The 144,179-nt window shown below is 43.3% G+C and overlaps 1 protein-coding gene across 1 annotated transcript; it reads left to right on the top strand.

The window, feature by feature from the left end:
- Positions 1–27,743: 27,743 nt before the first annotated feature.
- Positions 27,744–115,727, top strand: LOC124722722 (homeobox protein HTR-A2-like; the record flags this gene model as incomplete). The annotated part of the gene is made up of 3 exons (XM_047247863.1): positions 27,744–27,804; positions 57,558–57,724; positions 115,644–115,727. Coding segments are annotated over exons 1-3 (312 nt in total), but the record flags the coding sequence as incomplete, so codon positions are not given.
- Between the last annotated feature and the right edge of the window lie 28,452 nt (positions 115,728–144,179).

Genomic DNA, 144,179 nt, shown 5'->3' on the forward strand with positions numbered 1-144,179 from the left:
CGTAGCAAGAATGTACTTCGTTTATATGTTGTTGTTGCTGTGGTCTTCAGTCCAGAGACTGGTTTGATGCAGCTCTCCACGCTACTTTATCCTGTGCAAGCTTCTTCATCTCCCACTATCTACTGCAATCTACATCCTTCTGAATCTGTTTAGTGTATTCATCTCTTGGTCTCCCTCTACGATTTTTACCCTCCACGCTGCCCTCCAATACTAACTTGGTGATCCCTTGATGCCTCAGAATGTGCCCTACCAACCGATCCCTTCTTCTAGTCAAGATTCTCTTCTCTCCAATTCTATTCAATACCTCCTCATTAGTTATGTCATCTACCCATCTAATCTTCAGCATTCTTCTGTAGCACCACATTTCGAAAGCTTCTATTCTCTTCTTGTCCAAACTATTTATCGTCTACGTTTCACTTCCATACATGCCTACACTCCATACAAATACTTTCAGAAACGAATTCCTGACACTTAAATCTATACTCGGTGTTAACAAATTTCTCTTCTTCAGAAACGCTTTCCTTGCCATTGCCAGTCTACATTTTATATCCTCTCTACTTCGACTATCATCAGTTATTTTGCTCCCCAAATAGTAAAACTCATTTACTACTTTAAGCGTCTCATTTCCTAATCTAATTCCTGCAGCATCACCCGATATAATTCGACTACATTACATTATCCTCGTTTTGTTTTTGTTGATGTTCATCTTATATCCTCCCTTCAAGTCACTGTCCATTCCGTTCAGCTGCTCTTCCAGGTCCTTTGCTGTCTCTGACAGAATTAAAATGTCATCGGCGAACCTCAAAGTTTTTATTTCTTCTCCGTGGATTTTAATTCCTACTCCGAATTTTTCTTTTGTTTCCTTTACTGCTTGCTCATTATACAGATTGAATAACATCGGGGATGGGCTGCAACCCTGTCTCACTCTCTTTCCAGCCACTGCTTCCCTTTCATGCCCCTCTACTCTTATAACTTCGTTTATATATAATGAACGTAATATAATTTTAAATAATGAGTACTTGATTAATGATTACTGAAGCTGAAAGGTTAGAACGCACTAAACACATCTATAATTGTGTTTAACAAGCAAATGGTCTTGTGTTTTGTGCTGCTTCATACTTAGCACTGTGCTGGTGATGCCTGTAGCGTGTTTTTATCGCCCAGAGAGACATGTTTGATCTGATGTCATAGCAATTCATAAAAAAACATTTATTAAGATTATACTCTCTTGGAAAAAATATTGGTAGTCATAATGGGTTGTAAGTTATAGTGATATAGATAAATACGACATAAATATAGTGGCAGCCACCCTGAGTCGTAAACTGTAGCCGTAAGGTTCCTAAATATACATAAGAAATCTGGCAACTATGCAGGCAGCGCATGTATGCTTCAGGCTCTAGAGCAGCACCATATCTTCAGTTTTTGAATTTCTCGCCATTTTTACACTGAGGAGATAGATGTCATGCGATAGCGACCTGCACAGATACAGATAGTGGTAGTATTGGATACTCAAGGTAAGGAAGGGCAATGCATTGGCGGACCTGTTATTTACACTCAGATGATTCATGTGAAAAAGTGTCCAACACTGAACCGATCACTGACTGGAAGTGGTTATTTTCAGCTACTAGGAGACCATTTCGCGGTTCTAGGCGCTGCAGTCCGGAACCGCGCGACTGCTACGGTCGCAGGTTCGAATCCTGCCTCGGGCATGGATGAGTGTGATGTCCTTAGGTTAGTTAGGTTTAAGTAGTTCTAAGTTCTAGGGGACTGATGACCTCAGATGTTAAGTCTCATAGTGCTCAGAGCCATTTGAAGCATTTCGAGGTCCATCTTTGCAACTGGGCCATAATTGTTCGCAACTGATTTGAATAATATTCTGGACAGTTTGAGCGAATGATTTGGCATCCAGATTGCATGACATGAATCCCATCAACTATTTATGGCCGGCCGGAGTGGCCGTGCGGTTCTAGGCGCTACTGTCTGGAACCGAGCGACCGCTACGGTAGCAGGTTCGAATCCTGCCTCGGGCATGGATGTGTGTGTTGTCCTTAGGTTAGTTAGGTTTAAGTAATTCTAAGTTCTAGGGGACTGATGACGTCAGATGTTAAGTCTCATAGTGCTCAGAGCCATTTGAACCATTTTTTGAGATCATTTTCAGCCATTCATCGACTTCATGTTCCCAAACATGTTACTGGGCCATAATTGTTCGCAACTGATTTGAATAATATTCTGGACACTTTGAGCGAATGATTTGGCATCCAGATTGCCTGACATGAGTCCCATCAACTATGGCCAGCCGGAGTGGCCGTGCGGTTCTAGGCGCTACAGTCTGGAACGGAGCGACCGCTACGGTAGCAGGTTCGAATCCTGCCTCGGGCATGACTGTGTGTGTTGTCCTTGGGTTAGTTAGGTTTAATTAGTTCTAAGTTCTAGGCGGCTGATGACCTCAGAAGTTAAGTCGCATAGTGCTCGTATCCATTTGAACCAACTATTTATGGGACATAATCGAAAGGTCAATTTGTGCACAAAATCATGCACCAGCGACACTTTCGCAATTATGGACGACTATAGAGGCAGCATGGCTCAGTATTTCTACAGGTCACTTCCAACGGCTTCCTGAGTCCATGCCACATCGACTTGCTACACTACGGTGGGCAAAATGATGTCCGACACGATATCAGGAGGTATCTCAAGGCTTTTGTCACCTCAGTATACTAAGGCAACTGACCTAGAAGAGTGGGGGAAGGAGGAGGGGAGATGGGCGGAGGGAGGATGGGGGGGGGGGGTGAAGACCTGGTAACAGTGCAGGCTGTGCTGATACTCTCTTTGATCCACTGCTTTGGTTGCGTTTCACAGCACATGCACATTATTAGGTTGATTTATGTACTGGTATGTTTCTAATTTTCGTTACCTAGGACACTGGAGGCGCAATGTGGGCAAGCACGATCTACATCCCTGTCCATGTTTGGCTTTTCGTAGTTTCCGTAAAAAGAGTAATGCAATTTTGGCGGATTGTTCCTTTCAAAAAGACGCGGTCGATTTCCATCTCTATTCTTGCTCAGTCTTAACTTGAGCTCCGCCTCTAATGGAATGGTCGTAATATCCAGTCTTCCTTTTCTGTATGTTTTGGCTTTATGTGAGTTAATACTGTTTTATCATCCATTACCTCTTACATATACATTATAGACATCTTTGATACATGTTGTTTTCTGATAATGTAGCATTTGATCACTAAGCACCACATATTTACTTCGGAGGTCTTCTGGGAGGTAATCTGTACCTGATTCTTTACTGTAAATCAGTGACAGATGCTCGATAGTACTCAGGTCAGCTGACTGGAAGGAACCCAGGAGATGACAATGTTGCGTACGTTCTTAAAACGGCGGCTCAAAAGCGGTATCGATGTGTATCGGGTCATTTTCATTTCGTGAAAAGCGTGCTTATCAGGAAAAGTAAACATGTACGATAGGATACATTTATCTGCTACAGTGCTGCGTTATCTACAAAGCTGATTATTTCGGGTACAATGAGCAGAACTGCATTGGCATTTTACACTACGAGAATCTAAACTTATTTTGAAAGATAGTCACGGACGTTCCTTAACATCTGGTAGATAATACAGCTAGACGCAGTGTAACTACTTACAGGCAATGATGGTGAAACTTCACTTCGAAGTTAGAAGTTTAGATTCCGAATCTTCGTGAAAGCAAGTTAAATTGGCTGATCTTGAGCATCACCTACTTTTGATTCGGATTTTATATACGCTGAAGAGAAATGTGAAACATTTTATATTTAGAAAAGAACACAATTACAGTGCAGAAACTTATCCTTAGTTACATTATCAGACATATAAATTAGATCCGATCGTGATCAGATTCCAGACCTGTGGGTCATCATTAATTAGCTGAACACTTAACACACTATTGAACAGAGGTTTTAGCATTGATTTTCTACCTATGAGGATCATAACCTTAATTATCAGAACAATTTTCTGAAATATAAAATGAAATCGGAACTCATGTTTCACGGTGGGGCTCAGGAATGTGTGCTCGATTACTTACATGCCCTACTGTTTTCAGCTGACACAACATACACGAGTTCGATTTAAGTACGAGAATATTTCAATATAAACCAAATAATTTTCTTTTTGAACATTAAGACAGTTGTCTAATTACTTTTACCTAACCAAAGTCATCTTTCAGAAATGTGCGGCTTCTGAGGTACGATTAGTTTCATCGAGCTTTTAATGTATTTAATTCCATAGATACAGAAACATATAGATGTTTATCTTTATTTTTTTGCAAGTTTCTTCAACTGGATGTCGTAAGAGTTAATATTACATTTTGGAACGTTTCTCGATATTATAAGGGCCAATCAAATGAAAACGAGACAGATCGAAAACAAGTGAGTAGTTTACTGACTTATATTATTTCAAAAGTAATCCCGGTAACTGTTAATACATTTATCTCACTGCGAGACAAGAAGGTCAATGCCTACACGGAAAAATGTTTGCGATATAATACAATGTACAGTTCGTACCTGTATAGTGATGTGACAAACAATGCTGGCAACTGGTTTTAGAAACCCACGTTGAATGTGTGAATAATATGACATTCCTTAGTCAGGCTAGTGGTGAGTCACTGAAACTAGTTTTAGAGCAGAGTATAGAAAAATATTTCTGATTAAAAACTTGACGGGCTGAGAGGGTATGGTATGTTACTTCGGTGATGACAGAATCTAGCAAAATTTATAAATAACTTGGCAGTATGACCCCATTTATCATGTCGAGTCCCGGCACAGGTGCTATCACCAGCTTGGATGAAGATGTGGCCTACGTAGCGCATTTTTATCGTGGGGTAAGATCCAGTATGTCACTTTTAAAGGCGTGATGGGGAGAAAGTCTCCTAGCCTGCTTAGCACAGGTGATTCTGGAACGGAGAGGAGGAGCTGTGATTCATAGGAAGTGATTGAGAGTGCAATCACTTAAATATTCAGTTCAGAAACAATTTATTTTCGCAGCAGCTTAACTTTACTCGGAATGGTGTCTTAAAGCGGATGAACATTTTTGCAAAAAAACACCCTACCACTACGTGTGTTAGACCTATCCGGTAAGAACTGGTTCCTGAGTTCTACCTTCTGGTATTAGAGACGTGAGCTCTGCTTGTAACTCTTTCCAACAATACACACTCAAATACATTACCCACAACTGGAGACAAGTGCTTGTTCCTCCCTATATTATTTAAGATAGAAAATATTACTGGTGACTATACATTATCGTATACTTTATTCACTACTGGAAACACGTGCAAGGCAGCACTTATTCCTCCCTATACAGGTCAAACCCTGCTGTTGCTTTAAAGATGTCGTCTCCACTTCTGTAAAACAAATTTGTCGATACATATCATGACAGCCGTCATCCACAATCTGGCGACAAATTTCTGGTAAAGAGCATGCAGACTTTAGTAAGGAAGCCACATTTATAATTATGACGTGTGTAATCTAGACGCTTCTGCGCAAAAATTGCAGCGTGTAGCTGGGGTAATGGTCGCATGTTTGTTACGGGGAACGTTTAGTTTCGCGTCAAGCGAGCTAGGTGTCGGGCCAGTATCAGTGTGACGCGCCACGTGTCCTAAGTGGCAGAATGCGAGAACACATGGCGTTTAATTTTACTGTGATGGGATTATGTTTATGTGTGGAGTTAATACGTCGATAAATACGGCCGCGTAGATTAAACGAGGGGGCGCAGGGCGTGCGGTGTAGGCCGTAGGGTCGCGCAGGGGTGTCCAGGGCGCTCGCCCGCACAGGCCGCGCCTGGCCCGCTTTGCAAACAAGGGGTCCAGCCAGCAGCTATGCCGCAGTGTCACTCTTACGCGATAACTTCGAAACTCATATATCACCTACATTCTATTCGCAGCAGTATTACTCACTGGCAGAATTTTCCCCCATTCTCTATACTTCGATGGTTAGAGCTGGTTTTTTATCAAGGAAAATAGCTGCATGTTCGTTCTTATAGAGTGAGGGCAGATATACATGTATTACAGAAACATACGTACACTCCAGGGTCTCGACATGAAACCTCAGTTCACCCGACAAACAGCCAGCCACAGTCTTCCGCAATGCTATTTTCACTTGTTTATTATGTTCAAGAAATAGCCACGAAGACGGATTTGCGTCGGATAATGAAGTCGATGAACCTGCAACAAAAGTAGTTCAAGGTGACTGCTGTTAACATGCGCGTTGTACAATGCGGCTACGACCTCAGAGTGGGGTGTAACTGTTTATGATCCTCTGCATGTACTGCATAATAATAAACTATCTTGGTTTTCGTCATAACACGTCGTTTCAGCACATTTATTTATACTTTTACAAGACACTGAAGTAGTTTGACTTTCGCGTCACACGTATCATCATTCAGAATTTTTCTGTCCCATCAAATATGGCTCTGAGCACTATGGGACTTAACATCTATGGTCATCAGTCCCCTAGAACTTAGAACTACTTAAACCTAACTAACCTAAGGACATCACACAACACCCAATCATCAAATATGGCGAAATCGTTTGTGTTGTACACTGTGTTAGTTGCATTTTAATCTGGCTGAAGTTGCTGGTAACAGGAAGGTACAATAATCGTTAAGAGAGACACATTGCACCAGTCTGCTGCACATTACACTAGGCTCCTTGTTTTGTGCACAAGCAAGAGGTCGACTAGCATTTAGGCTTTCAGCAAGCTGGTATTCATCAAAAATATCCATATTAAAGCGTTAATGCTGATTATGCTAAATTGATCATGGGTGGATTACTTTTTAGCGAAATGTGGAAAATATATTTAAATATTTTAAGTCTTTTTGGTAACGGTAAATGTGTTAGCCGAAATGACATGGTATATCAGTTTACCAAGGTCCATTCATGTAATTCTTCCCGAAAAATCAGTAGTTATAACGCAATAGTAAACTTCATTATTTCGAATGACCGTAAACTCACAGTTGCTTGTGTATGGCACAAATGAGTGTATTGTATCGATTAGACTTTTCAAAAACTAAGTAGCAAAAATAAAATTTCAAGGAATACATTGTAACATTGGAAGGTAAGTTTAATTCATGTATATATATTACGAAACCTCGGAGTTAAGCATGTAACACTAACGTGCCTTCTTGAAAACAGCATTTACGAATCCACGTTTTGCATATAATAGCAGTGACGTTACAACGAATACTGTCACTGTGTATTCGAAACAACGCACGTGTCGCACGTGTCACTTTAGGCATTTAAATTTAATTTCTCCTATCTAAATGTATCTGTTTCCACTTCACAAAACACTTTGGTGGACATTAGGAAATCATCTGTTGAAGTATTTCCATTGTTATTTCGCGTTGAACGTTACAAAAATACAAAATATAAGAAAAGAAAGCTAAAATAAAATATGTATCCTAAATATAGCACACAGAGAATCTTTCCCGAAAGTGGCTACAGAAGATCCGTCTTCAATGTTTCAGGACAAATCATTTATTGTGTTTTCGACAAGGAAGTGTTGAAACTAATACAAATATTGGTTACTTGTCCATTCGTCCAGAGATCATATTGTAGTGACATTAGACGGGTCACCTTAATGAAATGAGAAACATAATTAAAATATTACTAATACATACACGCGGCTTCCAATCTCCTACAGGTCTAGATTAACACGGGCGACGTGCAGAGGGTGGACAGAAATATGGAAACATTAAAAACACATGCCTAATACCGTGTAAGAATACCGTTGCCATTCAAAACAGCTACAAGTGGTCTCGGAATGCATAAATACAGGTCCTGCATGGTTTACAAGGAAACCTTACACCATTCTTCCTGCAAAATAGTGTTAAGTTCATGTAACGAAGATAGAGGTGGATAGCGGTCACGCATCCTTCCCTCCAAAGTAGACCACAAAGACCTAACAATATTCAGAACTGGTGACAGTGGTGGCCGGGGGAGAGGGAACAATTCATCCTCGTGCTCAGAAAACCAGTTATGGATGATGCAAACTGTGTAAAGAGGATCCCTGTCGACTTGCAGCGCAGCATCACCATTGGGTAACAAACATTGTACCACGGGATGGACCTAATTATTCGAAATGGTCATACAATCCGTGGCAGTAAGTTGAGCTTGCAGAGTAACCATGGGGCCCATGGAATACCACGTTACTGCTGCCCAGATCATCACCGAATCACCGCCATGTTTCACTCTTGAGACGTAAATTCGGCCAGAAGTTGGAAACAGTGTGAAACAAGACTCATCCGACGAAATTACTTTCCTCCATTGCCACATAGTCCAGGTTTCGTGACTCTGGCACCACGATCCTCCACTACGGGCGTTTGCATCACTGGTGAATGATTTTTTGAACTGCAGGTTGTCCTGCTATTCCCTGCATCTGGAGCTCCCTTGGCGTATCCTGTGTTGTTTTAGTGCTGACGGCGTTGCGAGTGCGACATTCCCGTCCGCCGCTCGTGGTCTCGCGGTAGCGTTCTCGCTTCCCGAGCAAGGGGTCCCGGGTTCGATTCCCGGCGGGGTCAGGGATTTTCACCTGCCTCGAGATGACTGGGTGTTTGTGTTGTCCTCATCATTTCATCATCATCCAGGAAAGTGGCGAAATTGGACTGAGCAAAGATTGGGTAATTGTACGGGCGCTGATAACCACGCAGTTGAGCGCCCCACAAACCAAACATCATCATCATCATCGCGACATTCCGTTCTGCAGTGACTTTTGCATCTGTCGTCCTCTTTATTTTTTGTCACAGTCCTCTTCAGTGAACGTCTCTCACGATCACGCAACACATACTTCCGTTAGCGTTGTGACTTAGCAGATGTTTTTCTGCTTTCTGTGTCTTCTTCTTCTTCTTTTGCTTGTGCCTTTCTCCCGCGGTTTCGCAGGGTCGGCATTGTTAGGGGCGGATTTGGCAAGGTTAATGTTAAGGGGTGGCCAGATGCCCTTCCTGTCGCCACCCCGTACCTCCCCCCCCCCCCCCCCCCCCCCAGACGGGATTAGTGTACCTAGCTGTCTTCTGCATCTAGTGTAATCCATGGAATAGTGCGAACGTGTTTAGATGTCTGCGAGTCGTGGAACTGAAGCGGGATGTGGGGACCAGCCCTGTATTCACCTAGTGGTATGTGGAAAACCGCCTAGAAACCACATCCAGGCCAGCCAGCACACCGGCCTTCGTCGGCGCATCGACCAGAATCCAGGAAGCACAGTGCATTAGTGCTCTCCGCTAACCTGGCGGGTTTTTTCGGCTTTCTGTGTATACGGTATAAATCTCTGACACTGAGCCTATTAAAAAAACACCAAACATCTCAGCCATGTGTTGAGGACATTGCACAGCTGCCGATCGTGATAAAATACAACGCAACCTGCAGACTTGGCTAGCTTATGTATGTATATTCAAGCATGCCTTTCTCGTGGTGTGTCCATATTTTTGTCCAAACCCAATAGGAAGGTATTGCTGTGTGGGTAATCCTTTAGTATGTCTCATTTTTTAGTTTGTAACACCGAATTAACACACCTCCATAATGAATGTTAATTATTTTCGATGTGTGTGGTACTTTGTAGTTCATCGCAGTCACGGCAGTACAATTGCTTCCCCAGCTAGCTCCAGTTCTTTGGATTGTCCTTTGTTCTGACTTCAATTAACAGTCTCGGGATGGATATTTATGGCAACACTTCAACGATCAAGAAGAGTTGAAGTATTCCACAAGATCGTCACTCTCAAAAAACTGAAAGAACTTTAATTTCTGTAATAGTGTAGGAGATGACTACGAGAAACATTCTGTTCATGCTAGTTTTCATTACGATAAGACTCATGGAAGACTGAGAAAGTAACCTAAGTTCTGCCATCTCCTAAACATAATAATAATAATAATCGCCATCATCATAATAGTCATAATAGTCATAATAATAATAGTGGAAGTCACGCCCGTAGTATGCAACCAACTTTAATTTCTGCACCTTTTGAAATACTCGCCAGGCGAGAAGCTAAATGTACTGCAGCTGTTTCAAGAGTTACACCATGCGAAGCGCTGTGTAGTTATCGAGAATGATGCTGCTGCCACCATTGTATTTATTTTCTAAAGTCTGCCAGTAACTCTCCTTTCAGAACTCCGCTGAAACACTCACTAAACATTTATTTCGCCAGTTGCTCATTCATGCGATGGAATCAAACGAAGGAACGTTGAAACTAACCTTGATTTATTATCTGGCATTAGTCGGTAGCTCATTAGCATAAACTGCCAGAAGTTGTCAAAAGGCAACGCGAGATCAAATACCGTAAATGTTCAGTCATAGTGAACGGTCAATCACGGAATAAGCAATCTGACATACTGCTCAGACGCTTCAGACATTTTGCGTAATATGTCGCTGGCATTAGTCCAATCGGAATACAGGGGCAGGAATGTGTTGGAGGAGTAGAATGCATTAGGCTCCTGCAGCTGTTGGGAAAACCTGGAAACGCATGTTCGGCTGTGGCGCTCACCACTCTTCATTGCGAATATACACAATGACAATCGAATTAGTAAGTAGTTACCTTTCTAAAGGAGTCCTGTTTTAACCTGTATTGTAATGATGGTTACGTACTTTACGTATTAGTGTAATGATGGTTACGTACTTTACGTATTAGTCCACAAACAGTGAACGACTTTCCGTTTCGTTTCATTTCGAATCTGTTACATTCAAAACAGAAGTATGTATGACTCGTCACATTTTACATTTTTTAAATTTTATTTCAGTCATTTCAGCTAAGTTAATCACTTCTTATAGTGTACAAGCGCCAGGACATGTTTCCCACATTACCTTAACCCTCCTGTGTCATTTGTTGCAGATTCCGTACAGACCTGAGTGTATGTGGTGGGGCTAGAGCATGAGGACGCATACGGGTGTTCCCCATTTTATATGACACATGATGTGAAACATTTTCTTACGAGAGTTCCATGGCAAGGGCCAAACTAAAAATAGCTGACTTCACACACTGGACAGAGAATTATTCAACCCCCAGCATCACTCAAACACCGTCTAACAACGCTCCCAGCGTACATAATGGTCTCAGTTCGTCGAGGTAAGCTACACCCAGCTGAAGAAACTCACTGATGTTTAGACACTGTAGGGGCAGAAGGGTGCATATATGTCCGTCAAAGCAGGATCGTATGCGTGCTATCCTGTGCACAGAGCTATTGTCCTCTTTGAAGACGGAAGTGTCCACAGTATATTCATCATGAAGTAGAATAGGTAGGGCAAGACGTGGTCACCGAGAGTGTTGGTTCATATACGCGGTAACATGAATGATTGATCACAAGTCATGGTGCGAGAAACACTCCATAACATCACAGAATCACCGCAGTCCTGAAATACACCCTCCACTCACTGCGGGCTAAGTGCCCTGGGCGCCGGTGAAGTCGAAGCCTTTCCTAAAAGAGGCAAAATCGCGACTCGTCGCATCCATACTACATAACTCCAGTACGTAATGCCGCACAGCCCCATTGAGTATCATCAAGTATCTCGACTTCTACAATTTGCAGATAACTTCGACAGCTTTTTTGTAGGAGAGCTTTAGAAACCGCAGTACTACTCTTCCTTTCATGTACTATTATTCTAAGAAAACGCCACAGAAAGCATTGATGAAAAATTCCATACGCTTTTACCCAGCTTCCTCTACACAAGGTGTGTAGCTCTTCAGCACACTGTAACTGTTCGACTGAAATTCTTACCTCCCACTCCAACCCCCTTGCCCCAGTACCCTCCGACTAGATATGCGGTTAAGATCAACCTGTGAGTTACACATTTCTCTGGTTCACTTTCATGTGGGGTAGTATTAGTAGCCTCACAAAATACTGATGTTCTGGTAACTGATAACTGTTTGAGGTTATGGTGTTTTCGATATTACTCAGAGTGGATTTATTTTTTTCCCTTGCGACTCCCGTAAGTTTTCATGATTTTCGTAAGAGTGGATGTATTGTTAAATCCTACAGACGGTATAATATGCAGATAGGTTCGATTGGTTTTCCAAATAGCAACAATCTTTGGATTATCATTTGTTCTAACTTCCTCCCACCTCCCTACCTGTGGATGAAATGTTTATATAGAAATGAAGGAAGCAAGAAATGTTGAGTTTATCGTCCCATCGACGTCGGAGGAGGCGCCCTACATTGGTTCGAGAAGTATGAGAGAGGGTCTTGCCCATGGTCATTCTAGAAAGTTCGTACTGGTATGTGTCTAAAGTGATTCAAGATAACTTAAATCTGAATGGTCCAAAAGGGACTTGCACCCAACTGCTCCAGAATAGCAGTCCAATGTCTGAAGGACTGTGCTGCTTCATTCTGTATGTCAGGAAGGAAGCGAGATAATCGTAGGAGACTTCTAGTTAGTCCTGTTTTAAAGGTTTCATACTGAGGCCAGGATTCCGGTGCTCTCTTTTATTATTTTGATGCTCCCCTATCCCCTTTCTACCAGTCCCTTAGTACGCTTGCTTCATTTGTGGAATGTATGTCGCAATCCAACACAGGAGTTCTGAAACACTGATTTTACTTATGGATTGTAGTCTACTGTTAGTGTGTGTGATAGTTAACGTAACACATAATTCGTAGATGAACGCCACTTACTTCATAAACCATGTGGCGTATTTTAAGATAGCGTCAGTTATACACTCCTGGAAATTGAAATAAGAACACCGTGAATTCATTGTCCCAGGAAGGGGAAACTTTATTGGCACATTCCTGGGGTCAGATACATCACATGATCACACTGACAGAACCACAGGCACATAGACACAGGCAACAGAGCATGCACAATGTCGGCACTAGTACAGTGTATATCCACCTTTCGCAGCAATGCAGGCTGCTATTCTCCCATGGAGACGATCGTAGAGATGCTGGATGTAGTCCTGTGGAACGGCTTGCCATGCCATTTCCACCTGGCGCCTCAGTTGGACCAGCGTTCGTGCTGGACGTGAAGACAGCGTGAGACGACGCTTCATCCAGTCCCAAACATGCTCAATGGGGGACAGATCCGGAGATCTTGCTGGCCAGGGTAGTTGACTTACACCATCTAGAGCACGTTGGGTGGCACGGGATACATGCGGACGTGCATTGTCCTGTTGGAACAGCAAGTTCCCTTGCCGGTCTAGGAATGGTAGAACGATGGGTTCGATGACGGTTTGGATGTACCGTGCACTATTCAGTGTCCCCTCGACGATCACCAGTGGTGTACGGCCAGTGTAGGAGATCGCTCCCCACACCATTATGCCGGGTGTTGGCCCTGTGTGCCTCGGTCGTATGCAGTCCTGATTGTGGCGCTCACCTGCACGGCGCCAAACACGCATACGACCATCATTGGCACCAAGGCAGAAGCGACTCTCATCGCTGAAGACGACACGTCTCCATTCGTCCCTCCATTCACGCCTGTCGCAACACCACTGGAGGCGGGCTGCACGATGTTGGGGCGTGAGCGGAAGACGACCTAACGGTGTGCGGGACCGTAGCCCAGCTTCATGGAGACGGTTGCGAATGGTCCTCGCCGATACCCCAGGAGCAACAGTGTCCCTAATTTGCTGGGAAGTGGCGGTGCGGTCCCCTACGGCACTGCGTAGTATCCTATGGTCTTGGCGTGCATCCGTGCGTCGCTGCGGTCCGGTCCCAGGTCGACGGGCACGTGCACCTTCCGCCGACCACTGGCGACAACATCGATGTACTGTGGAGACCTCACGCCCCACGTGTTGAGCAATTCGGCGGTACGTCCACCCGGCCTCCCGCATGCCCACTATGCGCCCTCGCTCAAAGTCCGTCAACTGCACATACGGTTCACGTCCACGCTGTCGCGGCATGCTACCAGTGTTAAAGACTGCGATGGAGCTCCGTATGCCACGGCAAACTGGCTGACACTGACGGCGGCGGTGCACAAATGCTGCGCAGCTAGCGCCATTCGACGGCCAACACCGCGGTTCCTGGTGTGTCCGCTGTGCAGTGCGTGTGATCATTGCTTGTACAGCCCTCTCGCAGTGTCCGGAGCAAGTATGGTGGGTCTGACACACCGGTGTCAATGTGTTCTTTTTTCCATTTCCAGGAGTGTAACTATCAGTCACGTCTCGTATTGGCTGATCATACGAAAACGTCAAGAGAATGTAACGATCTGTTATCGAATTGCTTCTGCTTGGTAGAAATACAGACGGAGCCTACTCTACAGCACGACAGTACTCACGTCCACACAGTTCACAACCGTGATTTGGCTCTATGAGATGTAATGTTAAATCTATTTTTTCATCCTGCGGGTCCAGCGGAGTAATCATATATTCCTTGATATGTGAACAACTCGTTTGTACTCGCAGCTGAAGAAACTTTTGGGACATGGAGAGACCACGGTCAGTCGCCAGCAGTAGAACGGGTGTCTCTGTGCCTCTATTTATGCTGCTACAAAAGCTTTGCACGATGAATTTCAGAATAAAGCTTACGAGCTCTGTGTTAAAATGCCCGATTACATCGTTTCGTGGGCAATTGAGAATTCGTCCTTTGTAAAGTTCAGACAAAGTTTGTTTTACCTAAACAAAAATTACTCTTCTTTGTCATATGACATAACGGCTGTGTTGGGTTAATACTGTTTCTAATGCACAGCTCAGGAATTTTCAGGGACGCATGAGGAGTTCATGGTCACAGTCTTTCCTTGTCGTGTCACTGTACACTCTGAGGCAACCTCGTTCAGGCAATAGCACGAGGCATCGTCCCTAGCACGACTGCTTTATTAGCAAAGGTAGAGCAGATATGCCAATATGGCCTTTCTGATTAATATGTTAATTTGTTTAGTCTGGGTGTGTTTTCAGCTATAAATTCATTTCAGTTATCAAATTAGTTAACAGAGTACAAAAAATTCGTTTCACTTCGCGTAATAGAGTTTGAATCAGTAATTCTTTCACACTTACGAACGATGTTAGCTAAATAGGTGCAACAGCTTCTTAATAGAATTGTAATGTGACCTGAGGAAACTTTGAACTAATGCACTTAAAGCCTATTTTATATGTGGGGTGTTCCATAAAGTATTCAAAGTGTTGAAACGGAAATAAGTTCTCTGCTTGAAGGACATACTAACTTGTTTCTAGTCCATTCTTGAACCACTACAGGCAGCAGGAAGTAGATCGCTTACTGAGTAGCTTCCGTAGCATGATAAAAGGAGTCAAAGAAGAGTAATTCGTTTGTGTGTTTATCAAACGATACGAGTGGGTCACTGAAAGTAAGCCGGATGGAACTGATGTTTCCATTCGCGTAATCTCAGATGTCACACAGCACTCGCCTTTTTTCATGCAGTTCATACGGCTCTTGGTCAATACAGCATGATTGACAGTTTCGATCAGTGGTAGTCAACCTGGTCCCTACAGGCCACACTAGTGGGCGTTCCAGCTTTCATTGTGGGCAGTAGGCGGTAGGGGTTTTTAAAAACATCTTCATTAGAATTTCGCAGAACTTTGATATAAAGTGTTTGGGAGGTAATTATTATTATAAGCTTTAACTTGATGTAGCTCTGCTTTATAAATTTTGTAGAGTAAAGTTACTTTCCTACTTTATAAATGACCATTACTGTGGAACCTGTAGGGGGTTAAAAAATTTTCCACTAACAGAGATACAAAAGTGGGCTGTAAGTAATAAAAGTTGACTACCCTGGTTTAGATGATCTTCCGACGATTCAGAATTGCTGACGGTGATGATAATCTTTCCCTCATCTTCCAAAACCTAGCTTGTTTGATTGCCGAGGTACTAAGCACCCCCATTAGTGTACAAGCACATATCTCTTAACGGATGTGCCCAGTGGTCCCTAGAGTACACCGATCAACGCAATCGTTAAAGTCAAATGCAATTTCGGGATTGCCGGAGTGCTTTTGCACAGACAGGAAAGGTTCGTGCTGAGGAAAGGAAGTGCGAGATTATAGCGGGCGGTGAGTCACCAGTAGGAGCTCAGCGGAAACGGAGCACAGTTCGACAACAGCGTTAATTTGCAGTTCGCTCTTAAAAAGTACATTGATGAAGGGACAAATTACCTCATATTCTCTTCATCTCTTTTGGCAAGACTGAACTGCTTAACGTATACGCAAAATGCCGTTAAATACAATTCCTTATTAATTGAGTCGATGGCACAGGTATTGACTATGTATTATCGAGCATATTGTTTAGACCGTAACCCATCTCTGTAAATGTTTGCTGTAAAAATCTTTGTGCTTCATTTTGCTTTTTTGCTAAGATGTATAAGAAGAAAGTGCGAACAATAAAGTAACTCCTTGTACGCGACTTTCTAAGAGCCATGGATAGAGTCAGTAAGTCAAAACTTGTAGTGGTGGGTTTAATACGTTTCTCTAACATCGATTTTTAAAATGCCTACTGCAATGGTTGTGCGCGTCTTCATAGGTACCTCAACAACCAATCCCACGGATATTTCTAACACAATCACTAAAAAGTGGCCTCTTCATAAAACTTCTTTTAAAAAAGTCAGTCGAAATATTTAGGGATCAAGCTATCTATGCTACAAAGAGAGAACAGCGAAACCGCACCAAACGAAACTGATGAGGGGTAAGACGCTGTTGAGACCGCTAGGCCAACGTATTTTTCTTTTTTTTAATTTTCGAGAGCAGATTCAGTTTTTTAACGCAATTCTCCAATAATGAATCCCCTAAAATCATTGGAAGGAATGAAGTTTTCATCTTAGGGACTTAACCATAGAATCATTGCAAACAGAACAGCAGTTTAGTTGGGGAAGGAAAGCGTGACTGTGACACCTACGAGGCACAATCTCGGCATTCGCCTGTAATAATTTAACGAAACCGTGCCAGTCGTTAAATAGGTTGGATGAACGTGGTTTTGAACCATGCTGCTGCCGAATACGTGTTCAGTGTCTTAACCACTATGTTCGGTAATTGGCTTTACATACCAAATTTCTCAGTCAGTAATCCATTGCCCATGAAAAATTCTTTAATTTTACCGTAGAGATAACGTCAGTACTGTAACGGAAAAACTAGTTGAGCACTTCTGTAAACTCCAATAGCTCCACACCAGATGTCAATTTCCATCCTTTTGTGTCTGAGTGAAACAGAATAAACATTTTTTTGAAGACGATTGCCAACAGTTGTTAAGTATTTTACGAAATACGTGATACGCACTGTCTGTGTCATTTATTATTTACTATGAATTCGTTCTTTTGTTCTTGTACAGTTCAGATGGGTCAATATTAATAACACTGCCATATTGATACGACATGATACAATAATACAATAACTCATACACTGGGATAATGGTGATTAACCGAAGCCAGTAGTGATAGTAAAGTACACATATAAAACTGCCTGTCATGCATTCATAAAATGAAACGGAATAGCTTATTTACTTTCATCTATCAGTCTTGCTAAAGGTCAGGAAACACGCAACACGGCCTTAAACGCGCAAGTGGCAGTTGTGGTTCAGCGGGTAGAGGACTCACCTCCCACCTTTGAGGTCCTGGCGTCTGTTCCGGATAGGAACGGGCATTTTTCGTCATTTCAACCGCTGTAGAACGGCCCCACGTCCACCCAACCTACTATCAAATGAATATTGAGGTTCGTCCCAGGGATAAAAGGTGACTCGCCACCCTTCCCTCCTAGTGAAGCGAGGAAGAAAGGCTGCAATCTACCCGTACTCAGGCCAATAGCACGGTAATGGGCTTGCGTCGTTGATTTTTTTAAATGTAGAAGCTAAATGTACTGTAGCAAAATTCGTCGTAGTTTTCATGTGTTCACACTAAAAACTTTTAAGCAATGTTTTGCCTGTTCACGTCCACTTAATTCGTCATGCTGAAAGTACTGATTTAATCAGTTTTTTCTATAAGTAGTGCTAACGAAGGGATTTAGGAGCAAACAAAGGTGTTCAAAATTTCCAGAAAATGGATTACATGAAGATAAGTCAAGCACTTCATCAGTTTTGTCGCGACGTTTTGCTTTTACCAGTCGCAAACGTGGAAAGATCCTACACCATTCAATGAACTCGGCTAAAAATTCATGTAGGTGCTGGAGGGAATGTACTATTACACACAAATTACTAAAATTGCAGCAAAATTTGAAAATCTAAATCGGAATACGCTACTTAGTTACCAAAACCAGCAGTGGAGACAGCCCAGAAGGAGGGCCACTTGCCTGCGACGTCAAAATTGCATAGTTTCCTTGTCTACACACGCTAACTTGCCTCAACAATCTAGTCGAACCTGAGTTATTGGTTCAAATATTTAAACTCTGTGTTCCGTCTCTCCGCATTTCCTATACGAGGGCAAGGTGAAACAGTCTCGCCCACGCAAAGAGATGTTGTGGATATCAATAAAATGTTAATTTGGTTGGTATATTTTGCGCTTGTTTTTACACATATTTCAACTACTGGATACAGTACGGATTCGTCCTACTGGTTACTTTGCAAAAAAGTACATTGATAATTTGCCCATAGTATGCATGATAAGAACTGCATTGTGGGATACACAGATGCACTAGTTATTTTATTTTTCACTATCGACTTCAGTCGATTTCAGACCATCCCCGGGTCATAGAACCTACTCAACTGTGTTTTTCGCAACTGCAATGCCTACTCAATCTTAAATGTTCTACTACAGATCCTACACCATTCAATGAACTCGGATAAAAATTCATGTAGAAGCTGGAGGTAACGTACTATTACACACAAATTACTAAAATTGCAACAAAATTTGAAAATCTAAATCGGAATACGCTACTTAGTTACCAAAACCAACAGTGGAGACAGCCCAGAAAGAGAGCCACTTGTCTGCGACGTCGAGACTGCGAATTTTACTTGCCTACACACGCTAAGTTGCCTGCACAATCTAGTCGAACCTGAGTTATTGGTTCCAATATTGGAACTCTGTGTTCCGTCTCCCTGCATTTCCTATCATTTCCTATACGAGGGCAAGGTGAAACAGTGTCGCCCACGCATAGAGATGTTGTGGATATAAATAAAATGTTAATTTGGTTGGTATATGGTGCGCTTGTTTTTACACCTATTACAACTACGGAGATACATGTGGATATTAATAAAATGTTAATTTGGTTGATATATGTTGCGCTTGTTTTTACACCTATTTCAACTACTGGGATACAGTAGGGATTCGTCTTACTGGTTACTTTGCAAAAAGTAAAATGATAATTGGCCCATAGTATACATGATAAGAACTGCATTGTGGAATACACAGATATACTAGTTATTTTATTTTTGACTATCGATTTCGGTAGATTTCAGACCATCCCCGCGTCATAGAACCTACTCAACTGTGTTTCACAACTGCAATGCCTACTCATTCTTAAATGTTCTACTACAGTATATCATGTGTTATACTCAAAACGTCCTCTGTTTTATAATGTATTGTGGATCAACTGAATAAAAAAGTGAAATGTGAGGGCGTCGCTAAGCTGCTGGGCCGGTCGTCAGAGGTGTCCTGAGAGAGGGAAAATTAAGAGATTTCCAGTATAAATTGTTGAAACACCCACACTATTCACCAGTTTTGGCACTCTATGTCTGTTCTTATTTCTATAGTTAAAAAAATTGCGGCTGAAAATGATTCTCAGCCCGATAGTTATGGAATCCTTATATCGAATATTTCTTACCCAAAACGTCGCACTCACTCCGATTTACACAAATCGTCTCCAAATGCGCAGTCAGCTGTGCGGAGCGACCTTAACGTCTATTTTGACAGAACGTGTCAGAAGTGAAAGCGATATTTCTGGCGGCGGCAGTTAGAGCCATATTGTCGCTAAACGGGAGCTGTCGTCGCTAACACATTTGTAATGAGGAACGGGGGGGGGGGCGCAGCCACCCGCGGGGCGCTGTTTGCGGCTGCCGGCCGGCCCCCTTCGCGGGGGGCACCACCCCTCGCCTTGACAATATAATCAGCCGTTGATTGTGAAACCCGAGGAGATTTAACGCCTCGATTGGCGTGTACACAGCGTGCGGACAAATCTGTTATTCACACAAGCGAGTTTTTCTTTATCGCCGGTGGAGGAAAAATGCACAGAAATGGGTGGCGGGCGTCGCGAAATTGGCTTAGCGCCGGCAGGCCATCTGGCAGCCAGCGATACCCGCCTTGCACCTGACGCGACGCGCCTTCCCAGTTCCAGTATCAGACAGGAGCGGCAGCCGGGCTAGGGCGATATGGGCGCCGGTACACTTACGTACAACTTTCCCCCGAGTGTGATGGACAGACGACTCTCGCACCCTGGATGACCCAGCTAACGAAAGGTGAGATTCGCTACTGGACACGGTCCTTGTTCCATCCTCCTACACCAAACAGGGAAACAGGCTCAAGAGGAATAGGGGCGCATGACCATGTTGTGCTCATTTGTTACACCAAACTAGTGCTTCGTTCCAGCTTCGCACAAGTAACATTAGATACGAGGGGTGTTCAATAAGTAATGGAACACATTTTTTCTCTGCCAATTTCTGTTGAAACAATGCGGAATTGTTTGTGGGACATCATGGAATATTCCCGCTCCAGCCTCTATACATCTACATCTACATTTATACTCCGCAAGCCACCCAACGGTGTGTGGCGGAGGGTACTTTACGTGCCACTGTCATTACCTCCGTTTCCTGTTCCAGTCGCGTACGGTTCGCGGGAAGAACGACTGCCGGAAAACCTCCGTGCACACTCGAATCTCTCTAATTGTACATGCGTGATCTCCTCGGGAGGTATAAGTAGGGGGAAGCAATATATTAGATACCTCATCCAGAAACGCACCCTCTCGAAACCTGGACAGCAAACTACACCGCAATGCAGAGCGCCTCTCTTGCAGAGTCCGACACTTGAGTTTGCTAAACATCTCCGTAACGCTATCACACTTACCAAATAACCCTGTGACGAAAGGCGCCGCTCTTCTTTGGATCTTCTCTATCTCGTCTGTCAACCCGACCTGGTACGGATCTCACACTGATGAGCAATACTCGAGTATAGGTCGAACGAGTGTTTTGTAAGCCACCTCCTTTGTTGATGGACTACATTTTCTAAGGACTCTCCCAATGAATCTCAACCTGGCACCCGCCTTACCAAAAATTAATTTTATATGATCATTCCACTTAAAATCGTTCCGTACGCATACTCCCAGATATCTCACAGAAGTAACTGCAACCGCTATCATATAATCATCCAATAAAGGATCCTTGTTTCTATGTATTCGCAATACATTACATTTGTCTATGTTAAGCGTCAGTTGCCACTCCCTACACCAAGTGCCTATCCGCTGCAGATCTTCCTGCATTTCGCTGCAATTTTCTAATGATGCAACTTCTCTGTATACTACAGAATCATCCGCGAAAAGCCGCATGGAACTTCCGAAACTATCTACTAGGTCATTTATACATATTGTGAAAAGCAATGGTCCCATAACACTCCCCTGTGGCACGCCGGAGGTTACTTTAACGTCTGTAGATGTCTCATGAAGCTCCAATAGGTGGCGGCGCTATACCCAGCCTTCAATATGGTGTTTGTAACAGAGAGCTGCGTTTCAAGCAGAGAGCTGTCATTGACTTTCTTTTGACGGAAAACCAGGGCACCACAAATATATTCATAGGCGCTTGCAGAATATCGACGGAGAGCTGCCAGTGAACAAAAGCACGGTGAGTTGTTGGGCAAGGCGTGTCATCATCGCCACAAAGTCGAGCAAACCTGCCCGATCTCCCAAGTGCTGGCCGGCCGCACACAGCTGTGACTCCTGCAGCGTTGGAACGTGCGGATACTCTCATTTGAGATGATCGACAGATCTCAATCAAACACCTCGCTGTTCAGTTGGATGTCTCTGTTGGTATTGCTGACACACTCGTCCCCCGTTTGGTGTCTCAAAGGTGCTTGCCCGCTGGGGTACTCGCCGCCAAACGGAAGACCATAAAAAGCAACGGAGGACAGGCTGCGAGGAATTGCTTACACGTTACGAGGCTGATAGTGACAAATTTTTTGTCTAACATCGTTACAGACGATGAAACATAGGTTCGTCACTTCGAACCGGAAAAAAACGGCAATCCATCGAGTGCCGCCAAGCCACCTCCCCTCCGAAGAGAAAGTTCAAAGCCATACTCTCAGACAGTAAAGTCTCGGCGATGGTCCTCTGAAGCGGTTATTCGGTTTGATGTCCACTTTCATGGTGCAACGATTCACTCTAAAGTGTATTGTGCTACACTCTGGAAACTGAAAAAACGACTTCAGCGTGTTCGTCACCACAAAAAAATGGTTCAAATGGCTCTGAGCACTATGGGACTTAACTGCTAAGGTCATCAGTCCCCTAGAACTTAGAACTACTTAAACATAACTAACCTAAGGACATCACACACATCCATGCCCTTGGCAGGATTCGAACCTGCGACCGTAGCGGTCGCGCGGTTCCAGAGTGTAGCGCTTAGAACCGCCCGGCCACTCCGGCCGGCCTCGCCACCACAAAAATGCAAACAACCTTCTCCTTCTCCAAGACAAAGTAAGGCCTCACACAGTATGCACACGCGAGAGTAGCTCATAAAACTTCACTGGACTGCTCTTCCTCATCCATCCTACAGCCCGGATCTCCCACCTACCGAATTCCATCTGTTTGGTTCAATGAAGTATGCACTTCGCTGAAGTAATATGTGGATGATGGGGAGCTTATTGATGCAGCAAGACGTTGGCTCCGTCGTCGACCAGTACATTAGTACCATGCAAGCATTTAGGCCCTCCGTGTAAGGCAGAGAAGACCGTCACTTTTACGGAGATTATGTTGAAAAATACCGCTTTGTAGCAAAAAGAGTCGGAAATAATATGTTTATTGGAATGATAATATTCTTCTTGGTTGTGCAGCCGAATCATAACGTCATCTTGACACAATATTTCAGCGGTCCAGCTGGCCGCCATCTTCAGGTGAGAGTGCTGGTATACGATCTCGCCGGAACTGACTTCTCAGTGCAAGCGGCGGCCCCTATATAGGCCGCAGAAGGCCCACAACGCGTGCGCGAGAAGGTGCCGTAACTGCGCTGTAGCACAAGTGAACATACAGCGCCCCAGTGGTGGAAACAGGTGAAATCGAGATATCGCTATCAAAAATCAAACATTTTTCCGACGATCGAAACACAGACCGTTGTTTTTTAATGTCTGATAACACCGGGTTCCAAGTCTTACTTAGAAGGTAACCCTTGTCTCTATTAATAAGATTATCAGATAATCGAGTCTCTATGGATTCTTTTAATTGGAGGCCTGAATAAAACTAACCTCCTTTCAGAAAAAAATGTTTTGCATTAGGTACTTATTGAACACTCCTCGCATCTGCGGCCGACGACATGGCTAGCCTAACGGTAAATTTGTTTGCTAGCCATTGCGTAGAGTTATGCATAGAATCCTGAGAATAATGTTATGTAATTTAATATCGTCAGTTTCATCCAACTGAAATGATTTAAGCAGCAGACGCCAGTAAACATGAACAGGAGACATGAATGTTATCTGTAATGGGCGTTTGGAGTGACATCTCGAGGCAGTGAACGGAGCACATCATGATTTATGTAATATGTGTACAACCAATGTAAATATTCTATGAGAATTATAAGTGTGTGTGTGTGTGTGTGTGTGTGTGTGTGTGTGTGTGTGTGTGTGTGTGTGTGTGTGCGTGTTGTATGATTGGATATGCTTTAGAATGTGTAGCATGTCATGTATCTAAGGTTGGCTGAGTTGATCACGTCCGAAGATCACAAATTAAGGAAAAAGAAATAGAAAGAAACGTGCCTGATGTAGATATGTAATCCTTGACTCCAATCTTCTTGTGAACCTTAGTACTCACTGATTCATTTTTCAGACTCATTGCCGAAATTATTTATCGCAGACTCTTTGTGACAGACTTATTCGTCTTGCTGCGCAAACAATTGTGTCCTCGTGTATGTTGGATTGAAGGGAAGCAGTAAGCTGAAAGTTGAGTCATCTGTTTCGCATCTGAAACAAACTTCCTTTATGTGAACGAATGAAAGGTGGATCCCTTGCTGAAGCAGTTTTTGGGAAAAAATGTTTTACTTTTTGTATACAAAATTAAAAACCACAGATTTTGCTGTCGCATGTTTCTTTGCTATGCAATTATTCTCAAACCATTGTTTCGATCCTTCAAAGTTAAGTAGCTCACTGCTGGTTGTTTGAAGAACCTGCAGGGAATTACCGGAGCGAATCGCGACTGGAAATGTGAGGGAAGCAGAAAATAACATACCGGTACTGAAATTGTCATCTTCTTCCACATGCGTCCCCGAACCATCTGTAGGATTCTTTCGAAATTTTCTCAAGTCATCCTCTAGGAGTTTCTGATTCACAGTCCATCTTCTATTTTTAAGGTGACAGGAAGTTCATGCCCATGTCTGTTTCCTTCTTTAAGAACCTGACAAATCCACCAACGTTTATGGGGAATCCCCTTCTGCACACGAAATGCTGCTTAATTTTAAAGTTTCCAAAAAAATAATATCTGAATAAGCCAAGTTGCAAACACATTGACCGCGCCGCGCGAAACACGTTCCTTTTGTTATCGGTACATCAAAAGAAGGAAGGCGTTCGCTCGCACTCCGTATGGCCGTGTCTACATCGCGCTATACAGAACCGAGGATCAGAGGAGTTCTGCCGTTCACCGCTAAAGGGCAATGACCAATGACCTCGTTTTCATAGCGGCAGTCTATCTATTAGTACAAGCCGTATCAAAATCCCTACAGTAATTCCCGAGATTAGCCCGTATATACAGAAAGAACCGAACAGCGAACAGTGTTGTTATATATATATATATATATATATATATATATATATATATATATATATATATATATATGTAGAGAAGAAGAAAAAGAGGAGGAGGAACGGGTAGAAGAGATTGAAGGGGAGAAGGAACTTGAAAAATCCATCCTGGACAGGATTGGTCAAGATACAGAAGGATGGGAGTTACTTAACATTGCTACCAATGGAATATCAGAAGACTGCAGTAGTAGTTTTATAATAGGGAACACAGGGTTGTCGATGGTGAGGTACGGGGTAATGTACATGATAACCAATGGAACAAGATTAAAGAGGTTCGAAGTGAATGCGTACAAGGTGAATCGTAGCAGCGGAATTACTCTGAGAATGAGTACAATAATGAAACGATGAGGTGGAAAGCTCATCGGACATTCTCAGTTCGGATAAATATGATGCTGATGGGTCCGAATGTGATACTGATGACAGGTGTGTCAATTACTGCTATAATATGTTTGAGTTCACAGTTACTTAACACTATTTCATCTGTAGCGAACCAGTAATTTAGCCACTGCAGCGATTCAGAGATACTATTGTTTTGAGGAGAATATACTAAAGTGCGTTTTGAGGTAGCGCATCAACAAAATTGTAGCCATATGAACCCAAATGATAAATCAAAGGCTCGAGTACTGCTGACACATACATTGTTCATTTGGTAGTAGTTTACTCTAGTGCTACAAGTAGATGTTGAGAACTTGAAGATCAAACATCTTGGGCAATTACAAGTTTGCTGACTACAATTGCAACGGAATAGTGACAGACGGTCTTTTGGTGAAGGGTTTTTCTATAACATCTACTTCCTTCATCTCTCTTTCTGTCATTTTTACATTTTTCTGTTAATGCAACTGTAGACTATAGCCTTACTTGACCCTACATGTGTTGTCAAAACAGATTAGCGAATTGTCTCACAGTCTTCCTGCAATATCAGTTAGCTAAATTTATCCAACAGGGATTTATGCGAATTAAATCCAACTGTGTTCCGAGGGCATCTGTGTTGCACTTTCGAAAAGGCTATTCCGACTTGTTACTATCGTAGCAGCGGATCTCTACTTTCGTACGAGAGCCCCTGTCATTCCTGCTTAATAGAGATTCCAAACATTGCAGCATTGCGCTGTAATCAATCGAACTAACGTCTTGTATGGGGTTTCTGCTACGGATGCGCTGACCTTTCCCACAACTCTTTCAACACATCTGCTTAGATTTTACATGTTCTTCTCAGTTCATATCGCTTCTTAATCTTAGCCTTAAGTTGTTAAACTAAGTGATGGCTCCCAGAAGTTTAGTACTATTCTTGTAATCGGAGACTATAGATATCTTCTCCTTACTGTGAGAATTATGTTGCATATACCCACACTCAAAGTGAGTTGATGACACTTTTAGCAAGCGAGAATTCCCTCCAGTTCATTCATGATTTCTTTACCATTACTCAACGATGATACTTTCCTGCTGAGAACAGTATTCTCAATGAAAAATATGATAACGCTGCTTACCCAAGGTGATAAATCGTTTATGTATAATGAGAACATTATAAGTCCTATAAATGTTCCTTGCGGCACATCCTGATGACATTAATTTCATTTCTTTTGAACATTTACCGACCAATATAACGTACTGGAGCCTGTTAGTGTAAAATACGTAGAGCCAATCACATGTCTGTGGAGACACTCCTTGATCCTATCATGGGCATCGGTCGGAAATGTTGAACAGCCTATAGAATAAGGTTCACATATAAGAAGGGAATAACCTCTCTGTCGCCTTCTGAAAACGGCCTCTTTGGACATTAGTATGGAAGGTCATGTATTTAGTATACACCCCTTCCAAAAGTTATTTCCAACCTGAAACCGCTACTTCTCCTACAAACACTTTCTTATTTATACTCACAAAATTGAAAACACACTTTTAGGCAACTCTCACCAAGGGAAATTTCTTCCCAGTATTGTCAGCCGAACCGGCGTCTTACGCGTGGCAATCACGCACGGTGACGTGTCAGTTACCGGGCAAACCAGAATATGACATCTGTGTAGCTCACCACTGGCGATTTCCATGGTGTAAGAAAGTAGGATAAAAAGGAAAGAAATGAACCATTGGCGGTAACTATAAAGTGAAAAAGGTATTAACGTGTTATGTCGTTCCAGTAAAAAGTTTTTGTTCCCCTTGGTTGTCCTTTCCGATATTTCGCTCCACTACGCATTTACACACATTTGCTGTCCGCGGATACCTGCCGATCACAGGCGACGAGACAGTGAGAAAAACAACATTAAATTTTCGAAACGCATTGAATCACTGCAAAATTAAATAAAAGCCACAATTCATCCCACTGGACCAAAATAAACAGGTTACCTGTCAAGAATTATCGAATGAAGAATTAATTATATTGTTATGGATTATTCGGGCTCAATTCTGCAAAAGTCGACAACAATTGCGTGATGCAGTGTTTGAATTACAGTAATCCATTTTTCTGTCACGTTGCGTGTATTGATATTTGCGTAGTGGAGAGCGACACTACACGCGCTGCTGTGCCGGACATTTTAGCTCTGTTTTTGTACTGTAGCCGCGCACTTGCAGCCACAGAATAGATGATAACTGCGGTATTTCTTTGAAGTTAGAGACGTCTTTATTGCCTGACGGCTTCATCTGCAGCATTTCGTGGCTTACGTTGAAGAAACTGTGTTGCGAGAGACTTGAAGCAATGAGGAACGCTTAAAAAGTTCAATGCGCGGGAGAGGATGCGCTCGCAGCTAATTGGATCGACCCGGAGAGTGAAGTACAATCAGCAGACAGTGCAGGGTTGGCTGTGACGCGGGGGGGAAGCACAAGTGCGCCCTTCCTATTTATTTAATGCTACCATATTTCTGCTGTAATGTTTCGCCGGCTTGAAGCCATCCGACAAATTTTATCGCTCGTGATTTGGTGTTATGCCCGACTTTTCAATACTAAAAAGAATTAATGCATCGGATCGGATGTCGGGGAGGAAAATACTTGATTTATGGGAGTTTGCGTACGCGGGCGCGGCGCTGCCAGGCGCGTGTCAGACCCTAACAAGGAAACCAGCCGCGATTTATCGCCCGCCACAGACAAATCTTCGTCCCGCCTCTAATATTTCCCGGATTTTTACGTCGTCCGCGTAACGAGTGTTCCTCTCCAGGGTATCACACGTAGCCCCGACGTTAAATAAAGAGCCACTGACGTTTACAGTGATAGTAAACACTGCGAAAGCCGACGCTGCTTCTGCTCTATTCCAAGGTACGGCTGTCGTACTCTAGTTGCACGACGTATCCTGCGAGTAAAGTATTTTATTTGTACTTGTGATATGTCTTTCCCGGTCTGAAACCAGGGAAGCACCTGATAACTCACGTCCGTTGAGCTTGTTACTGATCGTATCTGGCTTTCACTTATTTCATTTGTTAGCGCTGTACCTTGTACTCTGTAACTAACTAATTCTAGAGATAGTTTATACAAATTTGAGAGATTATCACAGAACATTATTTTTAAGACGTTTCTTACACACACCCACACTGTCAAACACTCTACTGAAATTTATCTTCAAACAATGATTATTAATACAATAATAATAATAAGAGGGAGAAGAAGAACAGTAATAATAATAACAGTAATAATAATAATAATCAGAACCAACCAACACACAGAAGAAACCTACAAAACCAGCATGGCAACACAGGCTACAGATCAGAATAGAAAAACTGAGAAAAGACATCGGACAGCTAACACAATTTATAAGAAATGAAATATCAGACAAAAAACGAAAAACATTAGGTAAAATCTCACAACAAGAAGCGATAGAGCAATTAGATGAAAAGAAGCAGAAATTACAAGCATTGGCCAAACGACTTAGAAGATACAAAAAAGTGAAAATAGAAGGAAACAAAACCAAACATTCAACACAAACCAAAAGAAATTTTACCAGACAATAGATAACACACACATTAAAATAGACAATCCACCAAACATAACAGACATGGAACACTTCTGGAGCAACGTATGGTCAAACACGGTACAGCATAACAGGCATGCATGTTGGATACAAGCAGAAACAGATACATACAAGATGATACCACAAATGCCTGAAGTGATTGGCAACATGAAGTCACCCAAGCAATTAATTCTACTCACAATTGGAAAGCCCCTGGAAAAGATAAAATAGTAAATTTCTGGCTAAAGAAATTCACCTCAACACATTCACATCTAACTAAATTATTTAACGGTTACATTGCAGACCCATACACACTCCCTGATACACTTACACATGGAATAACTTATCTGAAACCTAAATATCAAGCGGACACATCAAACCCAGCTAAATATCGCCCCATAACATGCCTACCAACAATATACAAAATATTAACTTCAGTCATTACACAAAAAATTAATGACACATACAACACAGAACAAAATTATAAATGAAGAACAAAAACGCTGTTGCAAAGGAGCACGAGGATGTAAAGAGCAACTGATAATATATGCAGAGGTAACATATCAAGCTAAAACTAAACAAAGGTCACTACACTACGCATACATTAATTACCAAAAAGCTTTTGATAGTGTACCCCACTGATGGTTACTACAAATATTGGAAATATACAAAGTAGATACTAAATTGATACAGTTCCTAAACATAGTGAAAAATTGGAAAACCACACTTAATATCCAAACAAATTCAAATAATATCACATCACAACCAATACAGATTAAGCGTGGAATATACCAAGGAGACTCATTAAGTCCTTTCTGGTTCTGCCTTGCTCTGAACCCACTATCCAACATGCTAAATAATACAAATTATGGATACAATATTACTGGAACATACCAACACAAAATCACACATTTGCTATACAGGGATGATCTAAAACTACTGGCAGCAACAACTCAACCAATTAGTAAAGATAACAGAAGTATTCAGCAATGATATAAATATGGCTTTTGGAACAGACAAATGTAAGAAAAATAGCATAGTCAAGGGAAAACACACTAAACAAGAAGATTACATATTAGATAACCACAACGACTGCATAGAAGCGATGGAAAAAACAGATGCCTATAAATATCTAGGATACAGACAAAAAATAGGAATAAAAAATACAAATATTAAAGAAGAACTGAAAGAAAAATATAGACAAAGACTTACAAAAATACTGAAAACAGAATTGACAGCAAGAAACAAGACAAAAGCTATGCTATACTATGCTATACTAATATTGACCTATTCATTTGGAGTAGTGAAATGGAGTAACACAGAACTAGAAGCACTCAGTACACTTACACGATCACAATGCCACAAATATAGAATACATCACATACATTCAGCAACAGAAAGATTCACATTAAGCAGAAGGGAAGGAGGAAGGGGATTTATCGACATAAAAAACCTACATTATGGACAGGTAGACAATTTAAGAAAATTCTTTATAAAACGAGCAGAAACTAGCAAAATACACAAAGCAATCACTCATATAAATACATAGGCTACACCACTGCAATTTCATAACCACTTCTACAACCCTTTAGACCACATAACATCAACAGATACAAAGAAAGTAAATTGGAAAAAGAAAACACTACATGGAAAGCACCCATATCATCTAACACAGCCACACATTGATCAAGACGCATCCAACACATGGCTAAGAAAAGGCAATATATACAGTGAGACGGAAGGATTCATGATTGCAATACAGGATCAAACAATAAACACCAGATATTACAGCAAGCATATTATTAAAGATCCCAATATCACAACAGATAAATGCAGACTTTGCAAACAATAAATAGAAACATTAGATCACATCACAAGCTGATGTACAATACTAGCAAATACAGAATACACCAGAAGATATGACAATGTAGCAAAAATAATACATCAACAACTTGTCATACAACATAAACTAATAAAACAACACGTTCCCACATACAAGTATGCACCACAAAATGTACTGGAGAATGATCAATACAAATTATACTGGAACAGAACCATTATAACAGATAAAACAACACCACATAACAAACCTGACATCGTACTCACCAATAAAATGAAGAAATTGACACAGCTAATCAAAATATCCGTACCCAATACAACAATTATACAAAAGAAAACAGGATAAGAAGCTGAAAAATACATCCAACTGGCTGAGGAAGTCAAGGACATGTGGCATCAGGATGAAGTTGACATTATACCAATTATACTATCAACTACAGGAGTCATACTACACAATATCCACCAGTACATCAACGCAATACAGCTACATCCAAACATATATATACAACTACAGAAATCTGCAATTATTGATACATGTTCAATTACCCGAAAGTTCCTAAATGCAATGTAACATATACCGTACAGTTAAATGGGAGTCACGCTTGATCAAGGTCCGCGTCACTTTCCATTTTTAACCAGACATAACGTCTGAGAAAGGAAAGAAATAATAATAATAATAAACGCGAAGTTTATGGATTTACTTTATTTTCCAAGTCTTAATAATCGACGTTGGAAAGAGAAGGTGTCGGCCATTCCCTATTACCAGGAACTATACCAGCATTTACCAGGAATTACCTTGAAAAACATGGAAAATCCTAGTGAGAACGACTCGATAAGTTAAACAAGCCTGAACCCTCTGCAGATGAACAGATTGCGTACTTCCCAATGAATTACAGTGAGTTATGAATTACAAGAACACAATAACACAGACCTGAAGCACAACAGTGTTTTCAACTGTTCCATTCATTTCAATGCAACATATCATAAAAACAGAATAGACATATTATCTGTGGACTGCACAGATCATACATCTCGACAACATAGAGAAAAAATGCTGTAAAATGTATTATTCCGTATGTTGGCTATAAAATATTGTTAGTATCGGTATAGATGCCTGTGTATCTGAATAATCCATTGGAAAGTTTGTGATTTGTTGCCAACAGAGCTGTCATACATTTTGCAACTGATAACCAAACCTCTTGACTGGAATACTCTCTTTCAAATTCTGAAGGTGGCAGGGGTAAAATACAGGGAGCGAAAGGCTATTCACAATTTGTACAGAAACCAGATGGCAGTTAAAAGAGTCGAGGGGCATGAAAGGGAAGCAGTGGTTGGGAGAGGAGTGAGACAGGATTGTAGCCTATCCCCGATGTTATTCAATATGTATATTGAGCAAGCAGTAAAGGAAACAAAAGAAAAATTCGGAGTAGGAATTAAAATCCACGGAGAAGAAATAAAAACTTTGAGGTTCGCAGGTGACATTGTAATTCTGTCAGAGACAGCAAAGGACTTGGAAGAGCACTTGAACGGAATGGACAGTGTCTTGAAAGGAAGATATAAGATGAACATCAACAAAAGCAAAACAAGGATAATGGAATGTTGTCGAATTAAATCGGGTGATGCTGAGGGTATTAGATTAGGAAACGAGATGCTTAAAGTAGTAAATGATGTTTGCTATTTGGGGAGCAAAATAACTGATGATGGTCGAAGTAGAGAGGATATAAAAGGTAAACTGGCAATGGCAAGGAAAGCGTTTCTGAAGAAGAGAAATTTGTTAAAATCCAGTATTGATTTAAGTGTCAGGAAGTCGTTTCTGAAAGTATTTGTATGGAGTGTGGCCATTTATGGAAGTGAAACGTAGACGATAAATAGTTTTGACAAGAAGAAAATGGCTCTGAGCACTATGGGACTTAACATCTGAGGTCATCAGTCCCCTTGAACTTAGAACTACTTAAACCTAACTAACCTAAGGACATTACACACATTCATGCCCGAGGTAGGGTTCGAACCTGCGACCGTAGCAGTCTCGCGGTTCCGCACTGAAGCGCCTGGAACCGCTCGGCCACCGCAGCCGGCTGGACAAGAAGAGAATAGAAGCTTTCGAAATGTGGAGCTACAGAAGAATGCTGAAGATTAGATGGGTAGATCACATAACTAATGAGGAGGTATTGAATAAAGGAGAAGAGAAATTTGTTGCACACCTTGACTACAAGAAGGGATCGGTTGGTAGGATATGTTCTGAGGCATCAAGGGATCACCAATCTAGTATTGGAGGGCAGCGTGGAGGTTAAAAATCGTAGAGGGAGAACAAGAGATGAATACACTAACCAGATTCAGAAGGATGTAGGTTGCAATAGGTACTGGGAGATGAAGAAGCTTGTACAGGATAGAGTAGCATGGAGAGCTGCATCAAACCAGTCTCTGGACTGTAGACTACAACAACAACAACAACAACAACAACCAAACTTCAAATTTTCGTTTAAGAGGAATACGCCACTACGACACTCCCAGGACATCCAACATCCTCTTCTTCTTCTTCACAAGTCCAGAAGTCTGTATCTGTAGTGAGGAGCCTGTGTAGATGTTTGTGTTTGCTGTCAGATTTACCTGGTAAGGGAGTCACTTGCTGGAACACTACTCTAGAACTGGTCGCACTAGCGTTTTGCATGCGGCCTCCTTAACAGATGCACTTAACAGATGTTCCCAACAAGTTTTTCATTCGCATTTCCTATTGATTTCAAGTGTTCACTTCATTTAAGATAGCTTCATAGTATTGCCCCTAGGAATTAATACGATCCAATAGAACCAGCAAGGTTAGCACGAAATTTTTAATCGGGTGATGTAGGGTTCGTTCTTTTATTTTGTCAGCATTATCTTGTATTTATTCATGTTTAATGATAACTAACATGCAGTACAAGAAATGAAGGAAACCACTATAGCAAATGCACGAGAGCAAAAAACAGACGCACAAACACATACCGTTACTGTTGGGAAAACTGTATTCAACTATCGGCTCGAGGACAGGTTGGAAAAGTATTGACGTAAAGTAAGTACGATAATGATCGTTAAAATTGCAGCACCAAGGATGATAGCAAATAACCAAATCTTACTTATTATGAGTAAACAGTATACAGTAGGAAGAATACATGACTAAGTTTGTGGGGAATATGGGGTATACAAGATGTAAAATTTAATACAGAGCTCCCATTTATGGTAGCAACATTTGTGTGTCGTCCGAACAAGACACAGCCAGGGCAAAAGCACGACAGGCGCAAAGATGCGAGCTGGTGCCAGTGCCATAGAGATTCGCCACTTGCGCGAATTCCACCACCGCCACAGGCGGCGCTAAGGATGAAGATATCGACTTCGCCTCGGACATTTGCCGACCGAGTACAATCCGCCAATGACCGGCCGGCAACGGACAGAAGCCTAATCGGAAGATAGAAGAGCAGCTCTCGCCCACTTGGTTATAGATCATCGTCCAGGGCTGACTTAGACAGGAAACATCGTTTAGTGAATACTTAGAAGTGAAAGACAGTTGTTGTAAATTTACTATGTACTGTGAAGCTGACCTACGATTATTTGCACTTAGCCATTGAAGGCCTTTCTTTGTGTTATATTACAAGCAGTGTTGCAGACTTCCTTATTCAACAAGTCACAAAGATAAGTAAACCTTTTAACTCATTTGTGTGACTTCGTTACTAATTTGTTGGAGTGTTGTAGAACCTTCGTGCTCCTGTCCTGTTACCTAATCCTGGGGCACAGCTGTGCAATAGTGGAACGAAGAAATTTTCTTAACGGTATACTGCACCCGAAGCTACCTGTCTGAGACCTCAAAACTGCGTAGTTTACTTATCTACACACGCTAACCTGTTTGCACCAAACTCGCCTCCACAGCAGTAGCGACGAAACCTTTACAAAACTGGCGACGAGGCTTTAGAAAAATTTTGGCTCCATTCATGCTACGCATCGAGTCGAACCGATCTCGGATTACAAATGTAGATTCGTCATGCACTCTCCTTGACCTCTATGAAAGAGTTTTTCAGTCGTATTAACTGGTGAATGGTGGCATGCCAACCTTTCGCCAAACCATGTCGAGAAGTTTCCAAGAGGCGATAGATCAAGAGAAAGCGCTGGACAGGGCAACATTCAAATCTCCTCTGTATCGATGTACGTCAGGACAGCACGGCCAATATACGGTATTGCGTTATTTTGCTGAAAAATATCTTCGTAGATAGAGCACAGCCACCGGCATTATCACCTCAGAAATGTAACTCCTGGCGTCCAAATAACCAGTTGCTGAAACCGGAAGTGAAGCGAACAGTCTGTTTGTCCTCTCAGGCGCCAGCCGCGTGGGGCTGCTGAGGTAGTGCCTGGGGTTGATTATAGTTTCTCCTTAATTCGTCAACTTCATATTTGCATGACAGTCGTGGGAATGCAACACGAGCAGCAATATCGCAGAACGATAGGTCACGATCCTGCTACTGTCGAATTCCTTCTCGTACTGGTAAACGATCCACTTTCTTACAACAGGCGCAACACGATCTCCCCACAAATAAATAAATAAATAAAAAACAAAACAAAAAATTAATAAAAAAATTCAAATACGATTTCTGAATGAGAAATACGATGTGTAATCTTTCCTTGTATACAGAATGTAGATAGCATTGCTCCTAGTGTGCGGTAGGGCTACAAACGTTAATTGTTTGCCAATCCAAGCATGTAGTTCACTCCATGCCAATTTGACGTTTGTTGCATACCGCTTCATGGTGTTGCAGTCAAAGTTATCAGTAGTGTAATTTCTACATCTCGTAACACAGACGTGATTTGTGACTACAGCCGTCACTGTTAACTGGAAGAAACCGAGAGGCGAACCAGAAGCGCGAACTGATACGGATGAACGAACAGCACAAATGCAAACGCTTTTTCTATGGCTGCCATCGACTACTACTCCAGCCCAGGACCTGGCGGGAGCCGTTGAAGACGTCTGTAGCCTTTAACGATGCGCCCATGTTGGTCACGTCGAGGTTCACAGAGTCAGTTATATCAGGCCTTCTCTGAGCACGTGGTTGTCAGGTTCCACTCATACGTTGTCAAAACCCAGCATTCTTCAAGGCTGGAGAACGTTGAGGAAAGGCATTCAGGCTGGAAGTTCCCACTCCGGCAAAGTGACAACACCCAAACCTGCCCTCACCAAATGCCATACTTACGACAACCGAAATATTATTTATACCAAAAACGGCAAGGAAGCCTCGCTCGCAGCGATACACGAAACGAGGCGAGCACACTTCGGTTAGTTCCGAGATGCTATGGGAAATCCGTAAAGTGGGATTGGCCTCCTGTCCCCACATCAGCGCAAGGCAGAGAAAGAAATTCTAATTATAAAACCCCAATTAGCACTGGCAGTAGGGTTACGATGCCTCACGTAGTACTCACTTTTTTCAGCAGTCATTTTCCACATCTTACGTACCTCCTGTATAGTTACTTATGCTTAAAAACAGACAAAACGTACCTAGTCAAATGCAGAGCTGGCTCATTGAGATTTCCCTTTTTCTGAAGATTTCCTCAATTACCTGAGTCCAATACAGGTGTCCCTACCATAGGGCAAAAGCCAACCTTAATTTTCAGCGTTAACCTTACAGCAGAGAGGTGTGGACTGCGCACAACGCCTGAAGATGACACATAAATCTTCTGGTCACAACAACCTGTGATGTATTTCTGAAAACTTCCTGTGAGACATAAGTAGACATGGCACTCGAAGTGCTACATATCAGATGTACAGCACTTGGAGAAAATTGTGGAAACACCGCAAGACATGCATGCTTGAACATAAATGCAGATGCTGTCCAAACTATCCAAGGAAAGATATTTGTATGGTGACAAAATTGTCAATTGGCCCTAAATAATGAAAAGTGTGAGGTAATCCACATGAGTGATAAAAGGAGTATGTTAAACTTCAGTTACACGATAAATCAGTCTGAGGTAAAGGCCGTAAATTCGACTAAATACCTAGTAATTACAATTACGAGCAACTTAAATTTGAAAGAACATATAGAAAATGTTGTGGGGAACACGAAACACATACTGCGGTTTATTGGCAGAACCCTTGCCCGTTCTCTTTTGGAGTACTGCTGCAAGGATAGGATTAACGGAGTTCATCGAGAGAGTCCAAAGAAGAGCATCACGTTTTGTATTATCAGCCAATAAGGGAGAAAGTGTCACGGACATGATACAGGATTTGAGGTGGTCATCATTAAAACAAAGGCGTTTCTCGTTGCGGCGGGATCTTCTCACGAAATTTCAATCACCAACTGCCTCCTTCGAATGCGAAAATATTTTGTCGACGCCGGTCTACATAGGGAGAAACGATCTTCACAATAAAATAAGGGAAATCAGAGCTTTCACGGAAAGTTATAGGTGTTCGCTTTTTCCTCGCGCTGTTCGAGAGTGGAACAATAGAGAATTATTGTAAAGGTTGTTCGATGAACTCTCTGCAATGCACTGAAGCGTGATTTGCAGAGTATCCATGTAAACTACTGGCCATTAAAATTGCTACACCAAGAAAAAATGCAGATGATAAAGGGGTATTGATTGGACAAATATATTATACTAGAACTGACATGTGATTACATTTTGCCGGCCGGAGTGGCCGAGCGGTTCTAGGCGCTTCAGTCTAGAACTGCGCGACCGCTACGGTCGCAGGTTCGAATACTGCCTCGGGCATGGATGTGTGTGATGTCCTTAGGTTAGTTAGGTTTAACTGGTTCTAAGTTCTAGGCGACTGATGACCTCAAAGTTAAGTCCCATAGTGCTCAGAGCCATTTGAATTTGATTACATTTTCACGCAATTTGGGTGCATAGATCCTGAGAAATCAGCACACAGAACAACCACCTCTGGCCGTAATAACGGCCTTGATACGCCTGGGCATTGAGTCAAACAGAGCTTGGATGGCGTGTACAGGTACAGCTGCCCATGCAACTTCAACACGATACCTGGCGTGTTGTGACGAGCCTGAGAGATCTGGAGAATGTGTTGGCCAGGGCAGCAGTCGAACATTTTCTGTATCCAGAAAGGCCCGTACAGGACCTGCAACATGCGGTCGTGCATTATACTGCTGAAATGTGGGGTTTCGCAGAGATCGAGTGAAGGGTAGAGCCACGGGTTGTAACACATCTGAAATGTAGCGTCGACTGTTCAAAGTACCGTCAATGCGAACAAGAGGTGACCGAGACGTGTAACCAATGGCACCCCATACCACCACGCCGGGTGATGCGCCAGTAAGGCGATGACGAGTACACGTTTCCAATGTGCGTTCACCGCGATTTCGCCAAACACGGATGCGACCACCATGATGCTGTAAACAGCACCTGGATTCATCCGAAAAAAATGACGTTTTGCCATTCGCGCACCCAGGTTCGTCGTTGAGTACACCATCGCAGGCGCTCCTGTCGGTGATGCAACGTCAAGGGTAACCGCAGCCATGGTCTCAGAGCTGATAGTCCATGCTGCAGCAAACGTCGTCGAACTGTTCGTGCAGATGGTTGTTGTCTTGCCAACGTCCCCATCTGTTGACTCAGGGATCGAGACGTGGCTCCACGATCCGTTACAGCCATGCGGATAAGATGCCTGTCATCTCGACTGCTAGTGATACGAGGCCGTTGGGATCCAGCACGGCGTTCCGTATTACCCTTCTGAACCCACCGATTCCATATTCTGCTAACAGTCATTGGATCTCGACCAACGCGGGTAGCAATGTCGCGATACGATAAACCGCAATCGCGATAGACTACAATCCGACCTGAATCAAAGTCGGAAACGTGATGGTACGCATTTCTCCTCCTTACACGAGGCATCACAACAACGTTTCACCAGTCAACGCCGGTCAACTGCTGTTTGTGTATGAGTAATCGGTTGGAAATTTTCCTCATGTCAGCACGTTGTAGGTGTCGCCATCGGCGCTAACCTTGTGTGAATGCTCTGAAAAGCTAATCATTTGCATATCACAGCATCTTCTTCCTGTCGGTTTAATTTCGTGTCTGTAGCACGTCATCTTCGTGGTGTAGCAATTTTAATGGCCAGTAGCGTAGATGTAGCTGTAGATGAAGATGTAGTTGTAGCAGGCAGCCAACCCAGACACATGCGGCACTTCTTGATGTGCCGCACTTATATGACTCTGTCTTGCCATGAAGAAACAGCTATTTATTTTTTTAATGTTTCTACTCTCTTTTTTATTACGAGTCCGTTACGATGGTACGAAAACAAACGTGCGGTTTGTCGCAAAGGATGATTTCATAACTTGTACTCTGTGGATCTGAAGAGTGCAACTTAGTCCTGTTTAAACTAGTAATCCAGTGTACATATATGCGATTAAGGCAATAAAAAGCTTCATATCAGAAGCTTTCTTTACATTACTTTGTGAAAATTCTAGCAAGCGGAATAATGTGGTGATAGGCTGGTGGACAGTGGGCAGAGCCGGGATAAAGAAGTGAAAGGGGTGGAGGACGGGGCGGCGCCGGGCGCTGGGTGCTGGGGTGGTCGCTAATTATTTGCGGAGTGACGCGCCGGGGGGGAGCGGCCGCTGTTTGGCGCGCCATTAGCCGCCAAGTTGCCGACAGAAGGCGCACAGTTGCCTATTCATCGGCGCACCCTCAATACCAGATATTAAATTATCATGACAATCGTGACTGGCGGTCGAGTTTTATTTATTAGCTTGAACAGTGTAACGCAGTCGGTGTTTGCCCGCACACGGCCGTGAAATATTGCAGGGACAGTCGGTGGCTGCGGGCGCGCATCTGCCCGGCCATGCATTATTCAGGCAGATTTCGCATTACACTAACGCGGCCTTATTTCCCTGGAAGGAGCCCGCCGAGCCACTCGTGGCGCCCGCCATTTGGCTGCCGGGCGCTCCACCGAGTCCGCCTCCTCCGCGGCCCCCGGCTAGCTCGGCTCTCGTCATTCGACGCGGACGTCGTCGATGAATTATTTGACGCACTTTGCGGTAAACAGTTTCCGTGTGTCACATTCACGAAATATGCGGCAAATACACAAAGTCGTCTCTCATAAAGCCACGTTATTCTGGATATCCGAGGCATTTCGTGCCAACAATTTTTGATTAGCGCATTATGGGCAAATTGTATCACGATTTGGGACTTAGTTGCAGCAAAATTCACACCGATCCAGGGAACCGTATATGTACGAGGGGCGTTCAGTACGTAATGCAAGACATTTTTTTCTCAGGCAATTTCGATTCAAAAAGTGCGGAATTTCTTGTGCGACATCGTGGAATATTGCCGCTTAAGTCCCTGTAATTCCATGAAGTTCTGATAGCATTCAAAGTGGGGTCTGTATGACTCTGAGCACTATGTGACTTAACTGCTGAGGTCATCAGTCGCCTAGAACTTAGAGCTAATTTAACCTAACTAACCTAAGGACATCACACACATCCATGCCCGCGGCAGGATTCGAACCTGCGACCGCAGCGGTCACGCGGTTCCAGACTGAAGCGCCTTTAACCGCACGGCCACACCGGCCGGCTGGGGTCTGTATCGGAGGTGCGTTGTAAGCAGAGAACTGGCATTGACTTTCTTTTGGAGGAAAAGCAGAGCATCACGAGTAGTCATAGGCACTTGCAGAATATCTGCGCTACTGGCCATTAAAATTGCTACACCAAGAAGAAATGCAGATGATATTCGACAAATATATTATACTAGAACTGACATGTGATTACATTTTCACGCGATTTGGGTGCATAGATCCTGTGAAATCAGTACCCAGAACAACTAACACTGGCCGTAATAACGGCCTTGATACGCCTGGGCAATGAGTCAAACAAAACTTGGATGGCGTGTACAGGTACAGCTGCCCATGCAGCTTCAACACGATACCACAGTTCATCAAGAGCAGTGACTAGCGTATTGTGACGAGCCAGTTGCTCGGACACCATTGACCAGACGTTTTCAGTTGGTGAGAGATCTGGAGAATGTGCTGGCCAGGCTAGCAGTCGAACATTTTCTGTATCCAGCATGGCCCGTACAGGACCTGCAACATGCGGTCGTGTATTATCCTGCTGAAATGTAGAGTTTCGCAGGGTTCGAATGAATGGTAGAGCCACGGGTCGTAACACATCTGAAATGTAGCGCCCACTGTTCAAAGTGCCGTCAATGCGAACAAGAGGTGACCGAGACGTGTAACCAATGGCACCCCATACCATCACGCCGGGCGATACGCCAGTATGGCGATAACGTATAGATGCTTCCAATGTGCGTTCACCGCAATGTCTCCAAACACGGATGCGACCATCATGATGCTGTAAACAGAACCTGGATTCATCCGAAAAAATGACGTTTTGCCATTCCTGCACCCAGGTTCGTCGTTGAGGACACCATCGCAGGCCATGCTGCTGCAAACGTCGTCAAACTGTTCATGCAGTTGGTGGTTGTCTTGCAAACGTCCCCATCTGTTGACTCAAGGATCGGGACGTGACTGCACGATCCGTTACAGCCATGCGGATAAGGTGCCAGTCATCTCGACTGCTAGTGATACGAGACCGTTGGGATCCAGCACAGCGTTCCGTATTACCCTCCTGAACCCACGCATTCCATATTCTGCTAACAGTCATTGGATCTCGACTAACGCGAGCAGCAAACTGCTGTTTGTGTATGAGAAATCGGTTGGAAACTTTCCTCATGTCAGCACGTTGTAGGTGTCGTCACCGGCGCCAACCTTTTGTGAATGTTCTGGAAAGATAATCATTTGCATATCACAGCACCTTCTTCCTGTCGGTTAAATTTCGCGTCTGCAGCACGTCATCTTCGTGGTGTACCAATTTAAAGGCCAGTAGTGTACTTTGACCTGGCAGTGAACAAAAGCACGGTGAGTCGTTGGGTGAGGCATCTGTCATCATCGCAATGAGGTCGCGCGAACCTGACCGATTCGCGTTCCGGCCGGTCGCACGCAACTGTGACTCCTGCAGCGTTGGAACGTGCTGACACTCTCATTCGACGTGATTGACGGATCAAAATCAAACACCTCGCGGTTCAACTGGACGTTTCTCTTCGGTTGTGCTGACACACTCGTCCACCAGTTGGGTTACGCAGTCACGTGAGCCCCCTGAGTTACTCGTCGCTTAACAGAGGATCATACAGAACAACAAAGAACCATCTGTGCGGAATTGGTTGCGCGTTATGAGGCACATCATGAAAAATTTTTGTGGAACATCATCACAGGGGAAGAAACAAGGGTTGATCACTTCGAAACGGAAACAAAACGGCAATCTATCGAGTGGCGCCACACCAACTCTCCTACGAAGAAAAAGCCGGTAAAGTCATAGCAACGGTCTTCCGGGACTCTGAAGAGGTCAACTCTGAAATGTGTTGTGCTATCCTCAGGAAACTAAAGAAATAACTTCAGCGTGTTCGTGGCTACAAAATGGCAACATTTCTTTCTCCATGACAATGTAAGGCCTCACACAAGTATGCGCATTCGAGAGAATTGGACTGTTCTTCCGCATCCACCGTACATCCCGGATCTCGCATCTTCCAACTTCCATGTGTGTGGCCCAATGAAGTGTGCACTCCGCGGGAAGAAGTACGTGAATGATGGGGAGGGTATTGATGCAGCAAGACGTTGGCTTCTACTTCGACCGGTAGAGTGGTACCGTGCGGGCATACAGGGCCTCCCAGTATCGAAGATTATCTTGAAAAGGGTGGGGAATAATATAATGTATTGGAATCCCCAATAAAACCAGCCTGCTTCCACAAAAAAAGGTGTTGCATTACTTACTGAACGCCCTTCATATCTATTCCAGTTTCGGACTACAATCTTATACAATAGATAACTAATTTCGGTCTATGATCAACTCTTCAAGATTTAAAAAATAAAATAGAAGCATCCTCCGTTGAATATGGCTAAATTCAAAGCGCACTAAAGTTATAAAACAGAGTAATCAAAATGGTTCAAATGGCTCTGAGCACTATGGGACTCAACTGCTGTGGTCATCAGTCCCCTAGAACTTAGAACTACTTAAACCTAACTAACCTGAGGACAGCACACACATCCATGCCCGAGGCAGGATTCGAAGAGAGTAATCACATATCGTAATTTATATGTAAATAGCATATTCTCATACCTGAGCATAAACGGTTATTCTACTTCATCGAGCCAACATATGTAGGTATGACACAGTCAGGAAATAATAATCCCGAAATTCTTCGTCGTTTCAAGTAAAATTGTAAGAGTAGTCATTTAGATATAGATGAATCCATTCATTGAAGATTACATTCCGTAGAGCTATAGAATTGCGGGTATGGTGATTGCTACGTTTCATCTGCCATTCCTGACAGACCAGACATTTTGCACGTGATTAAGAACGGTTTCTAGTATGTGAGCGTCGATGTGCAACAGGGGATCGTCAAACCGGGAACATACGTTTTCAGACCTGTGCACATGGTTGCTGTAATCTCGGGAGAAGGGACTATTCAAAGCATACTCATCAGAATATGTAATGTGCACAGTCAAAGCGTTGATCCACAGCACCACTCATGAAATGACACCAGTTCTGTAGCTGAACACTGAGGGTAGCGCTTCGTGAGTGGTGCTGTCGAGTCCCTGGTTTGACAGTGCACTTTACTGCAGGACAGTTGACGACAGCAAGACATGGTCCTAATACAAACATACCATACGTCGATTTGATGTATAAGTAGTACGTGCATCTGAAGATTAGGCTAGAAGCCTCGAAATCCATCGTCTATACATGTATACAAAGTCCTGGGCCGCGTTTTTATGTCTGTATGTTCGGGCTAATTCCAGAAACTACTGTGGAGAATTTGATACGGGTTACACTAATAGATAGATTGCTTCGCCAGGAAGGTTTATCTATACAGTTCACAACCTCTACTCCAGACACGTCGTCCGACCGTAGATAATTAGCGCTACCGATGCGAAGCCAGGAGCGGGACCCTAGTGTTAATGTAAAATGGAAGTTAATTTAACTGCAATCTGAGGGAAATTCATTCTTACTCTCAAACAGCTTAATAAACGCTAATAATGATGCACGTACAGATATTTGAACGGCACCCTTCAGAGGCGTTGACTAGTCGTCAGCTTATTTTGACGTATACACAGACGGGATATCCAAAGTCACGAGACACAACGGTGTCGACACACGGGACGTGCTGATTAACGTGTTTCTGCTCTCTCAGCGCTCTCCAGCGGCAGTTGTCGGCTTTATGTAGCTTGCAAGCCATATAGTTTGTTCACGAAAATGGACAGGCTCAAATTTCCTACTTTAGCTCTACTAAAGCACACATTTCCTCCACTGTTTCTGGAACCTCGCGGTTCGCCGGTTCGCCTCCTGCCTCAGGCATGAATGTGTGTGATGTCCTTAGGTTAGTTAGGTTTAAGTAGTTCTAAGTTCTAGGAGACTGAAGACCTCAGAAGTTAAGTCCCATAGTGCTCACAGCCATTTTGGACCTCCATTGTCCATATGCTAGCCGTGTTGTTCTATCTGTCGTATACGTAAATAAAAACTTCATTATTCCTGAACATGTAATATGACAAAATGGAAAGATACATGTCCAGTCAGTAAGGACATCGGCGTATGAAAGTTCCCAAATTCGAAGAAACTCACTCTTGACAATGAGCGCGCTTATATTTACATAACTTCAAATATCGCAGAAGTTATTTCTGTCAGTTTTATAAGAAAGTCCCACATCGTTTTAGGAAACGCATAAGTGGAAAAAAATGGATACAGGGGGACGCGAAATCTCCTACGTTCGAACCATGCTATTTCATACCATGCCCCCCTCCCCCCCCACCCCCCACCGTTAAGTACCCTATACTCTAACTTGTATTCTATGTTACGGTCTTCTGACAGTGTTAATCACCGATTGTTATTAATTGACATTTAATTAAAACACATCCTAAAAAGAACATGTTTTTTATTAATCTGCACTGTGTTGTTGCCTTAAAACAGCTTATTTTCATAACATGCGAGTTACAACGCGAAAATAACTTAAAACGAAAATTCTTTAACCATCAATATGACGTTTCTCGTCATTTTATTACAATAAATCGTAGCAGTAACGACGCTTTCTCGAGACATTCAGTGTGCTGGTCCTTAGAAACAAAAAATCAAATGGTTCTGAGCACTATGGGACATAACCTCTGAGTTCATCAGTCCCCTAGAACTTGGAACTACTTAAATCTAACTAAGTTAAGGACATCACACACATCCATGCCCGAGGCAGGATTCAAACCTGCGACCGTAGCGGACGCGCTGTTCCAGACTGTGGCACCTAGAACCGCTCGGCCACCCCGGCCGGCCCTTAGAAACAGCATACATTCATAGTGTGTAAGGTATGACTAATCTAATATGGGCTTCTAATGAGCACTACAAATACAATATGCCGTTTACCATGTTCTGCTTGTGATGTAGGGAGCGTTCTAGCTTATAAGTTCGTACTTTAAGTGACACTTTGCCGAAATCTCACTGAACTTATTTTGTGGTTCATGTGTCTAAAAGGCTCCTCGACATGAAACAGCAGGAAGTGACGTCACAAAACTCGTGGAGCGCCGCGTTAACGTTAGCTAACTCGACGGTTCGGGGCAGTGCGTGAGCCACGCAGCTCGGTCGGACGGCAGAAGGCGAGCAAATGCGCTGAAGTGTCGTTGCGGGCTGGGGGACTAGAACTATAGAACTAGCTGCTAAGCGCCGGGCCGTCCGCGCCCTCGCCCTCTGCGCTGCCTTAATGGAGTCCTTTCAATTAGCAGCATATTGCGGGGCTAAGCGGCCGGCACGCGCCGCAGATGGCCGCAGCTTTTTATGGTCTCCTCTCACCGCACCGCACTTTCACACCGCCAGCTGAGAGCTCCCTGATGGTGGGACAACACAACTGCTGACGGTAAGCTCCGCTCGAAGTGTCTAAGCAAGGTCACAGGAGACTCACGCGCGCTTTATTCGTTTCGGGTTTCCAGATTCAAGTTGTAGTTATATAAGAACTTTAATAAAACCCCTTTAGTTCAGTGTGACTGGAAGAAGACGTAGGTCACTCCTGTTTATAAGGTGGCAAACGAACGGATCCATGGTGTAACGGCTGTCTGACACTGGATCCTAGAGCATGTGATATTGAATGTTGTGACATTCCTGGCAGAAAAGGGAATTATTGTCATCTTGACGAATGGGTAAAATGGCTCTAAGCACTGTGGGACTTAACATCTGAGGTAATCAGTCCCCTAGACGTAGAACTACTTAAACCTAAGTAACCTAAGGACATCACACATCCGGTCACGGTGGCCGAGCGGTTCTAGGCGCTTCAGTCCGAAACTACGCGGCTGCAACGGTCGCAGATTCGATCCTGCTTCGGCCATGGATGTGTGTGATGTCCTTAGGTTAGTTAGGTTCAAGTAGTTCTAAGCCTAGGGACTGATGACCTCTGATGTTAAGTCCCATAGTGCTTAGAGTCATTTTGACATCACACACATCCATGTCCGAGGCAGGATTCGAAACTGCGACCGTAGCAGCAGCGCGGTTCCGGACTGACGCGCCTAGAACTGCTCGGTCACAGCGGCTGGCTATTGTTATCTTGCTATTCAGCACAGTATAGTAGAGTTAGTTACGAATTTACTACGTATCTACAGTTTTAGAGGATATACAGAAAAATAAGTAGACTGGACATAGTATGGATTTTGTGACCATGAACTCGGCGGCCTTAATTTCTCGAGATTTGCTGAAACTAGGTCATCCAGTGAGCAGGTTATTGACAGCTTCGGGCATACAAAGAGGTGTTCTGTATCTTGACGTTTCCCACATTTATATGTTGCCTCTCTAGTAATGTATTTTTACTGATTTAGGTTCTGTTTCCACTGAGCCACTCCTGCTCGAAGCCCATTCAAGGTCTTCTACGTCTGCTGCGGTAGCTGGAAACCACCCGCAGGCTCTCCCTTTAGTCTCTGGTATGTCCTCCAGGTTTCTTGCTTCGCCGCAGCTCTATCCGGCAGACGGAAGGTGATGATGTAGTTGCTTCAATAATTCGGAGAAAACTCTCTCCTGATTTCAGTCTGGGAATTTGTGCGTCGCTTCCTGACACAGGGTGCGTGGCAGTCATTTCCTCTTTTTCCTTCTCACCTTCTACGACTGATTTTCGTATAACATATGCAGATGCTGTGTTTACTAAGGAGTAGATTTTGACGAATGGAGTTGGTCGAAGGTATCCTGTTAAGATACGGCTAGTCTCATTAAGACGAAAGAAGCGGCTTACAAAATACTCTTTCGACGGATTTTGAGTATTACTCGTCAGTTTGGGACCTTTAACAGATATGACTAATACAAGCGGCAGAGAAGATCCAAAAAGCAAAAACAAAAATGGCTGCACGTTTCGCAGGGTTCATTTACTAAACGCGCGAAGGTTGCGGAGATGCTCAACAAACTCCTGTACCAGAAGCTTTTAGACAGACGTTGTGTGTCACGGACAATGTGACTTTTAACACGCCGGTAAGCTTACGCTCCAAGAACAGTCAGTCGGCGCATTGTTCCCTCACACACGCATCTCAAGGAATCTTCACGACGAGAAAGTCAAAGAAAGTAGAGTTCATACGGAGTCTTGCTGACAATCATTCTTAACACGCATCATTTGAAAAATCAACAGGAAAGGAGGGAACTTAGGCACTAGAAGCACTCTCTGGCGCACACCTCAACGTGGCTTCCTGAACATAGATGTAGACACAGAAACTCAAACAGTTAGCTCTGATTCAGAAAACACCACCCGTGTGTTACAGCTGTGGCCGAGCGGTTCCAGGCGCTTCCTTCCGGAACCACACCGCTGCTACGGTCGCAGGTTCGAATCCTGCCTCGGACATGGATGTGTGTGATGTCATTAGGTTATTTAGGTAGTTCTAAGTCTAGGCGACTGATGACCTCAGATGTTAAGTCCCTTAGTGCTTAGAGTCATTTGAACCATTTCGTGTATAACGCAACTCACTTTTCTCAAACGCTACATGTTGCAAATACACTATATGATCAAAAGTATCTGGACACCCCAATGTGATGCGGAATTGATCACTGCATGTCACGTGAGGCGGATGCGCCAGGATAAAAGAAGGCGAGGAGTATTGCGCTGTCAATAGGTAAGCAGTAACAGCAGGGTTGGTCGGTCAAGAGAGATAGAGGACTTCGAATGTGTACTAGTCACTCCATGTCACCTAAGAACAAATCAGTCAGGGACATTTGAACCCTTCTAAAATCTTGGACTGGGTGTTTGTGTTGTCCTCATCATCTTCATTCGTGACAGTGGCTCGATTGGTCTGTGTAAAAAATTGGACTGTGTAAAAATTGGGACTTTGTACGGGCGCTGATGACCGCGCACTAGAGCGCCCTACAAACCAAACATCATCATCATCAACCCTTCTAAATCAGCTCACATCGACTGTTGGTGAGACCTCATCTACTGACGGGCATGGATCGTCGAGCATTGTGGAGAGTAGTTGTAAGCGTGAGATCAGCGGAAGGAATCACTCCTCAGTTTCATATTGCTACCAGCAGTCCAGCTAGCACAATGACTGTTCGTAGGTACCTAAAAAGAATGGGGTGCAATGGTTGAGTAGTTCCTCATAATCCACAGATTTCTGTAGTCAATGCTAAGTGACGCTTGACGTGATGTAGAGCGGGAAGCCACTGGAAGGACTTAGAGCTTAGTACCACTTGGAGTACTGAAAAGCAAACAATGAAAACAAATACCGTTCAAACAGGCCTTGAAGGCGCAACGGTTCCGACCGGCCGCCGTGTCATCCTCAGCCCTTAGATGCCATACAGTAGGGCATGTCGTCAGCACACCGCTCTTCCGGCCGTTGTCAGTTTTCGTGAAGGGTGCCACTACTTCTGAATGAAGTAGCTCCTCAATTTGCCTTACAAGTGTTGAGTGCACCCCGCTTGTCAACAACACTCGGCAGACCCGTGTAGTGACCCGTGCAAGCGCTAGCCAAACCCTATAATGCTTAGCTTCAAATGTTTGACGGAACCGGTGTTACCATTGCGGTAAGGCTGTTGTCACAGTATTGAAAGGCATCTCTCATAAATGTGGAGAAACTCAAGATAATCTGATAAACAAAACTAAGACAATGGGAATATTCGTTTAAAAGACTGTTGGTTAACTCCTAGAGTATGGCACAGTTCCGAAACCAATAATGGTAAAGCTGTGAACCTATATGAAAGTGACTGAATACGTGAAATTAGTAGGAGTGAAGGCCTATAGAAGATTTAGATATGTTGAGAGGGTTCTGGGACAGTGAAGAGAGTAAAACGCATACAGAACACTAGTGAGACAAAGCATAAAGGACTGTTCCAATACTGAGGTCATATCAAACAGACCTGACAGGATATATCTAAAGAATTCAGCGATATGCTGCTACTATCGTAACAGGTCTCTAAAGTCTTTAGAAAAGTGTAACGGAGATGCTTGGAGAACTTAAATTGGAATCTTCGGAATACAGATGTTGTAAATTGGTGCTTGAAGTGTACTGTGAGACAGTTCTGCTGCCTACATCATTTATCTCGGGCGGGTATCGCGATAATAAGATAACACTGATCAAGACGCATGCTTTCAGTTTTTCGACGTGCAGTGTGCGAATATTACAGAAAGAAGATTGACATCTACGAGGGCGTGCTGAAAACTAGCGCTTCAGAAATTTTTATTTGAAAACTCTTAAATCTTTTTAAATAAAACGAACTTTATTAACAATCTAAATATTTATTTTTCGTGTCTACATATTTATTTCTCATTGTAGTCACCATAGCAACGAACACGTTTCTCCCAACGAGGGACCAGTTTGTTGATACCGTCACTGTAGAATGTTTGACATTGTTGACGGGGCCGCGGCCTCATCTCTGTTTGCACCGCTTCATCACCATCAAGGTGAAGTCCTTTAAGGTGTTCTTTAAGTTTTGGAAACAGATGAAAATCGGATGGGGCCAAGTCGAGACTGTACCGAGAATGATCGACGACAGTGAACCCAAGATGTCGAATTGTGAAAGATGTCGCAGCGCTCGTGTGTGGTCTGGCATTATCATGCTGAAAGAGATGGTGCTCCATGTGTGGACGAACTCTCTGAATTCGAAACTCGATTATAAGCACCGACATAAGTTACAAGCTACGATTCGGAGCCCTCTAGTGGCAGAAGGCTGCAAATATAGGTGTAGAATGTCAATAACGTTTGTTTTATTTAAGAAGCTTTAAGAGTTGTCGCATAAAATGACATTTCTTTTCAGCACGCCCATGTGTATTACCGATTACCCTCTGCTACGGACTGTGAAGTAACTTGCTGAATACATATGCGGAGGTAAAGTCAGAGGCATTTGCCTCCATCTCTGACAAGGCTCCGGCCGAAGTGGCCGTGCGGTTCTAGGCGCTGCAGTCTGGAACCGCAAGACCGCTACGGTCGCAGGTTCAAATCCTGCATCGGGCATGGGTGTGTGTGATGTCCTTAGGTTAGTTAGGTTTAACTAGTTCTAAGTTCTAGGGTACTAATGACCTCAGAAGTTGAGTCCCATAGTGCTCAGAGCCATTTGAACCATTTTTCTGACAAGGCATAAAGTCTAATTTTTCTTCTATTAACAGTAGGAACTTCTTCTGTTCCCTGGCTGCTAGAAAGAACAGTTAAATGTAATCCCATCAGAGGCACGGAAAACAGATACTAGGATTACTCATGTGAGATACGAAAGTTGAACGCCCTGCTCGGTAGGCGGAGCATTAGCTATTTTGGATAATATTTAGGACCGAAGTCGGCAATGGCTTTGTTTAAGGACGAATGCGCCATTAACCTGAACACATTGTGGGAAAAAACGGAAAACATAATTTCGAATGGCTGGTTGTTGATTTGAACCTCGCCGCGGTCCAACATAATCCAATGTCATAACTACTGCATCACTTCGTTCGGTAACGTGAAACAAAATTGTAAGTAGTATCAAGAGCAGGAGCGTGATTTTGCGGCATGTAAGTCATATATGGGAAGAGGAAGCTGGAGACCACATAAACGGGTGCATCCAGACAGTCGCTAACAAAATCCAGAAAAGAGAAAGTATGTAACGAAGAGGTTCGATAACGAATGGATGTAGGAGGGTCGCTAACAACTGACATCGAGCAGATGGATGAATCCACGTTACCTAAGAATACTGAGCCGTGGATACCACCCAACTGCAGAAAACGTGGATATAAAAAGTTATTTCCATATGCTTTCAACCCCAGTGGCGGAGGAGAGACTGGGTTAAAGCTTAGGAAATGTTTATGTGCCTCTAAGGTGAAGTTGTTTCGTATGAGGAGTCATTTAACGACTGGGAATACAACTCGTGATAGCTGCCGAGCTGAAACTATCACTGGTATCAGACGTAAAGTCGGCTGAGACGGTTCGTGGAGGCCAACAGGTGTTACATTCTGGGAAATGTTTTTGCGGCATTCTGTAGGACCATTAATATATGCAGGGACTACTGCCGAACAACCGGATTAAAAATTCATGCTTGGATATCACGTTCACGCATGCACTGTGGGTGTCTTTCCTAAGAAGAGCCGGATCCTTCAGCAAGATAATACGCCTCACGTTGCTACTAGAGATGCCGACGGGTGTTTCGGACAGTACGGTCAAAAGACTTCAAACTACTTCTGTGACCCAACTGAACGACTATGGGAGCGTGTCGGTCATCGTTTTCGATGCGTGAATACTCGAACATACATCGGTCAACAGCGGTGGAAAACACTGCAGCAAGCATTCCATGGCTGCAGATAGCTCTGGGGTGCTATCACCAACAGAATCCGCCTCTGTCAGTGTGGTGTGCGTACTGTAAGACCTTCGGTACACACACCATCAGATTATTTGACTTGTCGCTCTAACGAAGTAGGCGAGTGTCAGCAATATGTCTCGTGGTCTTATCGTAGCGTTTATCTTCTGCCGTTAGGTCAGACGATAGAAATGCCACTTGCATGCTTAGAGTAGCAGATTGACAGTGACCAACTTTAAACAGAACTTGATTAATTTTCACACACATTTATTAAAATAATCACAAGCATAAAAATAACTTAACTTGGTTCTGGATGCTATTTACAATCGATAATCTGAAGTTCCTTTGGTCTTGGTACGTTAATCTTATTCTCACATATCTCTGATACTGGATGAAGTGTCTATACATTTCTCTTCATGGCTATGTCCAGGAATATGATAATCTTATTAGGCGCAGACTGAAACTTGACAATAGACTGGTACAGACTAATGCAGACTGATGCAGACTAAGGCAGACTAACTAATCGGAGTTCTGTACACACGTTATAATACCTCAAGCGTTCAGGTATCACTGCGCGAGTGTGATCCGCGAGGAGAAAAGGTTCTACGTTAGCAGCAATCTGATTTGCTGCGTTACATATTAATACGCGGATCGGCGGAAGCAGAATTTGGTCCGTCTTTATGACAGCGCCATCTCGTAGAGCGGAGACGGACGAGCGCTGCGCCTGCGCTGTTGTGCTTAGCGGGGCGCGCGCTAGTGGGAAAGTTGTGTACGCGCTGACTACGCCGAACTATGTACACAACAGTCAGTTTATCTAGCTTTTGTATATGCTGCAAAGGAACTCTACTCCGGATACTTCCAAAAGTGTCGTAATATCGTGACTTGACAACTATTTGTCAACATAAATCTTAGATTTTGTTTGTGGACAGAAGCAAGTTAAACAATTCATAGAAGCCGCCTTAAGAAGGAATATAAAGTTTAATGTTCTTTCGGTGACGAGGTCATTAGTGATCGAGCAAGAGCTAGGACTGGGTAAGAATAAAGAATGAAATCTTTCATGACATTTTCAATGGAATCATCCTCGCATTTGCCTTGAGAGGTTTAGGGAACCAAGGAAAACTTAAATCTGGATGGCCGGATGGGATACTGAACACGCGCTCTGCTAAATGCAAGTCTGGTGTCTTAACCAGTACGCACCTCATGCGATCAGAATCACTTCAATACCTGCGCAGTTGAGAGTGGAGAAGTTTCTCAGAACCTGTCTCTTGGTGACTGGCTCTTTGATAACTTCATGAGGCTATGTGTCGGACTAGAGGCGTTCTTCTGCACGTTCAGATCTATGGAAGGATTCGGCACTCAGTAATGCAAGGCGAGTCTGCCGGGTTGTACATTCGCAACGCAGAAGAGATGAAACAGCTCCGTATGTGTTACTAGGCAACGCAGCTGCTGTTAATGTAGATGTTGATCTTTCTTACACTCCGAAGGCGTTTAATTTTTCCTGTCAAGCTATAATGTTGTGCAAATATTTTCACAATCCTACTAAAGTTGTCGACCGGGCGCGCTGCCAGCAGCCATTACTTTGCGTCGGTAGGAGGTGACGCGTGCAAATGTGACACTAAACAAGCATTTCTGGTGCTGCCTACGCAGTTTATCTCCGAAAAAATAACGTAGTTATTAGCATATTCAGTTGGAAGGATGTCTCACTTCTGCACTCTCGAAAAGTGGAGCACGTTTTTTCCCATTCTATGAGTGCGATGCATCACTGTCGGCAAGCGTCTGTATAGCCTCGAATTTTTCTGATTTTATTGTCATGGTCATATCGCGAGATATGAAATAATATGTTGCTTGACTCTTCCTGGATGCGGAAGTTTACTAGTAAGCCCGTCCTAAGTGCACAACGTGACCCACTCGGATAGCCGCGCGCTTTACTACACCACTTTCGGGATTCGGGGAGCCGCGCCGGTCCCCGATCAGTGCTGCCGTGCGGATTAACGTTGAGGGCCGGTATGTCGGCCAGCCTAGATTGGTTTTAGGCGGCTTCCCACATCTGCTCAGTTACACGATTCGCAAATATCTCCATAACATTCTCACACTTTCGCACGGGATAACACTACACGCAGATAGATGGGTTACACAAATTTCTCTCCCGGTGGGAGGTGGTGGCGACAGGTGGGGCATCCGGCCACTCTGTACCACTAACACTGCCAGATCAAGATTAACATGCCAATTCCTTGAAGATACGGGTTAAAAGCAGCGAAAGTGCAACTTGCGTCAGCGAAGCGGGAAAGTCGACCGACTAATATGTATGAGGCGTAATACCTCAACCAATATTGAGAACAGAATAAAAATGTTCGGAGGCGTTACTTTACAGCAAGCCCTCGTTCGTTCGCAAAGATTTTCGTGCTGTAGAATTCACATATCGATGTCAATTATAATGACAGTGCATTACGACTGTTGTGTTGACGCGTTTACTCACTGTCCAGATAAATAAAATCCTAGACAGAAAAAAATGCAGCACCACCGAAAAATCCCCAGCAAAGCAACAAATATACGACACACATGAGTACTCTGAAAACAAATAACCGATTTACAAGTAAGAAAAATACATCCACACTTTTTCCATACAAAGTATATTTTATAGGAACCTAACCATTAGGAATGTTTCTGCATTATTACTTGCTAATTCTCTTTCCATCAGACTTCAAACTGCGCAATCACCGACGTCTTAAAACTACTTTTAGGTCAATTATCATGTGACCTTAACTCTCAAATTAGCCTTGGAGAAGTCTATATGAGATAACTAGTGACTGAGTTTCAAAAGTTTGCACATGAAGTTGTCGCGTTGAAATATACACCATAGAATGTGTTGAAATAAGGATGTAAATTAGAGCTCTACAACTTCCTAGACGTAGTAGTTGCTGTTAAGTCTCTGGCAGTTATTCTAATTATTATTATTTTTTATATTCAGCGCACACCACACCATCACGACTCTCATTCGTTGTTAAGACCCGAAGTGCAATAAAAAAGTAGAAGTCACACTTTGTACAAAACCTTAATCAGAGGTAAGCGAGTCACATCCGACGACGTTTTCTGAAGCAGATTTTCACGGTGTATTCGTAGATTTTCTGTAACAAAACACTTCGTTGCTTTAGAGCGATAGTAAAGCAGATTGTTCGAGTTCTACTTCATAAACAATGGTGATGATACGAGAAGAAAGAGGAGATTACTGTTTAAAGTCCCATCGACGACAATGTTAGTAGAGATAGAGCATATTCTCTTACTGTGGAAAGATGGTGAAGGGAGTCGACCCTTCCTAAAGGCGTATACCGGCATTTGCGACATGCGATTTAGGAAAATCACGGAGAACCCAATGCTAGAAGGACAGACGGGGATTTGAACCACCGTGCTCCCGAATGTGCTTCCAGCGTCTGACCACTGCACCACCTTAGTCAGTTTGATATTAGAAAGAGCCATGAGCTTTCACAGACGTGATCAACTGCGCAAATTTCCGGTACTGTAATCAGTCACTTCTATTTAAAGAATGCCATCGTTTTCCTTCATCATACAGTCCACCAGTGCAAGTCCCAAAAACATGCCGAACTGAAGTCTGTAATGATACAGACATATCGAATCTTGCCCTGACCCGTCTGTGCCGTTGGAGCCCACAGGTGGCGCGGAATGCCCTATCATCCGAGAATAGGAGCCTGTCGACTAGGCGCGCCCTAGTTGGGCTGAGGAAGTCTGCTGAGTTAGTCGCAGGCGTGCATGGTGTACACAGTCACGAATCGAAGTGCGGAAAGATTGCACGAACACTAATAACTGTTGATCCACGTTAGTTTTAGATGAAATAATAGACTACAACACATGGCCCGTCAGAGTAGCCGAGAGCGCTAATGCGCTGCTGCTTCCTGGACTCGGGTAGGTGCGCTGGCCACGGATCGAAACCGCCCGGCTGATTAATGACGAGGACCGGTGTGCCGGCCAACCTAGATGTGGTTTTTAGGCGGTTTTCTACATCCCCCTAGATGAATACCGTGCTGGTCCCCACTTCCCACCTGAGTTACACGACTCGCAGACATTTGAAACACGTTCGCACTATTTCATGATTTACACTAGACGCAGACAGCTGGGGTACACTGTTTCCGTCCCGGGGCGTATGGGGTGGCGGCAGGAAGGGCATCCGGCCACCCCTTCAAACTAACCATGCCGACCCTGCCAATACTGCGGGATAAAGGCACAAGTAACAGAAGAAGAACACGCTAAAACATGTAATATTTTACGGCGAAATGGCTCTGAGCACTATGGGACTTAACAGCTATGGTCATCAGTCCCCTAGAACTTAGAACTACTTAAACCTAACTAACCTAAGGACAACACACAACACCCAGTCATCACGAGGCAGAGAAAATCCCTAACCTCGCCGGGAATCGAACCCGGGACCCCGTGCTCGGGAAGGGAGAACGCTACCGCGAGACCACGAGCTGCGGACTTTTACGGCGACCGGAAAAGTGTAAATGCTACTGCGACCGCTACGGTCGCAGGTTCGAATCCTTCCTTGGGCATGAATGTATGTGATGTCCTTAGGGTAGTCAGGTTTAAGTAGTTCTAAGTTGTAGGGAACTGATGGCCTCAGCCCATAGTGCTCAGAGCCAAATGCTACTGCAATGTAAACAACACTGCAAGGCCTTTCCTAAGAACTTGAAGTATAATAATTACAGTGTCTAGTAGGAACTGTCCTGATTGCAAGAGACTTTTCTCATCTTTTTTTTTTGTTTTTTATTGACATAATTATATAGAGAAGTAAGAGTAGGACATTTATAGGGAACATGTCACTGTGGCACAGGGTTAGGAACTTTATTACCGTGATATGTGTACCTTTACAGTAACGCTATCTACCAATTCTGTCAATATCAAGTGTCCGATGACAAATCAATGCGACAGAAAATTAAAGAACACAGGATTGAAGAAGCAATATTAATCTAAAACCGTAGTGGCGCTTTACAAGTCTTACCGTCTTGTTTACAGCGCAACAATAAAACTTTGAAATATGTGGCTATTTTGTATAAGTTGTAAATAAATAGTTGCTACTATTATAGTTCTAAACCTCGTGTTTCTGATACAACATACCTGTGACACAACATAGCGCACTCTCGAGTGCTACTGGCTCTATGATCGCCAAACGGAAGGAGCAGAAAATGTTTTTGGTTATTTTAAAGCTCTTTTAAGATTTTTATAATAATGTCCTCATCGACGTTCCATTTTTACACAAAGGAACATCTTTTATGTATTATGCAAGTCAACAGAGGGTACTTTCGAGTGCTACAAACTTTGCAACAGTTAGGATTCGTATGAAACAATTATTTTAAAAATTTTGATAATTGTTCTATAAAATTCTTTTAAAATATTTTAATGTTATTAAATTCGACGTCAGTGATTTATGCTACACTTAATAGCATTTCTCATGAATTGCAAAGGTCCACTCTCTGCCGGCCGGAGTGGCCGTGCGGTTCTAGGCGCTGCAGTCTGGAACCGAGCGACCGCTGCGGTCGCAGGTTCGAATCCTGCCTCGGGCATCGATGTGTGTGATGTCCTTAGGTTAGTTAGGTTTAATTAGTTCTAAGTTCTAGGCGACTGATGACCTCAGAAGTTAAGTCGCATAGTGCTAAGAGCCATTTTGGTCCACTCTCTACAGGTAGAGGGCGCTTTTCAGAGCTGTAGGTGTTGCATCAATCAGGTTTCCATATATATATATATATAAAGCCGAAGCCGCAGCAGGCTAGTGCATGGATGGTTATGAGAGTGAACCCTCATTTCCAAATTCGACAGGTTACTCTGTAACTGTAACAAATTATATGTTGCAGACATTTGTATTATAAGTAAATTCTTAAGGATCTTGAAGCTTTATAAACTTAAATTTTAAACCATTTGTAATTTGAACCCATTGTGTTTATTACATAATCTTTCGCAATAGATCTGAAGAAGGGCAACTGGCCCGAAAACAGTCATATGGAAATAAAGACAAGGAATCTGGAGACTTATTCTGGACACTTTTTTATGAGTAACGATTGCTGTAACGTCCAATTTTGATGAAAATTAAAACTTTACGATTATCCCGTGTAGTACCAATGGAACTATAAATACACGATATGCCTTTATGTTAGTTAGGCGAGGACATAAAGTATGTGCCAGTTTGCGAGGCGGTGGCGGCGGCTGAGCGAGTGCGTGTGTGTTGGTGTGCGTAGGATGCGGCGGGCCGCAGCACGCACTGCTGGGGAAGACGCGCCGGCCGCGCACCGCCTTCACGTCGCAGCAGCTGCTGGAGCTGGAGAAGCAGTTCCGCCAGAACAAGTACCTGTCCAGGCCCAAGCGCTTCGAGGTCGCGACCAACCTCATGCTCACCGAGACGCAGGTCAGTCCACTCACCAGGCTGCCTCAGCACACAGAGCATCGATTATCCGAAACAAATGGATGTGAGGTGTTCTGATCCTAGATTATTAGGAAAACTGATCACTTCATTCATTGGAATATAAAACGAAGAAACACTGAACCAAACATATTTTTTTGTCATATGTCTTACAAATAAAGTGAACTAGAATGAGATTTTCACTCTGCAGCGGAGTGTGCGCTGATATGAAACTTCCTGGCAGATTAAAACTGTGTGCCGGACCGAGACTCGAACTCGGGACGTTTGCCTTTCGCGGGCAAGTGCTCTACCAACTGAGCTACCCAAGCACGACTCACGGCCTCTCCTCACAGCTTTACTTCTGCCAGTACCTCGTAATGTTTGGAAGGTAGGAGACGAGATGCTGGCAGAAGCAAAGCTGTGAGGAGGGGCCGTGAGTCGTGCTTGGGTAGCTCTGTTGGTAGAGCACTTGCCCGCGAAAGGCAAGGGTCCCGAGTTCGAGTCTCGGTCCGGCACACAGTTTTAAACTGCCAGGAAGTTACATATCAGCGCACACTCCGCTGCAGAGTGAAAATCTCATTCTGGAAACATCCCCCAGGCTGTGGCTAAGCCATGTCTCCGCAATATCCTTTCTTTCAGGAGTGCTAGTTCTGCAAGTTTCGCAGGAGAGCTTCTGTAAAGTTTGGAAGGTAGGAGACAAGATACTGGCAGAAGTAAGGCTGTGAGGACAGTGCGTGAGTCGTGCTTGGGTAGCTCAGTTGGTAGAGCACTTGCCCGCGAAAGGTAAAGGTCCCGAGTTCGAGTCTCGGTCCGGCACACAGTTTTAATCTGCCAGGAAGTTTCAGCAAAGTGAACTGACTACACAGTCCTGCTCGAAAAGTTCAGTTTGGCTTTTAAATCGAGGCTACAGCTTACATTACAAATGTAATGTATTGCGAAATCATAGAAAGAAGGATCCTTTATTGTATCATTACATGACAGCGGAACAAACACTGGTAGCAGTTACTTCTGTAAAATATGTGGGAGTATGCGTACGGAATGATTTGAAGTGGAATGATCATATAAAATTAATTGTTGGTAAGGCGGGTGCCAGGTTGAGATTCATTGGGAGAGTCCTTAGAAAATGTAGTCCATCAACAAAGGAGGTGGCTTACAAAACACTCGTTCGACCTATACTTGCGTATTGCTCATCAGTGTGGGATTCGTACCAGGTCGGGTTGACGGACGCGATAGAGAAGATCCAAAGAAGAGCGGCGCGTTTCGTAACAAGGTTATTTGGTAAGCGTGATAGCGTTACGGAGATGTTTAGCAAACTCAAGTGGCAGACTCTGCAAGAGAGGCGCTCTGCATCGCGGTGTAGCTTGCTGTCCAGGTTTCGAGAGGGTGCGTTTCTAGATGAGGTATCGAATATATTGCTTCCCCCTACTTATACCTCCCGAGGAGATCACGAATGTAAAATTAGAGAGATTCGAGCGTGCACGGAGGCTTTCCGGCAGTCGTTCTTCCCGCGAACCATAAGCGACTGGAACAGGAAAGAGAGGTAATGACAGTGGCACGTAAGTGCCCTCCGCCACACACCGTTGGGTGGCTTGCGGAGTATAAATGTAGATGTAGATGTAGACGAAAGAAAATACAAAATTTGTCAGAGCAGAGATTCGTTTTTTGGTGCTAAATCTCGTAGTTGTTTTAAAGACAGTGACTGGAAAGCATCGTATTCTTGTTGTTGTAAGCACTTCATAGGCGCCTCATCGCAGTGGGAAGCGTCATCACTAGATGCTATTTTTTTCAAAATGGTCGTTGTCTCTAGGCACTTCCTCCTACCGCAGTGGTCTTGGTCCAATTACTTCATCGTCTGTCAATATTTTAGAGCTACGCCCGTCATTGTCGCATTAGAACCATCCTTGAACATTTTCATGATCGCATTCTCCTGATCTTGAAGATTCTTTAATTGACCCAGCCAGTTGAGATACAATTTGGCTACTCGTTGGGTCGTCAGGTGCTGTGATAGAATCGTCTGAAGAGAGGAGCTCATCGCAAGATTTTGTTAGCTCTGAGTCCTTGTCAGTAGCCCAAGCTTCATCTGTCGTATGCACAGCGTTCTTCTAGTCAATTACTTTGTACAGTTACTCAATTGTTTGTTTATATTCTTCCTTGATCAGTACCATACGCTGCAATGCCTTTCTCTAATAACGTTTGAAACTTTCAATACCGTCGTGGTACATTGGTTGGAGTACTGGAGTAACATTAGGGGGAAAAAGCAACTTCAAAACTTCCGTTTTCACTTTCAAGTTGAAGAATGTCTTGGGGAGTTAACAATCAACAGCAAAATATTTACAGAAATATCAGTTTCAGGCTGATGCTTTTTGACTTCAGAGATAAGTTCAGTGTCGTACCATTCTGCAAAACTTAATGTTTCTATCCGTGACTTCTTTTGGTTGTTTCAGGTAACTAACAATTTTTATTCTCTTAAAGCGTCGCGGAATTGTAGACTCCTTTTGGATTATCAAATGCAGCCAGTGTGTTTCAGTGTTTCAGTTTACCGACTGTAATGCTTTCGGCTCACCGATATTTCGGTTGGTCGGTATACGGATAATCGATGCTCTACTGTACATTACTTATAATTTAATAATTAACGGTACAAAGGTGCCAAGTATCATGTCTGTGCAATTTGAGACATTACAATAAAAAGATGCAATGTGATAAGGACCAATACACGCCACAAAGTCTACGTGTAGTGATGCTTGTGAACCAGGTGGATCGAGGTCAATTCCCGTGACTGGCACCTGAGAAATGTTCAGTGTGCCCTTCACTTGTCTGTCAGTTTTTCTTTCTGGTGTGTGCCGATTAAGATAATGTCATTTTTCTTTATGAATTATTAGAAAGAAAGACACAACGATATCTTGTCGCTGGCGATAGCTTTCTCTCTGATGACTCTGATATTGCCTTGCAGCGAGAAGGAATACCGCCAGGAAAAGCATTTATACTGATCGACTTGTCTAAAATGGAGGTTGACTCTGCCGGCCGGAGTGGCCGAGTGGTTCTAGGCGCTACAGTCTGGAACTGCGCGACCGCTACGGTCGCAGGTTCGAGTCCTGCCTCGGTCATGGATGTGTGTGATGTCCTTAGGTTAGTTAGGTTTAAGTAGTTCTAAGTTCTAGGGGACTGATGATCTCAGAAGTTAAGTCCGATAGTGCTCAGAGCCATTTGAACCATTTTTTGAGGTGGAGTCTAAAGTTGTTAAACCACTTAATGTAATCCATATACAAGGTAATTTTTTTTCAGTTTCGAGTTTTGGCTGGTGACAGATGCAAAGAATAATAACATTTTCATACCTCCCACTATCGTTTACGATTCATTGGATTTTTTTGGTGCAGTAGTCAAACAATCGCATAGACAGACAGAGACTGGTGGTAAGATAAGCGTACTCAAGAAAGAAAAACTTGTAAGATATATGAGATTCGCAACCTTGGATGTTTGTTCCTCACTGAAGCTACGCAAACAATAAGAAGGATTTGATTCCCATGATTCCGTATTTGTCCACGAAGAAACAATTAATTTCACTCATAGACCAATGGAAAATAATTTGATCATATCACACGCTACAGTATATGGACATTTTGCACCTTTTAATATTCGGCTTCTTCTCAGCACTGTGGCATTCCTTACATAACTTATCTCCATCAGGAGTAGTGATGTAAATTATGTCTCCCACCTGACGATGATGGTATAGTGAATAAATGAAATTCTTGTGAGTCACGGAGAAACTAATTGTTTCGTCTGACTTTATAAATAAACCGGTAATATAACGTAATTGTAAAATAAATTGTGAAAACACTAAAGTAATTACATATGATGCTTTTATTGTTACGTCTGTAGGTAAATTTGGCACTCTTCATCTTTATACTACAAGGTATCTAATAGCATCTAATGCTAATGAACAATCATATTTTATGCTGCAGTGTTAGTAGTATAGTGTACCAGGAGATAAAAGAGACCGTAAGAACCTCTAGGGAATATGTAGACTTAGCCTACGCGCTGCTACAGGAATTCCCCACCGTGAACGGACACAGAACAACGTGAAACAGAGAGCGACCTTCGGAACTACACCGTGTAATCTTACCCCCCCACACATCACCATTAAAGTTCTCATTATTTACACAAATTTTTGAAAATTACGAGAGGAGTAAGATTACAAAAGAAGAACTTTTTACTTATCTTGATTATCTCGTTGTTGTTGTCGATGACTCAAAGTCTTGTCGAGGAGTACTTTGTTGCAGCTGAAAATTTCGATTTCTTAGGTTCGTGATGACAAAATAACTGTTGAAGGGTTGCCTGTTGCTATGAATATCTTCTTATTTTATACCATTCTTCTAAATCACACTGACTTTACAATTTCCACGTTCAAAAAACCAATAATTACGTTGTTGTTGACAAGTTTAGAAAAATACGTGCGTTTCCATCAGAGGCATGCCCACCGTTACTTACACTATGCGGTACTCACATTATTTCAAAGAGTTTACAAAGCAAAAGAGTTTTCAAAACAAAAGATGAATCATCTCTAAAATATATCAATATTTTATAAGTTAATCCAGAAATGAATTTAATAATTAGTGTTAGATTGTGCAATTAATAATATGAATTTTAATAATGTCACAGATTTTGTAATTTCAAATATTTTTAAAAGAAGAGTAACACATTAATTTATTTTTTATACATTTTAGTCTGAAATATAATACATCGTATACAAAATCACATGAATACTTTTAATGAAACAGCTGACATACTTTTAACCTATGCGATATTCGAGATTATACATGGTATCGGTTATCTCTATAAAAAAAGGGTAATGTTAGAGGAGGATGATTCATTACAATTGCCTGACAAAAAAGTCAGACATCCAGAAGGGAGGATGAAATGAAATGAAACATCACTGGTTGAAAGGGTATTTGCTGTTATATCAGTGATTACAAAATCGATCCAAATTTAAAAAGAACTTGGCAGTATGAGCCCACATATCAGTATGACGCAGCAACCTCTCTGGCCTGGAAGCAACACCGATTCCTTTTGGAAGGCTGTCATAAAAGGAGATGTATCCTGTCTCGAGTCAAATTGTTGTACCTGGTCCTTGATATTCTGGCGCTGGGCAGAGTTCACGTCACAGCCGGTCCCACACCTGTCCTATTGGAGACAGATCTGGAGATCTTACTGGCCACGGGAGTACCTGGAGCAGCCATCTCACAGATACACTTGCCATGTATTGACGGACATCGTCTTGTTGAAAAATAGCACCACGGTACTTTCGAATGAGTCGTAACACACGAGGACGCAGGGTGTTGGTGACGTACCGATGTGCCATTGTGTCCTCAGACTCCTCTCGCTTACTACTGGCCGTGACCTGATGTCATTTCCGATGGCTCTACACACCGTGACGCCAGGAGTAACACTTCTGTGCCTCTAAAAAAAAATACAAGAGTTGGAACTCCCTACAGGTCGCCACCATGACTGACGATGGTCATGCGGGATAGGAAAATTCAGGATCTTGTACGATTTGACCAGCTGGCCATGTGGAGACCCAAACTGAGGCTCTTTTTACACTCTGTCAGCTGTTGATATCGCTGTCTCATGAGAGTACGCGGCATCTCCATGTCCTTCATAGCGATCACACTGCTGTTGAATATGATCACGTTCCTCATGTACCATACTAGGCGTGGAAACAACACTAAACATGAAAAAACACTAATTCGCTTTTGGTGGCCATTCTGTCTGTGACAGAGAACTGAATCTTTTTTCATTTACATTGACAATCGACCATGTCTTCTGGGTGCTTCCCCCGCCCCTTTTTTTTATTTTTTTTTTCAGACAGAGTATGCAGTGTGATGACAAGAGGTACGATTTCCCATGTATGCTGACATAAAAATTAGAAAAATATCCGTCACCAATAGAAAGGCATGGGACATTTTTCATAACACTGAGTAGTAGTTCTGTGTACTTCTCCCTATACATCCCCGAATGCGATTAACAATCCCAAAGAATGCGAAACGACTGAGGACGGGCAGTGGTAAGTCTACTACTCTCGCGTTGGCCAGGAAAAGGTTTCCAATAATTTACTGTCCATTTTCAGGTTTTCCGTGGCGTTCCTTAGTAACTTTAGGAGCATGTGTGAATAGTTTGCTGAAGTAGACTAGGGCCACTCCCTTTCCCCATCTTTGTTCGATTCGAGCTATCCCTCATCTCTTATCGTCCCGTTGTACACAGTTCATTAAAATAGGCTCTTCCTTCCTCCCTTCCTGAGTAGTCCAAGGTGATTGCAGTCTTTCCAAACTTGTCTCCCTAAAACGTCACATGAATATCACATGGTAGCCAGATCCTGCGAATCAGCGAAATCATTACATGCGTGCGATGTGCTTAAGCCTGTGTCGCAGAAATTTTAGGTCTCTATGCGGACGAGCGTTGTCCATCAAAATAAAGTAAAGGCTCATCGCACCATAGAAATATCGATCATATGTCCACACTATCAGTCTCGTCACCGTTCCCTTCTGATAGGCACTGCTGCAAAGATATGCATACAGTGGTCCTCCGTGAATGAACGTCGTATCTACTCAGGTCATAACGCCACGTTCAGAATAATTGTCATGTCCCTATATAGAAGGAACAGAAACGCATTCTCGTTTTCTCCGCCGGCCGGTGTGGCCGAGCGGTTCTAGGCGCTTCAGTCTGGAACCGCGCGACCGCTACGGTCGCAGGTTCGAATCCTGCCTCGGGCATGGATGTGTGTGATGTCCTTAGGTTAGTTATGTTTAAGTAGTTCTAAGTTCTAGGTGACTGATGACCTCATATATTAAGTCCCATAGTGCTCAGAGCCATTTGAACCATGGAACTTCCTGGCAGATTAAAACTGTGTGCCGAACTAAGACTCGAACTCGGGACCTTTGCCTTTCGCAGGCAAGTACTCTACCATCTGAGCTACCCAAGCTTGGGTAACTCAGATGGTAGAGAACCTGCCTGTGAAAGGCAAAGGTCCCGAGTTCGAGTCTTGGTCTGGCACACAGTTTTAATCTGCCAGGAAGTTTCGTATGCGCACACTCCGTTGCAGAGTGGAAATCTCATTCAAGATATCTAAACATGTTTGTCACACTGTCAGGAACATTTTGACACGTACAATGCAGCATATCTTCCTGGATGGGCACTGTACATTCTACTTCAGAGACACGAAGAATTTCCTGTGTGCCATGGACAAATGCCACGGATCCGTTCCTGTTCATGTTATACATTATAGTCTAAGCGGATAATATTAATAAAAATTACAGATATTTGACAAATTATGCCGTTATCTAAGAGGAAGCATTGTCCTACGAACACTGCAGAAATAACCAGTCATGTCTTGACAAAATATCACCGACGTGCAAAGGTAGGAAATTAGCTTTTAATATAGCGATGTATGAAGCTGAGGACTAAACTAAAGGAAAGGCTGCAGCAGCCTTATGCTACGTATGGATGGCTCGTAATTCGAATCAGTAATCTGATATAAAAGCTCTGAGTAAAATTTACATGAAAATATGAAACAGCAAGGCCATCAAAGATTAAACTTCGTGAAAAGTAGGTAATCGGATTCGGTATAATGGTAGGGTACTGAAAATAGAAATCTGCTTATGAAGCAAATTGCTTATACACTCCTGGAAATGGAAAAAAGAACACATTGACACCAGTGTGTCAGACCCACCATACTTGCTCCGGACACTGCGAGAGGGCTGTACAAGCAATGATCACACGCACGGCACAGCGGACACACCAGGAACCGCGGTGTTGGCCGTCGAATGGCGCTAGCTGCGCAGCATTTGTGCACCGCCGCCGTCAGTGTCAGCCAGTTTGCCGTGGCATACGGAGCTCCATCGCAGTCTTTAACACTGGTAGCATGCCGCGACAGCGTGGACGTGAACCGTATGTGCAGTTGACGGACTTTGAGCGAGGGCGTATAGTGGGCATGCGGGAGGCCGGGTGGACGTACCGCCGAATTGCTCAACACGTGGGGCGTGAGGTCTCCACAGTACATCGATGTTGTCGCCAGTGGTCGGCGGAAGGTGCACGTGCCCGTCGACCTGGGACCGGACCGCAGCGACGCACGGATGCACGACAAGACCGTAGGATCCTACACAGTGCCGTAGGGGACCGCACCGCCACTTCCCAGCAAATTAGGGACACTGTTGCTCCTGGGGTATCGGCGAGGACCATTCGCAACCGTCTCCATGAAGCTGGGCCACGGTCCCGCACACCGTTAGGCCGTCTTCCGCTCACGCCCCAACATCGTGCAGCCCGCCTCCAGTGGTGTCGCGACAGGCGTGAATGGAGGGACGAATGGAGACGTGTCGTCTTCAGCGATGAGAGTCGCTTCTGCCTTGGTGCCAATGATGGTCGTATGCGTGTTTGGCGCCGTGCAGGTGAGCGCCACAGTCAGGACTGCATACGACCGAGGCACACAGGGCCAACACCCGGCATCATGGTGTGGGGAGCGATCTCCTACACTGGCCGTACACCACTGGTGATCGTCGAGGGGACACTGAATAGTGCACGGTACATCCAAACCGTCATCGAACCCATCGTTCTACCATTCCTAGACCGGCAAGGGAACTTGCTGTTCCAACAGGACAATGCACGTCCGCATGTATCCCGTGCCACCCAACGTGCTCTAGAAGGTGTAAGTCAACTACCCTGGCCTGCAAGATCTCCGGATCTGTTCCCCATTGAGCATGTTTGGGACTGGATGAAGCGTCGTCTCACGCGGTCTGCACGTCCAGCACGAACGCTGGTCCAACTGAGGCGCCAGGTGGAAATGGCATGGCAAGCCGTTCCACAGGACTACATCCAGCATCTCTACGATCGTCTCCATGGGAGAATAGCAGCCTGCATTGCTGCGAAAGGTGGATATACACTGTACTAGTGCCGACATTGTGCATGCTCTGTTGCCTGTGTCTATGTGCCTGTGGTTCTGTCAGTGTGATCATGTGATGTATCTGACCCCAGGAATGTGTCAATAAGGTTTCCCCTTCCTGGGACAATGAATTCACGGTGTTCTTATTTCAATTTCCAGGAGTGTAGATCACTTGTGCGACATTCAATGGAATACCACACAAGTATATCGAGTCCATTACAAGTGAGAGTAACAGAGGTAATCTATAAAATGCAAAGAAGTATTATATTGATACAGAGCAGCGTTTAGATCCTGTTTAGCCACTCTCATTTAATTTTCCATAATTTTCCTAAAACACGGTAAGCCGTTGCTAGGATGGTTGTTTATTCCTCCCCATACTTGTCCAATTAAGGTCTCTAATGCCTTCAACGTCTGTGACCCTTTACAGTCGACCGTTTCTTCCGTTTTTCTCTAGTGATAGCGTTCTCGATGAGTCTCGAGTCGCACTTGCCTTGACATTCTGTTACAACAAAGTATGCGTGTCATCCGAAGAAACAGCCGAATCGAGCGAAGCGGCACTCATGTGTCAGATTTTGTGGTCTCTCCATAACACTGCAGAGGGTTTCCGAAATACGAACATGCTGACGACTGCTCCATCATTCTCGTTAAAACTGAGATAGCGCAATCAAAGTTATATATAATTCAAATATTCTGCGCAATGCATGAACCTACTCAGGGTTGGGTTTATAAGTATCGTTCTACAGGTCGATTTTCACCTAGCTGCTATAATTTAGCTTAGCTTACTTGCACATCAAGATGTAAATTTGCATATGACTGAAACCATACTTTTCATCATAGTATGGATGCACAGCAGGTTTGCTGAAAATAAGACGACTTAATAATAATACTGTAGAAGAGCTGTTAGCTTCACAGCGGAAATATGAGGAGAAACATGCATTCATTTCGAATGTGACCAGGTGAACAATCCAGAAAGACACTACATCTTTATGGCACACGAGTTTACTTAGTTGTCGCGATAAGGTACCTAAAGAGCAGTTAACGTTTCTTTGCAGTACAGTTTTTTCTGATTCAAAGTCTGCTTACGATGACTCAGTAGGAACACTCATTAACGTCAGGTCGTGAAGAGCAGAAACTGTGATGATATAGAGCTATATTAAACTTGAATGCCTCATGCAACGTGTTGCACTATTAGTCGGTACATACGCACTCGGATTACCATTCAGCGACCCACATTACGCATACGACATGGGAATGTACACAATCGAGATTTAGGTGCTTAAATTATGCAAATGATTCGTTTCATTGCACGGCAGTTAGAGGGCATGCGTGGGGTAGTACCGCACGAATTTGCATCTCACTAACCAGAACACGTCTTTACGTGGAATATCATAACTGCAATATGTTCCTTCACGCATATTAGCACTTGCTGTGTGGGATACTAGAATACTACTCGGACATATTATATCTTCTCTTGAATTAAATGAATTTCGCAACATGTTACAAGTCTCATTTAGCGTAACCCAACGGTGCAACTTCCGAGGCTGGACTCCTCAGGATCCTACAACTTTCTGCTTTTGTGATGAACCGTTTTGGACAAAATACGAGGGAGTGATGAAAAGCAATGCCTTCGAATTTTTAATGTGAAAATTCAAAGATTTTTAAATAAAACACACGTCATTAACAGTCTACATTTTTCTTCTTCATGGCTACATATGTACTTCCCAACATAGTCCCCCTTTCACTCACATTTCTCCCAAAGAGATACCATTTTGTTGATACCGTCACTGTAGAATGTTCGACTTTCTTGAGGGAGCCATAAACTCACCTATACTTGCACCGCTTCATCAGTATCAAAGTGGATCCCTCGAAGGTGTTGTTTAAGTATTGGAAACAGATGAAAATTGGATGGTACCAAGTCGGGATTATATGGAGGACGATCGATGACAGTGAATTCAGAGCGTCGGATTGTTACAGAGGTCGCAGCGCTCGTCTGTGATCTGACATTGTCATGCTGAAGGGCCGGCCGCGATAGCCGAGCGGTTCTAAGCGTTTCAGTCCGGAACCGCGCGACTGCTACGGTCGCAGGTTCGAATCCTGCCTCGGGCATGGATGTGTGTGATGTACTTAGGTTAGTTAGGTTTAAGTAGTTCTAAGTCTAGGGGACTGATGACCTCAGATGTTAAGTCCCATAGTGCTCAGAGACATTTTAACCATGCTGAAGGAGAGGTTGCTGCATGTGCGGAATAACTCTACACACCGCCATGTCACACGCTGCTATTTGAAGCTGTCTTGCGACAGAGGGCTGAAAATGTGTAGAAATGAAGAATAAAGATGTAAAATGTTAATAACGTTTTATTATTTAAAAAACTTTAAGAGTTTTAACATAAAAAAATTCGGAGGTACTACATTTCAGCACGCCCTAAAACACCGGTATTGTACCGATAATCAAAGGGAAATATTTTCTTGAAAGCTCATGATGAGCTTATAAAATAGACCAAATCTCATACTGATAGATTTAAAAGAATTGTACCAGTTTGCGAGCCAGGAAATGGAACATCACCCGCCATTTCATTCTACGTTTTAGACTTTCTTTATAGTTTCATCAGTCTGACAATTAAGAGACGAATAAAAGCTTCCTTTAGTATCAATTCTATTTTATTGGGGGCGCACTGATTTTATCTTAAGATTCGGCTTGCAGTCATAATATTGGATTTTGGTCATTTCCTCGTTTCTCCTGGAAATATTCAACATTACTACATTAAAACTTTGAACATAGCTGCAAAGGTTTAGTGACCGTGTCAGAATTATATTGTAACAAATAAGCCCTCGGTCACAAATGTTAAGTCAAAATTGACCTGGTTTCGACGTTACTATGAGCGTCGTCTTCAGAATTAGACTAACTGTACTAAAACATTAGGTATATAGTACATTAATAAAATTAAAGTTTGTACTGACTCGAAACGATGCAGTACTTACAAGTCACATACTAAAAAAGATCTCGGCCGGACTTGTAAGTACTGCATCGTTTCAAGTCAGTACAAACTTTAATTTTATTAATGTACTATATACCTAATGTTTTAGTACAGTTAGTCTAATTCTGAAGACGACGCTCATAGTAGCGTCGAAACCAGGTCAATTTTGACTTAACATTTGTGACCGAGGGCTTATTTGTTACAATATAATTACTACATTATTCACATCCCTTTAAAAGATACTTCAGGAGTCTTCAAAGCTTCCCATTGCAGTCCCTCAATCGCTGGACGTTGTCTTTCGTATTCCGGTGTGAATGACTAACGGCCTTGGCAAAAGAAGTGTGACATTTGCGTTCTCATGAACCCATATGACAAGGAATTAAAACAAAACTTTCTGTCTAGACACGTTCTTCTTCTCTCGAAATGCGCCGTCCAGCAGGGATTCCCTTACCATCGTGTAAAACTACGCTGGGGCGTTACTCGTACCACGGACGTAGCGATCAGGGTGTCATGGGAGAGATCGTCAACCACTACAACTGTTTCGCGTCTCAGTACCAAACACTTTCAGTACAAGAGCTCGTCCTTCATTCCCACTGTCGTTGATGGGCTTGCCGCTCCTTTCCAGCTTACGAGTCAAATTTGACAAAGAACAGCCTCTCAAGCTTTATCTGTAATATGACCGGCAATTAAGTGCTTAATTCATCACGGCCACGTACGAGGGGCTTCAAGAAGTGAAGAATGTCGTGCGATGGTAAGATTATTTGCGCAACAAGAGTGGAGTATTGCCAGAAGAGAAAATTTGTCCTGGGCTTCGCGCAGACATAGTTCTGCTGCAGTACGGTTAACAAGTGTTTCACAGTACTGGAGAGTAATAACTCCGCAACTTGCAACGTGCTCCAGAGATGAAATACGTAGGACAGTACGATTCCTGTGGAGATAACATCTAAATTTCGCACAGATTCACCGTGAAGTTCTGAAGGTGTATGGACCAAATACAGTGTCGAGTCCAGCCATAGTCAAATCGTTCCAACAGTTTTGACCAAAGCCACACAGACGTGAGTGATGCTGGTTGGGAAGAAAGGCTATCAACATCGACTACAGATTTCCCGACGATGAGGACGTTCCAACGGCGGGTGACTAATAGTTCCGTGACCAATGACTATTTCCATCGTCGAGATAACTGAACGATTATTAGAATTTTCCGACCGTTGTTAACAGACACTTGGTAACTATGTTGAGAAATAGTGTCATGCATCTGTGTCACTTGGAAGTGTAGAGCAGCATTCAATAAAAGTACTTGGCCAGCCGTACTTTTTGTTGTCCTCTCGTAGTTAATGTTGTTGGTGAGTAAATTAAAAGCGATAACGGGAAAGACTAACAATTTTTCACCCTCTTTAAAGTAAGTATATGAAACAATTTTCGTAACATCAACATTCCTGTGGAGTTACAGAGCCTCCCCATATATCAGAAGCACGTACGGTTTAACATTGCTCAAGAATTTTTAGGTTCATGAACTTTGGAGACAAGCAACTAAAAGTCAGTCCCGTGAGAAACCACGTGTCCACTAACAGAAATTTATCTGTGCTCTACTACATCAGTGTCTGGGTAACTGCAGAATGTGGAACTTCAGGACTCGTACACAGTGTATGTCCTTTATCCTCTATGGCATCCCTTATTTTGCATGTGATTCATGGAGCTACTGCTAACCTTTGGCACCACAGGAGGTTAGTTACGTACCAGTGACTGGCATCATCAATTTCCGTGCTTTGGAGTCGTATATCCAAGGGTCAATAAAAATCTTCTCGGCTTGACAAAAAGAAAACGAGGTTTGAAAAATACAGTTTTATTATTTTTATTTATTAGTATATCCATTTTGAAAATCTATACATTTAGTAAAATAAATTTCAAGCATTTTCGTGATTTAAGTTGGGTTGTGTTGTTTTGGGGAAGAGACCAAACAGCTAGGTCATCGGTCTCATTGGATTAGGGAAGGACGGGGAAGGAAGTCGGCCGTGCCCTGTCAAAGGAACCATCCCGGCATTTGCCCGTAGCGATTTAGGAAAATCTCGGAAAACCTGAATCAGGATGGCCGAACGCGGGATTGAACCGTCGTCCTTCCGAATGCGAGTCCAGTGTGCTAACCACTGCGCCACCTCACTCGGTGTTATTTAAGTACTTTTCACACATGTTTTCACTCGTGATTAACACCATAAACAAGTAAGAAACTCACAGTTCTGAAACCTAACTAAAATGTTGTTGTTTCCAAAGCTTATAATACTTTGAACTTATTCGAGCCATATCTGTCTTAGGCCTATATCCTTTCCACAGTAATAACAAAAAACCATAGTTTTGTCCAGTGTCTATCCTCTACACAGCACTGACACATTCAGTGGTGACCGATATGTTATTAGCGAACGTTACTTTTCGTCCCGTACACAAAAATAGTTCATTTGTTTTGTAAACTGTATAAAGTTTAGTAATATTTGAGTGGTGACAGCTGATAGCTGCTATCGCACTTTTATTGTTAGCAGCTGAACTCTGGTCGGTTGATTGATGGTTATTCTACAGATCAAGTTCTTAAAGATAGTGTACAAATGACTATATAGAAGTTGTACGAATACGATCTTAACTGTACTGACTCCCTATGCTCTTGTCATAAACCTGGTTCATGTGGGAAAAGTTTTTCTAAAGTTTCTTGAAAAGTATAAAACCATGTAAATATATCGTGATTTAAATGTGTTTCTCCTACGAGTCGAGAATGTGAAACGGAGTAGTTAGTTTCAGCCTTGCATAAAAATCCAACTTAGGACACGGGTAGAATAAGGGAAGCTACTAACTCGGATTTTTCACGTTTTCCTTTAATGTTGCCAATCATATCCCTATATTTGTTCCAGCGGAACATATGCCTAGTCCAAGCGGCCTGAAGGAGCCTTATAGAACTGCCGTTTCTAAGAAGCTTCTCCTCTGATTCATGGTACTCATCGTCTTGAGTAACTACGACTGCTTCGCAAATCGAGCGTATTTTTATATAGATAATTTACTGTAGGAAGAATGGTAAAGTAGGTAAATTGGTCAAGTGAGAGCCTTTCTATCGATTTGTGAAGGAACCGTTCAATAAAGCATACTGTCAAATATCTCTAAAACATTTGTTCGTTAATACTATAGTTCGGTTAAATGTACATTCGTGACAAATTAAGCCCTTAATACCTGAATAAATTTCTAGATGAAAGATAAAGATAAAAAATCGTGGTGCTTTAAAGGTACCCGAAACACTCAGGAGAATGCACCACTTGCCAGAAGCGTTGGAACTTTCATGCAGAATCAGCACCTACCGGCACTACTGCTCAAAAGCAGGTAACCTTCCAGTTATTAGCACAGCATTGGTACGATGCGAATTCGCGACACTAGGCATTAACGGATTACAATTACATACCAGAGCGAACCCGAATTGCGGCCTTCTGCTGGCATCTCATGGAATGTTGAAAGCTTTAACTTGCCATTAGTTTCCTCTCCATCTTTCCAAAGTAGACGAAAGGTCTCTCACTATTTTGAGGAGCTAGCAACTCTAGGTACCACAAATGTGCTTGTCACACATCTCCACCGGCATACATTCCGCTACAGGGTAAGGGAGAGTGTTCTACACTTTTCACAATTTCTCCTCTAGCCTACAATAGAGTTGTTAATATAATTTCTCATTCCCTTATTAAATGACAGCATTCACTTTATGTGTGCGGCAGTCTTTTTCTGAAACTTCAAAAATTACACCGAAAAAGTAAGATTTCTCCAAATGTGAAAAATTGTTTCAAGGTACAACATGGTTGCGTACTTAGGAACAACAATTCTTCCCAGATTTAAAAGTGTTGCAAACGAGAAAATCTTCACAATACTGTATCTTATAGTACATGTGTTACATTATTAATCAGTAAGACATATTATCAACAAAGAGCTCCAAATTAAAAACAGTTTGAAATAGAAGCTACTGGCAACATACATAAAATTCAAATTTCAAGGCAGGGAAAATTGTCAAGACATTAACGAAAGTCATTTCATTTGGAAATTACCATGTGTTCCATGATACAAGGCCTTCACTTTCAAGGTACAAGAAGACGCATAACTGACGAATTGTGCCTTAACCGTTCATACGTTATTTAATTACAGGATTTTAGTCTCCATTAAACTCAGAAACCAAAGAATTAAAGATAACCTCCTAACAGCTTTGATGTATTATACACCACTTAAATATGCAACCCTGCAGGAAATGCCTAAAACTGCTTCCCCTTTCCACTCATTAAAAGTTCTATAACAATTTCTAGTTGATTGACAGGAAATCTGTGGTGTGCAGCTAATCAGGAAGAGTCTAATACTGGGGAGTAGAGTTTACTCTGTTGTTGTGAGCTCAAGGTGTTTAACGAAGTCCTAAGTTTATAATCGTAAAACGTTGAAGTAGTCACTGGGAATCGAAGCTGGGATCTTCGGAACAGTAAATAGTAACGCTGACCACAATAATGCGGAAATGATGTATCCTATTTCCTTTTCTTTCCATGTGTCTCATATTCTGGGCGTATTATACACCACACAAATATGCAACCCTGCAGGAAATGCCTAAAACTGCTTCCCCTTTCCACTCATTAAAAGTTCTATAACAATTTCTAGTTGATTGACAGGAAATCTGTGGTGTGCAGCTAATCAGGAAGAGTCTAATACTGGGGAGTAGAGTTTACTCTTGTTGTGAGCTCAAGGTGTTTAACGAAGTCCTAAGTTTATAATCGTAAAACGTTGAAGTAGTCACTGGGAATCGAAGCTGGGATCTTCGGAACAGTAAATAGTAACGCTGACCACAATAATGCGGAAATGATGTATCCTATTTCCTTTTCTTTCCATGTGTCTCATATTCTGGGCGTATTATACACCACTCAAATATGCAACCCTGCAGGAAATGCCTAAAACTGCTTCCCCTTTCCACTCATTAAAAGTTCTATAACAATTTCTAGTTGATTGACAGGAAATCTGTGGTGTGCAGCTAATCAGGAAGAGTCTAATACTGGGCAGTAGAGTTTACTCTGTTGTTGTGAGCTCAAGGTGTTTAACGAAGTCCTAAGTTTATAATCGTAAAACGTTGAAGTAGTCACTGGGAATCGAAGCTGGGATCTTCGGAACAGTAAATAGTAACGCTGACCACAATAATGCGGAAATGATGTATCCTATTTCCTTTTCTTTCCATGTGTCTCATATTCTGGGCGTATTATACACCACTCAAATATGCAACCCTGCAGGAAATGCCTAAAACTGCTTCCCCTTTCCACTCATTAAAAGTTCTATAACAATTTCTAGTTGATTGACAGGAAATCTGTGGTGTGCAGCTAATCAGGAAGAGTCTAATACTGGGCAGTAGAGTTTACTCTGTTGTTGCGAGCTCAAGGTGTTTAACGAAGTCCTAAGTTTATAATCGTAAAACGTTGAAGTAGTCACTGGGAATCGAAGCTGGGATCTTCGGAACAGTAAATAGTAACGCTGACCACAATAATGCGGAAATGATGTATCCTATTTCCTTTTCTTTCCATGTGTCTCATATTCTGGGCGTATTATACACCACTCAAATATGCAACCCTGCAGGAAATGCCTAAAACTGCTTCCCCTTTCCACTCATTAAAAGTTCTATAACAATTTCTAGTTGATTGACAGGAAATCTGTGGTGTGCAGCTAATCAGGAAGAGTCTAATACTGGGGAGTAGAGTTTACTCTGTTGTTGTGAGCTCAAGGTGTTTAACGAAGTCCTAAGTTTATAATCGTAAAACGTTGAAGTAGTCACTGGGAATCGAAGCTGGGATCTTCGGAACAGTAAATAGTAACGCTGACCACAATAATGCGGAAATGATGTATCCTATTTCCTTTTCTTTCCATGTGTCTCATATTCTGGGCGTTATTTAGCGGCCTGTGAGTGCCACCTGTCCAAAATGTAGCTACGAAGTGTTGGTGACCTACCAGTGGGTTGTACAATGTCATGTTGTGTGGGCGTGGTTTATGGTGGACATGGGAAACGGAAAAATATGGAAGCCTATTTTTTAGACAAGCACCAAAGGGACCGCTGAGAGTAAGGTTTAAACCTGGTAACAGAATGTTTAAAGGAGAAAGACAGAAGTAAGTGAGAAGGAATTGATCAAAGGAGTCTGTCTGACTTTTGACTTCCTCATCGGTCGATCATGTCATCATCTACATCTGAATTTTAACAAAGTTTCCCTCTTTCCCTCCCTCTATCTATCTCTCTCTCTCTCTCTCTCTCTCTCTTTCCTTCTCTCTCTCCTTCTCTCTCTCCTTCTCTCTCTCTCTGAGTTGCATCCGGCTGTATTAAAATCCATTGTAGCTGCGCTAGAATCTTTGGACGACCGGAAACCACACACTGGCTGAGACAGAGAGAAGGAGCAACTTTATTAAAATTGATATGTAGATGATGAAATTAAATTGACAGATGAGGAAGTGAAAAAGATTCCTTTCAATAATAGCAATAACAAAGTTGTATAGTAGCATTTTACGGTAAATTTTCATCGATAGCAAAGATAAGCAACGTGCTGCATGTTGCCTTTCGTCTTAAGAACTTTGGCCGATATTTGCTTCATGATTTTCCTGTTGTTTCGACAACAAGAGTAGCTGCCATTGTCAGAAATCCGCCCTCCATTGCTCGTCGTGGACTGGACACTGAAGTATGACAATGCCAGCCACTCGTGCTGGCGAAACGTCTGAAAAATCAATAAACAAACGTCGGCGAAGATCTCGAGGCGGAAACCAGCTGAAAACACGTCGACAAGTGGCCAGTGAAGCCTCAACAATTTTTTAAAGGTGAATAGTTTGGTGGTCAGAACCATATATCTCAAACTCCCCTCCCCTTACAGTTTAATTTGCCGAACAAAACTTCTTTTATCACTATTGTTCCTGTAGAGCTGCACTACAGTAAAGAGAACCAGTTTGGGTCACGAAGTTGTATCAAATATCGTGCTTTAGCAAAAGGGTGTCTTGGCATTCCATGTTTTACCTGTATTCTAGAAAAAATAGTAAACATTATCAGAGGAACACTCAAAACAGTTATCATTATATAATTTTATCGTGAGTACAATTAATATGAAAATTCTTTACTGTAGCTTGATAGAAGATTTATGTATAGACACCTCGATCAGTTATTTTAAAATTAAATTTAATTGTGCCATTAAAAGTTTCGAGCAAAGCTTCTGTTTTCTGTCTACAGATATGATGATGCACTTTTCTCCAAATCGTTAGTAACATAAGCACATTTTTTTCTAAGCTTACTGCTGCACAAATACATTAATATATTTTTCATTGTCTTCCTTGGATGAAAAGTCAGTTTCATGATAGATTTTAGAACCTCATTTTTTATTTCATTTCGAGCGACAAAAGCTCCACGCAATTACTAGACTCTAATCTGCTGTTTATCATTTCGTAACAGTAGGTCTCTAATAACAGAAGTACAAGACTGCAGACTGATGCAGTTTAATGTGTAATTTTCGTCAACTCTAAAGCCTCTTGCTCTTCCTCGTTGGCAGAGAGATTGTGGTGATGCCGCGCCTTGGCACAGTCATCTGTGACGCCGTTAACACAGAGATGAATCACAGCGTCCTTAACCTATTAATACGTGTTGATCCTGACGAAGGAATGGCGTCGCAAAAATTTAGGGGTGCACAGGTGTTCAAGCAGAGCGGAACGCGTAAAAAGCAAATTGGAGATTGAGCAGCTTTGCTAAATCCCGTTATCAAATCTGAATAATGTTCCATTTGGAGCGCGCCGCCATCCATCTGCGTAACGAGCGGGCAGCTGGCGTCTCAGCGAGAGCAAACAGCGCGCACATCGTCCCTCATTTGTCCCTGCTCGTTTCTTCCCTGGCTGTCCACGTTAGCTGCTCGCCTGCTGTCGTCTCCACATCGCGCTGCTGCATTAACGCGGTACGAGTTCAACGCCCTGCCGGAGCGCTGACTGCCGTAGTTCACTGTACACTGCAGTCAGCCAGTGAGGTACTGCGGTCATTTAAACGCTGCTCTCGTATTCTGCAAACCTTCTGGCTGTCCTGATGTTAGTTTTCTGTGGTTTCCCTTCTATGGATTCTATCGGAAAGGGTCCATAATCAATCCACGAACGCTTCCATCGCCAGCACCGGAGGCTCTGTCTCTAATAACTTCCACGTTAACAAATCGATTAATAACCAGCGCTCCTGCTAACTACCTACGAAAGTACTAGAGTAGAAATTCGGTAACTTCTTACTTTTCAACGGATGTCAGTATTTTCAGAATGGATTGAAAGAGAACACTGATGACGCCGAAATAGTGGGTGAACATGTTATGATTAAATCTTTGTTTTGCGTAAGACGGATCTAACATTAACACACAGTCATGTACAGACGTAGAGAGAAAACAGTTCTTCAATTATTAAGTTAAGCACCGCATTTCTGGTCACAGGGACCGACCGACCGCCGTGTCATCCTTCACCAATGGCGTCATGTGGTTGCAGTGTGGAGGGGTGAGGTCAGCACAATTCCCAACCGTTGTTTTTTATGAGACCTGGAGCCGGTATTGTTTTGTTGCGTAGCATCTCAGAAGGTATCACGATGCTGAGAGGGCCCCATTCCATAACACCCAACGAGAAAAAATTCCTAGCAGTACCGAGTCTGAACCCGACTTTCCCATATGGCAGTCAGTCACGGGGAGAGGACGACGGGTTCAAATATCGCTACTTCAAATACGTAGCTTACGGGTAGGTCCGCCAGATGCCAACTGCTGTCTTAAATATTTCCCAAGAGAATGACTGAATGATTTTTGCTGCCCTGTGGAGGCTAAATATTAGTGTTTCACACCATTCTATTACACATAGGATATAAATATCCTTGGATACTAGCAAATAGCGTGAACACTTAGTATCTGCAATTACTGTGCTTCATAAGTTTCTAGAAATTCTTTCAATCCATATGTGGCATACAGCAAACCAGTGCTTAACAGTATTGGTTAAAAACAGTCTTGGTTGCAATTTTAGTTTTTTTTATTTCTTCCACTTCGCGTTTCGCCTTATTTAGGCATCTTCAGGTTTATCTTAATTTAGTATTTCTTAAAACGATCCTTTAGACAGTGTAGCCAAAGGGCATCGTCGAATACATCAGGCCAACATCACCTTCGTTAAATTACGTAAAAACTTTTCTAGATGGACGCAAGTGACTCCAAGATCTGCATAACGCGTTCCCGTTCACAGGAGCGAGTAACAGATCTTGGAGTCACTCGCGTCCATCTAGAAAAGTTTTTACGTAATTTAACGAAGGCGATGTTGGCCTGATGCATTCGACGATGCCCTTTGGCTACACTGTCTAAAGGATCGTTTTAAGAAATGCCAAATTAAGATCAAACTTAAGATGCCTAAATAAGGCGAGACGCGTAGTTGAAAAAATAAAAAAAAAAATAAAATTGCAACCAAGACTGTTTTTAACCAATAAATTTCTCGTATACAATAGAAGACAGTGGCAGGAAAACACTGTTCGTGACATGTCCTCCAGAAACGCACAAGCCTATCTGAGAGTTCCAACGTCATGCACTGTTGCCCATCACTCCGTAAAGCCTTCTCCCATTGTTACTCTGACAAGAGATGTGGCAATATGCACTACTCTCAAGCAACGTTACCCATTCATTACTTGAAGAAATACAGTTACAAACCATTTTCTGTGTAGCTTTATTTATGCCGAGACGAGTTTAGGACTTCCCAACATCTTCAGTTGAGCTAGTACACAAATATCAATGGAGCTGAAGCCCCGTGGCATAAATGAGGCCTCAGAAAAAATGGATGGCAGCTGTATTTCTTCAAGTCAATTAGTGCTTAGTCACGGAGCTCAAACACCATTCACATGGACAAGTTGATGTAGCCGTGGCTTCTAGTCCCGAACCACAATGACTCTTGATTCATCGTTATATCACGTATATCTATGGAAATGGAAATGAGCGTTTGGCGTCATTGGCCGGGAGGCCCCTCGCGGGGCAGGTCCGGCCGCCATATCGCAGGTCTTATTACATTCGGCGCCACATTGGGCGACCTGCACGCCGGATGGGGATGAAATGATGATGAACACAACACAACACCCAGTCCCTGAGCGGAGAAAATCTCCGACCCAGCCGGGAATCGAACCCGGGCCCAGAGGACGGCAATCCGTCACGCTGACCACTCAGCTACTGGGGCGGACACGTATATCTATACTTCAACTGGAAAGAAAATCCTCTGCAATATTTGACAAGGACATCCGACAGCAGATCCATACAGCACGTGTTAGATACCTATTAATTTCTTAGACCAGTCAAAGCGAGGTTTGGGTTTAGTGCTTACCTGACCTTATCTTTTCATCGCGACATTGTTATTTGTATACTTCGAGATCTCTTTGATGGAATGCTCGAATTTGTAGACCCTACAATCATCCTCACTTCGAATTTACTACTCTCTCCATTGACTCCTTTTAAAAAGGAAAAGCCACACCATACACCCCTTTCGACGAGCTTCGGAACACGAGCCAGGAGAAATTTGAAAACGATTCCTGCCAACAGGTTAAGTTTATTAAGCTTCTATTTTCAAAAACAATTTCTGTCATGACGCAGGATACGTTTTGGACACTTTAGAACATTCGAAAACAAAGAAAAATTTACTTTTACGTGAGGAAAGAGAGGCACGCAGCAGTCAGTCGTAATCCCATTAGTTTTTATTACTCTTGGATATCGAGATTTTGGCTATAAATAGCCATAAACAGCCATTTGAGTTACAATTCAACAAACTCGTGGCAGCAAGTCACTATACGATCTTACAGGTGTATAGGCAGAAGGAAACAGGCGGTTGTTTACTAAAGACTGCTAAAAACTAATGGAATTGCGGCTCTCCTTCCATATAGTCTACGGTCGCTGTTCACAACAGTTCCTTATGGACTCAATGTTGGTTACTTTTACGTTTCACTCCCACAACGTAAAACATTTTTTGACGAAAAAAGTTAAGCACCCCGAAGGGGTGGAGGAAAAGAAATGAACCATCACGGGTTGAGAGGTTATGTGATAACAAAAACAGAATCGAATTTCACAGAGAACTTGGTAGTAAGAGTCCTTTGATTTTGAAGGGTGTCATAAAGCTGTTGGATTCTCTCCTGAAGCAGGCTGACCTACTAGTGTCATAGCTGGTCTGTGATACCCTTGAGACAGTCACTGGTACGAAGTTTACTTCCGATCTTTCGCTTGAGGCAAATGTCGGGATGGTTCTTTTCAAAGGGCACGGCCGACTTCCTTCCCATCCTTCCCTAATCCGATGGGACCGAGGACCTCGCTGTTTGGTCCCCTCCCCCAAATCAATCAACCGAAACTGTGACGACTAGTATGCCTGCCCTCGCGTTCTTGTGCAGTACAACAAAGGATCACTGCCACATCCGAATGACCAACAAATCTGGATTCTACCAGACAGCCAAATGGAAACTCATAATGAGGCACCTTTCACGGTGTGTCATGTACTGATAACGCTCTCTCACACGAGTACGTGGCATCTCCATGTCCTTCACAGTGGTCTTTCAACATCTGACGCTGTTCACGCCCTTATTAACCTACCAGGCCTGGAGATAACACTGAACACGAACAAATGTAACGCACTCTGACGGCCGTTCTGCCTGTCACAGAGAACTTCAACACCAACCATTTATATGCCCACCGATGGTGTGCATCGGTACGAAATGAGATTGACATCCGACCATGTCTCCTGGGTGCTTCACTTTCTTTGTCAGGCAGTGTAGTTTCCGAGCAAATGAAAAGTTAGTGATTTCCTTTCGTGGCAAGGATCAAACACGTATTGTCAAAGTTTACAGACACATACAGTGCTCACTCTTTTTCCCTTGTTCACGAAATAGTCTGTAATATAGATATATAAAGGATGGAGAAAAATTGTGTCACGAAATTTTAACACTGGATAACTGATGCCAGTAGGAACTTACACAACATTAGTAATTTTGGTTCCTACTGGCATCAGCTATCCAGGGTTAAAATTTCGTGACACAATTTTTCTACACCCTGTATATACATATATATTTGTTTTCGTGACAGCTTTTTCCACCTCTTACCAAAGAGCAAAAAAATATAACAAAAATCTGATTCGAACGAGCCGTGTTATCTGCGACTGATCTGAACTCAGGCCCACAACTACTTTATCCCTCTACAGAGGCTCTAACACAGTAACAAGCGTGCCGTGGAGTGTTAGTCGAGAAAGGAGGAAACTCGAACTGATGTTCTGGTTGAGTTTTTGTAGAGGCGACCTCCCATTGTGTATTTCTGGCCTTTGTCAGTCGCGACCAATTTGTCCCTTTCTAGGGTACATGACTATGGAGTCGCCAATCAATAATATTCTTTTTCACATAGAGTTCTCTGGATGCTAATATTAGCGGATCTCTTTTCACATGCACTCGCATTTGGAGCTAGATAAAAGAGACTGTCTAAATGCCCGAACGCCACATAACCTCTCGTGTCTCGTAACTTAACTGTAGTTCTTTCGCGAAATATTCAGTTGAGGCAACAGAGGCAGCTGACGATCTATCTAGAATACTGATTTTCTAATGTTACACAATAAAAATTCACTAGAAAAACAGTAGTACCTTCCTCACAATGATCTTTATTCATGTTTCCTGAATATCCCTATGAAAGGACCATAATCGGACGGTAACTGTCTAGGTGCAGGTCTACCAAAGCCTTCGACTTGCCCGCCCATGCCAAGGAGATGAAAATATGAAACACTCAAGCAATACTAAAGAACAGGTCACAGGAATTTCGCATGTGCTGTCTCCTTAGCAGATGAGCAATGACTCCTTGCTACAGATCGAAACGTCCATTTACCCTCTCAATGGCGGATGTCACATCTTTATGGCCGTAAATACTCGTGCAACTCAACAACGTTACTCGTACATAATCAGTCGGTAATGACAGATTCTATATATTTACTTCTCTTACTTTCATTTGTGTCTATGGCACTTTTATCTTCATTTTATATACGTTTATGTACGTGAGCTAGATAATATCGACATTTAAAGCAAGCTATAGTCTAACACACCAAGTGGAAATTCCTTCCAAGCCGTGCAGGAATCGCTTACAATTAGTGAGCACTCAAAGTTTTCTGCAGACAACTAAATCGTTCGCGCAGGCTGTAAGAGGAAGCGGAATTTGCCTGTCCTCTGTTTGCAAAATGTCGCGCTGAAGAGACTGAGCTGCGTTTCAAATGAATGATGGTCCCCAACCCATGCTATCATTTCTTCCAATCACTGAAGATCGTTTTGGGCACTTTCACCTTGTCTCCAGATTAAGCTACAGAGAGTAACGTTTTACAATTTCGACGTTACCTTTAACGATATGAATTTCAAAAGGTGATAGGTTCCATCCACTCCTCTCCCCGCCCACAAAAAAATTACGACTTTACTTTAAGTACTAGCATATTGCCACACATGTGTTTCCAAGTTCAATGTAAATTACTAATAGGCACGATGTTCGTAGAGTGTGAAATCTCAAGCTGTTATTTTACTCTGATCTGTCGCGCTTGAGTGTGTGCCAGATAACTGAAAGAAGAAAAAAAAAGATCACAAAAACAACAATGACTCGAAAGGTTATCTGTCGTATGTGAAGAAAGGTAGCCAATATACAGAACAAATTAAAAGAACATAGGCAGAACAAAAGAGCACAGCTGTAGAAAATGATTTTTTTTTTCGAGCTTAAATCATGTTGATCTATACTAAATGGATGTCAGTCTGATGAGACACAACTGAAAGTAGGGAAACTTAACAGGTATGCCTATACCGTGCCACACGCAGATGCTGCCTCGCCCTAAGGCATTTCTTTCAGAAATGTCTGTGGATCTGTTTCCGGCTTGATCCTATTTCAAAACAACTCTTCCGTCATTCTATTTAAGCTGTAAGTCATTTGTGGAGAGAAGGGTTCCCCGTTGGGCTACAGTCCCGTGTAAATGTTGACGAATTCCATACGAAATCTACCACCTACGACAAGTATTAGATGTATAAAATATTTAACTGGTATGACTACAAAAGAGCCATGCAGCGGGAAAGTAATTATAGACTTTGTAACTGTAGAAACACAAATACTGAATATGCCGTACACTGCGCGCCAAATACTTGAAAGCATGGATGACGTCACGGAGAACTACCGCGGAGCTCGGCATAAGCGTATACGCACTGAACAGAAAACATTGACTCTCAGTACTCGCCTTCAGTAACTGTCAGGCAGCACAGTTACTGTTTCCAGTTCTTCATCATCTTCAGAGTGGGAATCACAGTAATTTCTTTCGCTATCACTATCTGCGCCACCGAAATGTATTATTATCGTATCTATTACACCGTCGAATGAGATTTTTTGAAGTACGTATTCTCTCTCATTTTTTTAACGTGTTTGACCAATGGAATCCAATCTTCTTTAACCATTGAACTACATTTCTCCTCGCACAAATGCTTGACATATATTACGTTACAGAGAACGTTCCTAGAAATAACCCAACCTTTCAAATAGGCCAAAAAATTCTCTGTTGCATTTAATTCCAGGTGGTAAGGAGGAAGATGTAAAGTAATGTGACCAGTAGCTTCTGGAATCTTATCGACAGAATACTCGACGGTACTTGTCTTGGTTCTCTGAACATGTTCATATACAACAGCTTTCAGGATGCCATCTGATAACGGGATATGTTTCCTTATTAGCCACTTTCTGATATCGTCTTTAGTAATATTAGACGTTGGAGCTTTTATTTTATTTTAACATTGCGAAATGGAGCATTTTCGAGAATTAGTAGAGAGCTAAGTTTTGAGCTGGGGATCACCTTCTCTGTCAACCACTTTTCATAATTTTGTTGGTTCATTTGATTGTGGTAATCTCCCACTGCTTGATTTGATGTCCATAGAACAATTGCATTGACAATAAAGCCATTTACACCGCCTGCATGAGTTATTATTGGGGATTTCCATTTGATACAGATGTGAGGAGAGTGTGACATGTATTATCACTCCATGATTTCCCACTTATATGTTATAAACTTACCCTTACACACATCATTACATTTCTCTTATACTTCATTATTTTCAAAAGCTTCGACAGGCGTAAGATATACAAAAGGAAACCTTTTTACTTATCTTCATTTTCTCTTCTTGTTGTTGGCTCCAAGTCTTGCATCTAGAGGTACATTCTTGAGGCTGAAATTTTGATTTATAACGTTGTGGGGTGCTGATGACTAAATAACTGATGAAGATTTGCCTGTTTTATTCGTGAATTTTATTCTTTGTCATATTTTTCAATATCACACCGTTTTTACAATTTCTACTTCACATTCCAAATTACATTGTTAGTGTCGCTCATATAAATACGTCTGTCTCCATAACAGACATGCGCACTACTCCCAACATTCTGCAGTACTCACAATATTTCAAAGCGTTTACACAGCAAAAAAGTTTACATACTTTCTTGACAAAAGAAGAATCATCACCAAGTTATAAAATTATTTTATAAATGAATCCAGAAATAAATTTAATAATCAGCGTTAGATTGTGCAATCAATAATAGGAATTTTAAGCATGCCAGATATTTCTAAAAGAAAAGTAATGTCAGCTGTATCGATTGCAACAACTTAATTTCTTTTTATACATTGTAGTCTGAAACACAATACATCGTATACAAAGTCAAATGAAATTCCTTCAGTGAAACAGCCGAGAATGTTCACCTATACAAGAATCGATACTATACATGGTATCGGTTATTTCTATAAAAAAAGGTTGTGTTAGAGGATGGTTTACCATTACAATGTGATGATAAAAATTAAAGTCTCATAAACGTAAACAATGTCTTTGATTTCCTCCCTACATTTTTTTAAATTGCTTGAGATACGGAATTCTTTTTCCTCGGATGTTGCTTCTCTCTAACAATATAAGCCTGCTTAATTTTTTTCCAATGCAAACCTAATTTCTTTCATAACCGCCTTACACTAGTGTTGCTACCTTGGAAGTCTATAGCTTCTTTCAACTTCTGGTTAATTCGTTCCACTGTAAATACTCGGATTGTGGTCGGATAAAAGCTGTAAACAATTCTCCTGACAACTGCCTCATCAAATCTATCAATGTCTATAATTGTTTTGCGTTTGCTTTTTTTATCTGTAGTTGCAAATTTTCTTCCTTCGCCACATTTCAATAGCGTGCCTTCCCTTTTAATTTTCTGTATAGTGCTACGCGGAATTCCCATGGTCACTTGGGGTCTCACTTGAGCTTGCTGCACCGATACGTTCCTTCCCTGAGAGGACTCATCTCCCATAACATTAAAACGTTGTGATCAATCTCCCGAGACCGACTATTCAGTTTCCTACGTTTCAATTTTGAAGTACTTTTGGAAATTTGTGGTAAGTTCCTGTGGGACCAAACTGCTGAGGTCATCGGTCCCTAGGCGTACACACAACTTAAACCAACCTGAACTAACTTACGCTAAGGACAACACAAACACCCATGCGCGAGGGAGGACTCGAACGAACCTCTGAGACCGCGCGGCTACCCTGCGCTGCTTTGAAGTACTAATAGGTGTCATAATTTCAATGTAAAGTCACTGCGCACTAGTAATACAGATCCGGAAAAAAATGACGATCGAACTTATATTGTACACACAATGCACACACGTGTAAACTGAAGGCAGCCACCTGCATTTGCGCTGAACAGTAGCTCCCAGCACATGCACAATGGTCACCCGGCAGTTACATTGTTAACGGTCGCGTAGCTTTCAAATACTTGGCGCGAAGTGCAATGTGACTCTGATCGTACGTCTTTATTGAAATACCATAGCAACAAGATAATATGGAAGCAATGCCCTTGCAGCAACACTTAAATAAAGAAATTATGACACTAAAGACATCTGATACATAAAGGAAAGAATGATAAGATACTTTTATCAAAAATGCAAGACGCTGATAAGTAATACATCTTCAAGTCTAAAAATAGTGGACATTAATAAGACCATTGTGCGCTAAGATTAATCTGACATCACTAATTTCTCATTTTCTTATGGTAGCTATTGAATTTCGTTGGTCGTGGAATCATACAACATTTGCGACTCAAAATAGGATTTCAAGCCTTAATCTCACAAATAGTAAACATTAATAACATACACGATAAAATAATATATGAATATGCAACGTAGTTTTATAAAAATAAAATAAGTTTTGATACTCCCTTTAGAAACTGTACAGTTCTTGGAGTGAGCTGTAGAAGGATAGATAATAACTTATTTTCTTCCTAATGCAATCGAGCGAGTTGCACTCAGTAGTAAAAAATTGGACTCACACTCCAGAGGACAGTGATCAAATCCCAGTCCGGCCACCAGATTCAGATTTTCCGTTGTTTCCCTAAATCACTTGAGGCAAATGCCAGGATGGTTCCTTTGAGAAGAACACGGCCAATCTGCCTTTCCATTCTTTCTCAAACAGACCTTGTGCTTCGTGCCTGACGACCTCGTCGTCGACGGGACTTTAAGCCCCAGTGTTCCTTGTTTGTTTCTTCTTGATAAATCTGTCCACAAGGACTACCTACCTCGCAAATGACATACTTCATTTCCATTTATATGAGTTGTGCTTCATTCATCTAAAAATAGTCTGCCTGTAACTTTCTTTAACACTTCGTTTTTATAGACTTATATGAAACGAAAAGTGAACACCTTCAGCAACAGTCTCACGTGGTTCAAATTTATTCACATATTGTTCATATTGTTGGTATACATGCTCGTAGTCTGAGGGTTATGCGCTTTTGGATAGGTTGCCTGTGCCATCAGTTTGAGTATCGTGTATAGTCTCAATTATCTACAGTGAACGACGGCCTCAAGAACCGTGTGGCGACAGCTCTCCGAGACCGGCCTGGAGCGAGCGCGGTGTTAGCGCCCTTAAATGAAGTGCATTTACCTCTCAACTACGGCAAATGTCGATGCTATTCCAGATGTAACAGTTTCATCAGAATGTTAAATACACTTTATCCACGTCAGTGTGTGCTTACGGTAATATCAAAATTTGGGACCACATAAACAGGGTGATTTTTTCTACCGTGTACAAACTCTATGGATTGATTGATGAGAGCCGGCCGCGGTGATCTAGCGGTTCTAGGCGCTCAGTCCGGAACCGCGCGACTGCTACGGTCGCAGGTTCGAATCCTGCCTCGGGCATGGATGTTTGTGATGTCCTTAGGTTAGTTAGGTTTAAGTAGTTCGAAGTTCTAGGGGACTGATGACCACAGATGTTAAGTCCCATAGTGCTCAGAGCCATTTGGACCATTTTGATTGATGAGAGGGCACGGAACGAAAATGGTCTAGTGAAGTTATGTCCGTAAATGCATGGTTTCTACGCGAGAGACCATTTATTCAATCATACATTGTTACAGAGACTGCGGTCTAATAAGCGCTGTATCATGCAGCCACAGTTATAGTAGGCCTATGCGTTGAAAATGATTTCCATGTGCATCAATGCATGCACGCTCTGTCTCACACGTTCACATCGGCCAGGCTGCATCCGAACAGTGTCAAAGGCAGTATGAATACGCTGCTCCACTGTCTCCACATCTGGAATGATCTCCGCATACACGATACTTTCGAGATGGCGCTGTAACCAGAAATTGCACGGGTTGAGATCCGGTGAACGAGCAGGCCACGTAACTGGACCCCGTTGTCCGTTCCATCGACCAGGGAAGACACGAATGAGATGCGTCCGGACGTTAGCGGCGAAGTGGGCTGGAGCACCATCATGTAGCCGCAAGAGTATGACATATGAGAAACAGTACAAACCTCTGGGAGGAAACCATGCATTCTGTAACTGTGGTTGCATGGTACAGCGCGTATTAGACTGCAGTCTCTGTAACAAAGTATGATTGAATAAATGGTCTCTGGCATGGAAACCAGACGTAAGTTCATAAGACCTTTTTTGTTCCGTATCCTCTCATCGATCAATCCCTAGAGTTTGTACACGGTGGAAAAATCATCCTGAAGACAAAGTGAAGGAATTTTGATACCTTGGAAGCAAAATAATGCACATCGGGCGAAGCAACTAGGATATAAGAAGCCGACTAGCACAGGTAAAGATGGAATTCCTCACTAAAGGACACCTATTAGTACTAAATATACGCCTTAATCTTAGGAAGAAATTTCTCAGAATGTGCATGTGGGACACATGTTAGTGAAACATTGACTGTGGGAAAACCGGAAAAGAAGAGAATCGAAGAGTTTGAGATGAGGTCTTACTGAAGGACACTGAAAATTAAGTGGACTAATAAGAAAGTAAATTAAGCTGTCCTCCTCAGAATCGGCATGTAAACAAGTATGTCGAATATACCGACTAGATCAAGGTTTAAAAATAATGGCTCTGAGCACTATGGGACTTAATTTTTGAGGTCATCAGTCCCCTAGAACTTAGAACTACTTAAACCTAACTAACCTAAGGACGTCACACACATCCATGCCCGAGGCAGGATTCGAACCTGCGACCGTAGCGGTTGCGCGGTTCCAGACTGTAGCGCCTAGAACCGCTCGGCCACTTCGGCCGGCCTAGATCAAGGGGTACGGTGATAAGACATGTGGTGATGCATAAAGGAACAGAGGGAGCCACAGAGAGCAATAATTGTAGGGTAGGACAAAGATTGGAATATATCCAACACGTACTTTAGGACGATGTGTGTACATGTTATTCTGAAATGGTTAGATTAATATGGGAGAGGAAGTCGTGGCGGACTGCATCAAAGCAGTCAGGAGACTGACAACCAAAATAAAAGTACAGTCAGTTCCACAAAAAGTGTACACCGTTATCTGTATGAAATAAAAGACACTATTATAAATATACACTCCTGGAAATTGAAATAAGAACACCGTGAATTCATTGTCCCAGGAAGGGGAAACTTTATTGACACATTCCTGGGGTCAGATACATCACATGATCACACTGACAGAACCACAGGCACATAGACACAGGCAACAGAGCATGCACAATGTCGGCACTAGTACAGTGTATATCCACCTTTCGCAGCAATGCAGGCTGCTATTCTCCCATGGAGACGATCGTAGAGATGCTGGATGTAGTCCTGTGGAACGGCTTGCCATGCCATTTCCACCTGGCGCCTCAGTTGGACCAGCGTTCGTGCTGGACGTGCAGACCGCGTGAGACGACGCTTCATCCAGTCACAAACATGCTCAATGGGGGACAGATCCGGAGATCTTTCTGGCCAGGGTAGTTGACTTACACCTTCTAGAGCACGTTGGGTGGCACGGGATACATGCGGACGTGCATTGTCCTGTTGGAACAGCAAGTTCCCTTGCCGGTCTAGGAATGGTAGAACGATGGGTTCGATGACGGCTTGGATGTACCGTGCACTATTCAGTGTCCCCTCGACGATCACCAGTGGTGTACGGCCAGTGTAGGAGATCGCTCCCCACACCATGATGCCGGGTGTTGGCCCTGTGTGCCTCGGTCGTATGCAGTCCTGATTGTGGCGCTCACCTGCACGGCGCCAAACAAGCATACGAACATCATTGGCACCAAGGCAGAAGCGACTCTCATCGCTGAAGACGACACGTCTCCATTCGTCCCTCCATTCACGCCTGTCGCGACACCACTGGAGGCGGGCTGCACGATGTTGGGGCGTGAGCGGAAGACGGCCTAACGGTGTGCGGGATCGTAGCCCAGCTTCATGGAGACGGTTGCGAATGGTCCTCGCCGATACCCCAGGAGCAACAGTGTCCCTAATTTGCTGGGAAGTGGCGGTGCGGTCCCCTACGGCACTGCGTAGGATCCTACGGTCTTGGCGTGCATCCGTGCGTCGCTGCGGTCCGGTCCCAGGTCGACGGGCACGTGCACCTTCCGCCGACCACTGGCGACAACATCGATGTACTGTGGAGACCTCACGCCCCACGTGTTGAGCAATAAGGCGGTACGCCCACCCGGCCTCCCGCATGCCCACTATACGCCCTCGCTCAAAGTCCGTCAACTGCACATACGGTTCACGTCCACGCTGTCGCGGCATGCTACCAGTGTTAAAGACTGCGATGGAGCTCCGTATGCCACGGCAAACTGGCTGACACTGACGGCGGCGGTGCACAAATGCTGCGCAGCTAGCGCCATTCGACGGCCAACACCGCGGTCCCTGGTGTGTCCGCTGTGCCGTGCGTGTGATCATTGCTTGTACAGCCCTCTTGCAGTGTCCGGAGCAAGTATGGTGGGTCTGACACACCGGTGTCAATGTGTTCTTTTTTCCATTTCCAGGAGTGTATGTTTTCATGAAAATACATGTTATTACTAATTGCACAATTACTTAATAGTTGATCCAATCATCGCCATTAACGAGTATGGCACCTTAGCCCTGTCTCCGGTAAATCATCCACGTCCTCAACCTCTAAATATCGTTTGACCCAATTCGCAACGAATGTCTTTGAGTTCTAAGAATATTAGAAGAGCTCCATATGAAAGCTTTGGTCCCTTTGGATGATTTACAAGGAACACTGCCTCGTGACGCTTCAGACATTTTGCACTCATTTTAAACTGCAACCGACAAAACAAACCATTCAACTCTCACATTATTTATCTATACTCTATGCAAAAGTGCATTGATTACAGATTCGAGACCACAACCAGGGATGTCACTGCGGATGTTACATTTAAAATTATGACGTACACTTTCTTGTGGAACTGGCTGTATGCACCAACACGCGTCAGACAAAGTAGCCCGCACTGACATAGTTTGAAATGATATCTGAGAATCATGAGAGCACGCTTTAATCCGTACCGAAATTCCGAAATAACCATGTCGGTAATTATAACGTAGCCTACTGATTTCGTTTCAAAAGCCGAGACATTACACTAATGTACATATATTTAAAAAAAATTGACTCATTTCATCAAAATAATTGAGAAATAGTGCAGTAATTTTTAATCACACAAGATGAGAAGAGTGTTTGTTTTTTTTCGCCTAGGAAGGGGAATAACTAAAACCTAACTGTAGAAAGTGATGTAGCTTTGTTTAATTTACATACAGGTGTTTTTACTGAACTGAAATCAGAAAAATCTTGTTTTCATGTATTGTTACCGTAGACGCTTCGCGAGAATTGCTAGTTATTGCTCAAATGGCTTTGAGCACTATGGGACTTAATATCTGAGGTCATCAGTCCCCTAGAACTTAGAACTACTTAAACCTAACTAACCTAAGGACATCACACACATCCATGCCCGAGGCAGGATTCGAACCTGCGACCGTAGCGGTCGCGCGCGCTCGTTATTGTGTCCGCCGTGGACATGAGACGCACTTCGATAATCGCAGCCGCCAGCCATATTATAGGAATTGTGCAGGGGCTGGGGGAAATAGTGTGAACATGGTAGTAATGGGATGACGGTCAACAACGAAGGTAATGCACGTGTCGCGCTGGAGTGTGCGTGTTCAGTACGGACTAGGCATCAGTGCATGTTGTTTACGAGCAGTGCACACTTCGTATTTGCATTCAGAGGACTAAGTTGACGTGCAATGAAAGACCTAAGAGAGTTCCAAAGAGGGCAGATTGTGGGAGCCCGATTAGCTGGAGCATCAGTAACCAAGACGTCCAAATTATTGAATGTTTCAAGAGTAACTGTTTCAACAGTCATGACAGCCGACACAAAACATGGAAAGACATCATCGTGTAAACGTAATAGTGGGCGCAAATCTAAATTAAATGACAGAGATCGTCGTACGCTAACGTGAATTCTGTCAAAACAACACAAAACTACACCGACTAAAGTGACTGAAGAGCTCAATAGCCACCTTCGAGACGCCAAATGCATCGACACTGTCCGCCGAGAACTCCATAAAGCGAGTGTTCATGGACGAGCTGCTATACCGAAACCATTAGTGACGACAACCAACGCAAATACGCGAAAACATGGTTTCAGGAGCGTAAATCCTGGACGGCTGACCAGTGGAAACACGTCATATGGTCTGACCAGTGAACGTTTTCGTTATTTCCAACATCGAGCCGGGTTTATGTTTGGAGAACGCCAAAAGAAGCCTACAATCCTGATTGCTTGATTCCAACGGTTAAGCATGGAGGTGGAAGTGTGGTGGTGTGGGCAGCCATATCATGGTATTCTGCTGGCCCATCATTACTCTCAAAGGCCGTGTTACAGCCTACGATTATATGAACATTTTAGGTGATCATGATCATGATCATGATTCAAATGTTGTTCCCCAACAATGATACCATATTCCAGGGCGATAATGCACACATTCACACAGCCTGGACAGTAAAATCGTGGTATGAGGATCATGCAACTGAACTGCAACGTCTTCCCTGGCCAGCACAATCCCCGGACTTGAACGTTGCCGCGCGGAGTGGCCGTGCGGTTTGAGGCGCCATGTCACGGACTGCGCGGCCCCTCCCGCCGAAGGTTCGAGTCCTCCCTCGGGCATGGGTGTGTGTGTTGTTCTTAGCATAAGTTAGTTTAAGTAGTGTGTAAGTCTAGGGCCCGATGACCTCAGCAGTTTGGTCCCTTAGGAATTCACACACATCTGAACATTTTTGGACTTTAACGTTATAGAAAACTTGTGCGCGGTATTGGAGCGCAGACTCCGGAACAGATTTCCGCCTCCCTCGGCACTACAGGAGTTAGAAGAGGTTCTGATCGAAGAGTGGCATAACATTCCACTGGAGACTGTACAATCATTGTATGCCAGTATTCCAAGAAGAATCGCAATTGTTATACGGGCAAATGGGGTCCAACCCCTTATTAATAAACCATTCCCAAGAAAGTATAGGCGTTCACATTATTTTGCCTATCCCCTGTAACATAATGTAGAGTGGAAAATATGGTTACACATTTTGGCCTGCTAGTGTTCAATATTAGGCACAACTGGTGACGTGCTGGCTTGGAGCGTTCGTTAAAATCCAACAAAGAATGTTGATTAACGTGATATGTGTGTGCAGAGTCATTGTCCTCGTGGAAGGGGAACGTCAAACCTTCATCTTCTATCCTTAAAATACGTTACATTTATCTTATTAAATTCTGAAGTTATATGCGCGATGCAATGTAACTTTTACACTGATGTTGCATAATTGTTCTAGTTCACTGAATCGTTCCACATCGCCATCTGTCTTCCTCGGGATCATTACACTCGCTCTAGTCTCGTTTTAGATGAAACAGACGCATTTCTAAATAATACTGATTCACGTGAAAATTGAATGTGAACGATAGGGGAACAAGGATGCTTACAAATTCGCTATTGGCACGAAAAGATAGGATTAAGGTACGAGGGTGAGTCAAATGAAAACCTGAAATCTGTAATAACAAATAGAAATTTCGCGCGGTTATCCTGTAAATTGGTAAGCGTGCTACAAATAGCGTGCGGAATAGCCTGTAGGTGGCAGGATAGTGCAGATGCACAGATACCGTCGCAGTATCAGTATACAGATGGCCGCCAGACTTGCGACTTGCACCAGGGAAGAACAGCGTTCTGTTATTCGGTTTTTGTGTAGTGAAGGTATGAAACCTATTGAAATTCATCGACGAATGAAGGTTCAGTACGGTGATGCATGTTTGTCACAGCAGCAAGTCTACAAATGGAGTAGGAAGTTCGCAAATAGTGTGACTTCAGTGGAAGATGCTCCTCGTCCAGGTCAGGCACAACGAGTTGTGACTACAGAACATTGCAGCAGTTGAAACCATAGTGAAGGAAAACCGCCGAGTGACACTGAATGAATGACATTGCAGCATGTTTACAGATTGGTCATGGGTCAGCACACCACATTGTGCATGATGTACTCCCGTTTCACAAAGTGTCTGAAAGATGGGTGCCACGGCAGCTGACTCCTGAAATGAGAGAACGACGTGTTGATGCTTGTGAAGAACTTCTTCGGCGCTTTGAACGAGAAGGTGATGGCTTCCTTGCAATAATCCTTATTGGGGACGGAGTTCACTTCCACGAACCGGAAATGAAGAGAGCGAGCAACCCAGACCTTGCCCCAAATGATTTCCATGTGTTCGGACCATTCAAAGACGCAATGGGAGGAAAGAAGTTCCGTTCTGATGAAGGGGTACGCCACGCGGTGCATGAGTGGTTGCGCGGACTACCAAAAGAATTTTTTTCTAAAGAAATTTAGCTCCTTTGTAAGCGTTGGAGGACTTGCATTGAGCGTGGGGGACATTATGTTGAAAAGTGATACAGTTTTGTAACACTTATGCACAATAAATAATATTTAAAAAATATTTAATGTTTTCATTTGACTCAACCTCGTATCTTCGTTGAACTAAATATCAACATCATTAATGATTAGCTGTACGTCGAATGCCGACATTATTTCATTACCCTCATTTGTCACACCGCTTGGAGTCACTAATAAACTATAGAAGTACTGGGTTATGAGACATAATTGAAATGGTTTAATCTTACCATTTAGGTCTGTTTTCTTTTTCACAGATATTGCGGAACTTTACGGAGACACCAAGTAACATTAAAAATGAATTCTTTTTCTTTTCTATGCAGCAGTTTCTGCTTTCTTCCATCAGTGCGCAGTAGTTAACTGCTAGCGCAGATGGCGACAAATGCCATCCCTTTGTTCGATTAGTACAACGATACTGATAATGGGATTTCCCAAAGATGCGGCAAGTGAAAACTGCTTTCGGCGCCAATACGTACAACTGACAGCCGCAGGCTATTTATGTAGCAGGAAAGCGACGAGCCGGTCAACAGTGATCGACGAATGGTTGAGCGCTTACAGACGAGTTTTCCACGTAGTGTGCAGAAGTCGACGAACAAGTAGCTGGACAACCCTCAACTGGCCGTTTGGAAGGTCTTACGGGGACATTTAAAACAGTACCATAACGGCTTGCAATTCCGACAAGCTGTGACGCCTGATCGCAAAGGGAATCACTTTGAAATTTCCACACATAAGACATCAGTGGCATTACAGTTTGTAATAGAATATCGGAAGATGATATAGTAATGTCCAGAGCTCTTTCTCGCAACTTTTTTGGGGAAGTGTGGGCATCATCTGGAAACATGACGGTGCCCACTCCAATTCCAACTCGATGTTCATGAATTGTGAAGCATAAAACTGAGAGCAATGACAAGAAACTCCTTGCACTGACTGTGGAATGAACTTGATTACAGACCCGATACTTGTAAAATGCGGAAACAGTAAATGTTCTCTTGCACGGCGAGCAGCGATTCACGCTAAATGCTCGAACAAACAGACGATACAGTTTGTCGTCTCATGTTCCTTTGCTGTGCAAACGGCAGCCGCTTGGACAGTTGACTATCTGGAAGGCAGTGCATGTTTATCTCGTTTGCTTTTGATAACGTCGCGCTTGCTACAACTAAAGTATACTTTCAACCTGTTAAAAACCGCTATCTGTATCAACCTGTCTGTCGCTTGACTAAAGCCCGACCTTACGTGTTTCCTCATAGGATTACAGCTTACCGTCATGATTTTTTCTACAAAAGACTCGAAATCAACAGGTTCTCAGAGTTGCTCCACCTATTCAAATATAAAAATAAGTGCCCTTGTCATACTCATGACTGATTGCCTTTTTAATCTTGAACCATCAGTTAACAAACGTAGTACAAAGCTATAAGTGATGTCTGTTCTGTTAGGTGTGTCCAGCATACCGAACATGTCCGACAGACAGACACCACTCGTATCTGTAATTCTGTAGGCGCTACGGATATGTGATGAAAAAGTTTCAGTACGGATGCACAACCAACGTCCGAACTCCTACGGAAATCATAAATCGGCGAATAGGGGGTTAACTGGAGGGGTCGTGGCTGTGCGACGAGCGAGAAGTTGAGAATTTTGATGTGACGGAAAGCGCTTCGTGTGGCCGAGGCGGTTAAGGCAACCATTCTATAGAAGCGGAGCATTCGGATTCGAGTCCCAGTCCGGCACAAATTTCCAACTCTCGCCGTTGCGGGACAAAATCGACAGATATAGAGGTAATATCTAGAGTACCACAGGGAAGTGTGATAGGACCGTTGCTGTTTACAATATATACAGGGTGTTACAAAAACGTACGGCAAACTTTCAAGAAACATTCCTCACACACAAAGAAAGAAAATATGTTATGTCGACATGTGTCCGGAAACGCTTACTTTCCATGTTAGAGCTCATTTCATTACTTCTCTTCAAATCACATTAATCATGGACTGGAAACACATAGCAACACAACGTACCAGCGTGACTTCAAACACTTTGTTACAGGATATGTTCAAAATGTCCTCCGTTAGCGAGGATACATGCATCCACCCTCCGTCGCATGGAATCCCTGATGCGCTGATGCAGCCCTGGAGAATGGCGTATTGTATCACAGCCGTCCACAATACGAGCACGATGAGTCTCTACATTTGGTACCGGGGTTGAGTAGACAAGAGCTTTCAAATGCCCCCATAAATGAAAGTCAAGAGGGTTGAGGTCAGGAGAGCGTGGAGGCCATGGAATTGGTCCGCCTCTACCAATCCATCGGTCACCGAATCTGTTGTTGAGAAGCGTACGAACACTTCGACTGAAATGTGCAGGAGCTCCATCGTGCATGAACCTCATGTTCTGTCGTACTTGTAAAGGCACATGTTCTAGCAGCACAGGTAGAGTATCCCGTATGAAATCATGATAACGTGCTCCATTGAGCGTAGGTGGAAGAACATGGGGCCCAATCAAGACATCACCAACAATGCCTGCCGAAACGTTCACAGAAAATCTGTGTTGATGACGTGATTGCACAATTGCGTGCGGATTCTCGTCAGCCCACACATGTTCAAATTCAAATACGTGTGAAATCTTATGGGACTTAACTGCTAAGGTCATCAGTCCCTAAGCTTACACACTACTTAACCTAAATTATCCTAAGGACAAACACACACACCCATGCCCGAGGGAGGACTCGAATCTCCGCCGGGACCAGCCGCACAGTCCATGACTGCAGCGCCTGAGACCGCTCGGCTAATCCCGCGCGGCCCACACATGTTGATTGTGAAAATTTACAATTTGATCACGTTGGAATGAAGCCTCATCCGTAAAGAGAACATTTGCACTGAAATGATGATTGACACATTGTTGGATGAACCATTCGCACAAGTGTACCCGTGGAGGCCAATCAGCTGCTGATAGCGCCTGCACACGCTGCACATGGTACGGAAACAACTGGTTCTCCCGTAGCACTCTCCATACAGTAACGTGGTCAACGTTACCTTGTACAACAGCAACTTCTCTGACGCTGACATTAGGGTTATCATCAACTGCACGAAGAATTGCCTCGTCCATTGCAGGTGTCCTCGTCGTTCTAGGTCTTCCCCAGTCGCGAGTCGTAGGCTGGAATGTTCCGTGCTCCCTAAGACGCCGATCAATTGCTTCGAACGTCTTCCTGTCGGGACACCTTCGTTCTGGAAATCTGTCTCGATACAAACGTACCGCACCACGGCTATGGTCCCGTGCTAATCCATACATCAAATGGGCATCTGCCGACTCCGCATTTGTAAGCATTGCACTGACTGCAGAACCACGTTCGCGATTAACACTAACCTATTGATGCTACGTACTGATGTGCTTGATGCTAGTACTGTAGAGCAATGAGTCGCATGTCAACACAAGCACCGTAGTCAACATTACCTTCTTCAATTGGGCCAACTGGCGGTTAATCGAGGAAGTACAGTACATACTGACGAAACTAAAATGAGCTCTAACATGGAGATTAAGCGTTTCCGGACACATGTCCACTTAACATCTCTTCTTTATTTGTGTGTGAGGAATGTTTCCTGAAAGTTTGGCCGTACCTTTCTGTAACACCCTGTACAAATGATCTAGTAGAAGGCGTCGGATGCTCTTTAAGGCTATTCGCAGATGATATATTTGTCTGTACGAAGAAGCAACGCCAGAAGATAGTAAGAATTTGCAGAGCGACCTGTAGAGAACTGATGAATGGTGCAAGCTCTGGCATTTGACCCTGAACGTAAATAAATGTAACTTATTGCGCACACATAGGAAAAGAAATCCACTACTGTACAGCTACACTATTGATGACAAACAGCTGGAGACAGCGTCTGCCGTAAAATATCTAGGCGTTAACTATCCAGAGCGACCTTAAGTAGAATGACCACATAAAACAGATAGTGGGAAAAGTAGATACCAGACTCAGAGTCATGGGAAAAATCTTAAGGAAATGTAACTCATCCACGAAAGAAGTGCCTTATAAGGTGCTTGTTCACCCGATTCTTGAGTATTATTCATCTATCTGGGATCCCTATCAGGAAGGACTGATAGAGGAGATAGAGAAGATCCAACGAAGAGCGTCGCGTTTCGTCACGCGATCGTTTAGCTGGTGACAGATGGTAACGGAGATGCTAAACAAACTCCACTGGCAGACGTTACAAAAGAGACGTTGTGTATCACGGAATGATTTACTATTGAAATTTCTGGACAGCACTTTTCAGGAGGAGACGGACAACATGTTACTTCTCCCCACATACATCTCGCGTTTTTACCACAAAATTCGATAAATTAGAGCCAATACAGAGGCTTACAGACAATCATTCTTCCCACGCACTACTCCCGAGTGGAAGAGGGTTGGAGGGATCAGATGTTGTTTGTTGTGGTCTTCAGTCCTGAGACTGGTTTGATGCAGCTCTCCACGCTACTCTATCCTGTGCAAGCTTCTTCATCTCCCAGTACCTACTGCAGCCCACATCCTTCTGAATCTGCTTGGTGTATTCATCTCTTGGTCTCCCTATACGATTTTACCCTCTACGCTGCCCTCCAATACTAAATTGGTGATCCCTTGATGCCTCAGAACATGTCCTACCAACCAATCCCTTCTTCTAGTCAAGTTGTGCCACAAACTTCTCTTCTCCCCAATCCTATTCAACACCTCCTCATTAGTTATGTGATCTACCCATCTAATCTTCAGCATTCTTCTGTAGCACCACATTTCGAAAGCTTCTATTCTCTTCTTGCCTAAACTATTTATCGTCCATGTTTCACTTCCATACATGGCTACACTCCATACAAATATTTTCAGAAACGACTTTCTGACACTTAAATCTATACTCGATGTTAACAAATTTCTCTTCTTCAGAAACGCTTTCCTGGCCATTGCCAGTCTACATTTTACATCCTCTCTACTTCGACCATCATCAGTTATTTTGCTCCCCAAACAGCAAAACTCCTTTACTACTTTCAGTGTCTCATTTCCTAATTTAATTCCTTCAGCATCACCCGATTTAATTCGACTACATTCCATTATCCTCGTTTTGGTTTTGTTGATGTTAATCTTATACCCTCCTTTCAAGACACTGTTCATTCCGTTCAAGTGGTCTTCCAAGTCCTTTGCTGTCTCTGACAGAATTACAATGTCATCGGCAAACCTCAAAGTTTTTATTTCTTCTCCGTGGATTTTAATACCTACTCCGAACTTGTCTTTTGTTTCCTTTACTGCTTGCTCAATATACAGATTGAATAGCATCGGGGATAGGCTACAACCCTGTCTCACTCCCTTCCCAACCACTGCTTCCCTGTCATGTCCCTCGACTCTTATAACTGCCATCTGGTTTCTGTACAAATTGTGAATAGCCTTTCGCTCCCTGTATTTTACCCCTGCCTCCTTCAGAATTTGAAAGAGAGTATTCCAGTCAACATTGTCAAAAGATAGTGGTACTGAAAGTACTCTCCGCCACACACCATTAGGTGGCATCCAGAATATGATATAGATGTAGATGTTGCATTGCCGTAATCGCTTGGACGGCTAGAAGTCATTGTCTCTTCCCCATCCCGTTTCCTTTCTATTCCTTTCATCCCAATTATTCATGTACATCAAAGTATAACACTAGACAAATTTTCACAACTAATTAAACTTACCTACATTATGGTGCTTAATTAAAGAAACTTGGCTAAATGGGTAATGCCAAAGGGCAATTAATTATGTATAAAAAAAAGTTAAAGAGATGTCTAACATACACTCCTGGAAATTGAAATAAGAACACCGTGAATTCATTGTCCCAAAAAGGGGAAACTTTATTGACACATTCCTGGGGTCAGATACATCAGATGATCACACTGACAGAACCACAGGCACATAGACACAGGCAACAGAGTATGCACAATGTCGGCACTAGTACAGTGTATATCCACCTTTCGCAGCAATGCAGGCTGCTATTCTCCCATGGAGACGATCATAGAGATGCTGGATGTAGTCCTGTGGAACGGCTTGCCATGCCATTTCCACCTGGCGCCTCAGTTGGACCAGCGTTCGTGCTGGACGTGCAGACCGCGTGAGACGACGCTTCATCCAGTCCCAAACATGCTCAATGGGGGACAGATCCGGAGATGTTTCTGGCCAGGGTTGTTGACTTACACCTTCTAGAGCACGTTGGGTGGCACGGGATACATGCGGACGTGCATTGTCCTGTTGGAACAGCAAGTTCCCTTGCCGGTCTAGGAATGGTAGAACGATGGGTTCGATGACGGTTTGGATGTACCGTGCACTATTCAGTGCCCCCTCGACGATCACCAGTGGTGTACGGCCAGTGTAGGAGATCGCTCCCCACACCATGATGCCGGGTGTTGGCCCTGTGTGCCTCGGTCGTATGCAGTCCTGATTGTGGCGCTCACCTGCACGACGCCAAACACGCATACGACCATCATTGGCACCAAGGCAGAAGCGACTCTCATCGCTGAAGACGACACGTCTCCATTCGTCCCTCCATTCACGCCTGTCGCGACACCACTGGAGGCGGGCTGCACGATGTTGGGGCGTAAGCGGAAGACGGCCTAACGGTGTGCGGGACCGTAGCCCAGGTTCATGGAGACGGTTGCGAATGGTCCTTGCCGATATCCCAGGAGCAACAGTGTCCCTAATTTGCTGGGAAGTGGCGGTGCGGTCCCCTACGGCACTGCGTAGGATCCTACGGTCTTGGCGTGCATCCGTGCGTCGCTGCGGTCCGGTCCCAGGTCGACGGGCACGTGCACCTTCCGCCGACCACTGGCGACAACATCGATGTACTGTGGAGACCTCACGCCCCACGTGTTGAGCAATTCGGCGGTACGTCCACCCGGCCTCCCGCATGCCCACTATACGCCCTCGCTCAAAGTCCGTCAACTGCACATACGGTTCACGTCCACGCTGTCGCGGCATGCTACCAGTGTTAAAGACTGCGATGGAGCTCCGTATGCCACGGCAAACTGGCTGACACTGACGGCGGCGGTGCACAAATGCTGAGCAGCTAGCGCCATTCGACGGCCAACACCGCGGTTCCTGGTGTGTCCGCTGTGCCGTGCGTGTGATCATTGCTTGTACAGCCCTCTCGCAGTGTCCGGAGCAAGTATGGTGGGTCTGACACACCGGTGTCAATGTGTTCTTTTTTCCATTTCCAGGAGTGTACATAGTGTGCCTAGAATTTGGAGAACGTTTCGAACACACTAAATTACACTACTGGCCATTGAAATTGCTACACCACCAAGATGACGTGCTACAGGCTCGAAATTTAACCGACAGGAAGAAGATGCTCTGATATGCAAATGATTAGCTTTTCAGAGCATTCACACAAGGTTGGCGCCGGTGGCGACACCTACAACGTGCTGACATGAGTTAAGTTACCAACCGATTTCTCATACACAAACAGCAGTTGATCGGCGTTGCCTGGTGAAACGTTGTTGTGATGCCTCGTGTAAGGAAGAGAAATGCATACCATCACATTTCCGACTTTGATAAAGGTCGGATTGTAGCCTATCGCGAATGCGGTTTATCGTATCGCGACATTGCTGCTCGCGTTGGTCGAGATCCAATGACTGTTAGCAGAATATGGAATCGGTGGGTTCAGGAGGGTAATACGGAACGCCTTGCTGGATCTCAACGTCCTCGTATCACTAGCAGTCGAGATGACAGGCATCTTATCCGCATGGCTGTAACGGATCGTGGAGCCACATCTCGATCCCTGAGTCAACAGATGGGGACGTTTGCAAGACAACAACCATCTGCACGAACAGTTCGACGACGTTTGCTGCAGCGTGTACTATCAGCTCTGAGACCATGGCTGCGGTTACCCTTGACGTTGCATCACCGACAGGAGCGCCTGCGATGGTGTACTCAACGACGAACCTCTTGTTCGCATTGACGGCACTTTGAACAGTGGACGTTACATTTCATACGTGTTACGACCCGTGGCTCTACCCTTCGTTCTATCCCTGCGAAGCCCTACATTTCAGCAGGATAATGCACTAGCGCATATTGCAGGTCCTGTACGGGCCTTTCTGGATACAGAAAATGTTCGACTGCTGCCCTGGCCAGCACATTCTCCAGATCTCTCACCAATTGCAAACGTCTGGTCAATGGTGGCCGAGCAACTGGCTCGTCAGAATACGCCAGTCACTACTCTTGATGAACTGTGGTATCGCGTTGAAGCTGCATGGGTAGCTGTACCTGTACACGCTATCCAAGCTCTGTTTGACTCAATGCGCAGGTGTATCAAGGCCGTTTTTACGGCTAGAGGTGGTTGTTCTCGGTACTGATTTCTCAGGATCTATGCACCCAAATTGCGTGAAAATGTAATCACATCTCAGTCCTAGTATAATATATTTGTCCAATGAATACCCGTTTATCATCTGCATTTCTTCTTGGTGTAGCAATTTTAATGGCCAGTTGTGTACATAGCGTGCCTAGAATTTGGAGAACGTTTCGAACACACTAAATTGAAATTACGACTTAACGATCCATTAAGTTTTAAACGTGCAACCCTAATAACTGACCATAGCACCATATACCATTCGTACAGCTCGCCTTTGTGTGTATAGCTAAGAGACATACCGAGCGAGGTGGCGCAGTGGTTAAACACTGGACTCGCTTTCGGGAGGACGACGATTCAATCCCGCGTCCGGCCATCCTGATTTAGGTTTTCCGTTATTTCCCTAAATCGCTCCAGGCAAATGCCGGGATGGTTCCTTTCAAAGGGCACGGCCGACTTCCTTCCCCGTCTTTCCATAATCCGATGAGGCCGATGACATCGCTGTCTGGTCTCCTTCCCCAAAACAACCCAAGCTAAGAGACGCTCGATGACGACGTTATCAGTGAATCTTCCTTTAGGGTAAAAACATTTTTTATGCCTGAACAGCGTTGCCCCGTAACCAAGTGACATAAAGGAACGAAATTATGCAAAGTAAACTAGTTACAGTGTGTATTTTCTCGTGAAAGAGGACAATATTTTAATCAAATCTGGAAGGGCTGTATCACTATACGCCTACCGCCACTGATGGTTCTTTAACGGTTCATACGTGACTCTACTGCAAATCCGTCTGCCACTCACATATTCTCGTATTTTCTCGTAATATTTCCTAAAATATTATCACCAGTGCATCTTGTTCTGTTAACCCATTATAAGCTTCTTGAAAATAGCGGGAACGGGACTCACCCAAGCTTAAACCACTAGAAATCCCAACGTGATAAAATGAGGAAAGATCGTTTGAGAATTAATCTCTTCCAAAAACCTGCCCATTCGACGTGCTTTGTGTTTGGTTTTGGAAAAAGACTCTTCTCTGTAGAGGTGATCAGAGAAGGAGCCAAACTCATATTGGGGAAGATGGGGAAGGAAATCAGCCTCCTTGCCCTTTTAAAAGAGTGCCTACCGATATTTGACTTACATGATTTAGGGAACATACGGGAAGCCTAAATCTTCATGTCCGGGTGGGTATTTGAACCACCGACCTCCTGAATGCTGTTCCTGGAAGAAATTGATTTAGATGTTGTTCTCTATGAAAGATTTCGTCTAAATATCGTACATCTTCACCCTCATATCAATCTCTTTCAGTGATACTGGTTAGACGGCACTTTCTGTGCAACCCACCCATTATTTTGCACGACAATGCGTGGGCGCATACAGCGCAAGCTGTGGCTGCTCTGTTCGGTCAGTGGGAGTGGGAAGTACTGTACCATCCACCATACTCCCCGGACTTAAGTCCTTGTGACTTTGATTTGATTCCGAAGATGAAGGAACCGCTTCGTGACATTCGCTTCAGAACTGTTCCAGAGATTCGACAAGCTCCATTCGCACCATCAACAGGACAGGCTCTGCTAGCGGTAAACTACGTCTTCCACACCGCTGGCAACGTGTTCTACACAACGCTGGTGACCACTTTGAAGGGCAGTAACAGGTGCAAACCTCTTTTGTATCGGCTGTGAATAAATAGTTCAAATGGTTCAAATGGCTCTGAGCACTATGTGACTCAACTGCTGTGGTCATCAGTCCCCTAGAACTTAGAACTACTTAAACATAACTAACCTAAGTTCATCACACACATCCATGCCCGAGGCAGGATTCGAACCTGCGACCGTAGCAGTCGCACGGTTCCGGACTGCGCGCCTAGAACCGCGAGACCACCACGGCCGGCAATAAATAGTTGTCACTATTTAAGTTCCAAACTTCGTATAATACTACCTGCCGAAAGTCTTACTGCAGTGCTGTTCCTGCAGTATAACTTATTATCCCAACAGATAAATAACATTGCAGTACTTTTACTGTATGTGGTTTACACCGAAGCGTCAAAGAAACTGGTACAGGCATGCATATTCAAATACAGAGATATGTAAATAGAAAGAATACGGCGCTGCGATCGGCAACGCCTATCTAAGACAACAAGTGTCTGGCACGGTCGTCGGATCGGTTACTGCTGCTACAATGGCAGGGTATCAAGATTTAAGAGAGTTTGAATGTGGTGTTATAGTCGGCGCACGAGCCATGGGGCACAGCATCTCCGAGGTAGTGATGAAGTGGGGATTTTCCAGTACGACCAGTTCACGAGTGTACTGTGAATATCAGGAATCCAGTAAAAAAACATCAAATCTCCGACATCTCTGCGGCCGAAAAAAGATTCTGTAAGAACGGGACCAACGTCCAGCGTGACGTAAAAGGAACCTTTCTCCAAACTGCTGCAGGTTTCAATGCTGGTCTACAAACAAGTTTCAGCGTGCGAACCATTCAACGAAACGTCATCGATATGGGCTTTCGAAGGCCCACTCGTGTATCCTTGATGACTGCACTACACGAAGCTTTACGCCTCATCTGGGCCCGTGAACACTGACATTGGACTGTTGATGATTGGAAACATGTTGCCTGGTCGCACGAGTCTCGTTTCAAATTGTATCGAGCGGATGGGCGTGTACGGGTATGGAGACAACCTCATGAATTCATGGACCCTGCATGTCAGCGGGAGACTGTTCTGTTGGAGGCTGTGTAATGGTGTGGGGCGTGTGCAGTTGAGTGATATGGGGCCTCTGATACATCTAGATAAGACCCTGGCAAGTGACATGTACGTAAGCATCCTGTCTGATCACCTGCATCCATTCATGTCAACTGTGCATTCCGACGGACAGCAGGACAAGGCGATGGTTCAAATGGCTCTGAGCACTATGGGACTTAACTTCTAAGGTCATCAGTCCCCTATAACTTAGAACTACTTAAACCTAACTAACCTAAGGACATCACACACATCCATGCCCGAGGCAGCATTCGAACCTGCGACCGTAGCAGTCGCGCGGTCCCGGACTGACGCGCCTAGAACCGCTTGGCCACCGCGGCCGGCCGGACAAGGCGACACCGCACACGTCCATAATTGCTACAGAGTGGCTCCACGAACATTCTTCTGAGTTTAAACACTTCGGCTGGCCACCGAACTCCCCATACATGAACATTATTGAGTATATCTGGGATTATTTTCAACGTGCTGGTACAGCACTGCAGGATTCATGATGTCAATTCCCGGCAGCACTACTTCAGACGTTAGCCGAGAACATGTCACGTCGTGTTGTGGCACTTCCGCGTGTTGGCGGGGGCGCTACACGATGTTAGGGAGGTGTACAAATTTCTTTGGTTCTTCGGTGTAGTACTCATGCTCTATTGAGTAAACACTGTAGTGTAATCAGTCATGAATAGCAATTTAAAGTTTCCCCAGCTTTGACTGTTAAACTGACACCATTATCTTCAGCATATTTAATTAGTAACTGCCTTCTTTAGAGAAACGGTTATCAGTTGGGGCAAGTTAATTTATATGCACAGACTTCTGCGGGTTCGTAGCCTTAGTTCAACAACTGTGTATTTCTGAGCTATGCTTATCTGAAATATTTTACTCGATTCGTCTTCTGCTACTCTGCACAGGTCTTAAAATTTGTCTTTCTCCATCCTGTACGTGGAAATGCGTAACAACATCCTTCAGTGATGTAATTAATGTTTGTATTTGAACCTAGTGCGAGACGACACCTTCCCTTCCCGTCCCGTCACTGGGTACATCGTGTGGGGGATGTCGCAAACGCAGTCCGAGATGTAAAACAGAACGAAACCCACCTGATGATGATGGTTCATTTATTTACTTATTTATCAGGTCCTGTGCGTTTGAAAGAAAGGTACTTCCAAAGATCTATGGACCCGTCTACAATAAGATGGAAGGTAAATGGGAAAGAAGAAAGAAAGATGACCTATACCAGAGGTTTGGAAAGCCACACATTGGACGAATATTGGGACAGAGGTGACTACAATGGTTTTGACCACATCTTACGAGCGGACGGATGTCTTCCTGAGAGAGTCCTCCATTCTCAACCCACGAGAAAACGCCCGAGAGGACGCCCAACAACGCGATGGAAGGATCGAGTGACGACGATCCTTCAAGAAGTGGAACCGACGGCCTTGGAGGATGATGCTAGAGACCGGAAAAGATCTGCAGCAAATACCTCCTCTCTTGTAGATGACAGACATTCTTTTTATTGTTGTTTTTGTATTTGTATGAGTATTTATTGCTGTCAGAACTAGTTTGCCTTGTAATGAAATTGAAGTAGATAGTTCCTGTGAAATAGTATGGGTACAGGTTATACTTGACAATCGGACTAAACTACTAATTGGATCGTTTTACCGACTCCCCGACTCAGAAGATATAGTTGCTGAACAGTTCAAAGAAAACTTGAGTCTCATTTCAAATAGGTACCCCACTCATGCAGTTATAGTCGGTGGTGACTTCAATCTACCCTCGATATGCTGGAAAAATTATACTTTTAAAGCCGGCGGTAGGCATAAAACGTCATCCGAAATTGTTCTGAATGCTTTCTCAGAAAATTATTTTGAACAATTAGTTCATGAGCCCACTCGAAGAGTAAATGGTTGCGAAAGCATACTTGACCATTTAGCAACAAATAATCCTGGACAAATAGTGAGTATTGTGACGAATACAGGGATTAGCGACCACAAGGCAGTTGCTGCTAGTTTGAATAATGTAACACTTACAAACATCAAAAAGAAACGCAAAGTATATCTATTTAAAGCAGCTGATAAAAATGATCTCAACGCCTTTTTAAGAGACAGTCTTCACTCCTTCCGATCTGATCATGTAAGTGTAGAAAAGTTGTGGAATGTTTTCAAAGAGATAGTATCGACAGCAATTGAGAGATATATACCACATAAATTAATAAGTGATGGTACTGATACCCCATGGTACACAAAACGGGTCAGATCGCTGTTGTAGAAGCAGCGAAAAAAGCATGCCAAATTTAAAAGAACACAAAATCCCCAAGACTAGCAAAGTTTTACAGAAGTTCGAAATATGGCGCGTACTTCAATGCGAGATGGTTTTAATAATTTCCACAACGAAATTCTGTCTCGAAATGTGGCAGAAAACCCAAAGAGATTCTCGTCATACATAAAGCACACCAGTGGCAAGACGCAATGAATACCTTCACTGCGCAATAACAACGGTGAAGTCACTGATAAAAGTGCCACTAAAGCAGAGTTATTAAACACGGTTTTCCAAAACTCCTTCACCTAAGAAGTAGATATCCTGAATTCCAAATGGTTCAAATGGCTCTGAGCACTATGGCATTTAACATCTGTGGTCATCAGTCCCCTAGAACTTAGAACTACTTAAAACTAACTAACCTAAGGACATCACACACATCCATGCCCGAGGCAGGATTCGAACCTGCGACCGTAGCAGTCGCGCGGTTCCGGACTGCGCGCCTGGAACCGCTAGACCACCGCGGCCGGCTCCTGAATTCCAATCAAGAACAACTGCCAAGATGAGAAACATAGTAGTAGATATCCTCGGTGTCGCAAAAACAGCTTAAATCACTTAATAAAGGCAAGCCCTCTAGTCCAGATTGTATACCAGTCAGGTTCCTCTCAGAATATGCTGATACAATAGCTCCATATTTGTTAGTTACATACAACCGCTCGCTCACAGAAAGATCCGTACCTAAAGACTGGAAAATTGCTCAAGTCACACCAATACCGAAAAAGGGACGCAGGAGTAATCCGTTGAATTATAGGCCCATATCCACGTCGATTTGCAGTGGGGTTTTGGAACATATACTGTATTCGAACATTATGAAGTACCTCCAAGAAAACGATTTATTGATACATAGTCAACACGGATTCAGAAAATATCGTTCTTGTGAAACACAACTAGCTCTTTATACTCATGAAGTAATGGGTGCAATCGACAGGGACGTCAAATTGATTCCATATTTTTAGACTTCAAAAAGGTTTCGACACGGTTTCCCACAAGCGTCTTCTAACCAAACTGCGTGCCTATGGAATATCGCCTCAGTTGTGCGACTGGATTCGTGATTTCCTGTCAGAAAGGTCACAGTTCGTAGTAATAGACGGAAAGTCATCGAGTAAAACAGAGGTAATATCCGGCGTTCCCCAAGGAAGTGTTATAGGCCCCCTATTGTTCCTGATCTGTATTAACGATATAGCAGACAATCTCAGTAGCCGTCTTAGATTGTTTGCAGATTATGCTGTCATTTACCGTCTTGTAAAGTCATCAGATGACCAAAACGAATTGCAAAATGGTTTAGATAAGATATATGTATGGTGCTAAAAGTGGCAATTGACCCTGAATAAAGAAAAGTGTGAAGTTATTCACATGAGTACTAAAAGAAATCCACTAAATTTCGATTACGCGATAAGTCACACAAATCTGAAGGCTGTAAATTCAACTAAATACTTAGAGATTACAGTTACAAATTACCTAAATTCGAACGATCATATAGATAATGTTGTAGGTAGAGCAAACCAAAAACTGCGATTCATTGGCAGAACACTTAGAAGGTGCAACAGGTCTACTAAAGGGACTAATTACACCACCCTGGAGTATTGCTGTGCGGTGTGGGATCCGCATCAGGTGGGACTCACGGATGACGTCGAAAAAGTACAAAGAAAGGCGGCTCGTTTTGTATTATCGTGAAATAGGGGAGATAGTGCCACAGACATGATACGTGAAATGGAGTGGCAATCATTAAAAAAAGGCATTTTTCGTTGCGACGGAAACTTCTCATGAAATTTCAGTCACCAATTTTCTCCTTCGATTGCGAAAACATTCTGTTGGCACCCACCTACAGAGGGAGAAATGATCATCACGATAATATGAGAGAAATCAGAGCTCGCACAGAAAAATTTAAATGCTCGTTTTTCCCGCGCGCCGTCCGAGAGTGGAACTGAAGGTGGTTCATTGAATCCTCTGCCAGGCACTTTATTGTGAGTGGCAGAGTTATCATGTAGATGTAGATGTAGCTGTAGATGTAATACTTTTTTCCTATTGCTCCTCTGCTGTAGGTCTCAAAGGCACGTTAATGCAATAAATGATGATGATGATCAGATCCTGTGGGACCATACCTGCCATAGCTGCTCATTCATGGAAGAAGTAGATATCTATTTGAATAAAATAATTTTGAGTGACAGGCTGTGTCATTGTAAACACAAAAGGAACTAAATTGCCAACGTTTCGACCGACTCACTGCGGTTCCCTTCAAGGGGGTTAGTTCAAAAAAAAAATTTTTTTTTTCAAAATTACACTGGCCGTGTACGCCTACGTGCTTATAAGTCAGTACATAGTTTACAGAATGGTGATTAAAAGATTTATCAACCAAAGAATTACAGATTTAATAAAACACAGAAAATATGATAAACAAATAAATGACACATTACAGAGAAAAGTTCTCAACCTGCGAAGAACTCACGAACGGAATAGGAATAATCCACAAGAAAACATTTGGACTTTAATTAGAATACTTCGGGTTTATCGCTCAGATTTCTTTCCCCAGTTCTACCGGAAGTCTATTGAAAATGAAACCTGCTGGCGAGTGCATACCTTTCTGTGTGCCGCTTAAGACACTGTTGTTCAAGTGCATGGCGATTTCCCGTTTAGTGTTTACTAAATGAATGTTTCAGCTTCTTGTGAAAGTGTCAGTATTGTCAACAACAAATCCTTTGGTGAGGTGTATGTGCAGAGACAGCTGAGTCAGCATTCCGAGGCACCTGGCTAACGACTCACACGAAGTTCGTCAACCGACTCCACAGAACAGTGTGACATCTCTTTTATAGGCTAAGAGTATTATAGGTGAATTCAATGAGTTCCGCAAAATATAGCACTGTACGAGATAATAGAATGAAAATAAGCAAAGCAAACAAGCGTTTGCGTTTCAGTATCAGAGGCAGTGAAGATCATTTTTATTTATACTGAAGATATCAGCATTCCGTTTCTGCACAAGGCATTGAACGTGTTACTGTCGAAAAAGCCTTCCATCCACCCACAGTCTTAAGAATTTAAAATGGTTGAATCACTGACTGTTTGACCAGTTTGTAACGGTAAAATTTCTCTTTTAATAGAGTTCTTTGTCATAAACTATATGCTTTGCGTTTAGTTGCAGTTAAACGATAATCTTTTCTCTGAAAGCCACGTGCTGCAGATGCTACATCGTTTGTATTACGTTCCACGTCATTCACAGTGACACTTGAGTCATCTGTAAAGAGAAAAATTATTGATTCATCTGTCATGATTACTGGAATATCAGTATTGTATAGAGTGTTCCAAAATTATCTTTACAACTTTACTTTTTAGAATTTTGATCACGCATACTTCAGAAATGGGGATTGATAGAAAGGCACGGTTTGCGACATAATGTTCACACACAGCTAAATCTTTAGTAGCCGTTTAACAGCGTTCAGTATGTACGCCAGCTGTGGCACTTAGGATGCCTAAGCGATATTCCAGTTCCTCCCATCTAGCATGACCTCGTTACCTTTTGCAATTGCTGCTCCTATTCGAGCTAGCACTTCCTGGAGGTCCCACACAAGGGTCTGGTAGACTGCATCCTTCATAAATCCGTAAACCAAAAAAATCTAATCTGATTATGGTCTCTATCAATGATTCAATACACTGTGCCATTTCGGGAGGGGGGGAGGGAGGGGGGGAAATGGGAGGCACTGTTGTCAAAAGCTAAGATAAAGCAAATTTGAAGTATGTGTGAACATTATGCCGAAAGTCACACCTTTATACGTATCCCCATTTCTAAAATGTTATGACCAGAAGCTACAATCATAGAGCAATAACCGTGATTTCTTCGACCGTTTTGGGAGATGGCTCATCTGAACTACAACATATGAAACATTAGTTCTCTTTATTATACGAATGACAGAAAGATCAACTTAACTTGGTACACTGCTTTGCCACAGGAGTGCTTAATAATTTACAACTGTCACTGCCTATTAAAGCATCACTTGCTGCACTAAGTAACGGATTGTTATCTAGAAGTACAATGTTCAACATTTACAAAAGTACATTTCCATCTGAGCATTGAATAACTCTTTATTCCTACTCGATGCTGAGGTCACGAACTGGGGCAGAGCGATTCCATGCTCGGCTCTATATTGACCTCCGTGCGAGGACACCGTTGCTCTGAGCGAGAGGACGTGTCTTCTTCAGCCTTTCGCATTCGTCTTTGTGGGTTGCAGCGATACATCGTTAATGTCTGTGTTATCCGACTCTGCGGTGGATCCGCGATCTTTCGACGATAACTCATAAAATATAGCGATGACCCAAAACATTATGACCTTGTTTGCCCGTCTGTGGAATGAAATACATCACTGATTCCGCGTATCAGGGATCCGACGGTTTGTTAGTAGATTTGTGGAGGTGTGTGACCTTAGATGTCTACGCACAGATCACGTAATTCGCGAAAATAACTGGCTCTAAGCACTATGGTACTTAACATCTGAGGTCATTAGTCCCCCAGCCTTAGAACAACTTAAACTTAACGAACCACACACACATCCATGAGCGAGGCAGGATTCGAACCTGCGACCGTAGCGGTCGCGCGGTTCCGTACTGAAGCGCCTATAACCGCTCGACCACAACGGCCGGCGAAAATAACTTGCCTCTGATCTGCGTACATGGTGATGGCGTTCGATAGCGACTCAGATGGTTTCCATAGTGTTGTGGATTGGCAAGAGAGCCAACCCGTTATGAGAGGAAGCCGAAAGGCACGCGTTTTAGCTCACGCAGGCTGGCGTGAGGTCTGGAACAGGTCAAGGAAAATAGACCAGCAAAAAAGGACGTAGCTGTGGAATACTTAACTTTGATCCATAAATGGTGAACATCGCTCTTGACGGTACATGTTTTACAGCATCAATAGTAACTGGTAATGGCGCCTTGCTAGGTCGTAGCAAATGACGTAGCTGAAGGCTATGCTAACTATCGTCTCGGCAAATGAGAGCGTATTTTGTCAGTGAACCATCGCTAGCAAAGTCGGTTGAACAACTGTGGCGAGTGCTAGGAAGTCTCTCTAGACCTGCCGTGTGGCGGCGCTCGGTCTGCAATCACTGATAGTGGCGACACGCGGGTCCGACGTATACTAACGGACCGCGGCCGATTTAAAGGCTACCACCTAGCAAGTGTGGTGTCTGGCGGTGACACCACACATAGGATTTACATCAGGCGAACCTGGTGGCCGAAACATCAACATAAGTTCACTATAATGCTCCTCAAGCCACTGTAGCAAGGTTCTGCCTCCGATACACGGACAGTTATACAGCTGAAAGATGACATCGGCGTCGGGGAAGATATTAAGTATGAAGGGGTGCATGTGGTTCGCAGATGTAAGCGTGTCTTCGATTAGTACCACCGGTTCCATACAAGCGCAGGAGAATGTCTCCCATAGCATAGGACTGCTCCCACCAGCCTGCGTTCGTGTCGCGCTGCACGTTTCGAGCCGCTGTTCGCCTAATGATGGCGTTTGCGGAGACGACCATAGACATAGTCTAGCAAAAATGTGATTCACCCGAAGAGCCGACACGTTTACATTGATCGACGATGAAATCCCGATAGTCCCGTGCCCATTGCAATCGTAATTGACGATGTCGTTGGGTCAATATGTGAACACGAAAGACTGGTCTGCTGTTCGTGTTCAACAGTGTACGATGAATGGTGTGCTCCGAAACGTCTTCACGTTCTGTGCAGAGTCGTGGACATTCAACCGTTTGGTGCCTAGTAGTAGTTTCACTGTCCTTGTATGTCCTTCCGGAGAAGCTCGCGACAGTAGCACGTCAAGATCCGCCCAGCTTCACCGTTTTCGAGTTACGTGTTCACAGGTTTTGCGTAATAATAATCTGCCCTTTGGTCAAAGTCGCTTACCTCAGTGGATTTTCCGACTTGTAGCCCATAGGGTGATCTCTCGTCCACGTTTGCTCCGCTTACATACGTTTCTTACCGTGTCCAACCAGGCAGCATCCAATGTGGCGATGGCCAGTGGCCATAATGTTTTGGCTCATCAGTGTATATTTGATCGAAGTTATAAAGATCATGAAACTTCCTGGCAGATTAAAACTGTGTGTCGGACCGAGACTCGAACTCGGGACCTTTACCTTTCGCGGGCAAGTGCTCTACCATCTGAGCTACCCAAGCGCGACTCACGCCCCGTCCTCACACCGTTACTTCTGCCAGTACCTCGTCTCCTACCTTCCAAACTTTACAGAAGCGCTCCTGCGAACCTTGCAGAACTAGCAGTCCTGAAAGAAAGGATATTGCGGGGACATGTCTTAGCCACAGCCTGGGGGATGTTTCCAGAATGAGATTTTCACCCTGCAGCGGAGTGTGCGCTGATATGAAACTTCCTGTCAGATTAAAACTGCCGAATCGAGGCTCGAACTCTGGACCTTTGCCTTTCGCGGGCAAGTGCTCTATCATCTGAGCTACCCAAGCACGTCTCACGCCCCGTCCTCACACCTTTACTTCTGCCAGTATCTCGTCTCCTACCTTCCAAACTTTACAGGAGCTCTCCTGCGAACCTTGCAGAACTAGCACTCCTGAAAGAAAGGATATTGCGGAGACATGGCTTAGCCACAGCCTGGGGGATGTTTCCAGAATGATATTTTCACCCTTCAGCTGTGCGTGCGCTGATATGAAAGTTCCTGGCAGATTAAAACTGTGTGCCGGACCAAGACTCGAAGTCGGGACCTTTACCTTTCGCGGGCAAGTGCTCTACCATCTGAGCTACCCAAGCACGACTCACGCCCCGTCCTCACAGCTTTACTTCTGCCAGTACCTCGTCTCCCACCTTCCAAACTTTACAGAAGCTCTCCTGCGAACCTTGCAGAACTAGCAGTCCTGAAAGAAAGGATATTGCGGGGACATGGCTTAGCCACAGCCTGGGGGATGTTTCCAGAATGAGATTTTCACCCTGCAGCGGAGTGTGCGCTGATACGCAACTTCCTGGCAGATTAAAACTGTGTGCCGGACCGAGGCTCGAACTCGTGACGTTTGCCTTTCGCGGGCAAGTGCTAAAGATCACTTTGGAACACCCTGTATGTCAAGAGAAGCAAAATGCACAGAACAGAACCCTGTGGCGGTCCCCAGTTCTCACGACCCCTGTCAGATTCGAGACTTTTCCCTTTTTGTTGATACAGGAGGACAACCGTCTGCTTCCTACTTACCAGTTATGAAATTAACCATTGTTGAGCTAATCCCATTATATTCCAACTCACGCAAAAGAATTGCATGATCCACACTGAAACGTTTGGTGAACGCAAATAAAAAGCGAATGGCCAGTAAAACTCTAACGGCAGTGGCGCTATTATCACTGCCTAAGCGGGACTGGTGCAGGGCTGTCGATGTTTTACGTGTTAACGGAATTAAAGCAACGAGAAGGTGGTCATTTGAGAAACTCTGTCTGTTCGCAGGTGAAGATCTGGTTCCAAAACCGGCGCATGAAGTGGAAGCGCAGCAAGAAGGCGCAGCAGGAGGCAAAGCTGAAGGAAGAGTGCGAGAAGCGGAAGGCGGAGCCCGAGAGTGGCGGCGGCGGCGGAGGTGGTGGGGGCGGCGGCGGCGCGGCGGTGGCGGCCGCGGGGGCGGGGGCGGGGGCGGGCGGCGCGACGGCGGACGCGCTGCTGCAGCGCCACCAGCGCCGGCTGGCGCTGCAGGAGGGCGCGGAGCCGCTGTACCGGCCGTACGTGGTCTGACCGGCGGGCCCCAGCGGACGGGGCTCCGCGCACACGGCCGCTCGTATCTCCGTGTGATCTCCCTCCTTACGCTGACCGACAGCTTAGGGCTATTAACTCTAATGGTTCGTAGATATTTGCCTCAACTGCTCAGTTACCGGTTCGTCATCTATAATTAGCATTTTTGGTATTTATTTATATCGTATTTATATTATATAGCAATTTTAAGAGTCTGTAGAATACCTGAAAGTCGTGTTACTTGATCTTCAATAAAGCACTCTATAACATAAAAGTGTCGTTCTCTACTTCCTGCTCTCACCCGCACCTCTGGACTCACGACTCTAATAAACTATAAATAATGTCAGCAGTACGAACAACACCGAGCTTTGTTAAACATTTCATACACAGGGTGATTTTGAACAGTGAGTAGAAACTGCAGGAATACCTGCGAAGGCAAATAAGGTCTAACTGTAATCCGTCCCGGCGGAGGTTCGAGTCCTCCCTCGGGCATGGGTGTGTGTGTTTCTCCTTAGGATAATTTAGGTTAAGTAGTGTGTAAGCTTAGGGACTGATGACCTTAGGAATTAAGTCCCATAAGATTTCACACACATTTCAACATTTTTTGTAATCTGTCGATTACTTCCGTTTAAAGATTTATAATTTAAGCAACATTCAGCCACAAGTATGATTTTAAGACGTTTATTTAACTCAAACCATTATCGTTTCGGATCGATTAAAAATCCAACTTCAGATGACTCTTAGAGATTTAATTTTAATTTTAATAATCAACAGCCTCAGTTGCACCGTTTACCTAGAATTTACCTAGGATCCAGTAGGGATAACCCAACCTTCTTCAGAATAACAGTAACTACCGTTTGTCCATAGTGGACATCGTCAAGCTAAAACTACAAATCCATAAATTATCGTCAGACTGTAAAAACTTATCTGAAACTGCCTCGGTCCCACTTCGCGACCTCGATGCGGCAGCCGCGAGTGCTGTACTTGAGTTCCAGTACAGCACTCGTGGCTGCCGCATCGCGGTCGCGAAGTGGACCCGAGGCAGTTTCAAATAATGACGATAATTTATGGCTTATGGTTCAGATGGCTCTGAGAACTATGGGACTTAACTTCTGAGGTCATCAGTCCCCTAGAACTTAGAACTACTTAAACCTAACTAACGTAAGGACATCACACACATCCATGCCCGAGGCAGGATTCGAACCTGCGACCGTAGCGGTCACGCGGTTCCACACTGAAGCGCCTATAACCGCTCGGCCACTCTGGCCGGCGATAATTTATGGATTTGTAGTTTTAGTTTGGCGATGTCCACAATGGACAAACGGTAGTTACTGTTATTCTGAAAAAGGTTGGGTTATCCCGACTGAAACCTAGGTAAATTCTAGGTAAACGGTGCAACTGAGGCTGTTGATTATTAAAATTAAAATTAATATTTATACAGTTGCTGACAGGGCCGCAAAATGTTGAAGATATTTAAGTTCTTACAGATTTTATTTCTTTCTTTCCCGCTGGGTCTCGGTTTTGAATTCATTACTAGTGTCGTGCAGCGGTGAATTTTCAGTACGGCGAATTCGTCCCGTATCCGTGTTATTCATTATAAAGTTAACACATTTTTGTACATGTACTATGTAAGTGTTGTTTTATTCACAGCAAACCCCTATAACACAAAATACTCCATGTTTTATGGCAGCACACACGCTCAACGCTTACAAAACGTGGCCCAGCTTCACATGAGTAACAAAAACAATAGTTTCACAGAAATAAGAATAAGAATAAATCATTTAAACTATTGTTTTTGTCATTCGTGTAGAGTCAGGGCGCGATTTGTAAATATTGAGTGTGTGTGCTGACATAAAACATAAAATGATGTATGTTAAAGCAGTTTGCAGTGAATGAAACAGCACCTAAATAGAGCATTTGCAAAAGTATGTTAATTTTATAATTAATAACACAAATACGTGATGAATTCGACGTACTGAAACATTCACCGCTATACGACACCAGTAATGAATGCAAAACGATGCTCCAGCAGGAAAGAAGGGAAACCGATAAGAGCCATCTGAAGATGGATTTGTAATAAATCCGAAACCACTAACGGTTTGGGTTAAATAAACTCTTTTAAACCAAATTTGTGGCTGGTTTCTGCTTAAATTATAGAACTTTTAACTCTGCTGCAGCCACGTCCCTGGATATGTCTACGTTGACAAGACAGCATTTTGTTTTTATTTGACACTTGTGCCTAAATACATATTAGACCAATATGTGATAATTGTTGTTCAATACAGCCCACGTGAAGGTTGATACAGAGTAAACACGAACTTCATCGACAAAATTTTAGACGTTTATCAAGGGTATTTTGTGAGTACTTCCGTATAACAGACCCGTGGTCTCCAGTGGCTCGTTACAGAGTAATTTCGCTTCATATGAGCTCTTACCTTCACTTGTGATGCACTGAAAACATGTTCACAACAGCGCGACTGTCGACGATGTGCGCTGTGTGTCTTGTTTAGAAACAAATCTGTTCCGCTTACTCACAGTACTAGCCGACCATGATATTATTGAACTTCACCTCCCGCGAACGTTATGAAAAACACGAGGTGACGAAACAGTAAAAAAAGTACAGTGGTGATTAAGGAAAGCGCGTCGCACCGTGAATGATTTCAAGACAGTTGTGCATATAGTATCTAGTGGTTCAGCGTGTACTCATGAAATATCAGGATAAAACTGACGACAATCCGACCAAAGCGACCTCATTCCTGGTGCAATATTATTGTGGTCGACTAATACTTGTTATTATTGACAACAATACTCTCCGCATTCAAGCTTGCATTCAGGGCTATTCAGTTCTGTCTCGGACTTGCTTTCCCGGCAGAGTTAAATGTGCGTTAACAGTGAGTCACAGCAGAATGGATAGGTTTACTGGCAAAGAGTTAGCCAACGTGCATCTCGTGTATGGATTCACTCTGACGGTAGCCACATCACAGTCCTTTAGCAGACGGGGGTTGTCGCATTGCTGCATGTTTTGTATTCTACGTCCTAGTGATTGCCTATCAAAAGATTTTTCACTGTTGTGAAGGTATTTTCATAGAAAAAAAGGGTAAATGTGGTAACAAACTGAATAAATCGTAATCGCATTATTACTCTATAACGAGTCATCGGTGACTCCGTTACCGAGCGAGGTGGCGCAGTAGTTAGCACACTGGACCCGCATTCGGAAGGACGACGGTTCAATCCCGCGTCCGGCCATCCTGATTTAGGTTTTCCGTGATTTCCCTAAATCGCTTCAGGCAAATGCCGGTTCCTTCGAAAGGGCACGGTCTACTTCCTTCCCTAATCCAATGAGACCGATGACCTCGCAGTTTGGTCTCCTCCCCCCAAATCAACCCAATCGGAGACTCCCTTATATCAAAATACTCAGAAAATACTCCTGAACAAGCACCGAAAAATTTTTGTTGGAGTTCTGGTTCACCCTGTTTCGCTCTCTCTCTCTCTCTCGGATGGCTCACTGATTTTAGCAGTACGTACAGAGATAAAATAACGATAACGTAAGATAGTCGCAGTTGTACCAAGGGAGAACTGATCAAATTACCTGACAGCTCAACACCTACAGAACTGTATGCAGCTTCACAACATCAGGTACTGAAGAATTAACTACGCCGTACAAGCAGGGGCTGCAGCCTCATTAAAGATTAATTCATTTACAGTCAAGTTAAAGCTGTAACTCTGATGCATCAGGAAACATTTTTCTGAAGTACTAGGCACATATCATCGTCTTAGTGCGAAGGTCTCCCCGTGATGCGTGAATTGCTTGGCTACATGTACTGACAAAAAGTCGTAGACTGGCGTCACAGAAGGTCCATCACAGGTGTGATCTGGCATTCCAGCGCTTCTGGTTTAGTTTTGGACTGAAGCTTCCTTATGGTACAGCTTCTACAAGCAGGGTAAAAATATCGATGGAGCAAGCAACCATATACGCACAACATGTTGTTAGTCCACATACACTGCATTCCAATTCACGTGACTTAGTGTTAATTACCTATGAAAAGTAACTGTTCCTTTTTTTCGCGTATTTTGATTTTCATTCGTAGCTCCAAGCATCATTCACCATTGCTGTAACTAATAAATAACTGGGATAAAATGGTATAAATGCGTGCGGTATTAAAGTTTCGGTTAGGCCGCAGGCACTTGATAATTCCGATTTGATGCTAGCGACATGCGGAGTACGCTATGCTCACTTCAAAGATATTGCTACTCTCTGCTTCTATAAAACTTAAATTTTAAACCAATTTAAAGTACCACAGCGATCATTGCCATTATAGCTCCTTTGGACACACAACCATTACATCGCTAATGAGATGTAGCCACATAGAAATTAGCTGCCCCCCCCCCTTTCCCCCCATGCATTTTAAGCACAAATCTATGCAGGGCCAACTTAAACGTCAGGTGTCCGATGAAGCGGCGTTTCGGCAGTGTATCATTTGCTGTAGCACATAAGTTGTCCTACATCCAGCTAAATTTATATCCAGTGTTAAAATTAAAGATGGTGCTGAGAAATTTAGTGGCCGTCTCAAATACGTGGTAACACAAACAAAAATTATAATGTGTTTTACATGCAACAACATGTACAGTATATTCCAGTGAACGAAATCAGTCTCCACGGCATCCATATGTCGGCTGCACAAAATATCCGTGGCATGGTGGGCATGAAACACTAATTTCAGATCGCCCTCAACCTGTAGACAGCAACCACTGCCCACCGTTTCGTAGGATCGGCTCTCCCTCCGCAACCCTGACAAGGGAGGCGTGGTTGCACTTTCTGCAGGACAAGCTGTCTCCCCTGCCTTTTTAAAAAAAAAGAAAAGCCAATGTAGCCGTTGGAGGGGTCGTGTGGCTGCCACACAATAGACCTCCAGCGCACTTCCGTGTTTCGGTAGAGAGGATCCTCCACATCTCGCCCGATGTAGCAACCAGACGAGGTAGTCCATTGGCATTGCCCAACGGGTCACTCTTCGGATTTCTACTTGTGGGACCAAGCTAAAGCCGTAGGGTCTGCGGAGCACGTTAGGTCAGCGAAGATACTGGAACACCGCATTCTTGATGCCTATGATGCCAATCAAATGCGAGCTTGTTATTTGAAAGAATGTAGTAGCCCAATTTTAGCAAAAAGGAAAGGAAGTTTAGGGTTTACCAACCATTCGACGACGGGATAATTAGAAATAGGACGCAAGTTCGGAAGATATGGGGAAGAAAATAACTCGTATTATTTTCAAAAGAGTCATCCTGATCCTTGTATTACTTTACTTAGGAAACTCACGGAAAACCAAATATTTAGATCGCCCGACGGCGTATGGATCATCCGACCTCCCGACTATAAGCTCATTGTCTTAAGCACTGAGCCACACCGCTCAGCTCCATGTTACAGGATGTGAGAGATCCGTGGTGGCTACTTCGAACACGGCCTCTGAGCCTCATGTAATGAATTGTACAGAGTTTTCGTAGTGTGAAGAAAAAGACATCTGTCGTGTAAAGCAAGTATTTCGATACGAATGTTCTTTAGACGTGATTTTTTCTTTATCCTCTCAGAGATAGCATTCTGCAGTCCTTCGTTGTTCAGTATTCCTGTACACCTCTACACCTGAAATTTATTTGAAAACGTAAACAGATCCTGGAAATATAATAATACTCTCTTTCTTTTATAGAACAAGTTGTATTTAGAACGTCATATTCGAAATCTGCAGCATTCGTATTTTAACAACATACACTTTTCAGAGAAAAAATTCGTTAACTTATAATTGCTGGGCACAGATACATCTCGACGATACACTTGGAGTGCAGGAGCCATCGCAGACCCAAGGTAAGATAGCGATAGTCCAGCAAACATGAGTACTGGAGTAAAAAGGAACTTAACTGTCAATTTTATTGAAATCTAACAACTGAAATTCACGCACATTGAAAGTTGGTTACGATAAGATGTTCTACGAGTAGTTCATGTAACTAAAGGGAAAAAAAATTCTCAGTTCAATCACGAAAATACGCTACCTGAAAAAACAGACGGGGATCCCGAAACGAAATGTAACTTTACTGGTTGAGAGGATATGTGATGTTGTTGCTGTGATTACAAATTCGAGTCAAATTTACACAGAATTTGGCAGTATTATCCCACCTATCAGTATGACATTGTACCCTCTCTATCCTGAATACCTGCACTAATTCGACTCGGAAGTTAGTCATAGAGCCGTTGTATCCCCTGAGGCAAGTTGACCAACAACTGTTGAAAGTTGGCCTTGATATCCTGTATACTGGCACTGGGACAAAGTTCACATCCGATCTGGTCTTACACATGTTCTATGGGGGACATATCTCGCTATGGGGATACCTCAGCATCACGCAGGAAGGTAATAGAGATACGTGCCACGTGTGGACGAGCACTGCCTGTTGAGTAATGGAACCACGATACTGTCGCATTAGAGGCAACACATGAAGAAGCAGGATGTCCGTGACATACCACTCTACCACCACAGAGTTCCCTCTATCACTACCATTCATGGCCTAAAGTGATATCCTACAACTCTGCACACCATGACACCAGGTCTATCGCCACTGTGACTCTCCAAAATATTGAAATAATGGGACTCCTCCTCAGGTCACTACCATAGTTGCCAATGATAGTCATCCAGGATAAAGCGGAACCGTGATAATGGTGGAACAGTACCAGTGTGAGCTCACTTTGCGTTATTGCCAAAGGGAGAGAATGATGAGGAGAGGGATGGAGATCTGGCAACAATGTGGAGTAGGTTATTATTGGCTGGGAGAATAAGGTCAGTCTACATGCTTCCACAATTTACTCCCCTCCTCCACTACGCTAAGCCACCTAGGCCAGTGTGTGAGTCTTGTCACTTGTGTTCTGGACATCGTAGTGAAAGGATCAGCCAACCCCCTTCCCCCCTCCCCCCCTCCCCCCCCCCCCCACAAATGGGAAAGCCTGATTTTATGTTGTGTCTACAATCGTCCCTCTCATACATGAGGCGAGATAGCATACTGATTTTTAAAGCAAGTATCTACAATCACCACAAACGTGAAGCAAGGACCTTACAAACTGCCTACACACACAAAACCCTGTGTGTAACATATTGTGGTGTGCATACTGTAAGACCTTCGGTACACACACCATCAGATTATTTGACTTGTCGCTCTAACGAAGTAGGCGAGTGTCAGCAATATGTCTCGTGGTCTTATCGTGGCGTGTTTATCTTCTGCCGTTTGGTCAGATGATAGAAATGCCACTTGCACGCTTAGAGTAGCAGATTGACGGTGACCAACTTTAAACAGAACTTGATTAATTTTCACACACATTTATTAAAATAATAAAAAGCATAGACATTATGTAACTTGATTCTGGATGCTGTTTACAATTGACAATCTGAAGTTCCTTTGGTCTTGGCACGTTAATCTTATTCTCACACATCTCTGATACTTGACAAAGTGTCTATACATTTATCTTCATGGCTATGTACAGGATTATGGTAATCTTATTAGGTGCAGACCGAAACTTCACTATAGACTGGTACAGACTAATGCAGACTGGTACAGAAAAATGCAGACTGACTAATCGGAGGTCTGTACACTCGTTATAATACCTCGCACATTCAGGTATCACTGCGTGAGTGTGATCCGCGAGGAGAAAAGGTTCTATGTTAGCAGCAATCTCATTGGCTGCGTTACATATTAATACGCCGATCAGCGAAAGCAGAATTTGGTCCGTCTCTAAGGCAGCGCCATCTCGTAGTGCAGAGACGAGCGAGCGCTGCGCCTGCGCTGTTGTGCTTAGCGAGGCACGCTCTAGTGGGAAAGTTGTGTACGCACTGACTACGCGGAACTATGTACACAACACATATCAAGAACGCAAAAGACCACAAACAACACGTCACTAAAATTACGCAGATAGCCCCTGGTTACATGTCACAGGCGCTTCCTATCCAGTAGCTCTTCAAGTAAGGTGTCGTAGATAAGAAGTAATAAGTCAGAGACGGTGATAGGAATGTTCTCAGCCATAACAGACTTGTTCACATTCATGTTTGCTTACAACAAATAAGTGACGAGGGAAGGTCTCATTGACTCATTGACTATGGCTGCAGTCTAACTACTAAGAGCTCCCAGCGCCAACCCCCTCCTGTCCACACAGCGTCCACGATGCCCCATCCCACCCCGTTCCTCGACATATGCTTCTTTTTCTTTTCTTTTTCTTTTTGTTTCATAATTTCACACACATTCCATCCGCATATGCCATCACCAGTCATAAGCCAAGGTCAACAAAAACTGCTGCTCCTAAAACAAAAGTACAAGGCACAGTGCCTCGCAGTTGTCGCGACCGAATTCTATTGTACCATACAGTAAAACTTGTCATCACCCTCACCTTATACTGTACAATTTATAGGTACCATAATTAACTCTCGATGGATGTAGAAAGACGACAATCTCCCGATAGAGAGAACAAACATTTCTGTGTTTTTGCATGACGCTAACCCTAGGTAAGTTTCACGGGATATATGGAATCGAATGTTTACGAAATTCCTCTAAACTGCGGTCACAAACCTGATGACCGACAGCGTCACAGATGTATTCAGATCATATGAATTTGGTGGCCAACAAACAGGACATAAAATGCCTCAACTACTAACTTTAAATGTCACCCATCTACCCAGTTTCATCTACTTTACACGATCTCCATCCAAAGACATGGTAATAATTATGCTTTAAGCCGTAAGTTAGATCAGCAGTAGCATCATGCAATGTCCATTTGCTCTGAACAAACTTAACTTCTTTCCATGCAGCTCTTCCTCATTTCCCAGTATTCTTAGTTGGAGAGTCTCCTTATACTTCCTTTCCCCAGAATTCGCTATTTCAGGCAACATATATCTTGTACACCTCTAATTTCTTGTTGTATTTCTCAATATCATTATTGTTATTTCAGCCATTATTATTGTCAGTGTCATTATCATTTTATCATTATTAGTGGAAGAACTGCAGTAGCACAAGTACTGCCAGTATTAACTTTATTAGGATATAGTCAGTATTATTTACTCACATTGCCATTTCAGACACTCATATAATTTTAATACTATTTGTCATGTTAAAATTGTTGTTTCTTAGGTACCTATGACGTAAAACTCTGGTCTGATGCAAGAGAAGGCCTGGTGGCCCTAAGCAGATCAGGCTAAATACACTACTGGCCATTAAAATTGCTACACCACGAATATGACGTGCTACAGTAGCGAAATATAACCGACAGGAAGAAGTTGCTGTGATATGCAAATGATTAGCTTTTCAGAGCATTCACACAAGGTTGACACCGGTGGCGACACCTGTAACGTGCTGACATGAGGAAAGTTTCCAACCGATTTCTCATACAGAAAACAGCAGTTGACCGGCATTGCCTGGTGAAACGTTGTTCTGATGCCTCGTGTAAGGAGGAGAAATGCCTACCATCATGTTTCCGACTTTAATAAACGTCGGATTGTACCCTATCGCGATTGCGGTTTATCGTATCGCGACATTGCTGCTCGCGTTGGTCGAGATCCAATGACTGTTAGCAGAATATGGAATCGGTGGGTTCAGGAGGGTAATACGGAACGCCGTGCTGGATCCCAACGGCCTCGTATCACTAGCAGTCGAGATTGGCCTGGTTCAAATGGCTCTGAGCACTATGGGACTTAACTTCTATGGTCATCAGTCCCCTAGAACTTAGAACTACTTAAACCTAACTAACCTAAGGACATCACACAACACCCAGTCATCACGAGGCTGAGAAAATCCCTGTCCCCGCCGGGAATCGAACCCGGGAACCCGGGCGCGGGAAGCGAGAATGCTACCGCACGACTACGAGCTGCGGACTGCAGTCGAGATGACAGGCATCTTATTCGCATGGCTGTAACGAATCGTGCAGCCACGTCTCGATCCCTGAATCAACAGATGGGGACGTTTTCATGACAACAACCATCTGCACGAACAGTTCGACGACGTTTGCAGCAGCATGGACTATCAGCTCGGAGACCATGGTTGCGGTTATCCTTGACGCTGCATCACAGACAGGAGCGCCTGCGATGGTGTACTCAACGACGAACCTTGGTGCACGAATGGCAAAACGTCAGTTTACAGCACCATGATGATCGCATCCGTGTTTGGCGACATCGTGGTGAACGCACATTGGAAGCGTGCATTCGTCATCGCCATACTGGTGTATCACCCGGCGTGGCGGTATGGGGTGCCATTGGTTACACGTCTCGGTCACCTCTTGTTCGCATTGACGGCACTTTGAACAGTGGACGTTACATTTCAGATGTGTTTCGACACGGGGCTCTACTCTTCATTCGATCCCTGCGAAACCCTACAATTCAGCAGGATAATGCACGACCGCATGTTACAGGTCCTGTACGGGCCTTTCTAGATACAGAAAATGTTCGACTGATGCCCTGGCCAGCACATTCTCCAGATCTCTCACCAATTGAAAACGTCTGGTCAATGGTGGCCGAGCAACTGGCTCGTCACAATACGCCAGTCACTACTCTTGATGAACTGTGGTATAGTGTTGACGATGCATGGGCAGCTGTACCTGTACACGCCATCCAAGCTCTGTTTGACTCAATGCCCAGGCGTATCAAGGCCGTTATTACGGCGAGAGGTGGTTGTTCTGGGTACCGATTTCTCAGGATCTTTGCACCCAAATTGCGTGAAAATGTATTCACATATCAGTTCTAGTATAATATATTTGTCCAATGAATACGCGTTTATCATCTGCATTTCTTCTTGGCGTAGCAAATTTAATGGCCAGTAGTGTAAATAAATAAAAGAAAAAATAAAATGTGACACCTGTGTCTACAATGACCACCATCAGACTTGAAGCATGTGTGTATATCGGTATTACTCGTACTTTAAATTACACTGCTACCAGTCCAGAATAGTTATTTCAAGTTTAAAAGGGATAAAATTTTTAAAAGAATATGCAAGTTAGCTAGCTGGTTTTATAGATTTCAAACAGTGGTCTCACAATCACATTGATTCTATGCATTATTACAATTCACACTGTAGCTCACCTTGGTAATTACACTGATTGGATGACGTGCCACACTATTTCTATGATATATTATCCAAAAATGGTGGGAAGCCCGAATTTATCTTTCGGCACGAGTGTCTACAATTGCCACCATCAGATATTAAGCATTTATATGCCATTATTACGATAAATTACGCTGCCACCCTTCCAAAACAGTTATTCCAAGTTTAAAATGGTAGATTATCGAGCAAGCTTTGACATGTCTGCCTAGTATACATATCATCATAATGTAGTAAGGGCTCTATAATTTTCCAAGAAATTTTCTATGTACATTTTCAACATAATTTACATGGAGGGAAACAACGAAGTATTTTGTCACTAAAACATTGTTTTGATTGATGCAAAGCCTCCATATTAGCTTCAATTCCCCAGTTTTGTTCTCATTGTGGTCATTGCGCGAGATGTATATTACTCTTAACGTAATCTTAAATTTCGCGTCGAAGGGTGAGCCAAAGATGGCGTGTTATCGACACAAAACTTAGAGATAAATTTACTAAATAAACAGTACCTACGATATGCCTGTCAATCCTCTTCTATAGTGTTTTATTTTATGGAATACCTGTCAGATACGACTGATGGTTCATTAGATATAAATACACAAGCGATTTAACTCTCCGTCCTAATAATATTGTAGTTTTTTCATTCAGCGTATCGCGCCGTTTGAACTATCGTGTACATGCCACTGTGCTCTGGATCTCATCTATCTCTTTCATTAATGCGACCGAGCGAGGTGGCACAGTGCTTAGCACCCTGGACTCGCATTCGGGAGGACGACGGTACAATCCCGTGTCCGGCCATCCTGATTTAGGTTTTCCGTGATTCCCCTAAATCGCTCCAGGCAAAAATTCCGGGATGGTTCCTTTGAAAGGGCACGGCCGACTTCCTTCCCCGTCCTTCTCTAATCCGATGAGACCGATGACCTCGCTGTCTAATCTCCTTCCCCCAAAACAACAACAACAACAACAACATTAATGCGACTAGAAACTGACGAGCAATAATAGCCCGGCATTTGCTTTTCCCTGCATTCTGTTTATGTAGTCGTACCACTTTTAGGTCGCTCTGGATGGTTACTTAGAAATATTGCTACTGTTTCTACTGATTTGCTGTCGATAAAATAATCGTACAGCACTAGATTTCTCGGTCCCTTTTTGCACTCCACGCAACGTATCAGATGACAGACCCCCCCCCCCTCCCTCCCCCCCTAGAGAAGCATCTGAGGCCAGGTGTCACCCCTCACGGGTAATATACGAGGTCTGCTCAAAAAAATCCGGAACATTCGTAATTTCGCGCCAGTGGTGTGTTCGAGTGAAATTCAGTTAGCATCCCTGCACACGCCTGTGTTTAATGTATAACTGTCACAAGTTTCATTGCTGTATGTCTGTTAGTTATTGTTGAGCGCTGAATTGAGTAGAACGTTGTGTCGCACAGTTGGCGAATTTCGAGACGGCAGAGGTGGAGGAGCAACGCGTCTGCGTTAAATTTTGCGTGAAACTCAAGAAAATCTTTAGAGAGACACACACCAAATGGCGCAGAAAGCCTACGTTGATGCGAGTTTAAGCTGTACTCTGTATTACGAATGGTTCACACGGTTCAAAAATGGCCAGACGGAAGTTTAAGATGACCATCGTTCAGGACGTCCTTCGACGTCTACCGACCACGCTCATGTCAGGAACGTCCACGAAACTGTGCGTGCGAATCGAAGAAGAACTATCCGAGAGATTTCAGAAGAATGTAAAATTTCAGTTAGATCATGTCACGAAATGACACAGCAGCTTCGAATGCATCGTGTTACCGCTAAGTTCGTCACACGGCTCGCCAGAAGACTTCGCCTCGCAACCTGTGAAGAGCTTTTGGATCCGCAATTGAGAACGAGGTGGTCGCTAAGAGCATCATAACTTTTTTATTTCCAAAGCTGAAACCCCCGCTGAAAGGATGAAGATTTTCAATGATAGACGAGATAAAAGAAAATTCGCAGACAGCGTTTCGCGCCATGCAAAAAGAGGCGTACCAAGACCGCTTCCGGAAGTAGAAACGGCGTTGGGAGCGGTGTATCAATTGTGGAGGAGAGTATTTCGAAGAAAACCATGCGAAAAAAGTAAAAGGTAAGAGTAGAAAAATTTTGTGGACAAAGTTCCGGAAGTTTTTGAACAGATCTCGTATCTGAATTCATTTCCCTCGCTGGCCGAAGTGGCCGTGCGGTTAAAGGCGCTGCAGTCTGGAACCGCAAGACCGCTACGGTCGCAGGTTCGAATCCTGCCTCGGGCATGGATGTTTGTGATGTTCTTAGGTTAGTTAGGTTTAACTAGTTCTAAGTTCTAGGGGACTAATGACCTCAGCAGTTGAGTCCTATAGTGCTCAGAGCCATTTGAACCATTTTCATTTCCCTCATTTTGTCAATACAACTTTCCACTAGCCACAGAAATGATCTACTTCACGTGTTCTTTCGGTAAGTGCACTACTGGCCATGAAAATTACAATACCTGGAAGAAGGATAGCAATAGAGTAAAGTAGGAATAATGTATCATTTTTAATTGTAGGTGATTCGAGGGTAATGCATCATTTTTATGTGTTGGTGATTGGAGGGTACAGATGTGTGAACATACACTATACAGTGTGTATCACCTAACTCTGCCACCTCATATATTTCCGAAATGAAACGAACTATGAAAAATGCAGTTGGATAGGGATGCACCTATGTCAGGGAGTCATAAAATGTACAGGAATGCATATACCCTAAAGCTCAACGAAATCACTTCTGACACAAAGTTAGGTTTTTTATTTTTTAAATGGAACCTGTATGTTTTTTCTACAGAAATGAAAACTAGAGCTACAATTCGTGATGACAGACTTGGTTTCACTGTTATAGCCCTCATACATTGTGAAGTATCAGACTTTAAAGATGACAACGGCGCTGTTGTTTCTGCCGTAATGCACAGGGCAGCCGCTGCCTGCACTGTCTTGGAGCCTTCTGTCATGGGCGTCACACAATGGGCAGAAATGTAGTCTATAAAAGTAAACGAACATCACTTTCACCACAAATTTACGTTTATTTAAATGGCTCATGTATGTTTCTTTCTACAGAAATGAAAACTATAAGTACACCCAGTTCATATTCACTTACTATGTTTCCTTCTCTTCCTTTTCCTAATATTGAATTCCAGTCGCCCATCACTATTAAACTGTCGTCTTCCCTAACTATCTAAACAATTTCTTTTATCTGCATATACATTTCTTCATTCTCTTCATCATCTGCCGTGCTAGTTGGCATATCAACTTGTACGGCTGTGGTGGGTGTGGGCTTCGTGCCTATTTTGGCTTCAATAATGCCCTCACTATGCTGTTCGTAGTAGCTTGCCTGCATTTCTATTTTCTTATTCATTATTAAAGCTACTCCTGCATTACCCATATTTGAATTTGTATTTATAACCCTGTCCTGTTCCACCTGCCCCCGAACTTTACTAATTTCCACTACATCTAACTTTAACCTTTTATTTCCCCTTTTTAAATTTTCTAACCTACCTGCCACATTAAGTGATCTGGCGTTCCACGAACCGATCCGTGGAACGCCTGTTTTGTTTCTCCTGATGACGAAATCCTCCTGAGTGTTCCTCACCCGAAGATCCAAATAGAGAACTATTTTACCTCCGGAATGTTTAACGCACGAGGATTCGTCATTTTACCACACAGTAGAGCTGTAGGCCCTCAGGAAAAATTATGGCTGTATTTTCCTATTGCTTTTAGCCGTTCGCAGTACCAGCGTAGCAATGCCATTTTAGCTGATGTTACAAGGTCAGATCCGTCAATTATCCAGATTTTTACCCCCTCATACGTACTATGTCTGACCTCTCAACAGATACTCCTCCGTTGTAGTTGCACCTACGGTACTGCTATATGTATCACTGAGACACGCAAGCCTCCACATCAACGGTAATGTCTATAGTTCATGCAGAGGAATTACTTGCTATGACTGAAAATAATAAAATGCAGTTATACATTTTGCACGTCCATACTATTAGCCGATACTGAATTTATTATTTCACAAATTCTCTTGCCATAACATAACCAGCAACAGGCCTGCATGATAGGAAGAGCACTCCCACCTCTTCCTGGAAGCAAATTTTATACAGACGAGCATTGTTGAAAGCCCTCTTACCCAAACGATGCTTTCAGGATAACTACATTGCCAGCCATATTTGATGAACATTTAATATTAGCTGCATATCCTTTACAGTAATTTTTGCGTCTTTGAACTGACAAATAACATTTACATATTCTTCACCCTACGCAATAATCACAAACGCTTGCAAGACCACTCAACATGTTCAGCCCATGAAGTGTACATTTATTCCCCACCTTTCAATCCTCCACTACAATGGGAACACATGGTTAGATTTCCAGCTTCATTTTCCAGACGATGTTTAGTAGCTAAGGACCAGCCATCAAACTATCCTAGCCTCGTCTCATATGTTCTACGTTTTTGGTGAGCTAACCCAGTGTGTTGCGTATAATACACTCCTGGAAATGGAAAAAAGAACACATTGACACCGGTGTGTCAGACCCACCATACTTGCTCCGGACACTGCGAGAGGGCTGTACAAGCAATGATCACACGCACGGCACAGCGGACACACCAGGAACCGCGGTGTTGGCCGTCGAATGGCGCTAGCTGCGCAGCATTTGTGCACCGCCGCCGTCAGTGCAGCCAGTTTGCCGTGGCATACGGAGCTCCATCGCAGTCTTTAACACTGGTAGCATGCCGCGACAGCGTGGACGTGAACCGTATGTGCAGTTGACGGACTTTGAGCGAGGGCGTATAGTGGGCATGCGGGAGGCCGGGTGGACGTACCGCCGAATTGCTCAACACGTGGGGCGTGAGGTCTCCACAGTACATCGATGTTGTCGCCAGTGGTCGGCGGAAGGTGCACGTGCCCGTCGACCTGGGACCGGACCGCAGCGACGCACGGATGCACGCCAAGACCGTAGGATCCTACGCAGTGCCGTAGGGGACCGCACCGCCACTTCCCAGCAAATTAGGGACACTGTTGCTCCTGGGGTATCGGCGAGGACCATTCGCAACCGTCTCCATGAAGCTGGGCTACGGTCCCGCACATCGTTAGGCCGTCTTCCGCTCACGCCCCAACATCGTGCAGCCCGCCTCCAGTGGTGTCGCGACAGGCGTGAATGGAGGGACGAATGGAGACGTGTCGTCTTCAGCGATGAGAGTCGCTTCTGCCTTGGTGCCAATGATGGTCGTATGCGTGTTTGGCGCCGTGCAGGTGAGCGCCACAATCAGGACTGCATACGACCGAGGCACACAGGGCCAACACCCGGCATCATGGTGTGGGGAGCGATCTCCTACACTGGCCGTACACCACTGGTGATCGTCGAGGGGACACTGAATAGTGCACGGTACATCCAAACCGTCATCGAACCCATCGTTCTACCATTCCTAGACCGGCAAGGGAACTTGCTGTTCCAACAGGACAATGCACGTCCGCATGTATCCCGTGCCACCCAACGTGCTCTAGAAGGTGTAAGTCAACTACCCTGGCCAGCAAGATCTCCGGATCTGTCCCCCATTGAGCATGTTTGGGACTGGATGAAGCGTCGTCTCACGCGGTCTGCACGTCCAGCACGAACGCTGGTCCAACTGAGGCGCCAGGTGGAAATGGCATGGCAAGCCGTTCCACAGGACTACATCCAGCATCTCTACGATCGTCTCCATGGGACAATAGCAGCCTGCATTGCTGCGAAAGGTGGATATACACTGTACTAGTGCCGACATTGTGCATACTCTGTTGCCTGTGTCTATGTGCCTGTGGTTCTGTCAGTGTGATCATGTGATGTATCTGACCCCAGGAATGTGTCAATAAAGTTTCCCCTTCCTGGGACAATGAATTCACGGTGTCCTTATTTCAATTTCCAGGAGTGTACGTTGAACTGCACAATGACACCGATTCAAGAGATGACTGCAGATATAGTTCCGTGCTGTGCAGGGTGCAAGTATTGAACAATAAGCATTTCGACTCATCACAGATCTACTTTCACAGGTCTACCTCCCCAGCATCCCAGATATCCACTACGTTAGAGGGGAAGAGAGAGAGACTTGCTTTCCCAGCTACTTATATACCTTAAAAATCCAAGATAGTGATACATCTGGTCACGTGATCATTTCGTCTGTTATGGTCACGTCTCCTACATTTGCTTGTAGATGCAATCAAATAATAAACACCTACCCCAACTGCATTATTTTGTGCATGTCTTGCGTTTTCACAGGGGCCGCAGACCCTACTCCAGATCTAAGACTATCACGGTGGATCCTCCTCACGTAACAATCAACCAGTTGTAATTATACAGAAATAGTTCAGTGTAATAAATACATTCATACTTACAATACACTTCAAAAGCAACAAAGTATTCGGACTCTGTAAATAAGTCTTCCGTTGCTGGACAATGTCTTCCAATCGTGAACATCATCGTAATCGTCCTCTTTTTCTTGTTCCTCAATGTAATCATCATCTTCTTCTCCACCTTCTACTTTCATAAATACGTTGTTTGTGACGTATTTTTCCTGGTTTCTCTTTTTCTTTCGGAATAGTTGTTCCAGTCTCTGTAGTGGTTGAAAAACGAGTCTGATTGGAAGCTGATGTACATGATTTTTGAATCACCTCTTCAAACACACTGTAGCTTCAAGTGTTTTAACCTGGCGTGAACGTTTCCTTCCTAGGTTCAGGCTTGATTCATTTTCACTCTTTACTCTGATTTTCTGTGTGTTAAAAGGTATTTCAAAATTCTCGGCAGCTCTTATAATCAATAAACGTTCAGCAACTGTTTGTTTTTCCATTTTCAAAACTTCCACAGTCCACTTTCCACCCATACGAAACATAAAAATGGATATCATGATTGTCAGTGGATAATGATGGTCAGTTGGTAATGATGGTCAGTGGATAACAATGGTCAAGGGAGAGTTATGGTCAGTGGGGAGTAATTGTCAGTTTAGAATGATGATCAATATGGTCAGTGACGAATGATGGTCAATGGAAAATATGGTAACTGGAGAATTAAGGTTCAACTGAGAATGACAGTCATGCTAGAATTATTGTCAGTGGAGATCGATAGTTAATGGGTAATGATGGTAATTGGAGAATTATGTCATTGAATTGTGTTCAGTGGAGAATTATGATCATGGAGAATAATGACTGAAGTGCCTAGAACCGCTCGGCCACAGCGGTCGGCCAATTGCTTACACCAAGCACTCTTCTCACTCTACATCCAAACAAAAACTGACAAGATCACCCATATTATTCCTCTAAAACATAGTTGTAGTTCCTCAGGGAGATCCATCTGTATTAAATGCAGGGTAGGTTCTGGGGGCTCCTATCACAAAGCCATACATATACCAAATAACGCAATTGGGCTAGGTGCTTCCAATTGACTTGCATCTACAAGCAAATATAGAAGGCATAATGGAAGTGACATCGTGATCATTTGACCGGAAATGTCACAATCCTGGATCTTTAGAGTATATAAAAGGCTTTGAAAGTAAATCTCTCTCTCTAACACAGTGGATGTCTGGGGTACTGCGGAGGTTAACCTGAGAAATTGGCTCTATGATGAGATGAACTCTTTCTTGTATGATACTTGTAGTCTGTACAGAATAATTCTGCATTCATCTCCTGAATCAGTATACCTCATGATATGTTAGACAGGGTGTAAGCTTGCCCTAAATATAGTACTTATGAGGTGGGGTTAGCATCCTTCTATGTTGGGCGATTCGTTATTGAACAATGCCCAGACATACTATGTGAAGCTCGACTTTTTTGTACTAGTAATAGATATCATGTCATGTGTTTCCATTGTGCTCGAGGATTGAGAATTTGGAAAGAATTACACTATTGTTAAGCTGAATATGGTGTGTGGGTTTCCAAATGATTGTTTCTGATTCTTGCCTAAAGGCAAATATTATGTAGATGATATTTGTCAGTTCAAAGTTACTGCAAACGGTGCAACAAATATTAACATTCTATCAAATCTTCAGAAAGCTGGCAATATTGTTATCTTGAAACCAGTTTCAGAATACCATGTGACTGAGAGAACTTTCAACACTGCTTCCCTGAGTACAGTTTACTTCCAGGAAGAGGTGGGAGCGCTATATCTAATATGCAGACATATTGCTGCTTGCATCATACGGATATCTGCCCTCTCCTCCTGTGCTGTGTATTGGAAATCTGTTTCAGCTACAGTAAGAGTATTCTTGACATATTAAATTCTGTATCAGCTAATAATTTTGACAAATAAAATCTTTAACTGCATCATTCTTATTTTCATTCATAGTGAGTAATATTCACGTTGTTGAACACAATGGGAACTCCACAGTTTGTAGCAGAAATTTTCTGTATTACTTAAACTGAATATGTGTGATGGACACTGTCACACATATATAACGAAATAATAAGCAATCAGGTCCATAAAATAAATTTAATTTCTTTACCAGTTTCAGGCACTTAGTGCCCTTCTTCAGAAGGCTGAACAGGAAAAAGAAAACACAAGTAAGTAGATGTCACATAAGAATACTAAAATTACGGATGAAAGGCTTAAAGATTTTAAAAATTAAGAGATAAAAAATGGTACATACTTATATCTATCGTATTATTTGTAAGTGTCAATAATAATTTGCACACAGCAAAATGCCATAATCCTGTACAGCTACAGTTGCCGAGGATGGATAAAATACTAAACCTAACATCAAGCCAGATGCAAAGAGCCATCTTCCTGTACCAGAAATATAAACTTAAGATTGTGAAGATCTCCAACCACATTAATTTTATTAAAGGAAGTGTCGTTGATAATATAAGATCTCAATATGTTTCTGCTTTCGTGAAAGTGCCTACAAATGGTCATTATGACAGGTGGACTTGGAAATTTGTAAAGTGTGTCGTTAGCAATTCGATAAAATGTTTATTCACCGTAAAAGACAAACTAAATATTAATTCTTACAGTTTATACTACGACATGACTAGTGTTTTACATAATTTACAATTAGACAGTGTTTGTTTCCATATTGATGAATGGCTACAGAAACAAAAAAAGTTAATCCAAAAAGAACATGATAAAAGTTAGAGTGCCTTCTGTCCAAGCAAGTTAAATCAAGTCGTGCTTACGTATCTACTTCAAACTTTGAATTTTATAGTACAACTATTAATAAAATTGGCATTTTATTTTAATCATAGAGAATCTGATTGCTTCATAGAGGTTTAAAATATAATATAAAACCAACAATCAATCAAAAACATGTTATAGAACTGATTTCTATTGTTAAATTATGGCTAGATTCACTTGAAATGGATACATAAGAACACACTAAAGTGGCATGCAAAATGACTGATACTATTGATAGCAATGTGGATTCCAGAAGTAATAATATCTCTACTGGCTAGAGTATTTTGAATGAAATCAATAAGAAACTTAAAAATAATGATGCACTAATAATCAAAGCAGACAAGGGCAACACAACCGTGATTATGTATAAAGAGGACTGTAGCAAAAACAGAAGAATATTTTAATGCTACCAACATTAAGCTAGCTAACAAAAATTTGGTGGATGTTTGTAACAAAGAAATTATGGAAGCAATTAATGCTAGTGAGTACCTATTTCACCCTCGAGATAAACATAAACTTATTTATATCAGTCCTAAAACTCCTTCACTCAGAGGGGAAGTCAAGATTCAAAAACAACATTTATCCATTAGACCAATAGTCAATTCTACTTGCCCTACTGCTTATCAGCTATGTAAAAACTAAAAGCTTTACTACACATAGTTTATAAATACGAAAATACTTCTACAACCAAAAATCGTAAAGGATTTATCAATGCTCTTAGCAACATTAAACAGCCCAAAAACTTTATCTCAGTATCATTTGATACTGAAAACTTATATAGCTATGTACCTGTTGTGGAAAGCGTCCAAACCATTGAGAACAGTGTTAAACCACAAAATACTCTCGAAAATGATGAAACATTAATTTAATGGTTTATTTCACACTGCACCTAAAATGTTTTCTCCTTTAATACTAAACTCCACTACTCCCCATTAAACTTGCTACACCAAGAAGAAATGCAGATGATAAACGGGTATTCATTGGACAAATATATTATACTAGAACTGACATGTGATTACATTTTCACGCAATTTGGGTGCATAGATCCTTAGAAATCAGTACCCAGAACAACCACCTCTGGCCGTAATAACGGCCTTGATACGCCTGGGCATTGAGTCAAACAGAGCTTCGATGGCGTGTACAGGTACAGCTGCCCATGCACCTTCAACACGATACCACAGTTCATCAAGAGGCGTATTGTGACGAGCCAGTTGCTCGGCCACCATTGACCAGACGTTTTCAATTGGTGAGAGATCTGGAGAATGTGCTGGCGAGGGCAGCAGTTGAACATTTTCTGTATCCGGAAAGGCCAGTACAGGACCTGCAACGGGCGGTCGTGGATTATCCTGCTGAAATGTAGAAATTCGCAGGGATCGAATGAAGGGTAGAGCCACGGGTCGTAACACATCTGAAATATAACGTCCACAGTTCAAAGTGCCGTCAATGCGAACAAGAGGTGACTGAGACGTGTAACCAATGGTACCCCATACCATCACATTGGGTGATACGCCAGTATGGCGATGACGAATACACGCTTCCAATGTGCGTTCACCGCGATGTCGCCAAACATGGATGCGACCATCATGATGCTGTAAACAGAACCCTTAAACAAAGAACATGTACATCTAAGCCTGGTACTTCACTCCAGAATATAGAGAAACCAAATTATATAACTATTGCCTTTCTTGGCAATATTTCTTATCAAATGGCCAACCTTCTTAGAAAATATGGTATCACAGCAGCCTTTTGCACGAAGAATAATATCAGTCTTTCACCGCTACCCTGAGACCAGCTTCAAGATATATATGTCATTACAGTGCTTTTAAAATTATTTGCGACTTTTGACCTTCGACTGGTTGGAGTGGGACGTGACGCCGTTGTCCTGCTAACACCAATGGCGAACAGGCTTTAACTACTACGCCCCAGCGGTTCGGCTGGTTGGCTCAAATGGCTCTGAGCACTATGGGACTCAACTGCTGAGGTCATTAGTCCCCTAGAACTTAGAGCTAGTTAAACCTAACTAACCTAAGGACATCACAAACATCCATGCCCGAGGCAGGATTCGAACCTGCGACCGTAGCGGTCTTGCGGTTCCAGACTGCAGCGCCTTTAACCGCACGGCCACTTCGGCCGGCTGGTTCGGCTGGTAAAGCGCCCCTGTTGCCATACTATGAATGAACAGTACCAAGTTGTGTCACGCATTAGGATCATCAAAGTTCATCAGCTCTCGTTGTAAAGTCGTATTTTCTGGCGTTGAAGTGTTCTGTAGTCGTCAGGTATTAACAGTGCAGTACATCTGATTTGGAACAAAAGTCTCGTTCAAGAACACGTTCACCGGCTGGGAAGATAACTTTCTGCTGCAGAACAGTTGTCAGAATTCGACAGTAGTACTGGACAAAACGGCATACCACTCTGTTGTGATGCATATAGCTCCAAGAGTGCAGTGGAGGAAAGCGGATAGTTTGCTCTGGGTAAAAATAAATGTTCCATGAGATAAAGTTGAACCTAGCATGTTTAAGGCGAAGTTAATAGAACTTGTGCTGTACAAGCCAAAACTTGACGCTACCAGGTCGACGAACTGGTTAATGGTAAAGGGAAAAGTTTACTGAGGCTTCCTTCGTATCATGATCATTTAAATCCGACAGAGTATATAGGCCTAGATGAAAAGTAATGTGATTCATGAACGACTGTGACGAGTTTTGAGAATACGTCACTTCTCTTGTAGCCATGTTAAAATCTGCTTTTTTTGTCAAAACACTGCAGAGTTTAGAAATATTCATCTCATTACCATTCAAATGCAGTTGCAACTGCGACAGACTCGTGAAATAGTGTATTACTATGCTAACAGCTGAGTGCATGTCACGTCAATAGTTTATGAAAGAGTCCATTTTTAGTATAAAAATAAACTTGTAACTTCTTTACCAATGTTCTTATAAAACCGACAGCAGTTTTCGTCTCACCAGCTATCGATGTCCCTCAATAATTACATTATTTCATTGTAAAAGTCTGTAGTCGCTTGAATTTCGCGGTAGATTTGGAAGTGCCGCATATTAATAATGTGGCAAAACACTCTCGTCCTTGCGCGCTTCATTTGCCAAAATCGTGTTTCGATATCTCATACCATTAATGACATACGAGGAATTTATAAACATTTCATTCTAGTTTTCACTGACGCACGAGTTCGTGAAGCAGCGCTTTACATATATTCCATTTTGTCGAGATTGGGAACAGACAAGGATATCCCTCCAAATTTAAAGTATAATTCAATATATTATCCACATTTAATACGCAGCAACACGTAATCTAACACGCACCATGCACAAATTCATAGAGATACCTATTTTTCACTGTAAACTAAGTATTTCTTGCAGTAGTTTACCTACTATCGAAATATCACGATAACTATGATCATTAACGAAATGATAGGCAGTTCATTATGAAGCTGATGAATCAAACTATAACATATGTGAGAATGAGAGTTTATTACCAAATAATTTCGTTAAAATCGTTAGAGAAAGATTGATGATTGGCCATTTTGCGCAGCGTGCTGTTCACATAGTCAAGCGCCTCGCCGAGTAGGCTGGCGTTATTCTGTGGCCACCCGCTGACGCGGCTAGCACACACTGACAACTACGCTTCCCTCCACTCGCTGTGTACTGAAGTGTCAAAAGTTGCAACCTATTTTAAACGCACTTATAGCGGATTAGCTCGTGTTCTGGCTTGATGTTTACATTTGTTGTTTCGCTTCTTTATACTAATTTTGTACACACTATGAACCACAACTAACCATCTACGAGGTCTCATTGTACACTACTGGCCATTAACATTGCTACACCAAGAAGAAATGCAGATGATAAACGGGTATTCATTGGACAAATATATTATACTAGAACTGACATGAGATTACATTTTCACGCAATTTGGGTGCATAGATCCTAAGAAGTCAGTACCCAGAACAACCAACTCTGGCCGTAATAACGGCCTTGATACGCCTGGGCAATGAGTCAAAATAGCTTGGATGGCGTGTACAGGTACGGCTGCCCACGCAGCTTCAACACGATACCACAGTTCATCGAGAGTAGTGACTGGCGTATTGTGACGAGCCAGTTGCTCGGCCACCATTGACCAGACGTTTTCAATTGGTGAGAGATCTGGAGAATGTGCTGGCCAGGGCAGCAGTCGAACATTTTCTGTATCCAGAAAGGCCCGTACGGGACCTGTAACATGCGGTCGTGCATTATCCTGCTGAATTGTTGGGTTTCGCAGGGATCGAATGAAGGGTACAGCCACGGGTCGTAACACATCTGAGATGTAACGTCCACTGTTCAAAGTGTCGTCAATGCGAACAAGAGGTGACCGAGACGTGTAACCAATGGCACCCCATGCCATCACGCTGGGTGATACGTAAGTATGGCGATGACGACTACACGCTTCCAATGTGCGTTCACCGCCATGTCGCCAAACACGGATACGACCATCATGTTGCTGTAAACAAAACCTGGATTCATCCGAAAAAATGACGTTTTCCCATTCGTGCACCCAGATTCGTTGTTGAGTACACCATCGCAGGCGCTCCTGTCTGTGATGCAGCGTCAAGGGTAACCGCAGCCATGGTCTCCGAGCTGATAGTCCATGCTGCTGCAAACGTCGAACTGTTCGTGCAGATGTTTGTTGTCTTGCCAACGTCCCCATCTGTTGACTCAGGGATCCAGACGTGGCTGCACGATCCGTTACAGCCATGCGGATAAGATGCCTGTCATCTCGACTGCTAGTGATACGAGGCCGTTGGGATCCAGCACGGCGTTCCGTGTTCCGCTCCTGAACCCACAAATTCCATATTCATCAGTCATTGGATCTCGACCAACGCGAGCAGCGATGTCGCGATACGAATAACCGCGATCGCGATAGGCTACAATCCGACCTTTACCAAAGTCGGAAACGTGATGGTACGCATTTCTCCTCCTTACGCGAGGCATCACAACAACGTTTCACCAGGCAACGCCGGTCAGCTGCTGTTTGTGTATGAGAAATCGGTTGGAAACTATCCTCATGTCAGCACGTTGTAGGTGTCGCCACGGGCGCCAACCTTGTGTGAATGCTCTGAAAAGCTAATCATTTGCATATCACGGTATCTGCTTCCTTCGGTTAAATTTCGCGTCTGTAGTACGTCATCTTCGTGGTGTAACATTTTTAATGGCCAGTAGTGTATTAATGAATTCAGTATTGTATTACTTATTGCTTCTGTATATTTTTATTACCACGGCATTTAGCTGTTAATGTCTTATTGTTGACACTCGCAAATAACGCGATAGGTATAAGCATGAACCATTATTTATTCTTAAATTTTTAAAATTTTTTAACTTTACGTCATTGATTTTAAAATTCTTACCAGCCCTGTCAAATGCCCTGCCTCATACGAAGTCTCTTAAGGCAACAGCACAGAGAAGTTGTGAATATCAGATTTATACTATGTCTCATTTTATAAATTCGGTAATACATCTGATTTTATTACGATGGTCTTCTCTCCCTGTGCACGCGAGAGATTCATATATCGTTAACAGATATCGCCGCAACGAGAGAAAAAAAAAAACAAAAAACAAAAAAAACGCCCAGTCAAAAATCATATCGGTGGTGCCCTAGCCATCGCCTGCACCCGCCTGGTGCCATGTCACTGATGCAAACAGATAGGCTAAATAATTAAATTGATCATGAGAGTCACTTCACATGGCGAGAAATTTTTCACTAATCGGAGTACACTGACTGGGTAGTTCAACTTCCACCTTTCATAAAAAGCGGTCTTGGTTCTACAAACACACACAAGAGTCGCTGATAGTGTTACGCATTCTGCTGTCTTTGATTTTGAATCAAGTTTATCCATTCAACCGCATACATGCGTTGGATCCTATGGAAATGTCTTTTAATTATTACAGCCACCGGTGAATCATATTCGTGCTACTCTCACATCTCGAAACAAGTCATCTTTTTCGAACCTATCTGCGAAGGATCCTGTACAGAAAAACTCCAGCGTGGTTTTTTAGACAGTCCCTCGGCATCTTGTAAGTGTTCATCAGTCTCTATCCCGACCTCACTGCAGCTTTGTCCATGCGATCGTTCCAGTTTAAGTCAAAACCGAAAGGAAGCCCGAGAGTTGTATTTTTAAGACCTTATGTACCCCATGGAGAAACAGTGTGAGCTGAGTGAATGCCACAGGCCCATGTTTTGACCGGTCGGTGAAAATGGGAACATGTTGTCATAGCTCAGTCAACCTTGTACAGTGTGTAAGGCCAGCATCAAACTAAGCTTTCTCCTAATCGACAACATATTTCTATCATCCAGTTCGTACCGAATATGATTCCAACACTCAAAAACGGAGTAACAAAAACTGCTCAAAATCTTCTCCCAAAACTCATATTTAAACAGAATTTGCTTTCTGATTGGCATACTTCGATTCCAAACTGTAGTTATAATTGTTAATCCTCTTAGCGGAAAAATAGGCCTCTTTACGTGATCATTGTGCTCTTGACATAACGTCTCTGTTTTTTGGATCGCCTCCAAGCCAGAATCCAATAAAATATCAACATCAACCCCTTTAAACTACTGCTGTAAAAATCGGTTTAATGACACCCTTAATACACTGTACGTCTTCCCTTAACAAGTCACCCATAAAGTCACTACCAAACTCATTAGAATTTGAGTTAACTAAATCTGTCGTATATGTCATTCCAGCATTCTTTAGACATAATTAAATATTTTTATGAGCAAGATATTTTGAGACAATATCTAGACTCCTAAGGTTCTATGACAGTTTGAAGTTTTTTTGCTCTTGAAAAGCTTTTCCCACACCTGTGAAACGTCGTTTCTCGTACGAGTGGTTTCTCATAAGCTCGGTGTTGAACTAACCAGTTGAAAGCAACGCGATTAACAGCGGCAAGCGCTCTATGGAAACCTCAAAATTAACATCGTATCACCAGTGATATCTCTCTACTCGTGATTGAGCAATTATTTGTCCACTTGCCTGAACTTTAAATGACATGACGAAATTTTTTGTTCTGGATCTGGAATGAAATCAAGTACCGATAGCCACTGTAACTAAGCAAAGCTTTTGTGCTTGATCGAGACTAGATCACAGAAACATTCGTCGCTGGTGACTGTGCATAAAGAGTCGTAAAATATCGAAGTTTTTACCAGTACCAGTCAGGAAATCAGAACTTGAATTTTTTTTTGTCTGCCTGGAATCCTATCAAGACCCCTTACCTTCCTGTTAGTTAACAGAGAAAAACGTATAATATAATTTCAAGTCACAAAGTTTCTACTTATTTAAAACGAAGCGCCATGATTTAAAGTTTTGTGACGGGAGCTCGAAACCAGCATGTAATTAGATTGTTAACTAAGTAAAATCAGATGTTATATATCGAATTTTTTCATCAGCATCGAGATGTTTAAATTCGAACTTTTCTTCCTGACCAGGAATCGAAGCCGGCCCCTACCACCGTTGCTTTCTATCTACGAACCGTTTGCTCACTAGTAGTGAGATGTGTGCATGTTTGATTAGAAATAACGGCACCTATCGTTATTGTTGATAACACGTGAAGAGACATTAAAAATAAAAATTATTTATCACTAGTAGTTCGGTGTGAATATACTGGGGCTAGAAATGAAGCCATGAATATTTTTGTGCTGGACCAGGATTCAAAGCCATATATGTGCATGTCATGGAGACATAGAGGAGCTCGGAGTCTTGGGAAAAACAACCAAATGAACGAACTATATCGTTCCGTGTGAGTCAGTTACCACGAAAAAGGAGATCCGAATTCGAATCCCGATCCAACACCAAATTTTTCAACATCTCAAGTTCAAGTAAAATAAGAGCTCCGTGACCCGAATTGACCATTGGATCATTACATGAAATGAGATTTATAGTGTAAGGAAGCTCACTGGCGACAGAGTTTCTGCTTGTCGCAACTCCTGCCTGTGATATGGCTCAACCTAAA

The sequence above is a fragment of the Schistocerca piceifrons genome, chromosome X (genome assembly GCF_021461385.2).
Source record: "Schistocerca piceifrons isolate TAMUIC-IGC-003096 chromosome X, iqSchPice1.1, whole genome shotgun sequence".
In the NCBI taxonomy this organism is placed as follows: domain Eukaryota; kingdom Metazoa; phylum Arthropoda; class Insecta; order Orthoptera; family Acrididae; genus Schistocerca; species Schistocerca piceifrons.